The sequence below is a fragment of the Teleopsis dalmanni genome, chromosome 2, assembly GCF_002237135.1.
Source record: "Teleopsis dalmanni isolate 2A chromosome 2, ASM223713v2, whole genome shotgun sequence".
Lineage (NCBI taxonomy): Eukaryota > Metazoa > Arthropoda > Insecta > Diptera > Diopsidae > Teleopsis > Teleopsis dalmanni.
The window spans coordinates 105122664-105266842 of NC_051847.1; the positions used below are offsets into that span (position 1 = coordinate 105122664).

The 144179-nt window shown below is 30.9% G+C and overlaps 1 protein-coding gene across 3 annotated transcripts; it reads right to left on the reverse strand.

Moving 5' to 3' along the window:
* Positions 1-17332: 17332 nt before the first annotated feature.
* LOC119675082 (zinc finger protein 2) lies at positions 17333-109425 on the reverse strand. Of its 3 annotated transcripts, XM_038086269.1 has the most exons (14): positions 109256-109425; positions 77517-77558; positions 56808-56958; positions 48767-50522; positions 44669-44850; positions 42754-44502; positions 29479-31008; positions 28650-29332; positions 28363-28503; positions 27224-28303; positions 22642-24480; positions 19397-20216; positions 17704-17801; positions 17333-17570 (listed from the first exon to the last, which is right to left on the reverse strand). In XM_038086269.1, exons 3-13 carry the CDS (start codon positions 56929-56931, stop codon positions 17785-17787), a joined length of 9921 nt encoding a protein of 3306 aa, XP_037942197.1. In that variant the 5' UTR covers positions 56932-56958; positions 77517-77558; positions 109256-109425; the 3' UTR covers positions 17333-17570; positions 17704-17784. The 3 variants fall into 3 exon arrangements, with proteins under 3 accessions (XP_037942197.1, XP_037942196.1, XP_037942198.1); XM_038086268.1 differs by lacking the exons at positions 17333-17570; positions 17704-17801 and adding an exon at positions 19020-19313; XM_038086270.1 differs by lacking the exons at positions 17333-17570; positions 17704-17801 and adding an exon at positions 20609-20664 and having other exon boundaries at positions 20128-20216.
* Positions 109426-144179: the final 34754 nt, after the last annotated feature.

Sequence of the window (144179 nt, forward strand, 5' to 3'; positions counted from 1 at the left end):
ATGAAGGAATTCGAAGAAAAACAAGAAGTGAAGAAAAGAATCAAATACTTTTACAAAGAAGAGAACTCTGCATGAGCCAAATAAAATAATTAGGTAAATATTCCTTGCTTGATCTTCTAGAAAAGAAGTAAAGGCTGTGTGCGAGTTTGAGTAAATTGACGTAAAGTAAATTGAAATTTCCTAGACATTTATTTACACTTATTTATTGCAGTTAATTATTATTTTTCTGTTAAAAGTTTTCAAATTTATTAATACTAATTGTAATCGTGGTTTTTGTAATATTGAAACTTCAGCTCCGGTGTCTATAACGTAGTTTAAATTTGCTTCTTTATCTTTGAAGAATAGACGGCAAGTTTGATCATTTCGTCGGGGATGAAGTGGAATTTAGCTTTCCGCTGAATTTCGCGGTTTCCTGAATTGACATGGCTGTACACATTTTGTGGATTTTTCCTTAAAACGTCGGTGATAAAAACATGTATCACTTCTTCGTGCACTTGATGAACGTGCTCTACCGCGATTTTTATCATTGCTAAATCACCTTCTACCGTTGCTACTATCGATCTGCAGCCATAACGATTTTATAATGTCATATCGCCCAGCTCCAACTCTGTTACTAATTTGCGCAGTCTTTTATGTTCGGAGTCAGTGAATTCATTCATTAGCCCCTTTTTTATTGTTGCGTACTTTAATGTTGCAGGTGGGTCTCGAATTATATCAGTTATGCACCCCAAGTACTTTGGTTCTAGCCCTGCCACCACGTGGTCAAATTTTGTTCCGTCCGTTACTATTCCGGCGTTTCTAAATTGCGCCTTCATTTGCAGAAAGTATAGGTCCGGTTGTTCTTCCGAGAAAGTTAACAGCTTTATCGACACTCGATATACCTCTTTGGGTAAGCAGCTTTTACCTTCTGCTGGAAAAAATTCCTCAGCCTGGTTATTCATTCTTAGCACTGTTCACTCGCGGGTTCACCAATGTTGTAATTATGGTTTTTGTAATTACACCTTTATGTTAATATTAAACAATGAATTAAGTTAGGATGTTTTTACTTCTCAATTACTAACTATATAAAATTATATATTTTTATTTTAAAATTTGTTTTCTTAGTTTACTAAAAACTTCTATCAAATTGATTTTTTGAATGTGTACTGCGTTATCAACACAAAGTAATTAAATATCTACTAATTAATTAATAAGTAATTAAATATTCTCGTAAATACCAACATTCGCTGCCACACCGATAAAATTTACTACTTCCATCAATTTACAATCAATTTACACGAACTTGCACACGGCCTAAATTTTTATAACATTTTTATTAGAAACTGTGTTATTGACAATATCCTCAAAAATGCTGATTCTTCCAGTGGTAACGAAATTAATAACGAACCTAATGCCGAGTTTAATTTTGAAATTTTGTAGATCAAAAAATTGAAGCTGTCCTTGATGCTTGCAAAATTAGTGATCGTAATTGTTGTGAATCGAAAGGCTCAGACTGTGAAGAAAGTTCTTGGTTTCTATTCAAGCATAAGGCACAACTAAAAGTAGGCAGGGTCGTTTGCGGCTAGCACAATAGCAGCAACCACGGTAAGAAATGCTGATTTTCGGTTTTCTGTTAATTGTGTCAAGCTGAAAGCGACATTGAAAATAAAATAATTGAAAGTTGCAAAAATATCGGTGCAATTTGAGTTATTGACGTTTTTGCGAATTACGCAAAAACTATTGAATAATAATTAAATTGACGTAATTGGGATACCTTGAAATTACGGCATGCAGCATACGTTAGACTTTTAGACATTTTGTTTAAAAAGATACTAAACAGTCAGTTGTGCTTTGTGAGTGAGTTGTGCTTGGTAGAAGAACTGGAGAGGTTGCGCTCTGTAGAACCGTTGGGCTCAGAAGTTAGTCAAAGTGAGGAGTAGAAGATGTTGAAGTAGTTAATAAGTATTGAGTAACAGTTAAAAATACAAATGTCTTAACACATTTGTATTTAATCTATAAAAAATAAACATAAATAATTTTTTTTTTTTTTAAAACATACATTTATTTATTGCATCTTCTCTTAGAATGAGACTAACAATAAGTTCTAAAATCTTATCACTAATTACATAAAATTACAAATTTTAATTTTAACTATACATAGTATAAAATAAAATAAAATAAGTAAACCTTATATCACGAACCTCACTTAGATCAATGGGTTTCATTGGAGTGAATGTTAGGTGGTTTATTAAGAAAGCAGTTCAACTTTATCAGATTACTTAAAAGAAAGGTGCGGTTTTTGCCTCAAGCTATTGAATGTCAATTAATGGCTGGACGGTCCGATCTTTTTAGGCGGGAAGTAGTGGACAGATGTGCGAAATTTCTTGCTAAGGGAATAACATGTTCTGCCAGCCTTTTATTGTTTTTTTTCTTATATTGTCAAATTCAGCTTTAACTAGGGGAATTTGTAAATCTCAGTGGATACTTTCATTCCTAATATACCATGGAGCACCAGTGATTATTCTCAGTATTTTTGACTGAGCTCTTTGTATAATTTCAATAATTGATGCACCAGCATTGCCAAATAGCTGGATACCATAACTCCATATTGGTTTTATAATGCTGTTGTACTTTATACTCTAGGCACAGGGAATATCTGCTATTAATGAGCCAAAGCAACTTAGAGGCTTGGAGCTTCATCTGAATTTTTTTTGGGTTCAATATGTTTGCGCCAAGTTAGTCGTCTGTCTAGGTGGATACCTAAGTACGTTATATTATCTGCTTGTGGTATGAAAATGTTATTTAGTAAAATTGTTGGAGAAGTTCCGATTTAAGGGTAAAATTCGCCATTTGGATAACCATTTCTCCACCCGAAATAAATTGGGATGTGAGATGTGTAAAGTACATACAAGATAGGGCCAAGAACACTTCCTGTGGAACGCAGGCTTCTATTGGGAAATTATTAGAAGCATATGATTTACATTTAACTTTAAAGCTTCTGTTATGCAGATACGATTCTAAAACTGAGTGAACATTTGAAGGTAATGACCAGCTTATCTTATATAGGAGGCCATTATGTCATACTTTGCCAAAGGCTTGTTTAACATCAAGAAATACCGCGAAACAATATTCTCTGAGCTCAAATGCATGTCGTGTTTCGTTCGTTACACGAATCACTTGCTCAATAGTTAAATGTTTTTCCCTAAAACCAAACTGGTGGGAGGGTATTAGGTTTTGACCGTCAAGGAATTGTTTCATCTTTAAAAGCAGTGCTCTTTCAAAGAGTTTAGAAAGGCATGGCAGTAACTTATTGGCCTCTATGAAGAGGCAAGCGTGGAATCTATACCTGATTTATGAATCATAATAATCATGGACTTTTTCCACTTTGTTAGGTAAAAGCCAAATTTAATTATGGCATTAAAAAGCCTTGTGATAAAATTTATGGCCAAAAGGGTTAAGTTTTTTATGATGATGGGTGAGATATTATTATATCCCGGTGCCTTTTTGCAATCTAACTTGTTTGTGATTATTTGAACAAGATCATTGGCCGCAATATTCATGTCAATTGATGGTGCATGTAGATCCTGAGTGGGAAAGTCATAATGTCCTGTTGCAGGATTTGCCTCTTTTAGGTAATCAGCAAAAACGTTAGATTTTTCTTCATCACTTCGCACCCAGTTTCCGAGAGAGTTTCTTATTGGAGAACCTTTGCTAGCATTCCACAAATATGAATGGTTTTTGCCATTTGGACATAAGTTTTGAATATGATTATATTGCCTGATTTTGGTTTCTTTACTTAATGCAGATCTAAGTCTCCTTTGGGCTTCCTTAAATAAGTTTTTCGCTAAAGGGGGCCTGGATTTTTGCCATTCACGCCTACGTTTTTGAGAAACTAAGTTTTCTATGTCACTACTTGTAAGTACTTTATTGGATCTGTGAATTTTATTGTCTTTAGGGGTGGAGTTTTCTGCTGCTGAAATCAGAATTGAGTTTAAGACTGAAGTTGCGTCCTCAATGTGAGATTTACACTTTATCTTGTAATTTGTGTGTATGTGAGAACTAATGTTCTTTTTATTAGTTGTAAGGCTATTGGAACAGTCACTAAACAGAGGAGCATCAAGTAAACAAAACGTAACTGGATTATGGTCAGAAGATAAATCGCAGCTTGTGTATGTTGAGATAATATTTTTGCACATGCCTTTGGTTACAGCGAAGTCTATTAGGTATTTTATTGTTATCGGCAGGCCAATATGTTCGCTGCCCATGAGAGATTACGTCTAGTACATTTTTTCTATTTAGAATGGAATTGTAAAGCTGTTTATCTTTTGGATTACAAAACCGTGAACCCTAATACGTGTGCTTGGCGTTGTAGTCTCCTGCTGCAAGAAATCTGTCACCTAGAGATAAGAAATAATCCGAAAATTGGGTCTCAGTAATGTTGAAGCGAGGGGGGCAATAAACTGCCGATAAAGTTAAGTTTTTCCCTTTGTGCTCATTTTTTAGACAAAAACATTTGCATTAATTGGCTTTGCATTTTAACTATTTCGTTAAGAGTAATTTGCACGATTGACATGAACTGCGTTAAGCTCTGGGTGAGAGTGGAGATCATCATTTCCAAACTATTTCCAAACTATGAACTGGAGGGGCTTGATGCTTGTCAGATTTAACGACATTAGCATATGAAACACCTGGTGTAACAGGCTTAGAAGCTAAAGGTTGGGGTACTTTAACTAATTTGATGGGGTTGCTTCTTGTAGGATTACCCAACGCTTCTTTCTGCAGAGCTAACCTGTGCTTTAGTTCTTTATAAATAGGACAGCCTCTGTAGTTTGCGGTATGATTTCCACTGCAGTTGCTACATTTTTTGAAGTTGGTATCCTTTAATGCCTTTTTATTTCATTCTGAACTACGGTGAAGCTCGCCACATGCTACGCACACTATACGAAGAGTGCAATATGACTTAGTATGGCCATACTCTTGGCAGTTTGTGCATTGCACTGGACTATTTCGCTTGTGGGGCTCCTTAACGCTAATTTTGCGGTGGAGTAGATAGGATGGCTTTCATTTTTTTTAAGCTTAGAAGCTTCCGAATAAAGTTCAATTTTATAACTGCTCTAAAGCTTAAGCCTCGCTTAGAGCATTTGTGATTTTAATGGGTTCTACATTGGACTCATTACCTTTAATAACGACAACAAGTTTTTTGCTACTCTTCAGTTGGTATGTATACTAATTTTTCTTACTGTCATCAAAATGTTTGGTAATGACCCTGAAATTATTTTCGGTGTCAATTTGTATCTTAGTTTCGTGTATATTGCCCCTGGTTAAAGGAACAATATGAAAAGTATTGCTACCAATTACGCGTGCTAGGGTAACAAGGGTATTTGAACTGCGTTCACGCAGGTAAATTGGAGGGGGCTTGATCTTTTTGATAGTAGGCTGATTAGCTTCCTCTGTAGATTCAGCTAGTTCAGCAAATCTATTGCCAGAAAGTATATTTGTGGGTGCACTATCTGTGTTAATTTTGTTTATTTTAGCACGTCTTAAGTTGCTTTTCTGCGGAATAAGTTTTCTTTTAATATTGACATAGCGTTCCATGCCTGTTTGGATTTTAGTTTTATTTTTTGGACTCGCTAGGTCGGGAAAAGCAGGCGATGCTGCTGAAGATTCGATGTTTGGTGTGTTGCTATCGGTTTGTATAGTTTTCTGGGGCAACTTGTTTGATATGTCTATTACTAGATAAGCATTACGTTTGTTTAGGGTGCTTATCATGTGCCTTCTCTCTGGGGGAGGATTCGAATTACTCATTTGCATACGTGGTTTTCTATGCAAATAGCAGATTTACTTATTTTTTTTTTTTGCTATTGAAATAAGATGAATTAAAGTTAAATTTAATATAAATAAATATAAATATAATTAAATTGAATTGATATAATGAGAAAATGAGAAAAAAAAACAAAAATAAAGAATAATTAAAAAAGTAAATATATATATTATATTTTATATTGTAATAAATAAATAAACACATATAAAGGCCTATTCGTTCCCTGTTTCCAAGTTTGCTATTCTCAATAATTTGGGAATGGGTATTTTGTTCCCTGTTCCCAATTTTGCTATTCTGAATCGCATGGGAATGGGAGTTTTTTCCCAATTTTGCACAAATTCTTTCCCAAGCAAATTGTTGGGGAGACAAGTTAAAAATGTATTAATAATGGTTTAATTTAATATAAAAGTAACTACAAATTATCAGATGTTTGAATATATTTTAATAAAGTTATTATTATAATAAAATTATTACAATAAATTTAATATTTTCAAACTTTTATTTTTTTATTTTATCCACAAGAGTTGATTAGTTTTCCGAATATATTTTAATAAAATTATTTTAATAAATTGAATATAACAAAATTTTCCTTTAATATATTTTATTAAAATTATTATTTTAATATAAGTATAAATAAACTTTTGCAATTATGTGCAGGTAAAACATTGCTTCTTTTTTATTGTAACATCTGCACAATCATAAACTATTATTAGTTCATTAATTGAAGCATGAATGACATTTCTATCCTAATTATATAAAAAAAATTAAATTATAATTTACGCAAATTTTGTATAAAAGCAGTGAATGTTTGAAAATAAAGACATTGAAGAATTGATATCATAACGTAAGGTCTTTTTTAATTAGTTTAAAAAAGAGTTAAAAAATTAGAATTTAGCATTTGGTTTATTTTGCTCATGCACAATTCTTTTTATATATTTATTTTACTCATTAAAATAAAAGTTTTTTATTATATATTATATTATTATTTATTTTTTACTCATAAAATAACTTATATTTATTTCCGATCATTTGTGCAGCAAACAAATAATACGATTTTTACATTTAAATCAACATATGATACGCAATTCTTTACTTTGTTTTGCTCATTTTCGCACTTTTCGTCATTAAAAAGTGGCATGGTTGCCAAAATTTAACAAAACAAAACTGCTGTCTCCCAAGCAATTCAGAATAATGGAGTTGTGTGTTTGGGAATAGCGTGGGAATAGGGAGTTTTGTTCCCTGGGAGTATTCAGAATAGGCCTGATTATATTTTATACTGTAATAAATAAATGAATAATTATAAAGGTGATTAATAAATTAAATAAATAAAATAAAATTACAATGTATCCAATTATGGTAGTTGTGATGAATGAATAGTGTTGTGCAATGTTGTGTTATGACGTGTTGTATTGTATTGTAGGCTTAGCTTTGTGTTAGCTTTTGTGGAACTTGATTTTAATAGAATAATAGCTGTCTCTATCAGCACATTTTTTTGTTTTGTTTATGTATGCACAAAAGCGCACTGATATATTTTGTTTCTCAAACTTTTTATATTACTTTTTTAGCTTTAAATGTTTATCTGCTATCTCTGTCAGCTATTTAAGCATTTAAGATTAAGTAATGCAAAAAGAAAATAAACATAAAATCCGAAAAAGCGCGCGATATTTTCAAATTAATATTTTATGCACTTTTCACTTTTGGAATTGTTTTTAATCGATAATTGTTGTTCTTTTTGTGTTTTTATATTAATTACAAAAGTGGTTTTTACAAAAGTACTTAATTTAAACAGTTTTAGGACTGTGAATTTCAACTTTTTCGAAAACCGACTTGAAAACAAGTCCGTTCACTAGAAATGCTTACTTAACAATTTATACCTAATATGATTCCAGTATCTTTATAAGATAAAGGTACATAAACTCTCCATATCGAAGTATTTACAGTTTATTTCCTATAACATTTCTTACCTGTGCAGAGTATTTTTCCAACTGTAGCAAAATAACACTTCACCGAAAAAGGTAGGTGTGATTATGTGCTGCAGTTTTCTAGGTAGATCGGCTAGTACCATAAGAAACTAATTAAATTCTTAATTCATCTATATAAGAAAAAAGTTTATTAAACGGTTTAATTATGTTAAAATTCATAATTTAAAAACAGAAATGATGCGGAACTAATTTAAAATGTTAAATTTTTATGTACACATTTATTTTAGAAATAAAAAGGAAACCTTTTTGTACAGTGTGTCTTCGAAAATTGATTTAATGGTATTACGGTGAGTATGAGCAATTACTTCTAAAAATAATATCACACTGGAAAAATTTATTTTTTAAGTAGAATTTATATATTATATATATATAATATATATTATATATTAATATATATTATATATTAATCTGAATCAAAAGTAAAAAAAAAATTTTTGTGTGACATAATCTTTTTTTTTTTACTGAAAAATCGTGTGTATGTGTTTGGTCTGATATGAAGGATAAATAAATTTTTGAAATTACTTCTAATGACAATATCGTCCAGAAATTTTTGAGTTTTATGTAGAATTTTATTACTAATCGAAATCAATAATATTATATAAGAATATTTGTAGCATATTCTTTGAAAATTCATTTAATGGAAATGTAGTACGCATATGCTTGATGTGTTTTGCGGAAGAAAAAAAATATTAAAAAATGTCAGAAAAAGATGGTATCTCAAAAATTTTTATTTCGTAGTAAAATTTAAAACTGAATCTAAATAAAATATAAAAAATGGAATCACTGGGGACGTATTTTAAGAGAAATTTTTTTTTGAAATTTAACGGTTAATATTAGTACTTAAATATAAACAATTTTGATTGTTTAAACAATTTCATAAAAGTACAATCAATTATCTTTGAAACGCTGTAAATTTCTATCTTTTACAGAACTTGAGATATACCCATTTGAAAATGTGTCTACAATGCCAATTCTCAAAACCCCATCGGTCCATATCTTCTTGGAAAAAAATCACAAAATTTTTTCTCGAGATACGCGTCTTCTTATTTTATGAAAGGAGCTCATCATTTCAGACAAATCGGAGATCATGATGTCAAAAAGGTGTCCGAGTTGTAAAATAATGACCCATATACATATAAATATATACAGAAAAACTTTGTATGCATGAATTGTTTATTTTTAATAGATTTATAAGTTCGGCAAGACAGTTTTTATATAAAATTATATTTGTGGAAGATACAAGCAATCAAATATGAATTTTATGGAAAAAAAATTTTTATTATTAAAGCATTGCGTCTTTTTGGGCATTTTTACTTATCCGGTTGAACTTAAAATTTGCACAGAATTTTTTTTAATAAATTGAATTGAAAAAATTACCCATATACCTTAATGCCACCCTAATATATCATATTCAGAATTGCACTGTTTTCGAATTAAATTTTTTTTATATATATTTTTTTTTTCATATAATTGGACTTTATGATACAATAAATAATCCTGATGGATATATTTGAACGATTTTTTTGAGCACAACAAAAATAGTCATAAACACTACTTATAAATATTTCTTAGTTATGTGTAATGTGTAGGTCCAGTAGGTTTCCAGGAACAAGATCTTCCAGACGTAGTGCAGAGTCACATATTATAGCGGATCTTAAGAGAAAAACTCGATAAAACACACAATCCTGGGTGTATGAACGACCGTGCCAAAGGATGAATGGCACTGCGTAAGTGTGTCATAGAACAGTGAACTTCGGATATCTGGCGACATCCGGTTTTAATTAGGCTTTCCGAAGTACAGCGGGTTTGCTAATAATTAGTACAGCATAATTGCTAAAAATAAAGCGGAAGGTATAAAACGGGCGTTTGATCGTACAGACGAAATACGATATCAAGAGGTGATGGACGAGTATAAGGAGTACCAGACCAATCATACCGAAACCCGCAACGACGATGAAGAGGGATCGATTTCACGACGAGATGGTCCATTTTTCAAGAAGCAAAATTGCAAAAATAACAGCATCCATTAGTAATTCGTCAACGAGTGCAAAAAGGGCATATACCGACGTAGCAATAGATGAACTACAGGTGGGGCTCATTGGCGACATTGCCGGCAATGGGAAAAAGGTGCTAAAGAAATGGGGTGAGATTAAGCCCAGGCTGACTGTAATGGTGATAGAAAATCTTTTAGCAAATCTAAACGTCCCCACACCAAGCATTGACTCATCGGAAGTGGTTCATGGCTGCAGGGCCTTTAAGGGCGTCGTCCAATTATCCAATAAATTTCTTAGGAACTGCATTGCTAAGATAAGTGATGCATGGAAAGGACTTTTATTTGGCTACCAATCATGAAACTGGAGCACGGGGAAGTACTCTAACTTTTGCAGCGACAAAACCAAGGGTAAACTGAGGGCACCTAAAAAAATAATATAACGTTTCTTCTGTTGATAAATGAGGAATCCGTGAAGCCACTAGAAAAAAAGACTGTAAGCAAAAGTTTGGCCTACGGTATACGAAAATCAATAGGTAACGATGATGATGACAACGAGTTAGAGGATGCTAACAAGTTGCTTGACAACATGAAGCTTAAAGAAGAAGCTGTCGTCTCGGATAATCTCGTCATCTTTCTAGTTAAAGAGGATGTCGACGTCAGCAACGTGTAAGAGCCATGGATCAGAGGTAAGGACGTCATGAGACTGAACAACTATAATAACCTGTATATTACAAACAATGGTAAGCCCACATCATGTATCCCATTTAAAAAAATGTATTAATGCCTTTCTATGTCCACAGTATAGTGGTCTGACAGTGAAGCTAATCCGGAAGAGGTAGTCGCGCTAGTACACAGAAGCTCGTCAAAAGATATTCTCACGCTGATTGGATGCGACGCCAATGCGATGCATACGCTTTGGGGCAGTTCGGAAACCAATGACAGGGGTACCTTTTTGACTTTATTAACAATTCCAACCTATTAATTTGTAATGGAGGTAAAACTCTTACTTTTACTTTTCTCAGTTTACAGGGGTTTGTTAGATGGGAAAAAGTGTTAGATATAACAGTTCTATGCAAAAAACCAGATGTTGTAGTTAGTAATTGGAAGGTATCTGACAAGAAATCCTTTTCAGATCATAGTTGGATTCTCTTTAAACTACACATTAAATCAAATCATACCATACCCTTTAGTAATCTGAAGAAGATAAAATGGGACATTTTTACGAGAGTAACTAAAGTGGAGCTAAAGTAAAACAAATCAAGATTCTATTAGCGAGCTAAACGAGAGGATAAATAATCTTGAGGCAGCTTTTAATATAGCTTACAAGAAATGTTGTCCAATAAGTAGAACCAAAAAATCATTTCTGCCTTAGTAGAACACAGAATTAAGTGATCTGTGACAAAAACACGTAAACAGTTTAATGCAAGCTATAAAAACCTTTACCTTAAAAAAACACTTCCCTTAGGAAAGTGTAAACTCTTCTTATCCCAAGAAAGAGGACGTCACATGGACTGAATCCTATATTGAGACACTAATCTTAACATGCTGAGATTTAAAACTCTAGGCTTACTATTAGATACTCATTTCCGAAACTGTGAAGATGATGCTAGAGAAAATGGTTCAATCACTTTGGTAAACACATCATGACAGGTGGCTGAAGCAATAGTCACAGCAGAAAAAATTAGGTATTCCATCAATAGCTTCTGTCCTTACAAATCGTCAGGTTTGGAATATACATATCTTCCCTATTATGTTGCAAAAACTGCAAAACGTAGTGGTTTCATGGTTAGGAGAAATATACAAAGCGTGTCTAACATATAGTAATGCAGTACTTAGTTGGAGGCAGGTTAAAGTCGTATTTATACCCAAGGTAGGAAAACTCAGTCATGAGTCCGCCAAAGATTACAGGTCGATTAATCTAACTGCATTCTTACTTAAAGTAATAGTGACAATAATATAGCTCCACTTAAGACTAATAGTGGAACGTCTTCGAATCTCAAAATCCTAGCACACATACCTCAAGGGTAAATCTACGGAAATCTACAGGTCATTCGTACTGCGGTAAAATCAATTCATTTAAACAATACTTACAGGCAATAATGTTACCAATAAAACTATTTATGTCTTATTTTTCAGAATAGCAAGAACTAAAAGCAAAACTAGGCAGCACTACTCAAATTAAACACGTCAGTAGAGGTACGCCACAAGGAGGGGTTGTTTCACCGCTACTGTGACTGCTAGTCTTGGATAATATTCTTAATATACCACGTAAGATAGGTGTGAAGGCAGTAGCGTATGCGAATGACGTGGTTATTCTAGTGTCGGGTTTGTTCCCTAACATAATAAGCGATATTATGGAAAGGGCCTTGGTTAAGATGACTACCTGGGCCATAGGCTGTGGACTACCACCAAACCCACCAAAACCAAAATGACGGCGTTCAGATTGCCTTCACTAAACAGGCATCAGTGAAAACTATCAAAAAAGCCAAATATCTAGGAATTCTGTTATATAGTAAACTAAACTGGAAATGCAAAGTTGATCTTCGAATCAAGAAGGCTTGTATAGTTTTTTACTCTTGCAAAAGAACGTTTGAAAAAAAATAAGAGATTCGTCTTCATATTACACATTGAATGTACACGGCCATTCTATGTTCAATTTTCACATACGGTGTTGTCTTTTGGTGCGCGCCCCTAATTAAGAGCTATAACATCGATGAACTCAACAGAATTCAGAGGACAGCATATGTAGGTATCACAGGAACTTTTAGGACGACTCCCTCGGACACCCAAAACGTGATGCTACACCTGCTACCTGTCGACCTCCACATCAAAAATATGCTTTGTAAGAGCGCTGTTAGATTTAAAGCAAAAGGCGTCTGGCCGGAAAGAACATATGGACATAGTCGGATTTTAGGTACAGTTCAAAACTCTCTGTATAGGTTGACATCGGGTTATCTGAATCCGTGCCTAGACTTTGAAAGAAATTGTTTGACAATATTTACTTCAAGAAATGAATGGACAAGAAAAAATTTGGAAGCAAACTACGATATCTCAATATATACGGATGGCGCGAAAATGAACTGCGTGGTAGGAGCAGGGATTTTTGTACCATCTGAAAATATAAATAATTTTTTTAGGCTATCTAATGAGGTCACGGTTTTTCAGGCTAAAATCGTAGTAATTAGATAAGCCTGTTGGCAAATTATAAGTCACATCGGGGACAGATGTAGTGTTGTCATTTTCATTCACAACCAGGTAGCAATTAAAGCCCTTGAATCCTTCATAACAAAATCAAAGATAGTAAAGGAATGTAGAAAAGCAATCGACGAGCTAAATCTGTTGGTTGACATCACCCTCATTAAGGTTCTGAACATAGGAACATCGAAGGGAACGAGAAAGCTGACAGTTTAGCCCGCTCTGATGCTTTCCTAGATGTGTCCCTGGCGGTATCGATTTATATTACCTTAGAGATCATTAAGAGAAGCACCTTCCTCTACTTTTTGCAACTTGCCAATAACGAATGGAAAGCACATAAGTCATATGCAACTTCCAGATTAACAAGGCCCATCTATAATAAAAATAGATCTTCGGAACTCATCAAAAAGGAACCGCGTGAACACTCTAAGGCTTACTACAGTTCTTTCTGATCATTGGTGTATAGGAACTCACACAGAGAAACTGCGCATTCCCCATAATCCTCACTGCAGAAGTTGAGGAAACCCGCAGGAAAAAGAAACCATAATACATTTTCTCTATGAATGTCCGACTTTGGCGTCCAGAAGATTTAGGTTTTTAGGAAGATATTTCTTTTATAGTTCATCAGACTGTGCATCAATGAAGACGAAAGATCTACTTAATTATCTGAATTCGGCAGGATGGATTAAGTTTGTACTCTTCTATACTAGTGTTCTTGCGAGGAATGTGGCAGCAAAACGTCGAAAAATCGCTTTTTGAGATACATGGAAGTTATCTAATGGCCTGCTACAGCAACCAATCAACCAACTATGGTTATGGATTTTTCCACATTACAAATATATATTTATACAATTAATAGTCTCTTTTAAAGAACCAGTATTAAAAAAATAAATTTTAGAAATTAAAATATCAGTATTATATTTTTTGCATTTATTTATTAAATATTTATAATAATTATATATGCACATTTCTTGGATTTTTTAAATATATAGGAACTTTTTATTTTTGCCATTAAATTTATTTCGATAGTTCTTTTTCTTATTTAATATTAATTCTAACTGGATTAATTGAGTTAATCCTAGAGTGCTGGTATTGTTTTCCCTGTCCTCCTGTTGTATGGTATATGGTTTATAATAGTAAAAAGGCTATTCGCAGGGATTTGTTTATGTTGGTTATTTATGCAACTCATATCTAAGAAGTTGTTTAGCAAATTTACGTATACTGTGATATGTTTAGGTTTATTATTTTTTTAGTTTTTTTTTTAATACTGTATTCTATAGTATATGCTGCTTGAAAGGACAATTTGATAATGTAAAATATGAGTAATCTTACTATTTTGCTGCACCAGAAACAAGTGAAAAATTTTCTATTTTCCAGATATATCTTTTTACATTGCAATTTGCAACGATGCATCCAAAGTATTATAAAACAGCTACAATTTTAACTGCATATATTTTGCTTAAACGAGAATTTGCTTTATAAGATCGGGTTACATGAGTATATGATAGCTACCCAATTTTTTCTTTTTGTTTTTGATAATTTCAAAGTATTATATAAATACGTTAAAGTTTATAATTAAATTTTTAATGTATACATATATCTAGGTGTCATTACCTTACATGCTATTTTAATTAATTTCATCTTATTTCTAAAAATAGGATACTACATTATAATTCACATTGGTTTTGCGAGGATTTCAATTGTTTAGTGTTTAGTCTCTTTGTTATAACTACGTACATATGTATGTGTGCAGAAGCGTATGCACGTAGCTATGATCAGTATTTTTAATTTACATTATATTTATATGCACATACATATATATGTACATATATATTTCTATATATATACATATATATCATATACATACAACATATATATATATATATAATATTATATATATATATATATAATATATATAATATATTATATAATATATATTATATGATATATATATATATTTATATGATAAATACTCAATTATATATATATATATTATATATATTTATATGAATATATATATACTTCATTCATATATATATATATATATTATATATATTTATATGAATATATATATACTTCATTCATATATATATATATATATATATTTTATATATATATTTATGTATATGTATATGTATATATACATATATATAACTAATTATGTGATAAATAGGAACTTTTTTCTGCATTTTACACACATTCTTATTAATATTTAATTACATAAATTTATGATCACTTTACATGAGTTGCACGTTACACGACTAGGAATAAAATAAAAAGGAATCAAAAGTAAAGAGCTGCGCCTAAAAATCTTATTCACATTCAATTCGGTTCGGTTCTATATAGATACATTCTTCGGACATAGTACATGTATATGAAATAACAAAAAATATGTCAAACCAACCTCTGGAATAATGTACACAGTTTTACTTTTAGATCTTTAGCAAACTTAGGCAATAGAAGTTTAGATAAACTTAGACAAATGTTTAGTTTAGTACATATTTAGTGGTGTGTACGAAAGCAAAGTTGTTTTTTTGTTTTGACTATTGTACAAAAGCATAAGTTACCAGTAGAAGTAGAAGTGCAACTAACATTGGTAATAACATAAAAATATCTATGTTTTTGGCTTGCGCAAATGTTGTTAAATAATCTAAGCCTTATCGGCAAACAAGTGAAGTGCCTTTTAAGCGCATTTTTCGAAAGAAATTTGTTCTCAAATTAATTTACTTCAAATTTTTATTGAAGTAAAAATCTAAGGACAAAAAACATTAGAAAAAGAAATGAATAATTTATTTAGTTTTTGTATATAAAACTTCTAGAAATAGATTATACCTTTGTACAATACATTTATAGTTTTGATTTTTTTATATGTAAATGTCAATCTTAACTCTTTAATTTGCCAGAACCTTAGAACCTTTTAAAATTGTTTGCCCGGTCTGCATAGTATACGTACATTCAAAATACCTAGAAAATGTTTTTCGAGTGAACTTATACTTATTTCAACCCACCCATTTCAAATTATCTTTTACATTTGAAATGTTTTATTTTTATACTAAAGTTTTAAGCTTTCAATACTTATCTTAATTTAAATAGAAATAAGTGTGCCATTTTCATTTTTGTTTATAAAATATACTGTTGAGTAATGTACTATTTTGTTTTATATTTACGTTTATACCTAAATTTTTATATTTATAACAAATATATTTTATTACATGTTTTGTGTTTCTATATTGCACAATGAATATACTAAAATTAAAATATTTTTAAAGTTTTTGCGTTATCAGAATATACTAAAAGTAAAATATCTCCAAAGTTTTTGAGTTATCGATACTAAAAGATAACTGTTTGCCGTGCAAATTATGAAAAGGTAGTAAATTTTTAAACTTAACGAAAAATTGACAAATAGGACAACAAATAAAAGTGGACCTCAGCCAGATAATTAATTTTGAAATAATTATATTTTAGTACTATTTATTATCTATTGAGCACATTAATAATAAAATACGAAACATTAGATATTCCAAACCTAAGATTTATCAAACGGGTTCAATAATTTAAATATTATTAATATATATACATCAGTCATATTATTTACTAATATATTACTGACATATTTGCCAAGTTAGAATCTACTTATGAGAATAATCGTCAGATCCCTCAGATCCTCAGATCCTTCGAATGATAGTTCATTTAAATTATAATAGTTTGCAGAAGTGGACAATGTTATGGAAAATATTATTATAGCTTACGCGGTATAAATAAAGAAGTAGCAAATATAATAAAGACCCTATAGACATTTTTAAATTAATGAAAAAATAGTACTAATTGGAGTTATACAATTCGGCATTATAACTTTTACTAAAGTGGTAATGGAACTTTCTTTCAGTCAATTTGTTATTAGTTTTAATGCATTCAAATATTTTAAAAACAATACAATATTAATTTGTTAGTTGGCACACATAGTTATAGAAGTTACGGATTTATATTAATACTAAATTTCTACTAAACGCTTTTACATACATCCATTAATTTATTTGTTGCAGTACGTATATATTGTATAAATCTATATTTGTGTTAATACTATATAATTTTGTTGTTTATAATAATAATCAATAAAAGGAATAAATGGCGCATAACTAAGGCAAATGAGCTAAATGCTAGGAACTTAGTTTCATATGAAATTTAAAAGTTTCTGTGTAATTTTTTATAGTTATTCTTAATAATTATTTTATATACTATATGATATAGATATATATATATCATAGTTTACTTTTTATATTTTATATAATAGGAACACGTTTTTATTAATTTTTAATAGATTATTTCAAATATTCGATAAGATATAGTTAATATATAAATTATAACGACTGTCAAAATAGGAACTTTTATATCTGTGTATATATCATATATTCTAATCTTGAGTAGCGAGTACCATTACTGATCATTTTCGAATTTCAAGCCCTTATTAGAAATTCTAGTGTTTCATTTCTTCACCATAAATTGGTTGTAGAGCTAAGAGGAGCTGTGACATAATAATTTATATAAAAAACTTTTAACAGTTTTTTCGGTATTTGCCTTGAATGTAGTGAGAACTGTAGTTCTAAAGAGAGGAAAAAGAAATAATTTTGTTAGTTTTAAATACAATTAAATACAAAGAGACAATTTCTTTCATGATTTAGCAATCTATCGAGTTTTTCTTGAGAAGGATTTACTTTTTATTCAATAATACTTACTTCTGCTTTGGTAGTGAATAAATCGCCAGGAATGCCACATTTGAATCACAGCAGTATGTATTTTTAATCCAGTCAACATCATTACTTGCCTCCTATAACTGAAATATGTAATTCAATAAATTACAAATGCTGCTTTTTATGTCAAACTTTCAAATTTTTTAATAACGAAATAAACAAGCAATTGATAAAATCTTAATCCCCGAATCTGCATATATCGAATCAATTATGCAATTATTATTATTATGGACAAATTTTAAGTTATTGATGGTAGTTAAGAGCACAAATTTTCAATCAAAATTTTTGAAGTCATTTCATCTAATGAAATGAATGGCACTAAGATATAGATCCATTACAATATTTCCTTTTATTTGAAACATTGAAACTAATTACAAAATTTGAGACTCAAACAGAATAAAATTATATGCAAATATATATTCATTAAAAATGAACTTAGAAGTGTATTCAATGAAATTAGGGAATAATTAATTAATTTGCTTAATTAAATAAGTAGTATCAGTAGTTCTCTGTAAGTTTAGTATTGACACGAAAATATCGTAAATTCCATTGCCTGGGTTTTTTTGTACTCTTTGGAACAAGTGTAATGTAATATATGTTACTTAAGAATGATATTTTTGATTTAACGACTTTCTATTCTTTACCGAAATGAGTTTTTATGAAATATTGTTTTACTAATAATTTGGTAGTGGACTTCCGCTATATCGCAACAAATATTGTACGAGTAGGTTTATGTATTAAATGTAATAAAAAAAAATTAAAAGTCAAACCCAAATGAAACGAAATATTGACTTATATGTATATTAGATTTTCTAAAAAAATATCCTACATGTGTACGGACAGCATATATTGTCTTATATGTATGCCAGCATTTGTTTTATTTTCATTAATCCATTTACATAATTTCAAACATACAAGTATTTTTACACATTGTATACAAATAATTTATACAAAATAAAGTATTATTAACAGTATAACTAAGAAATAATAAAGCAAAATAAGTTCATATCTGTGTACTTAAAAAAACAAATATAAACTAAATAACTTAACAGGAATAATGGATCTCTGAAACTGGAGAAACCAAATTCTTAGTAATTAACTCAACTTACAATAAGCCAATTAATATATAGACAAGGAATCCAGTGTAAATACAAATCAGTTATGACTTCAATTCAGTTGGTAATGTATTTAGAATATAGGTATTCGGATTTACACTGGAATCGTTTGTCTCCATTAAAATTAATATTAATGTATGAAATAAAAATAAATTAATTTAAAATTATGTGTATAATTATATTAAATTTAATTAATTAAATGCGAGGTTTATTTAAAGGATAAGTTTGTTTAAAACATTATAGTCTTGTTTAAATATATCTCCTAAGATTAGTTAGTTTATTAATGGGTGACAGCAGTCCGAAGTTTGGATTTTGTATGATGAGAACCATCCTGAAAGGCGTTTGACGCGTTGGAATGATTGTGTTTCCTAAAAACATAATTGGATGCGGAAATCAAGTTGTATGTTACGAAACAAACTCTTTTTGATGTCCATATTATTTGAAATATTTCTACAAATGCTTGACAGAAAATATTTGAATCTAAGTAGAATTAATTGCTTTTTAGATAAACAAAATATGAATGAAGCCATTGCATTGATGCTTTGTGAAATTATTTCACTTACCAGGAATTTTATTATGATTGAAAAGTTGCTGAAGTATATCAGCAGTGTAAGATATTTTTGAAGATCCTGTCGGATCTTTGTCATCATCAATGTTAGCAGCATTAAAGTTATTCACACTTTTGGAACCTTTGAAGTTATGCACTAGTTTATCTTCAGAAAGAAAACTTTGGTCTACTTTTCCCAAATGTTTAACCAATTTTATTTGATTGTTTTTATTAAGATTTTGTTGGGGCGCATTAGTTGACTCCTTATTGATGGAGTTATTTAATAAAAATTTTGTGCCTTCTGCAACAATATTTTCAAATTGATTTCCAGTGCTGTTTTCACTGCCGTATTTATCAATCAAAGTTATCTTATCGAGGTGATTTTCAGCGTTTTCTTTAAAATTGTTCTTAATTTTTTTTCGTTTAACTTGTGGCGCATTTTCTTCATGTACTGAATTATCATTAATATTACCGATGCCCTCTTTATCATCAAAACTATCAATGTAAATATTATTTAATAATGGCTGTTTATGAGTTTCGTTAGAATCAGACAAGTCATCAGCTATAAGCGTTTGCTTCAACAGTTCCTTTACTCGACGTATGTGCTCTACTGTAAATGCGTGTTGTTGAGTGTTCACTTCAGGTAATTCGCAAAGTTTGCAGTCTCTAATCTCTACTTTAGTTGTAATGGTCGAACCAGTATTCGTTGCAGCATTGTTGCTTACACTGATATTGGCATTACTTGTGGCATCTTCGTAGTTGCTGTCATCAGAAGCAGCAAAATATCGTTGATTTCTAGATTTTTTATCTTTGGCTCTTGAGTTTTGAAACCAAACCTAAAATTAGAATTAAAAAAAAAAGCATTATCCACTTTTGAATGATCTACTTTAAACATTAAGTTCAACAATTTAAAAAATAAAATTTTGGAAAAGAACGTTAACTTGGCAAAATATAGTTCGTATCTCTTTTTACATTTCTTAATTTTTTGCAAATGCATGCGACACTGATTTTAACTTGTTCTATATTCATTTACGATTTTGTTTGATTTATTTTGCAATGCAAATACTTATTTATTTGCCTGCCATATAAAAATCCAAATTGATTCCGAAATCTACTTATCTCTCTCATCCATAATAATACCCAGAGCAAAAACTATTATTACCAAGGTAACGTTTTCAACAACTTTCATTTTATTCTATTTGAATATTAAAATAGTTAAAATACGCACTTCACGGATTAAAGTCTTTGGCAAAATCAATCACACCGAAATCAACAGGATAATTACTAAAAAAAAATAATGAAAAGAAAAAAGTTCAAGTAAAAAACCTTCGAAAAAATAAATTAAAATATTTAAATATAATTGTGTTGTATTATTGATTAATTGATTATGAATATTAAATCACTGAGTAACTGAACCGATTTTCATAATTCTTCTCTGTCTTGGCAACTAAATGGACCTCAAATGAAACCTCAATAATATAAATTGGAATGAGGTGCACTCATCAAATCAATAAAACTGATTTTGTGTTATATTGTAATTAATTGAAGTTAGTGTTTTATTTTAAAAGAATAAACGGCAAAATTATTATTATAAAAATTTATTAGTTCTAACATTGAAAGAAAAAGCTTTATTATAATTTAAGTATTAATGGTGATTAAAAGACCCTAATTAATATTTTTTACACTAATAGAAAAGAAGGTTGGGTATATACATGCAACTCGAAGCTATACGTAATATATTATATATATATACCTATCACGCTATATTGAAAAAATATGATACTAAACTACTAAATATTGCAGAAAAAAATTATCAACTACTATGCGTTGTATATCTACCAGAGAACTGCAATGAGTACTCAACACTTCAATCATACTCGAACGATTGACTGTATTTCATTTATATGCATTTTGATTCTCTTTTTTCTATTTTCTTTATTAGACTCCACCTGATTCATACATATAGCTGACAGCACTTACCATGATTTATACTCTACTCATATAATACTTATAAACCCCGATATTCGACACAAAAGTGATGCAAATGATTTATGAATCATTCATGAGTATTAAGTCACAATCGGGAAAATATTGCCTGTTGTAATATACTACGCATATAATTACCTACTAATTGTAATTTTCCTACATTGTTAAGTAAATATCTAATGCTATCAACAACAACACACAACAAAAGCATAAAACTGAAAAGAAATAAATTTTTTGCTTAGCAAACAACAGCGCTCACACAAAATTTTTACGAATGCTACTGATCGAATTATTCATTTTCGATAAGATTATTCATACTCATTTGAGTATATGCTATGATTCATGAATCATTTGCCATTTATGCTACTCTACTTAGAAATGTGTACGCATTCTTGTGAGGCTAATTCATTAGCACCGGCATTCGTTAACGAAACCACTTATGAATCATTTCTGTGACGAATGAGAATGAGTCTACTCTGAGTGCTGTGATTTTTATGAGTCTACTGAGTGCTAAAATTTGACTCGTTGCAGTTCTCTGAAAAAATGAACTACCAACTGTTTTATTGCATTTACAATAAAACATAGCGAAATTGAGGCAAAGTTATATATTATTCTTGTTGGTTTTATAAAGGCTTTTTTGCGAATGTGTAATAATAATTAGAGGTTGTATCTGCAGCAGCCTAAAAACTGTACAAATTTTCATTGATGAAAAAAATGTATATATATTGCATATATATTGTATTCATATATATCTTATAATATATATAAGAATTTATTCGCAGCCTAAGCAAACCAGCGCCAACAAAGGCAATGCGTAAATGTCTTAATATTATTATGGAGGTAAAAAAAAAACGAAAAAATAATTAATTTAAATTTTAAATGCCAACATTTTGGTAGATAATACGAATTTTTTATTTCTTTAGCTTCTTGAAATGACATTACTGCTAATTGATTACGAGCAAAAATTAATAACAAAATGTAAAAAATCAACTAGGCGACAAAAAAAATTAATTAACTATTAATTACAGCATACTAGGAATTGGTATGTGTAAATTTATGTATATATTAAATTTCTTAATACAGATTCTAATATCTTCAAATACAAAAAAAAATAAAATTTTCAATTTAGTCATTTCGTCATCCAGTTTACTTTGATAAATGCAACAATCTACATTTACAATATTGAAGTTTCAAATCGGTAGCACTGATGTTTTAGTATAATAAAAACTCATGAAACAGAGATAATACTATCAATCTAAATGGGCAAAAACTTACTTGAACAACTCGCTTCTTTAAGTTAACCTTTTTCGATATTTCCTCTAACATTTTTCTGCTGGGATTAGATTCATTTTGATAGCATTCATATAAGAAATTTAGTTGCTCCGGCAAAATTGTTGTTCGCAAGCGTTTATTTTGTTTCTCAGACGTTGCTGTTACGGATACAGTTGAAGATGTTGCGCTAGATATCTTTAAATAGGATTCTTCAGGTGGAAGTATTTTCTCGAGAGGTATTGTTTGTTTCACTACATCGCCTTTTTCTGTTTTGTTATTGGAGTTTGCAGAGTCATTAAACGTCAACGACTGCGTCGTATTTTCAATCATCGTTGCATCCAGAAAATCTTCTAAATTATGATAAAATGCTTGCACTAATGGTGACTTTTTATTTTCGGTAGTTATAGATCTGTTGATTTCGAAATTGTTAGACATTGCATGTTGTTCGTGAACTAAATCATCGTTTTTATTGGTAAAATCCATTCCCTCACACCCAAAATTTTCCTTATTGTTATTTTTGTTTTTGAAGTAAGGTAATTCCTCATCTTCGACCTTTGCGAAGTCAAGTTCAACATCAGAACTCTCATCTTTCCCGTTGCTGGGACTGTCTTGTTGCGCATGAATACTTGGGGCATTGATTTCCTTCTGATGATGCAGATCATCATTTACTTGTTGGGGCGAGGCATCTAACTGAAAAAACTTTTTTGATTCATTTATTTGATAGTATTGTAAGAGAAAATCGATGGAAGGCTTATCAGAAATCCATCGATCGGGCTGCTCTTGATTATCTGTTTGGTTTTTTTCGTTTTTTAAAAAGTATTGATATAAGAAATCAAAATTAGAGCGTTTTTTCAGCTCAGTTTGTTGATAAAAATTAAAAAGAAAGTCAACTTCAAACTCAGAAGAATCCTGTGACTGTTGCTGCTGCAGTAAAAATTGTTGTTTTAACTCTGGATTTGTTTGATTTTGTATAAAATATTGGAATAAGAAATCATATCTCTTACTGTCATGTTGTACGTCATAATCACCAGACACTGAAGTGCAGCTTACTGAAGATAAATCATCAGGATTTGAAGAAGTTTCAGAGAGCTTTCTTTTCTTTGTTTGAGGATGATGATGGCTAGTGGCAGTTGCGGCTGCTTGCTGCAAACTATGCAAAATGCTGCCGAAAGAGGGATATGGTGTGAGAGAATCAGTTGAATTTTGATGTTGATGTAGAAAAAGGTTCGGGTTCATTATATGAATTAATTGATGTTCACGAAAGTTTTCGTATTTATTAAAGTTCAATTTGCATTTGTCGCATTCAAATTTTTGTTTGGACTGTAGCTGTTGAAGTGTGTTTTGAGTTTGGTGATCCAAGCTATTATTGTGAGGTGGTGTGGGTGTTGTTGAGGGACTAAAATCTGTTGCAGATGTTGATGTTTTATTAAAAAGATGTTGTGGTGAGGAAGAAAGAAGACTTCCTAACCCCACACCAGCAGGCGAATTACAAGATGTAGAACCTCCGCTATTAGATAAGACAGCTGCTGCGGCTAAAGCGGCTACGTGTTGCGCAGCAGCTGCTGCTGCATTAGAATTATTAACATCTAATGATGAATTTGAATCTTCTGAGCTTAAATTTTGTGCAATTTGAGCGGCAGCAATTTGAGCTTTAGCTGATTTTTTGTTATTTTCTTCTTTGAAGCAGTGATTTTTTTGATGACGTATTAATTCGTAATACCGCTGAAATACCAAGTTGCACTTTTTACATGCATAGTTAATATTTTGTTTTTTCTCTTCAGTTTCGTACAAAGAATTATTAGGTTGATTTTCGTAAATCTTTCTTTGCTTTTGACGTGCGTTCTGAAAAAAGGAAAAAATTTTCGTTATTGAACAAAAAAGGCGAAATATGAATGCGCTCAAACAAAAGTATAATTCTGAACATTATATAAAACGCTGACAGCACATTATATTCAAAAATGTATGAAAATGTAGGAATCCCAAAATAAAAAGCAGTTTGATTTGTAGCCAAATTTTATACGAAAAAAATGAGTCAATTTCAATCCTTGACATAGAATCATTTGGACTATAAGAATACTTGTTTCAAATTCAATATTTCAAAACTTTGTATTCAAATGACCTAATGAACTAGAGTGGCCAGAAAAAAATGACAGCAGCGGTGCTAGAATAACCGTGGATGGCAGCAAGTTTACGAAGCCTCCTTCGCCTCAAAAGCTTTTAAAAAGAGTGTTATTGTGTACTGATACACACGAGCTATGCATAAGTAATAATAATCAGATTAGATTATTAAACATAAAGTGTTAATATTGTAAATAAGTGACGTAAATAAGGCAATATTTTGCATAAGAAAACCATATACAGAAGGGTTCCCACAGGGTTCAGCTTTGCGTCCTATTTTACATAACATCCCAATAACGAACCTACCTATGTGATCTTAAGACATGCCCATGTTTATGTATGCGGATGACATCATCTTATCACCGCGAAACCTCACACATCCAGGGCGAACAGTTCAGATGCTCAATGAATATTTCTACAAAACTCCTGTTCCCGCACGCGAAGCATTTTTTCTCAAATATCAGAATTGGTGGAATATCAGAATCGCTACTAGGGATTATTTGAAGTACCTGGGAATGTTGATTGACTCAAAATTCACTTTTAATAAATATGTAGACTATGCCTTTGGGAAGGCTAAAAAAGCCTTTTGCATGTATACGGCCTTTTTTAGAAGAGCGATCTTTCTAAAAACCAAAATGAAGCTGAACTGTTACAAACAGCTGGTTAGGCCAATACTGGGGTACGCCTTCCCAACCTGGTACACCCACCTGCCAGATGGAGAGGATACGTAGGCTTGAGCGTAGCATCCTGTGCGGGCATTAGGGCTTGAGTTGATGAATATGGTAGGGTTAGGCAGCTCTCCAATAAAATGATTGATAAAACTTGCTCAGTTACGATAGTTGACGCCTTAATGATTGAATCGGCTATATGATTTCTGAAGAGCCTGCTTCTCTTTCAAAACTTGTAGATGCAGAGCATTTTCCGGAAAGAGCGCAAGATTGCGTACTCAATAGTGGATCATCAACTTATTAAGTTATTGCTCAATAGCAATAACGTGATCTACTGGGACGAGAAGCTGGTGTACTACCATAGACCGTTCAACACCCATAACACAACTAACACGGTCTATAGGTTGAAGCAATAGTCAGGCATGATCGTGGTCTTGACTGTGTCAGGCGAATAGTGCAATTATTTAAGTAATAATGCAATTCCTTTATATTTTCCGAAAAAATAATAATGCAAACTAAAGTAGAATAGCCTTAAGTTAGTCATAAGAGTATGTAATTAGTGTAAATAATATCTGGAGAAGTAGTGTATACGTTAGTATAGATTATATGTAAGGTCATAAGTAGTAGATCTTAAGAAAAGAATTTTTTATTGATTGTAAATTATCTAACTCAATGTAATTTAAACCTACAATAAAGAGATTTAAACCTAAGAAAAAGTAACGCTTCCGGTTAAAGTGGAAAACAAACTTGACCAGTTTTGAGACATATCTAGAGTGCTAAAAATCCGAATCGTACAGAAATGAGACTACATAAAATGCACTTAGGAGCGAGTCTAGAGTAAGCAGAACCAGTTATAGGTGCAATGGCACACTTCGAATTCAACTTAGCAAACACAGGTTTATAGACTTAGATAACAATGGACTTTATTCTAAATATCTGCTAACTTAAACCAGAAGACAATTTTCAACTTGTTGTCGTGTAATGGATGATAAAGTTCGAGGTGCTATCAGTCATTGTTTATTTGACTTGTTTTTCAAATGTATATACCGAGAAGCTATATAAAAACTACAAGAACAGAGCACTATATTATGGGCAGCAAGTCAATCAACACTCTGGTTAAGTGATAGCTCCAGAATCTACAATGAAAAAATCCACAGTTGTCAAACGTGATTACCTCCAGAGAAAGATTCAGACCATCGATAAAGCTTCAGAATACGCATATAAACGCCCTATTGGAATTCCGAGAAATTATGTTGATACCAATTGACACAGCTGTGTTTTGGGTTACAGGACGCGGTTAAAAATGCAACTTCAAATCAAAGTAAATGGAAGTTATTCTACTTATGTATATTTGGGTTTTAGCCACAGCCACCACAACGCTCCTTTTAAGGAAGGAGCGGTAGGTCCCAACCGCTGTGGTAGCAGCTTTACATTTCTAGCCGGGTACACCAACTGAAACTCACTTATTACTAGTGATACTCCAAACAGTGCAGGATGATGCCTAAAACATTTTAGTCGCTTCTTACGATGTGCATGTCTTACCTCATGAATATTCTATTTTTAAAGAGGAAGTCCACAAAGACATTGCTCGGAAAAATGTTTTTGTACAAAATGTAGTATAATATTTATAAAATGTACATGTTTACATGAAATAAACTTAACTGTGTTAAAATTGTTTATCTCCAGAAGACTATGTTATATATAAAATGGGGGAAATTAAACTTCTTTAATCTCAGAAATAAAAACTTTCTATGTAAAATCCTATATAATAAGATAAGGTGAGTTCTCGATACACTTACCTGAAACCATACAACAATTACTCGTGGCGATAACAACAACAATTTGCTTAAATATTCTAAGTCGCTATCTTTCGGATAAGAGTTATTTTCAAAAAACTCTTGCAGAACTTTTATTTGATAATCTGTAAAACGAGTCCGATTCGCACGTTTACCACTCGATGTTGAAGATGAGTTTGAAGAATTTGAATTATTGTCAAACTGTTGGGATGATGGCGAACTTTTGTCGAAAGTTTTGTTTATTTGAAATTTTTTTGGGGGTCCCATTTTACTTAGATTTCCTATATTTGACATATTATTTAGTGGTGAGTTATCTAACTGTTGGCTTAGCAAATCATTCATGTTAGAATATGGGTTAGCTGTTGACGCATTGTTTGGACTTTGTGGTCGCGAATGTATGTCAGAGCTTCCGCTTTCTGACTTAGTTTCAAAGTTATTGTAATATGTGTGTTGTTGTTGCTGAACCATAATATTGCTTGGAGCGGTTTGTGATCCAAACTCTTGCTCTTCATGATTTTCATTTACATTGGACACATGTTGTTGATGTTGCTTTAAAAATATTGCTGAAGTTGTTGTCAATAATTGTGGTTGTTGAATATGTTGTGGTTGTTTGTACTTTAAATCTTTATAATTTTCGACTTCGTCACTTGGTTCTGTTTTAATTTGCACTTCCAGAGGAATGATTTCGTTTGAAACACTTGATGTATTCAATCCTCTAAAACCATCACTTTGCGATTGTTTCAGTTCTTGTTGGTGGTTCTGGTCAAATTTTAGATGCTCAATTAAAAAATCACACATATTCGATTCCGAGTTTTCGTGAAGTGAGTGCTCTGTAGTGGTAGCAATTTGATTTGATGCATTAGTTGATAGATCGCATGCTGCTATCATATTTGTACTTGGATCTGTAGAAGTCGATAATAAACTCACACTTCCCTCAGTTAATGGAGTTACTTTAGCCTGGCCAGTGCGTTCGTATTCTTCAATATTTAATGTTGTTGATGGTGGATTATTAAAATTATAAGGAGAGTCTTTATTACGTTGTCTTTCCTTAAAAAGCGTATTGCGAAACCAGTGCTTAACCACCTACAAGAAAATTTAAAAAGAAGTAGCATTTAATTGGACTTATTAAAATTTAAACCTACTTTCATGGGTAAATTTGCTTTTTGTGACATTTCCATTATGCTCTCTTCACTGGGAGAGTTGTTAATATCGAAATGTGCACGTAATATCTTCAACTGGTCATCGGTGATTCGTGTGCGTGCTCGCTTTTGATTATTGGATAACTAAACAAATTAACCATAAATGTTAATAAGAAATGATTTTCTAATGATTAATTTATGATACTATTGGAGTTTGTGTATATGAAAATGTGTTATAAAGTAATAGTGGTGACGCGAATTTAAATGATTTGAAAATAAAACAAAATTACCTGTGTCATAGAAACTGGAGAATTTTGCTGTTGTAATAAATGACTACCAACGTCGACTGTTGGGGAGGTAGTCGTCATAGCTGTTTGGGAAGTGGCTGCATTCGTTACCGAAGGATTATTATTTATTGGAACAGTTGAATTTGGATTCGCAGTATTTCCTGTTGTAGTACAGCTGCTGTCGTAAATTAGTGGCGGAGCCAAATTCATGAAATTTAATGACATGAGGTGATGAAACTGCATGAAATTCAACATATCAATAGGATTAAATGGTAAACCTGAAGCTGTGGCTGCTGCTGCTATTTGTGGCAACTGATGTTGGAGCTGTTGTATATTTTGAATTGACTGTAGATTTTGTGTAGTTGACATTTGCGCAGACATCCCTTGTTGAGTTTGCTGCTCATATTTTTGTGTAAGTGCCGACGGTTGCATTTGTAACTGCTGTAATATATCGCCAGTTGAAAATGAACTCTGTTCAGACTCGTTGTGTTGTTGTTTAAATAAAGCAGTAGCTGAATTGGGTTTTTGCTGATCTTGTTGCTTTATTAATTCAGGTGTTGTTGGCTGTACATATATGTTACTCAATTGCTGAGCCGTAGTTTTTGATTCCTTTATTAGGTGTTGCTCTGAACTGACTAAAGAAACATCAGGCGATGAAGAAATTGTAGATACATTTACACTTTCCCCTAAAATGAATAGATTATAATTGATTGAAGTATTTCAAAATGTTGATTGTTTCTTAAATCAGGACATACGTAACAATATTGAACGGTTTCAACTACGGTATGACTGCACAGATTATTATAATGAAATATAAAAACTTAGCACTCACCTGTTTCATTTGATTTTACTACATTATCAGTACTAGTTTCATGTTTTTGTTTTTGCAACAGGCTAATACATAATTCATTTGACAGAGAGTTTTGTATTTGTGAACTGTTATCCTCAATTCCAACACTTGATTCGACTTCATGTGGATGTAATTGTTCCATGTGTTTTTGAAGAGCCTGAGTGCTACGAAAATTACGGTGACATAGCGCACATTTAGTGGCGTCGCGCATTGTATGATAAAGGGTGTGGGTTGTAAGTTTTTCCTGTGTTTTAAATGCGAGCGAGCACTGTTTACAACGATATTTATAGACATGGCGCTCTGATATAACGGAACTCATATGAACATCGTTATAATGAGAAATCATTGTTAACGGAGAATTAAAAAGTAATTGACATGGACGGCTATTATTATTGGCTGCTAGACACAGATAGCTACCTTGCTGAATGTTATAGTGCTGCAATTTTTGGGCATGCTGTAAAAGTTGTTGCTCCTGCTTGAAACTGGAGTCGCATTGACTACAGTAAAAGTCATTACTAACTGTTTCATTACCAGTATTTATAAGAGTTTTTCTAGAATCATGATATTCGATTGTACTTGTAGAAGAGTGCTCAACTTTGGGAGACTTTATTTCAGTAGCGTTATCAGCTGCAGTCAAAGTTGCGCTGTTTTTGGACAATTGCTGCCAAATACTGGTATCGACTAGCTTCAGCAAACGTGCTAATCCATCACGATTTACACTATGTATGTGCATAAGATGTAATTCGAAATTTGATTGTTTGGAAAAGCTTTCTTGGCATAATGGACATTGAACACTTGAAATTTCGTCAAAGCTTTCTCTTTGAATGCTGCCGGTTTTAGATTCTTGTAATTTTGACTGCTTATGTAATTCTTGTAATTGCTTTTGCAAATTTGCATTTATATCATCATCCTCGACAGTTTGGTCTATTGCAAGCGTTTCCATTCTGTTTGTTTCTGACTGCTGTTTATCTTTGCTTATTTCTAAGCGTTCTCTTTTGATTTCAATGGGACAATCATCTTCTCCATCATTCTTTAATTTAGGCATCACTTCTTTTATTGTGGAAGCAGCAGATGCAACAGCGGCTGCTGCTGTTGCTGCAGCTACCGCCGCTTGAAATGCATGAACTGCTGCTGCATTAGTTGGTATACTTTCATACTCTTGATCAAAATTTGGGTGCTGCAAGTCAATATGAGACTCCATATCCTCTTTATTTTGAGCAAAGTGATTACAGTTACTGCATTTAAAAATAACAGTTGGTATATGCGTTAAATTTGAATCAGATATATTATCATTCATATCGCTTCCAGTAGTCACGCTTCTCGCCTTTTTAATGGCACTATTATTACATGAGATTATTGAAGAATTTGTGGATGTAGGTGATGATCTATTATTGTCGGTGATGTCTCTCGTTTCATGTTCATTATTAGAGTCCTCATTTATGTACCGATTATGATGAACTATTGCATTTGTTAAATTTGATTCTGGAGTTATTTGTTCAGATTTAAACGAATCTGTAAAAGTGTATAAAAAAGTTGTTTCAAAAATAATACACAATTTTAATTTGAGAAATTATATATTTTAGAAAACCAAAAACAACTTATAATATAAAAATTGCAATACCAGAATATCGTATTAAGTATAACTAAATATAGTTTGATGAATTTTTATGTCTGAAAAGCGTCAAAAGAGGAAAATTGATAAGTTGCTTTCTTACATGTTACATGTAGTTTAATTTCGATATCCTTAATTAATTGCTTTACTTTGTAGTTGCATGATTTCTAAGTCATTCACTTTATTACACACTTGACTACAAATTAGAATTATGGTCAACTTATACGCCATTCGGCCGGCAAAATTTAAGGAAGTTGTCGAAAGACAACTTAAATCGGCGTTTAAAAGTATTCTAGTTCATTTAATGGTCATAACAGTTTGAGAGAAGTATATTAATAAGAAAACATTTTACGAGTATTTACAATTACGAGTAAAGAACTCGATAACTGAGAAATGTAGTAAGAGTGCAACGTGGGATCTACAAAACGCAATTAACACACGGCAATATCATTAAACATATTGCAAACATATTGCATAAACATACTCTCTCCTTTCTTTACATTTGTTGTATGGAAGAACAACTCGCTTCTATTCTTTTAAATGTAGCACCATTACGCAAATGAAAAGAAAGGAAACAAATAAAAAATCTATCACAAATCTTAAAACTTTCTTCTGCTTTCTCGTACTTAAAGAGCTTCTAAATGAGAAATCAAAAATTTCCTTTCATTATTTTCAGCAGCTCATAGCTCATAGTACAAACTGGCAATGAAAACAATTTGCTGTTGTTCAAAAAGGCTCGTTGCCTTTTATGAAGCAATGCAAACAACTGCAACAAACAGAAAGAACAGTTCATTGTTTCGTTTCCTGTGTATTCGGCTGAGCGTGTACACCAGAGAACTGCAATGGGTACTCAACACTTGAATCATACTTGATTAACTGTATTTCATTTATATGCATTCTGATTCTCTTTTTCGTTTATTCGACTCCACCTGATTCATACATATAGCTGTAAGAACATATATAATGATTTATACTCTGCTCATATGATACTCATAAACACCAATATTCGACACAAAATCATTCATGAGTATTAAGTCACATATATAATGATTTATACTCTGCTCATATGATACTCATAAACACCGATATTCGACACAAAATCATTCATGAGTATTAAGTCACAGTCGAAAAAAAATTTGCTTGTTTACCGTCCATATAATTTACTACTAAAACAACCCCTAATTTTATTTAAACAAACAAAACACATGCATTTACAATGCGAACAACAACAACACACAACAAAAGCATAAAACTGAAAAGAAATAAATTTTTTGCTTAGCAAACAACAGCGCTCACACAAAATTTTTACGAATGCTACTGATCGAATTATTCATTTTCGATAAGATTATTCAAACTCATTTGAGTATATGCTATGATTCATGAATCATTTGCCATTTATGCTACTCTACTTAGAAATGTGTACGCATTCTTGTGAGGCTAATTCATTAGCACCGGCATTCGTTAACGAATATATTTATAAATCATTTCTGTGCCGAATGTGAATGTGAATCGTACGAATAAGTAGTGAATGAGAAAAACATTTTTATGCAGTTAGATTTGGTTTTTTATGAGTGTACTCTGAGCACGGTTGCCACTTGAAAATTTTTTTCTGTACCAAAATTGGTTTAAAAAGGTACCATTTCTGTAAAAAAAGGTCCAAAAATTTTCTATTGTCTTTTTATAAGAAAATACAATTTATATAAAATGTATAAAAAGTATAAAATACAAGTTACATTTATAAAAAAAATTAATTGAAAATATCCACAATAAAGTTGGGTCGCCGAAAATGTACCATTTTTTGAACATGAGTACCAGAGTACCAAACGGAAAAAAAAGTACCAATTTTGGTACTAAAGTACCATAAGTGGCAACTGTGACTCTGAGCATTAAAATTATGACTCGTTGCAGTTCTCTCGTGCACACATTACTTGCGTTTAATGCATTCCTGACAATCTCTGTGCACAAGTAGTGTACATATCTGCAGTTAAAATGTTCAAAACGAATGCATACTATGATTATTCGATTGTACTGAACAGTTTCTTTTATTTCTTTACTTCGAAACAATTTTTATTTCTGTCTTAAATAACTGATCAATAATTGAAGTACTATCTTTATATATCACAAAGAAAATTATATTTCTGGACATAAATATATAAAGAAAATACCTAAAAGCATTCATTTACTCTGAATATTTAACGAATTATCTAAATGTTTATACTAGGTAGGAATATTTTAAATAACTGCGTATTTCCAAGCAGACTTCAACACGACAGGTTCCAAGAACGGCTAAAGCTCAGTTTAGCATCCCCCAAAGGGACTACAGGAGCAGATCTTAGCGGGTTACAACAACAACAACATCGAATTGACTATATCTTATAAAAATATATTATAGCATATAAATATAAAACGTTGCATTTTAAAAATAAAAAGTAAAAGCAAAAGCTAAACATTTGTAAAATTGCAACCAAAATTTTTCAAAACCAAAAATCAAAATTCGAATTGTATTGAAACTTTAAACTTAAATTTAAGATAATTTTAAATAAAAAAACAAACTACATGACTTTTAGAATTTAGGATTAAAAATATTATTTTTAAAATTAAGTATGTATGGTACATACATATACATACATATGTATGTTCATATAAAAAAAAATATAAATTGATAATCAAAACATATTAAAGTCATAATTTTCTATTTTACTTTTCAAGTATTATAATTAATTCAATATATACAAACATATATACGAGTGATAGTAGTATATAATATAACATAAGAATAGTACTTTTATTCTATTCACATTTATGTTCAGTTTATTTGCATATGCTAGCATATATGTACGTATGTAAGTTATATTAACATTGTTGTCTCATATCCAAAACAAGCAGACAAGTTTTTAAAAAATATAGGATTATAAATACAATATATAATTAATTATTAAAAACTAATCACTAAGTTTTTATTTAAAATTGATAACAGGAGTTCACTGATAATAATAATTTGAAAAATATTTTATTTAAATATTTAAACTCATTAAACATTTAATGGTAATTGCAATAATCGATACTAAGAATTTATAAGTATGTATGTTATAAAACAAAACTTGGAATTACGCCGAAACGCTGTAGTTATTTTTAATTAAATTGAGCTCTGCATAAAATCCAACTTAGTAAAAGTGTGTAGAAAGATAATTTAACAATACAACAAAAATATCGCAAATAATTACCATGGGCTGTATAAAACTTTAAACTGTGCTGAACAAAAGTGGTGGTGAAAAAAATTTTTAGCTTATCCTCAGGGCGCCTATCTTTTTTACTTTTCCTATGCTTTGATAAGTAGCTTTTGAGTTGCGATTTTGTTTAGCTATTGAACACCTGGTATACAATGCTGCATTGTATAAAAGCAGATGCAGATGCAGATGAAATAAAAAAGATTCGAACTTTACTCATATATATATATACATATATGCATGTACATACACTAAAACATGTAAGAATGAATTCAGTTAAGATTTTACATACATAACATATATACATACATGTTAAAGTTCCTTTACAAGACAGCTTCAGAACAGATATGATATACAATATATAATTATAATTTTAAATATTTCTATATTTCTATGTATGTATTAAAAAATATGTACTTATATATGTATATCACAATTAAATTAATGACTAGAAATCATTAAATTAACTATGCATAGAAGTATAATGACAGCCCTGTAGTCAAAATACACATAGAGATAAGTACGTATTAAAATATGTATAATAAAACCATCTAAGCTCACATTCATTATATTATCCTAGTACACAGAATGCTACCTAACGAATTGAAAACCTTAATAATAAAAATAACTATTTTACTGTATATGTATACATACTCTTATGCAAATATATACATATGTACATACATTTTTTATATAATTTAACTTTTTTATTTCGAAAAGGATTAAAGGAAAATGGAACAAAAAGATTGAAATACATAAGGAAGATATATTCAAAATGCATACCATGATTACATACAAAGTACTTAAGCCTCTGGGATAATCAATAATATTGATAATAACGAAAACAATACTTGTAGCTAAAGAGAAGAAATGACCAAAAAATTCCATTACCAATTTTAAAGCAATTTCCATATTGTCTGATTGCTACGAACGAAACCCATGCAGAAGTTATGAAGACGCAATTTAGACACAAAAACAAAAATATATATCTAGAAGTAAACAAAATAAAAAGATAATCTTTAACGAAATGAGGTATATGTAAGAATATGCATGAGCAATAATCATGGATGCGAATACATTTATACTGGCAGCATCAGTGCTTCGGCTTATGCTACAGCCGCCCCCAGCTCTGTACAATACACTGTAGCACGATTGTGTCTGCCAATTTGACCAGACTTTGAGCTACAAAAGAATATCATAACACGCACAACAAAATTTAAGATGCATATACATGTGTGCATATATATCGTCTATATATTAAACTAAATTCTAATGCATTTATGGTCGAAATAAGTATTGTCTCGAAGGATCCTTATATCAAAGAAATTTCCACAATGAACATTATATGTATATCTTATATATGTATAAGAAGAACAGTTTAAGGCCCAATTATAAAAATGTGTTTTAATTCCGTTACCAACTAAACAACATATTATACTTCTTGGCAGAAGTGTAGGGTATAAGATATTTGGCGGGCAATAAACGTATATTTACTCTTACTTCGGTTTCTCTTCTACGTTTTTTCGTGGTGCTTTAATACGTTTCGGTACTAGAGTGTGTACTTCACTAATTGCAAATTCGATGGATGCACATAATCGTTTTGCATTCTTAAATAATTTGTAATAATTTCCTTTAGGGTCAACGAATAAATCTGGAAAGGTACAAATCGTATGGAAAAAAAGTTAAAATAAATAACAAAACATAAAGAAAGAACTTGGACTTGAAGTTTAATGATGATTTAAAAAAAAAGGAAATGGAGCCTGCTGAAGAACGAAATTGTTGCGTTCTTCTCAGTTTTGTATAGTTGTATTTAATTTAAAATTGTGCAGAGCCAAGTTAGGGACGTGTAATCTAAAACATTATTACACCTTAATCATGTATAACAACGTGGGAAGTTAAGCAAATTTAAATTGGTAGAACCATTACGACTTTCATATGTTTATGGATTTTATTTGTCTATTTTTGCATTGTTGCGGCTAATTCGTACGAATAAAAATCAAAGATGCTGTTACGCTAGCTTCAATGTAGCTAAATAATATATTTTTACAATGTACAATGAGGATATATAATATATATACACATATATATATGTATGTATGTTCATATGTAATTAATTCATATCTATTTCTGCTAAGCTTGGTTTCAAGCACTGTTTCGCACTGTTCTCGTATTTCCATTTTAGTAAATTTTAATTGATATCTTTAAAATAACTACATAAAATTATATCATTAAATGTAATGATGCAGTTATGAGATGGAAATGATTAAAAATGTAGAACGGATAAAAAATTTCGCAAAATATAGGCACGGTTTCAAATAGATTCCATTGTTGATTTAAAATTGCTTCAAATGAATAAAAGGGTCTGAATATTGATATTAAAATAAAGTCTTAAAATATTTTATCCTTTCTTCGGTATTAATACGTACAATAATCAATGTTTGAAACAGATTATCCTTTTGCATATATCAAGAAATCGAACTAGAAGTGTGAAAACCAATAAAAGCCACTTTTTAACCGGAATGGAAGTCAAAAGTTACATACATATATCGTTTTGTTTGGTTCAGTACCGTACAGTTTGGCTTCCGTTTATATAGACATTATATGGACGTTTTTCTTCAGTCGGTAAAACTTTAGTGCATTAAAGTTAAAGCTTCAAAAAAGGGTTTTTATTTATAAACGTAAAAATTTGTTTTTGTATTTAATAAATTCGTTTTTCGCTTTTAGTGATATATTTCATATGCTTCGTTTAAGGTTTTCTATTTTACAGTACAAATCATTAAACAATCGCTAACACGTAAAAATTTGAAAACTTACTAAAAATATAGTGGTGTATTACGATTATGATCGATATATTCGCGGTCTAAACACTATATAGGCAAAAATTTGTACAAATTTAAAGAAATTGGATTTACAACAAATGTGCTAAGACCTAGACATCAGCGAAATGTACAGCTGCAAATATTACTAATGCCATATCTCCGAACTATAACATTTTGACTGGAGAATTAATATAACCGTATTTTTTCTGAAAATGACCATGTAATTTGGTCTGTATTGATTGTTAAATTTACATAATAATCAATTGTTTTGAAAAAGAAATGAAGAATATGGAGTTTGAAAATATGTGGATAAAAGGTTGCCCATATTGGTCTTTTAATTTTTTACGTAAATTATATGTAAAATTTGTAAGATAAGCCTTATGAAAACTGGTCATTTTTGAATGGTCGTTTTTGAATACCGACACAGATAAAAACCAGTTGATCGATATATTATTGTAATATTTTACTTTTGTTGTTCAAACTAAATAATCAGAACGAATTTTTTTAATTTTGCGAAGTTGTTAATTACTTTAGATACGAATTGTACATGAGAAATTTTTGTGGCTTTAAAATAAGAATTTTACAATCCCGTAATAATATCTGTTAGAGTTATTGGCCAGAAATTTTAGTATTGGCAAGATCTATAGAATATACCCATTCATTTAAATAGTAGAATAAGACAATTGAGAGCTACTAACAAAATCGACTTTAAATTCGAATCAACTTTATGTATTTCTTCAACTTTAAAAAAATAATACACAATTGAACTTGTATTAGTTATTTAATGTGAACTTATACCTGATTCCCTTATAACCCTTTTAGTTTTACACTTAGATAATTAGCATAATTGCAGCTCTTTAATAAAGGCTACTTTAAATCTGATAGCCAAAAATAGGTTTTCAAAGCTTTATAATTTTAATATAAAATTATACTTCAGTTAGTTAAACAGATAATTTGTTATAGTGAAAATTAATAATCTGTAAAAGAAGTTAACATTATTTCGAATAATATGTTATACAAATTACCAAGTTTTGTTCAATCGTCGAGTGATTATATCTATCTACATATGTATGTAAGTTCTATAATTCCACAACTATCCAAAAAACGTTTCAGAATATGGAAATTTATACCAACATAAACTAATCTGAAACCACTTCTTGGTCTCTATATTCTAAATAATCATCATGAAGTGCACAAAGCGATTGAACTTTATTTTTTATCATGGTTATCGGTTTTGTTCTTATTTTTCTTATTTATTTCATTTTATTGCATTTCATCTCTGTTTTTGTTTTCATTCCTCATTTTTTTATTATAAAACTAGACTGCCAAGCCAGACGAATTGGTGAACTAAAATTCCGTTCAACACATTTTACATACTCTACGCCAATATAAACTACGCAAATATAGTTGCAAAAGCTTACCAATCTTCCCGCATCCGCCACCGACCAAATGTAACCACAATCAGACAATCAGGCGATCGACCGTTTTTATGACGACCGTGACGGCGACGACGACGATGACGACGACGACGACAACAACGACGACGAAGACTACGTTGTCTGTTTGTTGAAATTTGTTGTAGCATATTGATTTGCAGAAATTCCTTTTACAAAACGAAACGTTATGTTGGAGTTTGTTATTCTGTTGCTTTGGGTGAGCAAAAACACAAAAACACAACAACACAACAGCACAAAAACACAAAATACAAAAATTTTTGTGTTCTGCCCGTTACATATTATTAAATCAATTCTAATAGTACAATGACTTTTCAAGTATAAACACCAGTTTAACATACTATCTTCCGTGGTGATACATCTATCATAATTTTGTGTTTTCAGTTTAGAGTCTTAACTTCCAAATTTTCAAATGTCCAAGTTAAACAGTAAAATATATACATACATATAACATATGTATATATATGCATATATTAAAAATTTTCTATTAGAGAAGTCCTTAGTGAAACTATAGTAAAGTATTCATAAGTGACAAAATACGAGAAAATCACTTTAGTTTATTTCTTCCCTTATGAACTCAAATGGAAAAATCGCAAAACGCTATTATTTCAGCTGTTAGATCAGCTAAATCAAAGCAATTAAATTAAGTTAAGTTTCTAAATATAGCTCAATAATTAAGTGGATAAAATTAATTGTTAAATAGGAGCACAGGGTCTTCTTAAATTGTACTTACTACATGGCTCGCATACCCTTATAAATATCAAAGGAATAGCCAACACCGCACCATTGTTTTCGGTATTTCTTACGTGCATTTTTGCCTTTGTCTGTTTTTATATTGGCTAATCCGCAAGAAATTTGTATTAATGATAGCGTAGCTTGTGGGAGAGGTTTGATGATGTTTACTGGTCGCCTTTGTATTCTCTACTGTCGTAAACGAATAAATGTGTCTGAAAAAGTACGTTCTTATTCGGTATGGTGTAGGAGAGAATGGAGAAGTATAAATATCACTTTTAATAATATAACAAATGTGCAACTGAAAACAATGCCAAGTAGTTAAAGGTAGAATTTCTCGGCGGTAGAAAACACGACAATAATGCTTTATTTTGAGATAAAACGATGAAATACATAAATCAGTTCAGCAGCATCTGGCTCTGACCTTAAAGTTAATATGGAGTTCTGAATTGATATTAAAAGAGATGAGCAAAATTAACAAAAAGAAGAAGAAAAATAAAATTGAGAAATGGCAAGAATAACAATAACAAAAGTGCATTATAATTCAACACAAAAGAACAGATATTCATGCATAAGATTTTAATTTTTGCCTTTTAAATTTTGGGGTGATTGCTCTTCTGGTATGTTTTTTCATTCATAACCTTCAATAAAATATTCACTCTACGCTTCCTTTTTAATTTTAATTTCAGTTAGTATCTCTGCGTTTTGCGTTACTTATTAGCGTCACATCGTTGCAATGCACCGCCAATTCTTGTTTTTGACTTAGGCCTTACTTTATGAGTTCTATTTAATAGCAGTTTTTAATTCGGTTTATCCTCTAACGATGAAACGAATGCTTCTTTCTTAAACTTTCTACAAGAGATGTTAGTAATATATGTACCATATATATCTTTTTCGTTAATTTGTAGCCTATATATATATTTGAAAACAAGGTATTGGGTGAAATCTTTTTTTAGTTATAATATATATTTTTTTTGGTAAAAGACTAACTGCTTTTTCAAAAAGAAATGTTACTGATTGGATGGATTTACATATAATTTTTAATTACCCACTTTAACCATACCTAATAACTCCTAGACAAGTTAGATAATAAAAAATTCAAACCATTTTAGTTAACTATTCAAAATTTATCATTAAATACCAGATATTAAATTATTTCAGTATATACATAAATTGTTTTTAATTTTTGATATATTTTTTCTAGAAAAAATATTTAAAAAAATATACATATGTATGTATATGTGTAATACTCGTTATATTAATTAACACAGTTTAGACTATCCCTTAAAGCAGGGCTGTCCAGACTAGATGCGATCGCGGGCTAATATAAATCACTATACAGATTCGTGGGCCGCAGAAACAAATACATAGTTGTTCATTCATAGTTCTTTTCGACAGAAATAAAAACACGGTTATAATGTTGAATTTAGTTTTATTAATTTATCAATTTAAATTCATTTATTTATTATACCATAAAAATAAAATAATGTAGTTTTACCAGTACACCAGGGGAAAATTTGTGTAATTGTAGCAGATTTATATCATGTCGCGGGCCGAGCTCTGGACAGCCCTGCCTTAAAGTATGCAAAATGAAAACGAACGAATCATGAATTACCAAAAATATATATATATGTACATATGTATATATTTTTGGCAGTGCAAGAAATTGTTTTTAGTAGTTGAAACTATGTATGTATGGATGTCTTGATAAAATTTTTAAAAATCTTAGGATTTGTTTTCCCATAAAATAAGAGACAACAATGAAACGTTTGATCAAAACAATTGAAATTAATATATGCATATGTATATTTTATCGCATATGATGAATTGAAATATGATTCTGAAGTGCGGGAAAAAGTAAAAAAAACTTAGATCTACTATTATAACAAAACTATTGGTTTGAATTTTCATTTAAAACTACTTTATATAATCTTTATGCAACTAAGCACATTAGTAAAGGGAGACGAAAGGGCGGGGTGATAGCATCACAGTTGTGTACACAGTAAGTGGATAATATTTTTAACATACCAGATAAAATGGGTGTGTATCAGAGATCGGGATGAATGCATTCAAAACCCAGCATGAAACATACTGCATACTTGCGAATCATGTGTGCAAACGAAGCACAATAAACGCACTATTCGCACAGTTTAATGCAGTGCACTGTTTTGCTCTTCAGAAGGCAATGAGCCTTTTCAAACAGCACCAAAAGAATTACAGTGCTGTTATTATCTATATCATGCTACATATAATGATGTGTTAAAGCATTACTTGCGTTAAGTTTTGCTTATAGTTCTGTGTATTAAGCATTGGAGAAAGGATTTGCAAGGAAAATATTATGAAATTAATTTATAACATAACAGAATGTCATTTGTAGTATACACACTTTTAAAAGCGTATTTTGTACCATTCAATATAACAGTTAAAAAACAGGAACTAAATTTCTCCAATCTTCATAAATGGTTTGAATTTATGTGACAATAAAAAATACATACATATGCATATAATTTTATAATCTATATTCTATATTCTATTTTTAGAGGCACTGTTTTCGGGAAATGTGAAATTTATTTTATCAAAACTTTATGTGTTCGCTGTATGACTCTATTTGTAATAAAATAAATAATACATTTATGTTTTCTGACAAGGTCACTTGCATAAGAAATTTTGAAGGGTGCAATTCTGAGGCTTATATTGTAAAAAGAAATCATTTAAAAATCAAATATATCATCTTCAAATAATCGTTGCTTAATAAAAAGCAGTAGTGTGTTCATTGATGCAGTATAATGCAATACACTGTACGAACTAGAAACGCAACGAATATTTTTGTTGGCACCTTAATGTTAGCCTTCTTAAACCAGATTGAATATCAGATTGAATGTCAGATTGAATGACAATGTTCCTTATCATAAGACGAGTAAGCTGTATTATACAGAGAGGTCTGATTAAGATAGAAACATCAGCTATAGGAAATGGCGCAATGGTTTGATGGTTAGCTTTAAACAAAAGCTATAACACTAAAAAATTTATCTTATATATATAAGATAAGTAGCAAATTCATTGCTACTTGTCATATAACAGATGAAGCAATGAATGTCTCAATATACAATACAGTACCGGCGATATTGTTTTGAATTATATGATTCTTTTAATAATGTTGTAAACTAATTAATGTAAGATAATACAATTAACCATCTTGTATAGCGTACTAAATTCACAGCATAAGAATTTTAATGCGTTTAAATTTATAGTTAAGTAGAATGCAGTAAACATATTTGGATTCGTAAAAAAATTGATTTATAAAGTATATATATATATATATATATACATATCAAAATTAATTTAGTAATAAAGTACTTTCTAATATAATATTAAACATATTTCATTCGGAATTTCTTATATTAAACACTTACCTTCCACTGGGTAGTCACAGATTTTGAAAACTTCTTGTATGCTGGGTGTTTCGAGCTGCTCGCTGCGCCTTTGTAGGCATATAAATTGCTCTATCTGTAAGTGGCGTAAACTCTTTATGTGCTGCACCATATCAAGTATATTCTGTGAGGTAAAGATGCAGAGCTGACACAGCAATGCCTTCTTACTGTTTTTTAGTTGAAAACTGTTCTCTGGCAGACAAACTGGCTCCGTAAAAGTGCCTACATTTGTATTGTTTGTGTTGTCTGTAGCATTGTTGCTATTTTCAGTTGTTGTTAATGATTTATGTTCGGCATCATTGTTTTGTTGTATTAATGCTAACAAATGCTGAAATATCATTCGCATTGTGTCATGTCGCATATGCTGTGTATGTAGGGATAGCTTTTGAATGGAATTCGTGTAAAAGTCGCAGCAATTGCATTTTAGCTGAACAGCCGAAATTTGTTGGTGATACTTTAATTTGTATTCGTTTTGTGGACCGCCCTCCCGAATGTGATTGACAAAATTTAATTTTTGCAGGTGCTTATCTGTCTTACTGTGCAATTGAAAGTTAGCTTTGAGATTTGTCTTGTAATTGCATAAGCGGCAAATATAGTTGTTGTTTAGGATTAACATAATATCTGTGCTATTACTGACAGCACTACCACTGCCGATTGCATACTGACGCGATCGATCGATAAGTAGATGCTGATTAAGTTCATCTAAACTGTTTGAATTGAAGTTAGCACAGACAATACAGCTGTAAAGAGTACTTGGACATGGATCAGGTTTTATGGGCGGTTCGATGGCATCGCTTATTTCTCCTGAAGCTGCGGCCGTGGAAGACAAACAAAAATCAATACTTTGCGTATCGGAAAAAAGCAATGAGGGGGATTTCGCATTTGGTGAGCATTGTGGCTGCATTTGTGTTTGTTGTTGGCCGGATGAGGATGTAGGGGAAGGGGTTGAAGTTTTTATATGAGATTTGATTTGTTGTTGTTGTGTTGAAGATGCTGAGTTATGTTGCAGTAATTGTATCATTAAAGCTTGATTATAAGCGAGATCAGCTAGTGCGACTTCTGGAAGAAAATTATTATTTGATGGGAATGTAACTGGAATATTAGCCAAGTTGTTAGAAATCTGTTGGTGCTGCTGTGCAGAGGCCGCAGCAACAACTGCCGTCGCTTGTTGATGCCTTTGTTGCAGAAAGTTCAAAGCTTGTATATGCTTTATATTGTTCTGTAGAACGGCCATATTATGAGTGTGTTTTTCACTTGTCATATGTATTCGTAAATTGCGAGCAACAGATGTTTCATAATTACAAATATCACAACGAAAAGCAGGCTTCGTCTTATTACCAACTGAGGATGATGTGCTTGTACTATTTGTTGACAAAGTATGAGCTACATTATTAACGGTCGTTTGTAATTGCTGAGATTGTTGTTGTTGCTGCTGCTGTTGCTGTTGTTGTGTTTTCTGGTGAGATTGGGAGGTGTTACTGATGATTAGACTTTTAGGTGGCCCCTCAATTTTGCTGCTACCGACTGCAGCTACAGCTGCCGCCGCTGCGGCTGCTGCTACCATACTTTGAGAATTATTTAGTTCTTGCATGTTATTCAAATGTTTGTCAGATTGCATGTGAATAGAGAGGTTTCCTTTAGTAGTTGTGGAATAATTACATATCTCACAGCGATAAGGTTTATATCCACATGAGTACGACTCACCACGCGCTAAACGAGGATGTTGCTGCCCTACAATTTTGTGACACAAAAAATAAAAATTACAATTTGTTTTTATTAAAATTATGTTTTCAGATGTACATAGACACTATTTTGATATTTCTCTAATAGATACATATAGAAAGTTTTTCGCAAAAAAATGCTCAAAATGAAATAATTTGTTCCTAAAAGATCTTACCTGCTAAACAATAACCACATGCACTTTCTCCGTCAGGATGCTTTTCTCTCATATGAATTTCCAGTGTTTCCTGATACTTATAGTGCCAATTACATTGAGGACATTTCAACGTCTTGCATGAGTTCCTAGTAGACATTTGTGAACCGCTATTTAAGCGAGCGGAATTCAATATCAGTTCGCATCTGCAACATAATGAAAATAGAAGCAAGATTCGAGTTTTTGTTAATATTATAATTCCTTTCTTTTTCTAAAATATAAATCTCAACAAATTTAATTTTTTAGGGGCATTAGTTAATAATAATTTTATAATTCAATACTTTAAAGTAAAAGTAAAAAATTTATAAAACTAAAAAATTACTTCGTTGTCTATGATACTAAGGACGTGTGCGAGTTAGGCTAAGTTGCGTTCTAAATGAGGGAAATTCTAAGATGAGCCGATAATGTAGTGATGGGTCGATACGTGTTGATAAATGGCTAAATGTGTGCAGTGCAAAAAATCCCAAAAAATCTCCCATTTGGTTTAGCATCAACTTAGCCTAACTCGCACACGACCTAAGTGTATGAGAACCCGTTAAATTGTTAATTTTTAAAAAAAAATATTGGTTTCTGATTTTATTTGTATGTCAATATTTAAATAAATTATTTTGACTAAATTCCAAATATTAAATTAATGAAACTGTTCACAGAATATAAAATAATTACTCAAATTTAGAATAATACTTTCCTAATAAATTATTTTTTTTTCCAAATAAATTATGTTATAAGTAACAAAAAATGTTATAAATTATTTATTATTTGTTATAAATTAATTTTTTAATTCTATTAATACTTTAAAAATTAGAATGCATTATTGTTAATATCAAAGTTACTACGGTATATATAATAATTTAAAATTAAATTAAATAATTTAAACATATTTTTATATACACAAGATACATATGAATTACAACTGTCTGAACTTCTCGTAAATACATAAACTCAACTGTGGCTTTGTCTGTATCTTCAATTGCTTGCTAGAAACATAAAATAATAAATGAATGAAGTCAGTCCAAAAATGCTTACATACATATGAAAATAAAAATCAAAACCATATATATATGTATCTTAATAGAAATTTCTAAATTATGCCTTCTCATTGGTAATTGTGTAAAAGTAAATACAATAATTTTTCCCCTTTATTACAAAGCAAGCTTTTGGTGCTGTATGTGGCATCTTTGTTTGGTGCAAAGCAGAGCATGACAAGACACACTAAGTAATCAAATTCTCGTTTTTCTCTCAGTCAGTACAAAGTCAGTATGTGAGTACAAAGAGCTTTTGGAAAATTTGAACTAATTTTATGCTTGTTTTGGATATTTGCTATAGGTATAGGATTCACGTTAACTAATATTTAAAAATAGCTGCAAAAAAGTCGGTCTAGTTTAATATTACGTCTACATTGGTCCTAATTGTCTAATTTACAATGAGTCATTTAAAAGTGTTTACATTACACGAGAGTTTTGATTGTAATTTTAACTATCATTTCAAATTATTCTTGATTTTGATAGCAAAACAAGTTTAAATCAAGATGATTTGTATGGGAATTTTGACAGCTGAAAACAGAGTTGAATCGTAGTTTGTACAAAATCGAATTTATTTTAACTCGGACAGTTCACCGTAGTACAATATTGTGCACTATAAACTTGTGCTATTATTAATAGTTTTGAGGAATGAATGAAATATTCATACAAAATAAAACAAAAATGTTTTTTTCATATATGTATATCATATGCATATCATATTTTGTGAAAGTACTTAAAAAGTGTGGACATATGATAAATCTGACAATCAAATTACAATAGCCGTAATTTTTTCTTTCAGAGTAGCAAAAACAATACTCGCAGCTTACGAAAGAAAACATATCAAGCAACAACAATGCTCTTAAAATCTTCAGAGATAGTCTTTACTCGCAAAAATTTTCACGTCTTAAGTTTTAGTGCAGCCAAATTTAAAAATCAGTCTATTGTGAATGTTCCCTGGAAATATGTTGCAAAATTCAAGTTATCTGCTAAAATTATATTAGCATATCATTCATTAATAAATTCAAATATGCACAAAAATAAATTAATTAATTTAAATACATACGATAATACATACTTCTTCTAATATTCATTTTGTTTAATTTAATTAATTTTTTCTTCAAATTAATTCATTTTTCATAACAGAATAAAAAAACATATAACGAAATGAAGTGATGCCAATTTGTTTCAACCAGATTTAATGTTATTTTTGTACAACTCTGATTGAAAAAATTACGGCTAATGATACGTCGAATGAATCGATATTTTTACTTTTTGATTTCAGTTGTCAGTTTAAAATTTTTGAAAGCTAAAATTATAATCAAAATTCTTTTGTGAATCTAGTATTGATTAAAATACGAATACGATTTTAAATGGCGTAGTGTAACAATAGTCGTTATTGTTCCGTGACTAGTAAAAACTACACCGTTTAATATATAAGTAAGTGATTCGCATATCGTATGAGTGGTCCAAATGTCTTGCTTTGCAGTAGTTTGACTGATATAATTAAGTATTATACTATTATACTAAACTTATACGTATAATATATATATATATATATATATATAAATTATTGTATCTTAATCCAACCAAATGAACTTCGTAGTTACGAATAGAACAATTATGTAGCGAACAGTTATGAATTTTTTTGTTTCTTGAAAGAGTACATATAAAATATTTCATTTCGAGATATATTTTCTTCTTCTCTAAATAGATGACTTTAAAGTACCAAACAATTATTTCTTCACATTTTTGAATTGGATTAATAATTAAATTAAGAAAGTTTTATTAGTCGTACTAAAAATCGTTGTTAGTTACATTTGATTGGTGTATCCTTTTAACTATAAACTAGTTATAGGAACAACGAAGAGGTCATTAATGTGATAAAGCATAACTGTTCTATTTTAAAGTAGGAATCTCAAATGAGATCGATCATATATCAAAATCCCAAACACGACAGCAACGGCTTTGTCGTTATCATTACTATCATTGTGATTATTATTACTAAACAAGATTATACAGAAAATCACGCCAACCATGCGAAAGAAACTGAATAATACGCGTACAAATGAATAGCTCGAGGGCAATTAAATACACAAAGTTGAATACGGAATCAGTGCAACCCCCATAGGCTATTAAAATTGTTAGTACACTAATAAACGAACTTGTGTGTGTACAATACAATCAATAAATAATAATTGACGGGTATGCTTAAAAGAACTTTGCATAAAACTTAATTTTTCGTACTGCTCAATTCTTCAAAGTAATATGCAGTATGATAAAAGTTTTAATGAAGAACAAGAAATTTATAAGTTTATATGCATTTTTACCATATAAAATTCCCAACAAGCAAATCCAATATTGAATGCGTAAAAAGTATCGAAAGATACCTTTGAAAATAATAAGAGATAAGGTATCGAACATTATTTTAACTATACATGTATACTATTGCCAGTCTGTCAGTTTATCTATCTTTCTAATATCTTTTTGTTTAGGACGATTTTGTGATTGTGATTAACTCAGTTTGACAAATGGATGCAATTGTAGACGTAAAATAAAATGATATTTTATATAGCAAAAATGATGTTTCATTGCATAGTATGATTTGTAATATAATTATCTGTGTTAACAATATCAAAACTACCACGATTTCAAAGCTGTTTTTTCTATTAAGTTTGTGAAGATGATTATTGAAAAAAAAAACTATATGCAGTATATGTTCACGATAGATGTCTGCCTGTCCATTTGTATGTCAATAATTTTCTGTCTAACTATAATCTAAGAGAACTTAACTTTGTGCTGTAAATTTTTTTGTGAATACAGGGTATATTAGGTGAGAATACCAAAACATTGATTGACTCAATCACATAGCGGCCATATTATACAACTGGGTTCATTTTTAGTAAATGAATTATATTATATTATTATGAAATCTTTTTTCATTAAACTACTTTCACTTAATAAAAACAAATAATTGATTTATGAAGGTTATAAAGTTACAGCTAATTTTTTCATAGTTCTTAATTGTTAAAACAATACATACCGTGCACAGTCTACACCTAAGGGACGTCCATTTATATGCTCTGAGCATGCACCAATCGTAAAGCTGGAAGCACTAGGAGCTGCATTATTAGAGTTGTTTGCAAGGTTAGCTGATACGTTTGCTGCTGCTGTTGCACATGTTGTGGGCGATATTGGTAGATTGGTGGTGGTATTTGGGTCGCTAGGTGACCGATGTGGTGTTACCGATGTTTTTATATGCGCATGGTGTATTTCTAACAACTCGCAAGTTTTACAATCGATTCCTTTGAAATCCATATGTTCTGGACACACTGAAGCAATTTTCGGTTGTTGCTGCTTTTGTTGTTGAGCAGCAAATTGTTGCTGCAAAAGCTCACTAATTAATTTAACACTACTGTTATTTGATTCGTTTGCCAAAGCAGCTAATGATGCATGAAACGTGCTGAGATGACTATGCTGCTGTTCAACTGAACGTGTTGCTGATGCAGATGTTGACACCGATTGAAAGGGAAACTGATATTGGTGTTGCAGCTGCAACAAATCAAGCTCCGTGTTAACATTTTCAGTATTTGTAGATAACAAGGCGTTGTCGTCTTCTTTGCGTTGTTGATGGGATTGATTGTTAATAAACTCGGCAAATGTGGATGACGAACTGATTGGCGTTTGATCATCATAACTTTTTGATTCTTGACAATCATAATTTTGATATTTACTAGCTTTTAATTCTACTGGAGAATTTGATACAGTTGTGTTTAAATCAAAAGATTTATTTTGGTTTGCTTTATTATTGCTACTTAAACTATCAGTACTACTAGCAATCTTATTTGATTCCTTTTCTTTTTCTTCTTGTACGGATTTTAAATTTAAAAATAGGGTATTTGCCAACTTAAAATTTTTTGTCGTACAGATATTAACATCCTGAGTAGGAGAATTTGAACTCTCTTTTGACGACACTAAAGCGCTATTTACACTTTTTGAAGGGAGGCAACAAGAAATTGGTTCTGCGCTTGATACAGATATCGGTATTGCACCCAAAAAAGTTGATGGTGGTGACTCTAGTGATGCAGACAATACTAAATGTGATGGAGATAAGGCTTGGTTTTTTGATAAAAATATATTATTCTGTTCTTGTGATAAATCAATTTGTACGGGCAGAGTATTAGGAGAACAAGCACTTTCTCGATTGTTGCTATTGCTACTGGTTATACTACTAATATTAACATCAATATGTTGGCTCTCGCTTGATATACTAACGCAGTTTGACGTGTGGCATTTTATATCAATTGGATTTATTGTGATATCTTCTGAAGTTGGAGTGTCAGTTGGTATTGAAGTCGTACTAGTCAAAATTTTTGTTGCAGCTGTCTCCTCCATTTCAGTATAAGTTAAATGTTTTGGCATAAGTTGTGCATCTAATGGTTCCAAAAATGAAATTTGCGGTTTTTCATCTGTGTCTCTTTGTATAATGGCACTTGAATACTCGCGTTTTAATAATCTTTTTTCTGTTTCTTGTAAATCTAATGTATGCTCTGCGTTTGCATGTAAACCAAATGATTTTGCGTTGCCAAATGAGAGCTTACATATAAAGCACATTAATATAGGTTTCTGAATTTTAATTATGTTTTCTTCTTTTAGATCAACGGTGACATCCTCTGCAGAAATAACGCGAAACGTATGGATTTTTGGGTTTGAGTTAGTGTCGGTTTTATCTTTATCCAGTTCTAAGCCATTTGTTACGTCGGTGCCAATGGACGCTGCGACATTATAATTCAGTCCAACTAATCAAAATAAAAAAAGCATTAACTTTTTAAAAAAAATATACATACATTTCTTGAAAATGTTTAAAATTGAAAATATTTTGAAAATACATAGCATTAAAAATTTTTCTTCAAAGTAATATAATTTTATAACTCGCAAATTTTCAGATTAAACACAGTTTTTTTCTGAGTCGAACAATAGACTTTCATAATATTTCTTTTAAACTTTCATTAAATTTGACAAATTATATTTCGTAGCGTCATTTGAACTACATATCCGCAATGTACTATTTTCGGCGTCGGTATAATCAAATCTATGAACACAGTCGTATTCTTCTAAAAGCGATTTGATCAAGTCGATTTGATCAAAGTTTTGCATTATATGTATTTCTTCTTATCAGTTTTGAATTGTAACTGGAGTTATGATAATGGTATCTGCTCCGATAAAGCAGATAAATCGAGGATATGTTGGAGTTATTCTAGATGGTTAGTCCCCATCAATTTAAATTTCTAGAAACAAGACCCATTGTTATCAGTTCATCACTTGTAAAAAATTAGGACCACCGAAAATTTATCAAAATGAAGATTATATTTACCCGAAGCCCTCAAAAGATTCATACTTATAAGTAATAACCTAGGAGGACTGAAAAACTGGATTTAGGTAATTGTTAATTGCAATGCTTGCAACATTTTCATCTAAGTGGATTTCAGCCCATGATGCGTTGATCACCGAAAATTTATCAAGATGAAGATTATATTTACCCGAAGCCCTCAAATGATTCATACTTATAAGTAATAACCTAGGAGGACTGAAAAACTGGATTTAGGTAATTGTTAATTGCAATGCTTGCAACATTTTCATCTAAGTGGATTTCAGCCCATGATGCGTTGATCACCGAAAATTTATCAAGATGAAGATTATATTTACCCGAAGCCCTCAAATGATTCATACTTATAAGTAATAACCTAGGAGGACTGAAAAACTGGATTTAGGTAATTGTTAATTGCAATGCTTGCAACATTTTCATTTAAGTGGATTTCAGGCCATGATGCGTTGATATTCATCTTGTTCTAACCAATAATTTAAAAATTCAAAAAATCTAATAGAAGAAATAGATCACTATTCTACGTATTGTTCATAAAAGTTTATATGGTGAAAAGCATTATAAAAACATAATGTGACGGTTAGAGAAGAGTTTACAGAAGCAAAACTCTTTTTTATCTAGAAGTTCACTGAACTTCGACTTTCACTATTGAAAAAATAGACGAAGGCATACAACGATTTGAAGGTGTACCAACGACGATTCCAATTAAATGCTGGAATGTTAGAATTTGAATATGTCTTCACTTTCGTTAATGGCAAAACACTATGTGTAGATCGCATATTTTCATAAAAAAAACCTTAAGTCGTTCTAATGTTTTTGAATTTAACTTTATTTGAATCGTTTTACCAAGATTTTAGTAGAAGAAATGCACCTACAAATTTTAAAATATTGTGAAAAATTACCGATCACAAAACTAAATCGATTACAAACAAATTTTACTGGTTATAGGCCAATATTTCTTATTCACTGATAAAGTAAGTCTTATCAAAATTCATATCGAACCATATGCTGTGATTGGATTAAGGGAAAAAAACATCATTAGCCATCATTAAATAAGGATTAAAAAAGAATATGATAGCATTTTGCATTTCGAGCATTTTTTATTCCCAGCACTACAAAGCAAAAATTAGATATTCTCTCCTAGTCTCAATTTGAACGTTATTTATTTTAATTTATTTGTTTTTTTTTCGAACTTTAACTAATTTTTCCGCAATATTTTCTTAAGGTGTTGGAGTCTTGATCAATAGCATCGGTTATTTTTGCTGTTGGTTATTAAGGACCGATATGCATTATTAAGTTGAATTTGAATAACAATTTAGGTTTTTGTCTAGTTTTTATATTGCTTTTAACTTTACTTTTAAAGATGTCAATCTGCACATTTATATAGTTTGTTGAAGCATAACCAGGTTTTATACTAACAGGCAGAGTTCATTAATTCTGGGATTTTTAGGGCCATTTTTTGCCTGGTTTTTAAATTATTGTATTTAAAATTATTGTAAGTAATGAAAATTACTTTCGATTTTTAAAAGTCTTATTGGGATGCTGTTAAGAATCTTTTACGACGTTTTTCCATAGTTTTTTTTTTGTTTGTTAAGTATGCGATGAACAGTATAAAGATTGTTCTTTTTGTCTGATAACCTACATGCCGCATTATTTTCAAATTTTAATTTTTTTTTATTAAGCGATATCTTTGCATAAATTTTTTTTCATTATTACTAAGATTTTCGAATTCTACGTAAAATTTCACTATTTCACAAATTTTTGGCTGTAAAGTAGTGTAATTAGTCTCACTTTTGTTGCTTTTATTCGGCTTCAAATAAATAAAATCTCATTCCATTCTTGATATAGATTTCGAACAACAGGAGAGTAATTTTGCAACGAATTTTAATTTTGGTGCCCCAGGGAAGGAAACATGTACTGTACAGCATAATCAGTTAAGTTCATGTCATTGTTTGTGCATTATGCATTATGGATTTTTGTAGTAATTCTGAGTTGAATATTAAACTTCATATAGTACTAATAGACTTTATATAGTAATGATTTGAATGTTAGTCTCTTGCTGCCACAAAATTCATGCCCACATATTCAGATTGACGCAATAACTACTTTGTAATTTAAGAAGTTCTTTACAATTGAAAGAGCATAGCATTTTAAGTTAAAGTTCCATGTTTGCATTTGTTAATGTACAATATAAACTATATACAGAATACTACATGTGATTAGCACATACTGTTTATTATCATACCTTTTTACTTATATTTTTTTGTGAATTCCATAATTTTCAAATAACTTCATTTAAAAGAAACTGAGAAACTTTTGTACTTTTCTATAAATATTCTTAGTATTTTTTTTATGAGTTTTTATTAGTAACTCGGAAAATGTTTTTTCATCAATTATTCATTTCTATTCATATTTTTTTTCACATTTTTTGGTGCTATGTATTAACTATTACTTTAACCGCTAAGTTCATTTCTTGTTTAATTCTATTCCTGCTTTATTTTCGATGCACACAGCTACCATTTAACCATTTACTTACTTTAATGTACATATGTATATTGTATATTTATGTACATATATGTACTATGTATCTACAATGTATGAATTAAGTTGAACGAAATCTGCTTGAGTGAGTGGAGTCGAGGAATTGATAATATATAGTATATGAAGTTGATATGATACTTGATTCCATTACTTTAGTATATGATCTTGAGGATTTTTTTTATATGACTTTAATTTCAATCATTCTGTATTATAATTATATTATAGTATTAAAATACACTAATAAGTCTTATTCTAGTTAATATATCAATCTGGAACGTCTAAGTTCAAGCAGTTAGCCGACTTCTCCATTAACATGTATGAAAAGTGGTGTTTCTTACATAGTACTTCTAGAGAATGTGTAATTGAGTATCAATTCCATTTTTAGAATTCAATTTAATATGAATAAGTTATATATCTTTGTTTTAATAATTTTAATTTTTTTTATTTATTGCTATTAAAGTGTTGACGTGTAGTTACTTATTTCTCTTTGTGTACTTATTTCTCTTACAGTACACAAAAAGAAAATCTGTTAACCTTACAAATAGCATCTTATCTAGTTAGACAACAAATTCGAAAGTAGTACCAACCCATAAATTTACTATTTACAAACCGAATTTGGATGTGATATCAGCGTTGAATTGACATATTTTTTTTCACCAACTCTTAAACCAACTCTTATCCTAATGGGGAACAGAGGCATTGAAAAACTTCAAGAAATTTCAGTGAATCATTAAATAAATAGGGTAGTATACTTAATAAGTTTTGCACACAACATGGTTATTATCATGAAAAATATAACAACACTTTCATCCAACATATGCGATTTACAGCAAAGATGTACTATAAAATCTTTGCCGATAGTGATTATGTAGCGTACGTCACGTTTAAGGCAAGGAATTTTATATCTACAGTGTAACATTCAGTATATAGCGTAATATACAGTGAATTTAAGCGATTGATATGCAACTGATATTGCAAAATTATCAATCGTTCATTATCTATACATCTCAATATTTAACTATTTTCAACAGCAAATAAAAAGTCTTAGCTTCCATTTCTTATTTTCCATTTCACACGGTTTCCATTAATTTTTTTATAATTTTTAATTGACAAGTTGTTTTCCAGATCGTCCTTCTTGATTTCTTTTCGCCTATTTCGATTATACGTGCGTCTTTCGAGTCCAACTTTTTGTTCCTTTGGTGTAAGATCTTGTGCCTTTTGCAACTTGCAAGCATTTTTCTTGAGCACATTTTGGAATATGCATCAGATGCTGGGATATTTTCAGTTCTTTGGCCATTTGATTAGTACTCCGACGTGGATTTCGGATTTTGTTCAAATCGAGCTTTCACTTTTCGAACCATTTTAAGTGATATTCCTGTTTTTTTTTTCAATCAACCACCACCATAGCGTTTGGCAACGCGGCATGTATTATTATAACGATTTATGGTACGATACACAAACATTTTATTCACTTTGAGGTGTTTGAGCTTACGAATAATAGCTGGTTGGGATTTTCCAGCCGAATATAATGCAATCTCACTATTACGTTTGAATGCCATTTCGAATAATTTTTGTTTTATAAAACTTAGACGCAACGCAGATCCTTGTGGTAACTTGTTAATCATATAAACAGCTGTCTACGTATGAAATTAAAGAAGTTGGCAAAGTCATTTTGAGAGATATATCTGTGTGTAGTTGATAACACTTCAATCGCATAACTCTGTAGTAGTATAATAATGAAGGGCTGCCATTCTGTAAAAATGATTTGATACTTCTTTATTAAGATTATAAGCTTGCAAAGTTTGTTCCACCAAGATATCAATGGTAGTCCCATCTCTTGTAAATGCAGCATTGTATTTTTTGCGTTATCCTGATCTTCATCTCAACAATATGATAAATTCAGACTGAAAAAAGCTATCTTTTGGATTTTAGATTTTTATGTGTAAGTTTCTGGACCTAGTGGTAAATAGATCTGTTTCAATAAGATTACTATTTAAGCAGCTCTCGATGAAATACGCCGTGATCTTTGAAGCAACCTAATTTTGTTTTTTGCGTTAACTTATTATATCTTGTATCAGTTTTATACTATTATTCCTGTTTGTTGGCTTACCGGTTTTATTGCTTTCTTGTGATTGTATTAAAGCGGTATTTAAATGGCATTAAAGGGGGCCGTTTTTTCGATGATATCGTTGATATACCAAATATACATTGTGTGCATATCATAATCTATATAGAGATCAGAGTTTCCTATTTTTCATTTGCTTCCATTTTGTGATACGATCTACAATACACACACCTACGTAATATTCACCGACAAAGTCGTCGAAATCACAGTTTGTACTTCTTTTAAGATCGTATTATCGTCTAAATGGTATCATAATTCCATATTATTTTCCAATAGTACACATCAGCCGATGACGATGGGATTATTATCTTAATGGTACTATAATTTCAATCTATTTTTCATGTTTTGAACATATTTACATTATCAATTTCAGCACTGATAATAGTTTCGAATTTAATTTTAAACTTCGAAAAATTATACCACAAGCACTAGTTATGCTTGGTATTGGTGGCATCTTATCAATTATAAAATAAAAAAAATTAGATACTGCTAGACATTTAATATCTGTGTTTTCAACTACAATCAAGCAGCATTAAAAATCTGAAAAATTTGCACATAGCTGTCAACAAGGTAAAAAATGTGTCGATAAAGCTCAAATAGATTTACATCTTCATAAAGTTCTAATATATCAGCAAACGAATTCACTAGCACTGAATTCCAAACTGATGAAATTATTTTTTAGCTTACTAAAAGTTCCATTAAACACAATTATAGGTCTGGACCGATTTGAATATAAAATGTTGAAAACACTTAGGCTACTGGTTGGTTTCATTGAAAATTAATTGAAATTGTAGAAGATTTGTCATCGGTAATACCCATTGGGTATATATCGCAAGGGTTGTAGGGTACAAGTACCTATGTGTTATTACTAATCTCACAATGTATTCATGTAGGCAATGTAGCTGCTTTGATTGATCTACAAGCACCTGTTTGCTAGTAGTCATAATTTTTATCCTTCAGCGATTGATTTGTTTGTGTTTTTTTTAGTTTTCCAAATATATCATATTAAAATTATTGTAAATGCATTCAACTTACCACTAGCTGTTTGTAAATCCGTGAATTTAGATAGTGTGGCATTGTCTGCGTCAATGATAAATGCATTCCCTTCAAGATTGTAAACGATTTTTCCTGTAAAAGTCTTTACATCAGTAGTGGACATCGGAGAGCTGTCAACAGATTCAATCTCCTAAAATCAATGAAATATTAAATTAAATATTATATTATTAAATAATACAAACAATGAAATATTTAAGTAATAGAAATATGTAATCAATATAACGCTGATAATTATATCTAAATATCTTCAAATAAAAATCATTTAACAATATATGATGTACAGCTTAAAATTTCGCTTCACTGTATCACTTTTTGTGAAATTTCCCTTTAATGTAATGGTTATACACTGAAGCACTGAGATATATACATATATAAAATAGCAATTTTAACCGATTTGAAAATCATATTACAGAATTTATAAAGAACATAAAGAGAATTGCAAGCCTGCATTTCAATTGGTGTTATTTTCTTTCTGAATTATTGTAGAAGCTAAAGTAGGGGATTTAGTTGATGAAATGACAGTTATGTTATAACATCAGCAAATATGTCAAGAAGACACTTGCAGCTTAAGGTATTATATTTACGAATCGATGGGAGTGTTTAGGTATACCATGTTTGTTTGTAAATCTAAACTGATATTCAGGAATAATGTTGGACTGTTCCTCATTTAGTAACATTCGATTAAATATTTTTACGAATATTATATGGAATATGGCTACTAAATTTGTTGAAATGAATGCTATAATACCTTTCGTGGCTAGGTTTTAGTTTCTAAATTCGGATATAAAACATTATTTATTGATTGTTAACAAGCAAACAAAACATTACCAATGCATTCTGCATTAATTATTCGTTGTTAAGTATTTTTTTACAAAATCTAATCTGTTTTGTGCATTGGTTCAGTGGAGTTATACCTGGAATGCAAAAAAATATGTAAGCATATAAGTATATCGGTGAAAAAATGTTGATCAAGTCAACTGTTTATTTTCAGTATTCGAAATTTTTTTTGGAATTAGTTACATCGATTTTTCTACAAACATATGCAATACAATAAAATAGAGGTACCGTGGATAAAAAATTCAAAATGAATCAATTGTGAGAGTGAGAATTTGTAGGTACAATAACTTGAGACATTGTTAAAATTATTTTACAAATATTTATTTATTTCATTTTTCAACAATTTTGCATACCCAAATCATCATTATAGATAGTATGGTCAGTAATAGTAGTTGATCAGTAAGTCAGTATTCGGTACTTCAGACACACATCTGAACGCCGCTGTTTAATTGTATCTCGTCTGTTCGTAAAATTGAACTGTCAAAGCAGCTAGTTTTTTTTGTTATGCATAAGAGTAGGAAATTGCCAAAAAAATAAGAAAAAATTAAAAAAATCAAAAAAAGAAATTTGAAAATAATTTACTAAAAAATTATTATTTGTTTGTTGTTTTTTTCATGGTGTTTTACTATACTGATACTAAATACTAAAAACATTATATAATGATGATAGGTAATAATTTAACTCGGTAACGTTTTAAGCCCACAAAAACAAATACACATACAATTTTTATCACTTTACCGGATTACCGAGCACGTCTGAATACGCCTATTGAAGTACTGCAAAATCTTCGTTAAATATTCATTACTTATTATCTTATTATCAACTAGTAACAACTTTAGTTAACAGTAGGCAGCGTAACAACTCTTGTTCTAGAGTTCTAAATATAATACTAAATAATGTTATTGTTATTGTGGTGAGCCTATAACGCTCTCATTACTGTGAGACAATAGCCCAGTAATTCATTTCATAAGAAATATAGCATTTTGATATATTTTCATTTAAGTAACTTTTTCTTGCATTAAAATTTAATGCTTAAATTTTTGCATTTAAGCGAAAACTGCTTTAATCCATGATTATTTTATTTTTCATCGAATTAAGATAGAATAAGATAATCCAAAAATTAATAATCACAACAGTAAGGTTAGAAAAGCTATAGCAAGCGATATTAAAAAATATCGTAAAAGAAAAAGCACAAAATTCTAAAAATATTATGGGTGAAATCTAAAGCAGATAAATTATAAAACCAAATTCATAATCAAGGATTTAGAAAAATATTTGGCCACAATAAACAATTTTAAGAGGTTAGATAAGAGTGATTTTGTTAAGACTAGTGTTATAACTAGTGTTATAACTAGTGTTATAACTAATGTTATAGTTATGTATATATTTTATAACACGAGATACAAACGAATGTTTATGTGTTAACCCTAGTGAATAATATTCATTAGATAGAATAGCAGATAAAATACTTATCCAAAAAAAAACTAACTAATATCAAAATATAGCGATATATAATTCGAAATATAGTCTTCACAAGCTACAAATCTGGATCCTAAATATTGAAACAAAGGATTGAAATCATGCCACTTAATATTGCAATTTGAGGGACAATATACTATAGATATTGTAAATGGACTGTTGTAGGTTGACAGAATTATATTTATATTGAATACTTTATTTTCTTTGGCATTCCTAGACAGTATATTATATGTATTTTGAGGTATTTTTTGTATTTTTAAAGTCTAACAGGTAACAGGGGCATATACACATAGAAAAGATCTGCGTCCACCCACAAAATTTTCCTTAAATTTCGCATAACTAATTTAATTTTTACTGCAATTGATTTCTGTTTTTTTATATATTTTAACCAATAAAGTTCAAACAGAAAAAAAAACAATTATTCTTTAAAAAAATGTTACACATAATTATATGCAAAAACAACAATTTTTGAAACAGAAAAAGTCTGTCCTCCGATACTGCGAAGAGCGTAATTTCGAAAAATTATGATGGACAGCATACATTTTTTGAGTTATTTGTCTGGCATGGTCCGTATCCCTATCTCCTATATCTTACATTTCAAAAGGGAGAAAATTAACATTAAATAAATGTTTAATATTATTTATTGATTGTGGTTGTGTTACGTTATGTTTTATTTTATATTTTGCTTTATTTTATTTATGTGATAGAAATAAATGATATGCTTAATGAAATAATAGATATGTCTGATCTTAACCTTGCTGGAATATCAGAGTTTAAGAATAAATTAGGAAGCCCATCTACACCATCAATTTCTAGTAAATTAAATAATAGCATTATCTTAGTGTAAATTGATTATCCAAATATTAAGCCCGTCACGTGTTACAGGATATCGCAGTAGCGTAGCGAGCCACTACCTGGGGCGGCAATCACTTTTGGTGCCCTACAAAAAAAGTATCAATATTAATATATAGAATTTATAAGTAGTTTCGCACTTAAAAACGCTATTTAGACGATCTTCTCCCATCGTTGAGCGTACATATATTAAAATTAATTTCAATTTTCGAACGAACGTTTGCAGCTAGCAATTGATACTGCAATAGTAAGAAGTATTTAAAGTGCGACTCCTTTAAAGTAAAATCAATATATAACATACATACCTAAACACTTGTGATATTTGTTTTCGATGACCAGTATCAGGACTCGAATCAAATAAAAGTCCGTAGTATTTATTTCTTTTATCATTAATATCATTAATTAGTTGATTAAGAACTATGGATGCCAAAAGATTAATAAATTCATTTAATGTTTTGGTGATAAGTGTGAGACAGATTTTGGTCTTTCCACGACATTTTTTAGATGATTCTCTAACAATGGATCAAATTAAGCTATAAGTTTAAGTACTAATAATAAGTGTCCGATATTTGCACCATTTTGAATCGCTAAATTTTATGACCACATAAAGCAAGATTTTGTAATATTTTTTGCAATAGATTTCGCCACCTTCTTTTACAGATTCTATAGTGGATTCAAATGAGGCATCGATTCTAGTGTCCTTAATTAATTTTCATCCTGTTTCTTTCCGAGTCGTAAACGATTTTCAATGATTTGGACTTCTTGCATGGCTAATTATTTTATCTTTATTCCTTCATTTATTAAAACCATATGTTCCTATAAAGGTTGAATATATATCCGAATTTGACTTTATAAACACTAAGCAAATAGTAAACAATAGCAATACAGTGTTTTATTTATTGGTAAATATAATAGTAGGAATCGGTTCATTTTATTCTTTCTGTTTTAGTACGGGTTTTATCGACTTTATTGTTTTATCGGTTATTGTTGAATTTTAAATAAGTAACATATTTAAATTCAAGAACACTTAGAATGACCGTTTCTACTACTTTTTCTGTACTTTTTACAAGATATGGGCAAGGACTTGGAACTTCAGATATACTTGTTTTCTGAATTTTGTATCGCACAAAATTCCAACAACTGCTGCTGTCAGAATTCGATTCTGATATCGGTTTTCTTTTTTATCTCTTCTTATCCTGTAGATTTTTGTTTTGTAACTTTTTAAGAATTAAGATTCCTTTGCTATTCTAGATTTCTGAGCTTGTTTTGTGCTCCAATTTTCTTTTATAATTTTGATTTTTACATAAAAATTCAAATTTTTTTATTAAATTAAGTTATTTTTTTAATTAATTAATTCAATTATTTTACAGCTGGTTTATGATTTCGTTCTAATATAAATACAGCAAGTAAAATTGTTAATAAAAACTTTCATAACAAAAATAACAAAACTCCAGAAAAATATGCGAATAAAAAAGTCAAGTACGGCTTTGAATCAGTTGATTAAGGTGCGCTGATTCTGAGGTTCACATTTGGCAGGACCCGAGTTGGATTCCTGGTACTTGCAGTCTCAAAAATAATTATTTACGAATAATTAAATACAAGAATTATTTCCAACACCACTGATGATGGGTATTTGGCAATACTCGAAACAGCCAAAAATAGTCAGCCAAAAATTCAATTAATTAAAATAATATAAAAAATAAAATTTTTGTTGTTGTATTTCACTACTCTTCGAAAAACCTCGTTATTTTTTTAAACAATACAACTTCAAATAAAATTAAAATATAAAAAAAGAAAACTTACTCTAATATAAATTCTTAACATTTTTGTATCGAAATTTGAATATTGCTTATTTCTTCAATTATTGTTTCGAATACTTAGCAATTTTAGTTATAAATTGTTCTCCGAATAATAGAATCGTGAAGTAGATCTTAGATGTTACAGACATGGATCAAATTATAGTTTGCCCACCGAGTTAACAATAGTTTTATTATAACAAACAAATAACAACGATAAGCAAGACATTAATGTTTCGCAAAACCTGTCATTATTACGGAAACATTTTTTTTAAAATATTTTATTAGACCAATCGACTAAAAATTAAATAATTAATTATAATACAAAAATCATTATTTTAAAATATCGAGAAATTGATATTTCTGGAAATTTTGTTTAGCTTATCAGCAATTTGGCGCCCATCTGTGAGACGCCGGTACCCCTCGTTATGCCACTGGGATATCCTTTTGAGGTCAAAGTAGTTGAAAAAAAATTTAACTGATATCTGAACGATTTCAATTCACAATAAAACCCTTTTAAATCTTTGCCCATATTATCAAAGAAAGCAATTTCTGCACATCTTTTCCGGCAACTGTTTAAAAAATTAAGCAAATATGCGCTTCAGGCTATTCAAATTATAATGTTAAGTAATCGTTTTGATGAGCTTCAAAGCAATTTTCATTTTAATAACTATGATATTATGCCATACAAATAATCTCCAGATTTGGACCCACAGAACAAAATTTGACCTTTTATTACTAATCTGAACAAAGAGTTGCAGCTTCTTTGCGCCGGTAAGCAAATGTGTGCGACAATTTCTACATATTCCTGCCACTTTTCGAATATCGGTAATAAACAAAATTTAATTTTTTAGCTACCTACCTGGTATAAATAGTTTCAAAAAAGCAAGATATCAATGATGAAGAAAAACGATATCTCATTATCAATTATAACAGGCAGAAACAACAATCAGAAAACAATTGAAAAATAGATGACTCTTTCCCAGGCTGATGCATTAATAATAAATAGTCATATGGTATGTACATACATATATTAATAATGTTACGATTCATTTTGGAAGTGGAGGTGGATTCAGTCTATCAGGTCCCCTTTGTTTAAAATTCTCAACAAATTTTTTGATTTCACCATTTATTAAAACTTTCAGGATCAGATGATTATCCTTTTGATTTTCAATTTGCCGTACACATAGAAAATATTTTACAAAAGCTGTACTCTTCTGCTATAAAAGCTGTACTCTATTTACTATACGCACTGTCTCTATTTGTTATTTTTCATGGCTTTCTATGTCGTGGAGACTTAAAACCTTGGTGTTCAAAAACAGACGTATTAATTTAAGCGTCAATCAACGCCCCATTGGAATCGCATTGGTGATTCCGTCGGTACCAATTAAAGAAATTCATGCAAGTTATAACTTTCATCTTGGTTAGATGTTGAGAACCATCTAAATCTCTGCTACAATGTGGGTTGTAGCACCCGGTTTGAAACGCACTCCACGGCGAATGAATGATATGCTTATCCCAATGATCATTCTTTCCGCGTATTTTTGGGTATTAACCACAACCATTTCGAGTCCTACACCAATGATCAGCGCAGCCGAAGCTGTCGGGCCACTGACCCCCGAAGTACCAGATCGGATCATCTCTGGTCAGATGTCGCAAGTTGCACTCCTCAACTTACTACCATTCACACTTCTTGCATAAGTGCCAGACTGGGACTGGGGGATATTAGTCACCTCTCCGCAGGGATCTCACTATACGCACTATACGTAAAACTTATGGGCAATGTAAACATATTACATATGATCTTACATGGAATATTTTTTATAAAAATTTGCATTTTAAGTTGAGCCGATAATAAAAAATTATTTACTTCATAAAATTATTGAGATTTGGTTTTTGAAGAACTTTAAATACATCCACAACTTCCTAGAGAAATCATTGACGTGTAATTCAATCGTACTTTTTAAAAATCAAAATTGAGTTTAAAGTCAAAAGTGAATTCGAAAGAGTCAGAATGAGTAATTTTAGTGGCATAATTGTTGAAGATATGTCAAACATCTCGTAACACAATCAATGTGTAGAAAGAAAAGTTTAATGACCGTGTAATCTAATACCGAAGTGTTTTGACTACTGGGAAGTCATTGGGCTATTTACACTATTATGAACGTAACATGAACATGAACTTGAAATCCGGTTTCCGATAGATGAGAGAGGATTGACAACATTTGTGGGTTTCGTCATTTTTATTTTAAAACGAATTTAGTCGTGTTTTGAGCAGCAGCTATCAAAAGTAATTCTTTATTTATAGATCCCTTGTTGAAGCTTCAAACACCTTTTAAGTAATTTTAATGCTGAATACTTTGAATTTCTGTGCTATGCACTTACTACACACAAGCATTTTATACGCTTACACAAAACAAAACAATTTTCACGCTCATGAGAGTTCATGATAGTGTAAACTGAACTGTCAGTTCACGTTGTCGTCATGTTCATCTCACGTTCATGATAGTGTAAATAGTAGTGCTGTTCATATTCGAATTTACGAAGTATTCGAAGAATTCGAATATTCGAATAGTAAACGAAGTCTTCGAAGTTGGAAAAAACTTCGAAGTTTTTGTGAATTTTTGTTCTCGAACTCTTCGAAGTCTTCGAAGTTTAAGTGTAGTGAAAAACTTCGAAGACTTCGTAAGCAAAAGGTGAAGTGAGAGTGCACAATGCAAACAAACGTACATCACACAAATTATTTGAGGGATCGAAGCATTTGCTTTGTTTGTACGGTTTTATGTTTTTTTTTGTTATTCTATGCAGAAAATTAAAAACATGTTTTTATTATTTTATTATTTTATTATTAAATATGTATTATAATATATATTATTATAAAATATGTTATTATTAAATATATTTTATATTAAATAAAAAATTTGCATTTTAAATAACTTATATTTATTATTTATATTTAAAAAATTATATTTATGAAAATTTTTAATATAATATAAAATACATGAAAATTTGATGGAATTTCTTTTATACAATTGTACTAATGTACTAATTTACATTTTATTTAGATAGTTCCTTATAATATTATGTATTTCTTTTCTTAGAAATAAGGATTTAAAAGTTTTACATAAACCGTAAAATAACTGTAATTACAATAAAAAAATCAAAAATTATTTTTTTATTATGCAAAAAATAAATTTGTGCTTTTGTTACCTGTGTGATCATCACAGCTCATACATGTCAAATAATTATGCATTAATGAGCAAAACTAATTTTTTCATAACTAATTTTCAAGGTTTTAATTTGTGATTTTTTTTAAAAAGAAAAATGAATACTTTTATAAAATTTCCTTTACTAATAAAATCCATCAATATCAATATTTTCATATTCTTACATATGTATTTTATATTATATTAAAAATTTTCATAAATATAATTTTTTTAATATAAATTATAAATATAAGTTATATAAAAGGTAAATTTTTTATTTCATATAAATAATATTTTATTTCATATAAATAATATTTAATAATATATATAATAATACATTTTTAATCATAAAATAAATTTTATGTGTTAACAAAACAAAAAACATATTTTTAATTTCTGCATAAAATATCAAAAAAAAACATAAAACCGTACAAATAAAGGAAATGCTTTCATCCCTCAAATAATTTGTGTGATGTACGTTTGTTTGCATTGTGCGCTCTCACTTCACCTTTTGCTTACGAAGTCTTCAAGTTTTTCACTAAACTTAAACTTCGAAGACTTCGAGAACAAAAATTCACAAAAACTTCGAAGTTTTTTCCAACTTCGAAGACTTCGTTGAAATGCGAATATTCGAATAATCGAAGAACTTCGGTTTTTTAAAAACTTCGAATAATGTGAACAGCACTAGTAAATAGGTCCATTGGGCTACTCCAATCCACTACAATTCTTCGATGACCTTTATACTGACATTATTTGTGTCATTGGTGACAGAACTGCACATGTACGTGAAAAAGCGTACATAGTGACGTATTAGTGTCCCAAAATTAAATTTTTAAACGATTTCAGATGTGTTTATTTATATGAAATCATTTTAAAATGTCCTAATCGTATATCCAAAATAATCTAGAAATTATTTTGATGGGGTGATTAAAATTGAAAAGGCATTTGGCATACAAATAGTTTATATAGTGATAATGATCTTACATAGAAAAACGAGGAAGAAATGCAGCAAAAAAGAGAGAGGTTTATAAGAATGATAATAAATAAAAATAATAAAATAAGTGTAATTTCATTATAGCATGTTTTGTGGATAGTGGGTTAAAATATGCACAAAGCTACTAAATGTATATTTTGTTTTAATTTCTGGCGTTCAATTTCACTATAGAACTTTCAGAAAAATCTGACGCTTATATTTAGTATAGCTTATTCTTTTCAAATGAGCTATTGGAAATGATTTCTATATAATCGTGACGTTGCAAAAAATGGAACCATTATGTCATTTATACAAATAACTTCTTAAATTTCTATTTTAATAAATGCTTACATAGTATATGACTCTATCTAGTTGACATAAAAGTATGGTGTTACATTTATCTCATAAATTTGACACACCATTTAGTTAGGAGTTTGTAAGATTAATATTAAATTCTAAAAAAATTAAATAATATAAATAATAAAATGTGATAATTAAATAAATTTCTATAGTTGTGTTATAGAAAACTATAGTTTTAAAAACTCTTAACTGGTGCATTTTGATCTTAAGAAATGAACAAGATTTGAAAAAACACAAAATATAAATAACAAAATTAAGTATAGGTTGGGTTTGTTCGTTAATACACAATATTTGCAATCCAAAAATCGTATATGGGCATTTGAAGCAATAGATGATTCCCAAATGATATTTAGCAGTCCCCAAACCAATTGTATGTTTACTTCAGCCCCTCCATAAACTCACTTGATTAAAAATTAAGTTTTGTAATTTAGAATAATATCTTTACTACTAACCCTTTTTCTATAAGCATTTATATTGAGCAGGATAGGATCTTGTACCTCAAACTACGTGTGAACTACGTATTAAATTTATTATATTTACCAAATTTAATTCAAACTTATTTAAAGATTTTGTAGACAATATAAAAATTCAAAATAGTTTTTCTTTTCAATTTTAAGAGACTTCCAGTAACATCGTTCTAAAAAGAGTGGATGTATAAATTCTTGAGTGGATGTATAAAGAGTGAAAAAGTGAATACACTTTATATGATCTATACGATACGATACGATAAAAGTGTCTTCAGATAACTGAGTCAGAAGATAAAGTTAAGTTACCGAAAACTCGTTAATTTTCTTTAATTATGAGACGAACCAAAAAACTCTTTACTTAACAAATTAAAATTTTTGGGAGCTTTCATGAATGTTAATGTTTTTGAAATTTTGAGCTAATTCGACAATCTTTTAAACGATTATTACCTTTCCAGGCATTTTTAAAAAGTTTAGTTTTATATGTATATATAAGTTTGGCTGTGTACTCTTACAAAAAAAATACCTTGCAAGTACTTAAACGGTCACATGACTTGAATACAAAAGAAGCTTCCATGTTATTCATGTTATTGTAAATATCAGGCAACTTCTTTGTGTCATTTTAATCGAGCTCTGTTTTTGAATTCTCTTTTTTAACAATTATATATTGTCGTTAGAGTCATAATAGTTATTTAATTTCTCTATTTTTCTTGATTTTCTACCAAATCATTCTTATTTCATTTGATTTTAACAAATTGAAGTTTAACCAGCTATAACAAATAAGAGTTACTGGGCTATGGCAGAAGTCTAAAGTAGTGGAGAATATTATAGTATTCGTCATGAGCAATATTTAAGTTGTCAACGGAGCTAAGCGGTTATTTAATTTAGTGCCTCGCTGTACATGAGAAAAATTATTGTAATTTAAAACTGCATTTCAGATAATTGTAAAGTAATTACCTAGTTGTTTTGTTTAGTTTCCCAATGAGTACGATGCGTGCAGTTAAAATTACATAACGAAAGTCATAAGCAAAACAATTCGAAAAAGTAGTTATCCACACGTAGGAGGGCATATTTACCCGTATGCTATATTCCTTTCTATTCACGGCAAAAGTTAGTGAAGCCTATTAACTATTTCACTGCTCGTTTCTTTATTTATATGTATATAATTTATTATTTTTCTCACTGTTAGCACCGTAATTATTTTAATATTTTTATAATTGAGTTTACCTTTATTAGATTTGCTAGTATTATTCGGAAATAATTATAATAAATTTGAAATTAGAATAAAAAAGCACAGCATCTGAGAGCGATTAATCGCATTACAATTGTGACAGTTTTGTTGGAATCGAATGTATTGCATCAATGCTTTTGTGAACTGGACTCAATGATATTCACATTCATAACATCTCAATTTATATAATTTCTAAATGAAAATTATTGCTAATTATAGCAATATCTAGTTACCGTTGCAAAAATTAATAAATAAAAGAAGATCATTGAACAATATTTCGATATATAGTATATAGCATACTAATTCAATACCGCAAGCCTCATCACCTACTACACTGATACTGTCAAAGAAATAACTAAATAACGCGTTGATCCTACAATCAGCAGTGTCAAAAATATATTTTCTTATTTGTTTCTCTTTCATTTTTTATTTTTGATTTGTCTGGTTACATCCGCGAATCATTCCAAAGAGTATATCACTTCAAGAGTATCAAAAAGGGTGCACACAAGCACGAAACTGCCCCGGAATATAACGAGTTCTGGTAGAATCAAAATTCGTCTTATATACGACTTATTTCGTAAAGAGCGCACTAATTTTAAACTCATTCCTAAAGTTTTGTGGTGCGCCTCTGTTTTTTCAGGTTTGTAGTGGAATTTTTACGTGGGCGTAAAGTTGCAAACTGATGTGGTATAAACAATAAAGCCTTGAGGCTTTCTTGCAATTTTTTCGAATATTTGGTGACACTGAACTCTTGAGCATAAAAAGTCAAAAAACAAAAAAAACAAAAACAACAAAAAAAAAATGTGGATAACATTAATACTTACATATGCTCATGTATTATAAATATTGTCGCAAAGTTATTGTTAAACATGCTTCTTTTGAGAACAAATGTCTTGATAAAATTACATCGTAGGTCGTGCTAAAGTTTGAGTGTTATATACATATGTATGTATTTACTAAAAGAAAAGGATTCGTAAGTTCTTTTTTAGTATAATATATTTTGCTCTTAAATCACAAAATGGTATATTCGTTCCAAACATTATTTAGATTAATTAACTCTTTACTTATAATACTATATCTGCTTATGTATCTACTTATCATTTTTAATAGTTCCTTTAATTTTTTTATATATCAGAATATTCGAGATATTGAATAGTAAACATAATCACGGTTTTAGCATTCATTTACGTAAAGGCGATTTCCCAGTTATCTGTTTAGCAGACGTCGAAGTCCGTCAGAGAAGATTTTTGTTAAGTTTTTTACTACTTAACAAATAACATGTTGCTTGTTAAAGTTTGATATGAAGTTATTGCACGAAAGCGTTTGAGAAGCCGCCAACGTCCATAAAATATCCTTTATTTTATTATGCATTAGTTTTTTCACACTTTTGTCGCAAGCATTTCGCCGTATATGGTGTCACAAACATAAGAACAATATAAAAAAAATTAGGAAAAAAAAGATGTCCAGAAATAATTTGTGCAACCAATTCGAAGATCAAGGGCAATTGATTGCAATATTTTACTTAACTGTTCTTCAAAATATATCAAATAATAAATTGTGTATCATAATGTAGTACATGCATATCTGTGTATATATGTATATTGTCTTCGTATGTATTGTTAAGTTTCAAAAATTTTTTGTGTTAGCGAAATGCAAGCTTATATAATTTAGCAACGTGTCATTAGACACTGCTGCGATAGAAAACAAAAACTCTTATTTCGGTACGATCAATCAGGGAGAAAAATACCAGGAACAGTTGTGAGGAGTTCTTGAAATTCGACAGAAGCTAAGCAATAAATTTAAACTTGTTTCAAACTGTTTCTTGCATTCAGTTTATACATTGAACAAGGGACTATTAAGCGACAATCTACCTACATCTGGCCAAATGCAGGTTCAAAACTTTTATATTCGTATTTATTATATATGTACATACATACATACATACATACATGTATGTATGTACATAGATTGAATACCAATTAATTAGAAACTTTATTATTTTACCAAAAAAGATAGGTGAAACTTAATTTCCGAAATATTTTCAAGTTCATTTCTATGTGCTAACACGGGACCTTTATAAATACATGGTCGACAAAAATAATTACTGCGCTACGTATACTCGTATACGCATGTATAAAGAATAGAATCGGAAAATTTAAATGGCTATCACTTTGGACGGGTACTGGTGCAGCAAAGAATTTTTGCTCCCGTGACGCAAAAATATTTAACTGAAGTAATGGCAGCCCAATTTGGTATGTAGTTATAAATAAAAACAGCTCGTTTAATATTGCAATAGGTCCAATTAAAAGCAAGAGCCTAAACACATTCATATGAAATATGCTGCATGCTTGATTATGTACGAGTATTATAAGATTGAGGGATTGACGAGAGATAACAAAAGACAATTCTTTGAATCAAAATTTACTGTGAGCTTCGACATTACATACAAATGAATAAATATAAAAATAAGGCGCATGCGCAATAAGAAAAAGAATAAACTCCAATGATCGCTTAACGAATTTATGCATGCAAAGAAACAAAATTCAATAAATTTTTAATACTGAATGGTTACTGTTGTATGGATGTCGCTGTTATTTGCTAAGCATTGCATTTGAAATTGCTATTGCTCTTGTCCTCAGCTTGGAAGCCGCGGCGTATCTTACGAACTGCGATACTGACATTGAATTTTTCTTAGAACAAGACAAAGCATAATTCTTTTAATCTCCTTTACCTCCCTCAACCTTTACGCAACTACATCATATGATTTTCTTTCTTCCTTTCACTTCTGTCATAGGCTATGCGCAACTCTGCAAAGTCCTAACAGCAGAAAACACTGCAGTTAAGATTATTCGTGTGCAATTCTCAATAAAAAAGTTATTACTTTTAAAATATGAAAAATATTTATTTAAATTAAAATATCAATTACATTAGTTGTGCTGAAATTAACAAATTAATAATTTTGTTTTGAAACAACACGACATATTGTGACCCCAAATAGCCCATCTTAAGATTTGTCGCTCCAAATAAATAACAAAAAATATTTTTGTAATAAAAAAATCCATACAAAAGATTAAACATTTTTTTGTATAATAATTATACGAAACTATAATAATTAACAGATTTTGTTGCCAGTTCCGAAAGGAGAAGAAATCCGTTTGTATGTATTTCTTCGAGTGCGGAAACCGCACATTCTACAGTTTGACGCAGTGCATTTGGTTTTCCTGTAAGGTTAAACATTGTTTTACAATAACACATTGCTTTTATAGATCCACCGTTTATTGTAAAGTGGTCAACACTCCACTTCAGGCATTGTATAAGGAAATGCAAAATTTGCGGTTACACTTAAAATTCAAGAGTTGACCCTAAAATTGTCACATTCTGGATAAATGAATCTTTCTTATAAATAGATGTAATCTCTTTTTTTTTTTAATGCAACCAATTGTCTTATGCATAGATACAACAGATGTTCCGGTGTCTCCTCTTCGAGCGCCTATAGACATGTACTACAAAATATTCGGCAGGGTTATCTGAGACAGGATGTCCAAGACAATTCCAACCTACTTCAACGGATCAAGTTAGAGGTTTCACATTTGGAGTATATAAGCCATATCGCCCTTGACCTAACTGCTAATATATATTTCTGTTGGACTGCTACCAAAAGTGATCGTATTGTCAACTTTCGTCTGCGGTTTGCGGGTGTAAAAATTGAAATGGGGGGTTCAACCGAACAAGCACCAAGCCTCGCTAGATCATCAGCAAGTTCGTTTCCCGTGAAAGCTAATGCTTTCAAGGTAACAGTTATCGAAACTACTGCTGAAATAGCTTTAATATCTGCAAGACTATCAGTGAGAATATAGTAATCGTTATGGCGAAAATGTCTGCTTGAGATAAAAGCGTCACTTATAAAGTTGTACCTATATCCATTTGTAACCACACTCAGTGTAAATTGTTATCATTGCTAGCACAATGATAAGAAATATTAAAATATTGTTTTGGGATTTGTCAAATAGGTATATCAGGTCAACGATCAGTTTTAACTTATAATTAACTTAATTTTGCTTGTAATGATTTCCAATGACTCGCAGTGTACACTTTCAATTATTAACAAATCTATCTAACATAAAGTGACTTTCTTAATCGCAAACGATTTTATTTGAAAACGATAATGCATCGTCCATTGCGACATTTAACCACCCAATCAACGAACTTCTACGCTGTATATGATTCGGGTTTTCAATATTGTTTTAATTGAATATTATTCAACATAATATATCTGAAATATTAAAATAGTGATATTCACAGTTCAGTTTGTGTGGGTCAAGTAGTTCACAATTAATTAAGAAAGTTCACATAAATTTCATGAAGAGTAAGTTTCTAACAAGTTATCGACTGTCTAATTAAAGTGATTTATTTATTCTGGTTGATTGTCACGTTTTATGTAATCTTGTAGTTTAGTTACAGGCCCTAACTTCGTATTTTCTGTCCACTCTTCGTATATTTGAACATTTTTTCGTGTTTGTAGAATGTCATAATTTTAATACCGTAACAAACAAATTCGCTTTCCCTAATAACTTAAGTGATATTATCCGCAAATTAACACAATATTTTATATTTATTCAATAATGTTTTATGTATTTAGACAATATTCAATATTATGAGTATAATTTACTACCAAAATGAGATGATGTGTTTTATAATTTGAACGTGTCATAAAATAACGCTGTACAGAAATATCTCTCCTACAAGTACGTAACCCTTTAGCTTAGGCCAGAAGTCAACATTACCATTAGCTATTATGCTTGCGTTTGTAGAGATATAACAAAGGAATAAATAATGATTAAAAAATTGATCAATTAAATTAAAAACATTTTTCATACTGTAAGACTAGTATAAAAATGTATATGGCAGATTTTTACTGGTCGCAAATAATAAAAATAAAGAAGTGCTGAACTACAGCACTTATTTAGAAAGAGATCTAATTTAGGTCCCTTTCGTTCATCACATTGAAAAACTACGACTAAGGATAACTCACTTAAAAATTGATGCAAATAAATTAGAAAATTGTAACAAACGAACTAAAATATACTCCATCACATATGTAATGTAATGTAAATAACGTGGTGTAAGTAATTAATGCAAGTAATGTTATCCAAGTAGTGTAATGCAAGTAATAAAAATCTGGCGATTTTGGGAATAAGAAGTATTTTGATAAGACATATTAAGCTACAGAACTACAGAAATTACAGAAATTAAATTTGGGACTTGAAAGGAATTTAAATTTGTTAATTTGTTGAGACATGGATGTGATTATGTGATTGATATGAGAAAACCAATCTTATCAACTTATATCTTATATTATAAGTATATCAATCTTATATTGAGGTTGTCAACTTGTTTGATCGGATTATTAGTAGTGATGGAACTGCTGCAGCGACACGAATGAAATTGTTTGTATATTGGTTTTGATAAAAATTCAACTATGTATTTTCACCAGAAGTCTTTATCTGCAAATATAGATATTAAACTGTTACCTGTTAAACTGTTACTGTCGGATTTATTGAATTTTTTAAGAACATAGTAATTGTCAGCAAAATGTATGTACGTTATTTGTTGATGTTAGGTTAAGATATTGTTTTATTTGCTATATGTCACAGTGGGAATCCCTGTAGAATTACATTTTGTATTCGATTCATTGAAGAGTATTATTATCCTACTATTCTACTATTATAATATTTTACCTTTTGGTCATCATATTGTGAATATATTTGGTTGTTTAACATTGTGTGAATGCCTATTTTTTCGCAAGTTTTGTTAAAATCTAACGACATTTCTGTGTGGTGATTGCATGATATTGAGTCGGTTATCTGGGGCTTAACTAAGCATGTAAATATTGTTTTATATTGTTACTTAATGAACACAAAAAATTAAAATCATCGTATTTATGGAATAATTCTTTTTTTATATAATTAATTAAATTTTGACCTACAGGTTGAACAATTGGTATTGATTAAGTTTTTGTTTAGGTTGGTGAACCTTTGAGAAGAAGACTAGTTTTAATGTAAGATTGAAATAGACACAATTTTAGATTCGAATCCGGAGTACAAATTCGTGAATCGTAATTTGTCAGTGTACGACGTAGCTGCTAATCTAACTTGGTGCGTGCTTGTGGGATTTATCAGGATAGTGTAGGATGTTATGTTATGCCATTGTTTTGTAGCGATTTTTTTACTGTGTTATGGAGCAGGGTGAAGAGTTGATATGTTACTGTTGTGTTTATAAAGGAATTTTGGTTCGCTACTACCGTTCCTTGTATATATTGGACCGGGGAGCTTACTGACTTCTTTCGTTTAAAGCGAGACGGAACGTATGTTATTACTGTTTTATCTTTGTCTGGCAGCTGTCCCTTTTTATAAGTATGTGTTTAAATTATGTTTTTATTACTCTACGGTATTAATTACTTTATATTTTTTATCTTACTTTTTAATAAATATAACTATTGTAGTAATTGATTTTCTGCATTGCTATAAAGAGTCACTATCTCAATTTAATTGTATTGAACTTTTGCAATGTTATATTTTCGCATTAGCATACGCACAGTGGTATGACCGATCATGTAAAGGTTCATTACAACGAGTAATATATAAACTTGTTTCACTGATTTATTCCTAAAATAAATTACAAAAAGTTAATTAAATAAGCGGTTAGTTTCTCGCAATTTTGCTACTTGCGGTGCAAAACACACTTTGCTTACCGTCGCATGCATCCCGCAACGGTGCTGCTTAGTGTATACTATACAATATGATCTAATGTATCTCACAACGATCCAAGCGGTAGTGTGGCTGTATGCAACGTTTTTTTACCGCAAGTTTGTACTGGACCTTAAGGTTGAAATACATTGACGACCACAATGGTGTTTGTACTGTTAAACTTTTAAAATTACCCTAAAATATTTTTAAGTGCATGTAAAACCTATGAAGGAGTGCTTTCTCAAATGTTTTAACGCCAGTGTCCCCTATGACTTTATATTTTTCTTAGTCTTTGACTTTACTTAGAAAATAATACGAAAATAATACTGAAAGATTTTTTAAATGTTATTTTGATGTGTAAAATAAGGAGAGTATTCGTTTACAATTGCAACACAATATCAATCAATCAATTTCATTATATGACATAAGTAAGGAATATATATATGTATATATGTAAGGTATATATATACATAATAAATAACTAATATTTCGTAAAAACATTCAATATTAAATATTATGCCAATGTGATTTGTAATATAAAAATTATAGAAGTTAAATCTGAGAATTATTGAATTTTAAAAACGATACATATTTCACATGTATGTATATTTACTGTCATTGCGTTTTTGTATGTCAAGTGTTTGCCATTTATAGTATTTAATTAACTTTAAAAAAAAAAAAAAGGAAAAAACTACTAAAACATCCTGTAACTATACATTATTTCAAGTGGGAATTTATTGCTTTAAGAAAACCAAAAATTTTTATTGGCTTGTCATTTATAGTAATATAGTAATGTAAAATGAACAATGTTAGAAAAAAGTAATGGTTTAGCTAAGTTATGTTTAATTCATAACTAATCACAATATAAATTTAACATAAATATAAACAAATATTCATTTATAGATATTTAAAGTATTTAGTTCAGCAACAAAATACAATTCGTGCTCTTTTCATTACTTTTATATGTCACTATTTAGAAGAGCAAAAGTTACTCGAACTTAGAAGCACTATCTTGAATTCTACTTATTACTATTCTACTGATCCTATACTCATTTGGCATGAATAGAAATATAATAGATATTCCGTCAGGTTGCGATCTAAATGACCTAACTCAAAAATATGTATTAAGTAACAACTATTACTACAGCTGTTAAATATAATGCATCTTCTGGACACATTCGTAATAAAAGTGACATGTTCAATTATAGTACTATAAATATATTTACTTCGAGTATATGTGACCTCTCAAAATAATACTATTTCACTTAAAGTCAGTTCTGTTTTTAAGAATTTTTAGCTTTTATTTCGATCGTTATTTTTAGTATATTTCTATATGTATTTCGGCGAATTCGCTTTTGCCTTCATCCGGAGAATTTCCAATATTAGGAATATATCCTATATCTATTAAGGAAAGTAACGATCGAAATATAAGCCAAAAATTCTTGAAAAATAAAACTTTCAAACTTAGGCTTTTAAATATTTTCAACTTAGCAATTCAAAAATTAAAAATAAAATTACTATTTCACTTGTTACACAACATAAATATACTTTCAGTATGGAGACTTATCGCGCTAAAATAAGTTATATTCCTATTCGTGGTTACAACATATATATATAACACTAAACATCTGTATAATAAACGCAATGGTAGCACAGAGGTGAATCGAGAAGAACAAACAACAGGCATCAGTTGTTGAAGTTGATGGATATATGTAGGTCATTATTAATAAGTGCAAAAGTTTCATTGCTGCAGAAAGAATATATTGGGTTCGATATTAACAAATGCAAAAGGAAAATGCCTTTGTGAAGCCGAAAAAAAATTCTTAGTTCTGCTGTTTGAACGTTTTGACCATGAAATATGAACAAAATGAGAGGGTTGTAACCAAATAATGTGATTAGAATCTAATAACAGTGGAAGCGGTTTACTTACTTACCTCAGATCACTCCCAAGTATTATTGAGGTACTTCTGTGAACTTCTGCTCTATACACATGTGAATAGTAATAAAAGTGTAATTAAAACTAGATTAAAACGCTATTCGTTGAGGGTAGAAAATAATAAGAAGAACTAATAAGTCTATGTGACACCAAAATAAGCTGCGTAATCGCTCTTCTTCTTACAGATAAGTAAAGTGCGATGAGATGCACTCCAAATTATTAACGAGAGACAAAATAAAATTTTAAAAAACAAACAAAGCAAAAATATAATTACTTTATATTTTTTATCTTACTTTTTACAAAAAAATTGGACGTAATTGTAACGTAGAATTAACCGCCTCTTAGAGCTATGTTATGTAAAGTGTCAAAAAGACGAACTTGTCAAAATCGTCTCTTTTGGGATTTAACGAATATGCTTCGGTTTTCAGAACCGCATTTGAACTAACATATTGTTTTTTCTCTCACTCTCAATTTTATAATTTGTATTGAAAACAACAACAATTTTTCTTATGACGAGCCCATGACACTCTACATAACATGGCCCTTATATGTCCTTATAATACATGGGTGAAGGCTTGTTACGCTTCCTAAAAACAATGAATTACATTTACTCTCTCTTTACGTTAAGTTCTCAACTTGTTTCTCCAGGTTTATCTATCTATGCAAAGCAACATTAATTAAAAGAGATGATCAAAACAGAACTTAATCCATCTAGCAATTGTATAAAATCACCAATCTCGTTTTTTTATGAAAACGAACTGATGACCTCAAATGCACTACACTTCTATATAATTATTTGTACACTTACCAAACCATTTATTTGCAGTATTTACAGGCCAACATGTTTTATCTGAAAATGCAAAAGAGAACTTAGTTAGAAATATCAATTATTGACAACAATATTAAATATTCTTTATTTACAACATTAGAAATTCTTTGTGGCCGAACTATGTGGAATATATGGTAGTTCAAAATAAGTTCGTCATTATTGCATCAAGTAAATTTGAAAATATGTTTAAAATATTTTTATTTTGCTCGTAAATCCTTATTTTGTATTCAATGTGGTCAATTGTTTAGCAAGTGTAAGTTTTGGTAAATATATATAATGGGAAAAAAATGTACCATATATTGATTAAGTACGACTTCAAAAAAATTAAACACATTTTCAAAATGAAAAAAAGCTGGTCTAGCGAAAAGCGATATTGAACCTTGAAATATAAATATTATTCATAGCAAAACTGAAACAGAAAGATTATTTTGGCATCAACTGCAACACAAAATCGGTCTAATTACAATATGAGATGCTACTTTATCGACTGTGTTCCATAGATTTTGCTTTGCATTTGGAAAATGACACACTCAAGGAAGATTCAGTCGAATTTTGACGTAATCTATGCAACTACAATAATTTTTAGAAACGGATGTAGTAAAAAGAAAGCCATTATATTTGCATGAAATTGAGGACTTATTTACCATAGTTAGAATGATCCTATTTAGGTCAAATGTGCCCCGTTGTGTTCGATAACTTGTTGCCATTTTGAAGGTAATTTCATCATACCTCTCTTATAGAAGTCGTCGTCCCTATTAGCAAAAAGTTTTGGCAGTCGATTTTTACAAGCCACTCTTGAAGCATATTTTTCACCAGAAAAATCAGTGCTTACATGTCGATCGGATCGGATCGGATCGGTCGTACAATTTCCATGATTTTATCGACATTTTCGACAAATGACATGCCATTACGTGGTGCCATCGTATTCATCGGAACTGAATCGACGAACCAAAAATTGTGCATGATCAGCTGTTATAATATCAAGACCATAAACACTATTTACATTTTCAGCAGCCTGGCTTGCTTTTTCGCCTTTATCAACGATAAACTGTGTGTTTTCTTTTTGCTAGTGTCCATTATTGATACTCGCCCAAACAAAAAAAAAAAACTGAGCCAACCAATTACTAAATTGTTAAAGTTGTTTTAGAACGAAATCTCATATTTCTAATGCCATTTAGAATAAACCGATCGAACTTATACATCGCGGGATACAGATAACTAAAGCTATCTATTGAAAAAATAGTAGATTTCTTACTACACCTAATACTAAAGCAAATCGATAAAAACTATAAATTTCTTTTTATATGGAGCAAAAAGCAAACTAAAAATAAAACACTATTTTTACGATATCATTCCCCATTCCTGGCGGAAATAACTCAGAATATCGAACTGTAATGAGTTCCCATGGCATTGGAACATGTAACGAGAATGGGGAGCTATTTTTGGAGCTTTCTATGAATTGTGATCTCAGGGTTGGAGGATCAATATTTCCTCATAAAACGTGTTACAAGGTCACTTGGAAGTCTCCCGCTGCAACTTCGAAAGTCAAATAGATCATATCTGCATTTCAAAACGATGGAGTAAAGTTCTATGTGATGTCAGAAACAAGAGAACCGGTGATATCGATAGTGACCACTATTTAGTGGTGGTCGAACTGAAATTTAATATACCTAAACATAGTTATGAACACCCGCAGCAAACACGGCGCACGTGTAACACCACAAAGCTTAATGCTGGAACGGTAAAGAACGAAATGATCGTACGTATTAATAACGTCAGTGTGGTGGAACATGCGTCTATTGAGGAAACGTAGTTTCATATTAAAAACGAGCAAAAGAAATGGTTGTCGGCAAGCTTATGGGAGCTCATCGCACAAAGAAGGAGCGTTAAAACGAAAATTTAAGCAAGGTGGACCCGCTTAAAAAAGCCGAATACACCACAACGTACAGAAGTATTAGTAGGCAGATTAAGGAAACAGTCAAAAGCGACTAGAGGAACTATTATGTGAAACTAAGCAAGAAAGCGCAAGTAGCATCAGAAAAGGGCGACATGAAGGAGCTGTTTAAGTTAACTACACAACTAGGTGGAAAATCTTTCCAAAGCCGCAATCCAATTGAAAACGAAAATGGACAACTGCTGTTTGCTAAGAACGAGCAGGCAGAGGTATGGAAATGACATTTTGAGAAAACCCTGAATATCATACACAACGAAAGTGACAAGCTCACAATACGAAGACATCTGAATCCTAATAGACAAATAGATACAAGAGCACCTAGCGAAAACGAAATAAGACGTGTAATTATTAGATATCAAAGTGGTAAAGCACCTGGTAATGATTGTTTACCGATTGAGTGTTTTAATGTAGACCCCAACGTTATGTCGAAACTTTTGCTCCCCTTGTTTGAGAAAATCTGGGAATAAGAGTCATTCCCTCTCGAATGGAAGGAGTCTATCATCGTCAAACTGCCGAAAAAAAGTGACAGAAAGAAATGCAGCAATTGGTATTTCTTTAATACCAGCAGTTTTCCAAATTTTTAACAAAATAATTTTAGAAAGAATCGCCGTAACATTAAACGAACTTATTTGTAAAACTCAAGCAGTTTTCCGCCTAGGGCACTCGTGCATCAACCAAATTAACACCATTAGTATACTTATTGAACAAGCCTAAGAATGAAATACAACCTTGTATCTAACATTTATTGATTTTGAAAAGGCGTTCGACGCGCTTAAGAGAAGTTAGCGTTAAACCCTAAAGGTATTCCTAATAAGATCGTTAACATTCCCAGAAAGAGCTACGAAGGGGCCACGAGTAGAGATTTACATGAGGGTACTCTTAGCAACAGCTTTAATTGCAACAATGGAGTATACAGGGCTGCGACCTCTCACCGTTACTGTTTATCACAGTCCTAGACTTTGTTCTCGAAGCTGTAGAAGAAAACCTAATCGGCATCGCTTGGAAGCTGAATCAAAAGCATGGTCATTTTGAATATGCAGACGATGTAGTATTGTTAGCAAACTCAAAGACAAAAACAATGAGAACGAAAGCAAGCAATCAATCGCCCATCCTTCTGTACGATTATAACATTGAACACGTGCAGGAACTCGAATACCTGGGGAGTATAGTCAACAACGATGGTGGCACGCCAAAGGACATCGACAGTAGAGTGAAAAAGGCTAATGGACGACAAAATAATATGAACCAGATACGCAGTAGAAATTAGTCTCCTAAAGAATTAAAAAAAAAACGGGTCTTATGTCTAAATCAACGCCGCCAAAATAAAATGCAACACTATTGTCATCAAAAAGAAAAATCAAGTACAAAGATAACAAATGTATATAAAAACAGAACGGGAAGAAAGGTGGAAAAATAAACTCCCAAATACCACTGAAATTAAGACATAAAAGAAAGAATACGATTGATCCTTTCATCAACAAAGATCATCTGATTTCTGTGCCGATATCTGGCATAGTTCTAAGTTTCAATTTTACACCCATCATTTCAATTCGAGTTTTTGAACGGAGCTGAGCACAGCAACACCCAACTTTGAATGTGTTACACCCTTGAAAGAAGGCAAGTAATACTTTGCATGGTGGTGTAGGTAACTGGGTCTGCAAACAACTGTTTTAACGATGTGGGGTGAACTAACAATTAGCATATAATAAATGTATACAACATGTTTGCTCCAAACAATGGCAGTCTAAGTTGTATGAATTAGTTATTAAATAGATAATGTTCCTTAAAGCGACAAATACCAAATTGCCAAAGAGTCTACGACCAACATTTAGTTTTTGATCAAAAAAGCTCGAATTAATTTGTGTCGTAGGTTGTTCGGATTTATTTAACTTTAAGATACGTAACGATAGTGAACTGGGTTAAGGATAAGTCAGTTGTTAGTGAGCCGATAGTGACACTTTCTCTATGTTCTCGCAGTAGCTTTATTAGACAACAATAAATGCAAAATCTTATTTAGCTGCTTAATAGAATACTCCAATAAAGCATGTTTATGATACTAAATGTAGTATTCTGCATTAAAATAGCATTTACGAATATAGTATAATTCATGAAACTTTTGAAAAAAAAAATAAAATATAGTAAAATAGATGACGCACATATCTTCACAAAAACACAAGAAGGAACTACATATCCTTACAAACATATCCACTGGCAATTCTAATTTGATGACATTACTAGTCGGCCTAAACCTTGAAACTATGAAAAACCAAATCTAAAGAACAAGAATTCTCTGAATTATACAAAAAACTTGATATAATATAGTCTAATAATAGTAGTTGAGTGCTGTTTTAACCGATGCATGAAACATGTTCACATTTTTGAGACACATTTTCGTTGTTCAAACATAATACATATTTGGTTTGTGTATGAAATAATAAAATCCCAAATGCAGATGCTAACAAATTGTAAAATCTTAGAGAATTTTAAATACAGCCTCGCGTTTCATAGCGCTTGTTTGATAAACGAAACACATTTTATTCCAACAACAGTTTTAATCGCACTCCTAGGCAAGTTTTCTTCGTTAAGATATTAAAACTGTGAAAAGTGTAGGTGTGAACACCACTAATAGTTAATAGCAGTTAGATCTACTATCCGTCACTTAATCCTCTTTTAAAAGATCTGGAAAATTTATTGAAGTTCAATTAATGCCAAGTTGATCCCGGGCTTCAGTCTTTTTCTCAATATGCATATATTTAAGATAAATTCACAAAAACTCAAGCCGTTTTGTGTAGATGATGTCATTGGCTTTGAAAATCAATTATTATCAGAGGTATTGAACTCTGATAATAATTCTGAAACGTCATATAGACGGGTGAGTAGGGCCATACCCCATAGTCAGGTATTCTTCGTTCATCAATTTTCTCAATGTCTTGATGTATGCGATCAGGTTTGAAATACTATATCATTCCGAATTCATCAAGAATGAACTAATTCGAACCGTGAGCAAATTATGCTTATATAATTTTGAATTCTTATTTAGTTGCTATAAAAGATGCCAATATTCAATTTTCTTATAAAAGTATATTTTTTCCAAGGGGGAAGTTGTTACCCCTAGATGACGCGTCGCAGGTGGTGGATAGCGGATGTCTTTCTCGTTTTCAAGTGGTAGAAGTGGTAGAATAGAGCTATTTCATATACGAAGCCAGGCGACATATTAATTGCTATGAGCGACTTTAACGCACAAGTTGGAAATGACAACGCAGGTCAAGAAAACTGTATGGGCAAGTACGGTATGGGCAGAAAATCAGAAAATGGAACGCTATTAACCGGAATGTGCGCGACAAGTAATTTAGTCATAGGCTGGACAATTTTTCCGCATAAACGCATTCATAAAATTACATGGGTATTGCCAGTCCACGAAACTGAAAACCAAATTGACCACATAACCATCTCCAAGATATGACGATGGTCTTTGCTATATGTACGAAATCATAGAGGCGCAAATGTATTTAGCGGCCACCACCTAGTTACTGCTGACATAAGACTAAAAATTACTGTAATAAATGACAATAAAGCTAAAATTAACATTCAAAATATTTAAAATCATAACGTCAAGACTGCCTATATCGACCAGTTAAAAGAATCATTGAATTCAACTACTTCCACAAAGCGTACAGAACGGTAAGTTATTAAAAAAATCTTCACTGATGCCGCTAAGGATCAAACGGCACTGATGCCGATCATAAGTAATGAATATCAACAAAACGTGAAAGCCGAAGAGCCAAAAAATTCAAATTAAATAACTCAAGAAGGCAAGGTTCTAAAATAGCTCTACAACACCAGTATTCCTTCTTAAATCGGCAATATGATAATGGCATATTATTTTCAGATCAAAACAAACAACTGGAGCTGTGGGCTCAATTTTATAACAACATACTAGCCAACGAGTGTCACACTCATCTTGTGAATAACAACAACTGCACCTCCTGTCCTAACATCTCGGAAGTTGTAAAACACTAAAGTATGGTATGGCACCCGGTCCAGTTGATTTAGTTAGAATTACTGAAGATCGATCCGCACTAACTCCTTCGAGGATTGCTATCTTGACGCGATGAAGGAGCTTAGCAGATATGATGATCTAGAGAGCGATGCCGGCGGTAGTGTAGCTACTGGTAGAGCCTCCCAAGCCGGTAAGGTCGACAGTGAATATCGAAGCCAAAAGTAATCCACAACGTTTCAGCGTCTGATACCAGAGGTACGGCTGAAAGCACATGTACTTGGCCCGCTATATAAATGTGTATTGACGTAAAACAATACACCCTAACAATGGAAGTACAACCACAATCAAGGCCCTTAGTCTCCGGCAATACGAGGGTGCTAAGAATCCCCGGATGTAAAACTAAACAAACTTTAAACATTGGAACATGGAATACTAGAAGCTTGTATATAGCAGGAAAATTAGCTAACACGATTTTAGAAATGAAGAAACACAATATTGATATACTCGGCGTAAGCGAAACATGGTGGCCCGACCAAAATAAACATAATCGTAATGGAATAGGCATACTAATGAAAAAGGTTATTGCAAAATGTGTCACTGGATTCATTCCCAAATCTGATAGGACTATGATGGTGAAAATGAATGCCAAACCACTTAATATAAATATTATTCAAGTATATGCGCCAACTGCGGACAAAAGTGACGACGAAATAGAATCTTTTTATGCTGAATTAAGTGAACTTATGCGACTGACCAAATCACATGAAATAAACATTTTTCAAGGAGACTTTAATGCAAAGGTTGGAAGAGGAGAAGTTCAAAGAGTTGGTATGGAAGTTCACCTAGTATGGACCAGGTGAAAGAAATGATAGAGAAGATCGACTAATATAATTCTGTCAAGAATATAAATTAAAGATTTCAAATACTTTGTTCAATCTACCTCCTCGTAGGCTATATACTTGGAAATCTCCATCGAACACTCCTGATAACATTATCAGAAATCAAATAGACTTCATCCTAATAAATGATCCATTTTGCTCTTCAGTTATGAAAGTTACAACTTACCCGGGGGCAGATGTACCATCTGATCATAATCTTCTAATGGCGAAAATTTACAAATGGTTTCGCAAAAAGAAACCAAGCCTTAAACTCAACTTAGAAAAACTAATAAATGATGACATAAAATGTTCATTAAAAAATAAAATAAATCATTGCATTAGTAGTATTGATTTTAGAAACCCAAATAATATATGGGAACAACTCAAGACAACGATTATATCTTCATCGAAAAAAACTCTTGGATCATATAGGAAAGAAATAAAAAATTATTGGATGACCGAATATATAGTGAAATTGATAAATGAACGTCGTTAGTATAAAAATACACAACAAGATCTATATTGGCAATTAAACAGAAACATTAGAAGTAAATCCGTATAGCAGAAACAGTTTGGGTAAATAATGAATGCCAAGAAATTGAACGATTACAATCACTACATGATGACTTTAATCTCCACAAAAAAACTGAAACAGACTGAGGGAATTTACCGAAAAAACTCTCCTTCATTTCTCATTAGTGATGACAACGAAATAATTTTTGACATAAATGAAAAGAAACGAATTTGGAAAACATATATTGAAAACGTTTTTTCTGATAACAGTAGACTAAATAATGATATTTATTTTACAAGTATGACAACTGGAATGTATATAACTAAAGACGAAATTAAGAAAGCTATACAATCGATGAAAAACAATGAGGCAACTGGCCCAGACGAGATTCCATCTGAAATTTTGAAATTAATTGATGAAGAAAATACTAATCTTTTAGTAAAATTGCTTAATCATGTATACGATACTGGACAATATCCCAACGACTGGGTAAAATCTACCTTTATAACACTGCCTAAGAAGAAAAATGCAAAAAACTGTAGTGAATACAGACTTATCAGCCTTATGTGACATGCCCCAAAGATATTTCTAAAAATTATACACGGCAGAATATACTATAAATCCGAAGAAGTAATAGGAAAATCGCAATTTGATTTTAAAGAAGGACTTGGAACTCGGGAAGCACTATTATGTTTTCAAGTTGTAATTCAAAACTGTAAACATGTCCACAAAGACGTTTTTCTCTGTTTTATCGATTACGAGAAAGCGTTTGACAACGTGAAACACGATAAACTTAAAGAAATTCTTCAAAATATCGATATTGATGACAAGGAAATCCGATGCGTTAAAAATTTGTACTGGCAACAAACTGCGCATGTAAACATCGATGGTGATATAACAGAAGGCATATCCATTTCACGAGGCGTTAGACAGGGTTGCATATTGTCGCCACTGTTATTCAAAGTGTACTCAGAAAAAATATTTGAAGAATCCATTAGCGATATTCAACAAGGTGTGAAGGTAAACGGCGTTTTCATTAATAACATCAGATACGCGGATGACACCGTTCTTATTGCCAACAGTTTAAGTGGCCTACAAGAGCTAGTAAACAGGGTTAACACCACTAGCGAACAATATGGACTAAGAATAAACATAAATTAAACAAAATATATGATTGTAAGCCGAAAAAATATATACAGCAACACAATTTTAATGATTAATAATATTGGTATAGAAAGAGTACAACATTTTAAATATCTTGGATGCTATGTAAATGAAAATTGGAGTTATTCCAAAGAGATGAAATGCCGAATAGAAATAGCACGAAATACTCTTCTTAGATACAAAAAGTGCTTAATAGTCATGATCTCAATATTAAAACTGAAATCCGTTTTGTGAAATGCTATGTCTGGTCTATACTTCTATACGCCATGAAAACCTGGACTCTGAAAATTGCTGACGTTAACAAACTCGAAGCATTTGAGTTATGGACTTATCGGAGAATTCTTAAAATCCATGGACAGATCATGTTTCAAATAATTAAGTCTTCCGAAGAATGAGATGTGATCGCGAATTGCTAACAATTCTAAAAAGAAGAAAAACAGCTTACCTAGGATATATTATGCGAAATTCAAAATATGAGCTACTCCAAATGATTATTCAAGGAAAAATCGAAGGTAAACGCGGTATTGGTAGAAAACCATTTTCATGGCTACGAAACATTCGTCAATGAACCCAAATACGAGAGGTCTTATAAACGAGAGGAAGCCTTATATATATAGCTAGATGCAGAGAGCAATACGCAGAAATAGTTAAAAATTTGTAATTGTGTTTATTAAAAGCTAATCCAACAATATAATATTATGTTATGTTATTATGTTATAATTAATCAATATAGTATTATGATATGTTATATGATCAACAATATTCGAAATCAAATTGGCAAATAAAGAAGAAGAAGATCCGCACTAAAGCGCGACTTAACAGAGAGAAATAACTGGAATGGGGTCATCCCGCTTAACACGATCAACAAAATCAATGCGCATTGCATCACCAACAGAGTTGAGACGGCACTTACACCAACGTTTCGAAGAGAACAAGCAGGGTGTCAACAGAACCCGTTGACGACATAAACAGTTTGAGGGTAATGGTTGAACAGTCAGTGGAAAGGTGCTCTTCTTTATATCTAATATTTATAAACTTTGAAAAGGCTTTCGATACCTATGTCATACCATGATATGGAACGCATTAGCACACAAAGGCGTGCCTTAGAAAACTGTAAGGCTCATAAAAGTCTTATACTAGGATGGCGTATAATACACAAAAAGTAGATAAGCATTGAAATTCCTATTAAAATCGGGGTCCGCCAGGGCTGCGTGATGTCTCCGCTGCTTTTCACTATTATCCTCGACATGGTTATGGAAGAAGCAATGAGTTAAGGTGGCGGAATAACGTGGGGTATTCAAAACAGTTTAAATGACCTAGACTATGTGCCTTATGGCGCACAGTTACAATGATATAAGTCACAAATCAGATCGATTAGTGGCCACATCATACAGGACGGGCCTTTAATTTATTGTCACCAAAACGAAAGTTATGTAGAATCATTCTGCTATCTTGGAAGCATAATATTAAAGAACGGCGGATCCAGCGCTGACATCAGGACCGGCAAAACAGGCTTTTGGTCGCTTAAATAAAGTATGGCGATCATCCCAGATATCGTGTTAAACTTAAATTCAAATATTCATTTCAAACATTAAGTCCACCCTTCTATATGGAACTCAATCATAGAATGCAGCTTCAAATGACATCAACGCGCTACAAATTTTATTAATCACTCCTTACGGAAAATCGTTAAAGTGTTCTAGCTAAATTCGCTATCGAATGAAAGGCTATGATCCACCACTAATCAAACACCAATCAAGATTAAAATAATAAAACGCAAGTGGGACGGGATGGGCTATATACTGCGTAGACCAATCAGTGACACTACAAGAATGGCGCTCGAGTGGACTTTTGTTAATAATTTTCGAATGTTTTAACTTGTCTCTCCGTTTTCGAGCTATTCGATTGATACTTTGCACACATACATTTCGGGAATGAAACTATAAACTGAGTAATCGGATATGAAATTTTTTCGTCTTTAATAAAGATAGTAGGTGCTGATATACTTATACTCATATAGAAGAATACACAAAATTGTATGTAGCTGTCATATAATGTAACGGTCCAAATACGTATTTTGGTTAGATAAACATTTTAGTTTTCCACTTTTGTATATCAAATTTGGACCTTACGTGAAAATCAGTTCACGGAAAATAGAAAAGTTTTGCTCAGTATGTTTAATCGTAATTGCTTTGATTTGCAAGACAAATATTAACAGCAGCAATTCGAATTAATTCAATTGTGTTTAAGACAACGCATTATACGGATTAATTTATTCGATGGTGCTGTTTTTAGACCTAACGCATAAACTGCAGCTATTTAAATATACTTAACCATTATAAATAGTGGTTTTTTCAAATTTAAATACTATTGTTTCATCATTATTGATCATTTGATTCCTGTACGACTAATTTAACATGGTAGTAATGACTTAAATGTAACAGTAATATTTAATATTCATAAAAAACTTTAAGAACTTTTATTTAATTAAATAAAATGTTGACGTAAATTGTGTTATACGGATTTAAGTATAACGTTTCAAAGTAACACAGACTAAGTATTGTATAAACGGAATTTGTAACGCACATATCGTTGCGGATCTTTGCACATTTTTCCACTACTCTATATGACGATAAAGCACAATTGTGGAGAAATTGGGCTTTAAAATTATTAATCGCCATTTCTACTATATATACTAGTTGCTTCTAGATGTCGAGTATTTTTTTTAATTTGGTAATTAAAGTAAGAAACCAACAAGCTTAGAGTCAAATATTTGAAGAACCTAGTTCTTTCAGTCAATTTGGCGAAAATATTGAAATACATTCAAATTCGGAAAACGAAAACTTCTTTGAGGATCAATGAAAAACAAAAACGATTATATCTACGTTAAAGGCACACATCCTCTCCCAGCATTGTGTGATCTTGCAATATAGTAATTCCGGTGTTGCACATACATGTAGGTATTCATTTTTCAATGTGATTATATAAAGTTTTATTTTTAGACATTTCTTAAATTCATACTATATCTTCGAAGGTTGGGTTATCGATGAAGTTCATATGCTTATTTTCGTGTTGTGTTTGGAGAACAAATATTGTGTTTGAGGAATTTGCGCCGTTAATGCTGTACAAGATATTAATTTTTTTTCCCGGTGCTTCTTTCGAGCTCGCAAGTTAGAATATATGGCATGTTTCCTACTCACTTATACTTTGTCACACCTGTTGTCAGTTCCTTCAGTTGTATATTTGGAGTTTCCTTTTATTTTTTCAAAATAGAAACGATACAAGCTCAATACTCATTTCTCAGGACTCTCATGCTTTTATAATGGTTATGTATTCGTTTTTATAAAATCATATAATTTTTATATATTTTTGCACTTTATTTCAATTATTTGAATGCCTGAAATTCACCCACGATGACACAAAAATTTTTAAAAGCAGAAAAATATGTTTAGGTAGTAATTTAACCAAACCAAACAAAGAAAAAAAGGTACCAAGTTAAAGAAAATAAAACAAAATTGTCACGAAAGCAGAACAATAATTGTTAATGAGCTTAATTAAAAAAAGCGTTTGTGCGAAAACGTATTCTATATATACAATATAATTCATAATTATTCTTCAGTTTTTATAAAAATCATAATCACATACATATATTTATGTTGTTGGAAACATATACTATAGTAGGATACAAATAATCTTTGACTGGCAGTTCTGCAATTCATACAAATGAATGTAGTTAGTTCATTTCTAACCCGTTGAGATTTTGAATTACAAAATGTTAATTATATTCTCAGTGATTAGATGATGGCCTTCCTATAAGCATTCAAGTTAGTAATGTTTCAGAATGAAAAAAAAGATCCATGGAGGAATATCCATACAAACGTTTTACGTTTTAGTTTGTATGCTGAATTAGCACTGTTGACCAATTCTAGAACTTCTTCATTTATACGTTACGTTAGTCTTGTTGCGGGAACTACAACTAATGGTTTTATGACGAATTTATGGCGAATTTACCCCATAGGTCTCAATGTAGATCTACACTACGGACGTGAAGAATCGCATTTATCATTATCGCAAAATCATGAAAACCTGACAATTTAGCATTATGTAGTATATGTTTTAATTTTATTTCCAGTTATAGTTTTTTTTTGTTTTTTATTTAAGGTTTAGTTAAGTTATTTTGTAAGTATATATAAGTTATATAAATAAAAGTTATTTTATAAGTTATTTTATAAGTTATTTTATAAAGAGGCGTTTTCGAACAGTAGTGAACTACAACAACAAAAATTTTATTTTTTATGTTATTTTAATTAATTGAATTTTTGGCTGACCATACAGCTGTTTCGAGTATTCGCAAATACCCATCATCAGTGGTCTTGGAAATAATTCTTGTATTTAATTATTTGTAAATAATTATTTTTGAGACTGCAAGTACCAGGATTCGAACTTGGGTCCTGCCAAATGTGAAGCTCAGAATCAGCGCACCTTAACCAACTGATCCAAAGCCGTACTTGACTTTTGATGTTCGCATATTTTTCTGGAGTTTTGTTATTTTTGTTATAAAAGTTTTTATTAACAATTTTACTTGCTGTGTTTATATTAGAACGAAATTATAAACCAGCTGTAAAATAATTGAATAAATTAATTTATTATATTTTTATTTTTAATTGTTAAATTTCAATACTATTCTGTTCGTAGAGGCATTATTTAAGTTATTATTAGTTATTTTGTAAATTCAACGTGTACTGAGTGAGTGGTCACCTATTTATTCAACTACAAACATTAATAATAGCAAGTGAAGCTCCTCCCGATAGCAGTTGAGGTTCTGACATACATATATATAGAGAAACCAATTCGCGTTATACCATAAAAGACTTCTATTTGGAATCTTTCTTAATGTAGCTGTAGCCTGTGACAAAGTATGAAATGAAGATCAAATGTATAAAATTAAAATATATATATTCCCAAACATGGACCATATAATTATTTATAATTATTATAATTTTTAAAATGGCAAGTGATTATATATTTATGATAATATTAATATATTTTATAAATGACTCTAAAACACTAGTGTTACGTCGATTTTTATAGTTAATTAAATTTAGTATTATAATTATTTATAAACATTATTATAAAAACTATCTTTATGAAAAAACAGATACTATAGCAAAAAATAAAAATTGCAAATTGGGATGTTGTAGTTGATTTCTTCGAATTTTGACCAATGGAAAATAGATTTGTATTGTACAGAGGATAAAAAGTATGGATCTCAAGACGCTTTTCTATGAAACCGCAACTTTTAATTATATAAGGTTAGAATAACAGTGTTCATGTTTCATACAATGAAATGGTAATAATATCCATTATTTAGAATGGAGTTGCAAATAGTTAAATAAGTTGGATGATGGTTAGAAATCTTCACTGTAGCATTTTTAATATCCGTACACCTTTAGGAAATTATGTATGTAGTAAAATAATCCATAAGGTTATTTGGGTATAGGCGGATTCATTTTATTTTAAATCTGCCATGACAAATTCAACAACCCACTTTGTGATCCATAATGAATTCCTGTTATCTTCAAGGAGTTCCGTTAAGGTTCTGTCATCAAAACATTAAATTGGTAAGCCAACTTTTGATGAATAGTTCTCTATAATTATCTATATTTGACACCATTATAAGAGATGGACGAGGACTATTTAGATGTTTTAAATCGTTTCAAGATTGTTGGCTGTTTTGTTTTTATTTCTTGCTGGGCCTTTTGCTTTGGAGAATTCAATCCAACTTAAGAGTACGTTCGTCTAATGTTGTTTTTTTTTTGTTTGTTCAGTTCTTTTTTGCAATTGATATTTTTGAGTTATTTTAACTTTTGATTTTTCACTTTAAAGTGTACTTATATTACTTTTACAATTTTCGCTTATAGTTTCGAGCTACTGATTTTTACATAATACATTTTTTTGAATAATTTTTATATGTTTCTACTGCATACCATATTTCTTAATTAGAAATGCTGAAAAAAATTTTTGTAACCGTAGTTATCATATTCTTCAGATCTGACACCTTCGAATTATTATTTATTCTATTTTCTACAAAAGGTTTTAACGTCAAGATCTTTAATTTAAATAAAGTCATGAAAAGTGATTTAGATCAGTTTATTGCTACAAATGTCATTTTATGGGTGTGGAATCATGTCACTGCCAGAAAGATGGGAAATTGTATTATTGGTAATTTATAGTAATACAAAATCTCTGTTGTAAGAACAACCTCTTTCAATTTTACCAAAAATCTAAGCTACCTTCCTAACACGCATTTTCCTACAAATTAGAAATTTAAAGCAAATAATAATTTGTCTAATTTATTCGAACTTGTGTATCTAGTGCTGCGTATACACAACGAATATCGCTTTATCGCTATATGAGTGAACATAGACAAGCATCCTTCTACTGCATTCTATATAAAAATGTTGTGATTTGTGCGTCACTAATTTAAAAAACTATTTACAGTTGTTGTTGTTTTCTTTCCGTAGATCACAACTTGATAGTTTTTTGATCAAATATTTGTTGTGTTACTTATTGTTCCGGGCCACCAAATGCGCACGAATACTTGTAGTTTTCATTTAATCCAGTTGAGCTATGACTATTCTAGCAGCATACAATAAAGCTGATTGAAAGAGACATATGCATATTATTCCTAAATTTAATACAGAAATTCGATAATCAAGAACTGATTGAAATGCTTGCACCTATGGACCACATAAACTATATAAAATCTTGAACTTAACGAAACAACGTAATCTAATCAAGTCTGTGTGTTCTCATATAAGCTACCTAGAGTAAGAGTTTAATACAATTGGACAATTTTACTTTTTCATTTAATCCAGTTGAGCTATGACTATTCTAGCAGCATACAATAAAGCTGATTGAAAGAGACATATGCATATTATTCCTAAATTTAATACAGAAATTCGATAATCAAGAACTGATTGAAATGCTTGCACCTATGGACCACATAAACTATATAAAATCTTGAACTTAACGAAACAACGTAATCTAATCATGTCTGTGTGTTCTCATATAAGCTACCTAGAGTAAGAGTTTAATACAATTGGACAATTTTACTTTTTGGAAATTAAACTTAAACATTTGTCGAATTGGCTAAAATAGGTTTATAATATACATATTTTTTTCATTTAAAGTTGCAAAAATATACTCTTAATGTATGAAAGAAAACATGTGAAGCAAGCTTCAAAAATGTTCTAAAAATTTTCAGATTTCGATTGTACACGCAAAATAAGCACTACTTTTGATGGCAACTCTGGATAAGATGGAAATTTTGTTAGGCTTAAATATGTATGTAAAACACGTAATAAAATTTAAAGTTAAATTTCGAATATAATAAATAAGTATTTGAAATTATTGGTGGGAATATTTTTTTCTACATGATTGTGAAAAATATGTGAATTTTCATGCCTTTTAACAGTAAAATAATAAATAGAAAATATAATATGTTTGTTACGAACAATGTCAACAGGAAATACGAATAATTAAAAAAATCATTTGTTGACAGTTAACTGGAAATTTTGTACGTACTTCCAAAAATCATTCACAATAGACGAATTTTCAGTGTTGGCAATCATACGATTTGAGCTGATTTGAGTTAAGCGATTTCAAAACAGTTGGTCTAAGTAAGCCAGTTGATCTTATACTATATTGAGCGATTTAATGAGGAATGTGTTGGTAGTTCATTCTAATCACCGTGGTTTTAATCACATCGTTTTGATGATTATTGAATTGAACATATTTTAATAAAATTATAATCTGGTATAAAAATAAAACGTGTTCATTATTGAACATACTGTTAGCGCCTTTATTAAGGCCAAATGGCTTAATATAATATAAAATTTAATATAACATAAAAATTTTTTCATGTTTAAAATTTGGCATAATTTAAGAGCTTTCATTATGCTATATATTAATTTTTAAAATAATTTTTTAATTAGTTTTGAATAAATTAAAATATAAGTTATAAATAAAGTAAAATAAGCTATGTTCATTCTTGAACATCTAAAGACACTTAATGAATTATTAAATAAATTAAAACTTGCATGAAAATACGCTCTGAGTGAAATTTCAATTTTAATTTTTAAAATAAATGTGCGAACATTTAATATCAATCAAAAACAAATTTTAAATGCTGTCCATGCAAAACAGTTAGTATGAACACATTTGCGGAGTAAACTTTTTTCTTATGTATAAGAAAGATGGCAACATTGAAAATATAGTAAAAGTGCAACGTAAATGTTGATCAAAGCAAAGGTTTGACTAATGTAGTAACCTTGCAACGCATTACTCGACATGTATTTTGTTGTTGTTGCTTTGCACTTTTAATATGTTACTCGGTTAACGCGCATTCCTCTAACTCGTAAATAACCCTAATATTGATATTTCATATTGTACACAACACAACAAAAAACGCATACATGTGTCAAAAAAAAAAACAATTGACACATTTTAAAAGTGATGCCACTTTGTTTCAAAGACTTAATGCTGTTTTATTACAACTCTGAAAGAAAAAAATACGGCTAATATTCCATAATTATCATTAACACAAACATTTAGATCGGGTAGATATATCTGTTATACGAACAGATATTTTCGTATTTATTTTATTCTTACATAAGATATTGTAACAAAATTTATTTTGATCGTTTTAAACTAAAACTTTGATAAAAATGAGGTTGCAAATAAATTTCCAAAAAGTATTTATGAAGTAATTATGAGACTTACATTTATTTAAAACTGGGATTGGAAATAAAAGATTTGCGGAAAAAGATTTATATGTCGTACAGGAATTTAGTACAAGTTTTATTAATTTATAAAATGTAATTTTATTTCTGTTTAACTATTCAAACCAAAATGCTTGTTTGGATACTAATAAGTAATTGAGAGAAATCTTAATTCGATGATGTGAAAAAAAGAGTCCATAACTTAACAGTGCGTTCACGTATTGAACACGCATTTTCAAAGTCCGGAGTGCATTGAATGAATGGGTGAGAACATGTGAACTACAGACAATTGTTCGTAGTGCTGGTATGTAAGAAAACTGTTAAACCGGTTTAACAGAACGAACATGTGAAATATGGAAATGTTATTAGAAAAAGTTTGAAATTCTAAAGGCGGCCAGTCCACTTCTGTGACCAAACCTCAGATCGTTTCCGTTAAACTACTTTGTGAGCGAGTCCGCAGTTTCTTTGTCGAAGAGGGCTCAATTGTGCACATTCTCATTCAAATTGAAAATAGCATGCGTACGCATGTATGATAATGAAGAGATAATGAGGCAAAAGGTGCCAAATAATTTCAACACACACACACTCTTTTATTGAAAATATTCAAATTAAAACATGTAAAAGCATAAATTTTAATTTACTCCAAGAAATAAATATGCGTCTGTGTATTTATTTACCAATGTACATATATTTATGTATGTGGATATTTAATTGAGTCGAAAAAAAACGAATCAAAGTACTGAAAAGCATGAAGAAACCAACAAAATTAAGTGAAATCAAAAATTACCAGCAGTCAATCAGAGCTGTGGTGTAATTGCTATACATAAATAAAATAAAATAAAAGAAATGACTGAGACTGAGACTGAGACTGAATAAATGAAATTTGAAATTTTGTATTACTTGCTTTTATTCTGCTATGATTTTGTTTTTATTTTGTTTTGCTTTAATTAAATAAACAATTATAAACAGTTGAAGGCAGCAGTAATAGTAACAGTTATTCTAACAACACACATAGGGAAATTGTGTGGAAGCATGAGCAGTGATAATAATGACGATCAATGGATAAATGTATATACATATGTGTATGTATGTATGTGATGTATGTGATATACATGCATAATTGGTGGCTTGGCAATTGCTGCTAATTGAAATTTGTCTAATGCTTTAACAAGGTTGGTAGGTAGTTGAGAGTGCCGGGCAATATAAGCGTGTGTAGCTATAATACGTTAAGAACCAGTATATGAATCAAGGGTTCAAAGGAGATAATAGAGCAGATCATGGAGATTAAATAGAAGAACAACATTTCTAAAGCTTTGATTTTGTCTATGCACGGGGGTGTTTCTTCAATTCAATTCATTATGGTAATAACTTAAAGCCCAAGAGCTACATACACATTTAAAATGCAATGGATCTGTATTCATTCTATATTATAAAATTATGCTCTTGAAATAGTTAATTAACTTATGATTTAATTTTGGGTTGTGGATCAGAATGGTAAATCTAAAAGTTCATATTTTAAAGAAAATATACATATGTAGGTCTAAGTTTATGTTACTTAAATTTAACTGTAATTATATTTTAATATAATTTTTATAAATTAAAAGCAGTTTAGCTTAAAAAATGTAATTATATAAAATTATAAAATATACATAATTGGTCTCTTGAGCAATTTTAGTAATTTTAGAATGAGATTTGATTTTCACTTTTTCGGCTGTTGATTCTGTGTTTCTTTAATATAGATATGTGTGTAAGTGTATTCTTGTGTGGTTAAATCTCAAACACATTTTATAAAATATCTCAGAGTAATTATCGTTCATTTTTGGCGCGACACGAAGTTGTGTGGAAGAGATGTGTGAGTTAAATACCTGGTGAGTATCCCTTAAATACATTCAAAAGAGACCAATTATCTAGGTACGGCGAAGTGTTTTAATGACTACAATATTATACAAAAGGTAATTTATGTGTATGCGTGTGTATGAGTGTGTATTGCACGAACAAAAATTTAAAAAGAATCGTGTATTTGCCGGTGTACACAGGATGCGGGTGAATATATGTGAGTATCAAAACATCTACCTCTATGTAATCATTTTTTGTAATTATACACATATATACATATGAATTTGTAGCAATTAATTTTCAATTTTATATAATATAGAATTAAATAATATTAATGTTTATATCGGATAAACAAATACGTTGCAAATCTTGCAGTAGAAGCAATCAAATAACGTAGAGTGTATTGCTGAGCCTACATTACCTATTCATGATGAAAGTCGTTTTTGTACCTATATGTAGTTCTACTTCGTATACTGTATTTAAGAGTAAACATTTAAATATTTTCTTGGTCGTCTATCAGCGCACCAACAACACAAACAACATTACTTATAGCGGAAGTTGTTGAGACGCCTTTTCGGTCATAATTAAAATGGATTATTAGCGAAGAAGCTTAAAATTATGCCTTAAATAGTTAAATCAACTCAATGATTGACTGCCAGCTGAACGAAAGTCTCAGCAAACATGTATACATTGAAGCAGCATTTAACGCGGAGTTGGGTTCTTATATATTTTATTGAGATTCCCCTATTCGCAATATACAATAACTTGTAAGTTTTCAGCTCTCCAAAATTATTCACAACCGTACATATTTTGGGATTGCTTGTTTTCCGCACCGGAATACGGCAAGGGAACAGCAATCACAACAAAGCAAAGCAAAACGAAACGAACTTAATGCAAAAAGTGATCATAATTAGAATGATTTGCCAATTTGCGATGATAATTTTACAAATAATTAACTTTTGGCCGTAATTATTAAAATAAAGTCTCTAGCGAAATAATTTTAATTACTTTAATTACGAACCAGATTCGTAGATTCTTTGTGTAGTTTGTGCTGCATGAACTTAATTATAAATCCTAATAAATTACCACTTTGTATCTGGTGGCGGTATCATTAATGAGCAGGAAGAAGTACCACAGAGGAAACAATATGGGAACAAACATCGTCATGTAGACATGTAAGTATGTATGTGTATGCACATATTACTCTACCGTAATCAAAAGAATTGGAAATCACTTTAATATTATATGGCATAAAGCATGTTTGTTCTATCGGAACAAAACTACATAGGAATAATATAATAGTCGGCGTAAACAGGACAATGTGCATTTCTATATTATATGAGTTTTGTTTTAAGTTAACTTTAAATGTGAGTATTTTAGTAGTGGAACACACCAAACAATGTCCAGTTTCTTGCTTAATTTCTAAGCAATGCAGATATTTTTATTCACCTACATTTTATATAGCCAACTTGCAACATGCAACTTGCAGAGTGCTCAATGCTGAAGTGTAAAATATATAAGACCAGTGTTAATAAAAAATGGTTACGTATACTTTAACTAAGTAAATCCAAAAAAATCTGTGTAATATTCAATTATGATTAAGCAATAGGACTCTACAAATTTGTGATAGCATAAAACTTTATTTAGTAACGTGGAAGACACAAATTTGTTCCCGTGTTTCGATATCTAAACTCAGTTTTTCATGTCGAGTCCCTGCTTTAAATAACTTTTTTAACAAATTATAAGAATATTTCAATACACAATTCTTAATCGCTCTTTCTGTTTGTTTTTACTTATAGTTATTTCTTTAAATAAATCATTCTACATATATTGAAAATTACTTCTATATAGCGCCAGTCTTCACAACTAATTCCATGAGCTTGTTACATTGTGCAACGTTTTTGATATTCGGGAAAATCTTTTAAAATGCGAACCCCTAAAAATCACACTATCTCTATAGTCTTGGCTTAAGCGTTTTTTTTTTGGTTATTTACTCTTTAGGGCATACACAAAAGCAAGTAATTCTGAACGTAACTAACATCAATAATTCAGAAACACTACTTGTTGTAAGGTGAATATGTTACCTTACGTTGGTTCTGGAAGTGGATACGATGTGCCTATGATGATCTATAAAATCGTTTGGTATAGTTCATAAAGCGCCTATGATTTTCGATGTTCTTTTAAAATTTAATATCTTCTTACTCTACTGAGAAGGTATTGTAAAGCAATAAAACATTAAAAAATTAATCAAAGGGAGTACTTATTTATTTCCAAAATATTATTTTAGTATTTTTTATTAATCGTATTTTTGCAGGTGTGGTCTCATAGCTATTTCAGATTATAATTATTTCAATTTAGTTATGTTAAATATTGGGGTTATTGCTGTTTGTTTATATATCTAAAATGTTGGGTATTGACCTATGCAATTTTGTCAAAAATTTGAATTCTAACTCTTAATCCTGTCAACTGTAGAATTAAATTTTTAAAACTTCTGAAGGTGATCATCCATAATATATAAGAATTCATAGACACTTTGAGTTAAATGTGTAAACCTTTAAAATATAAAACGATGCATATCTATAACTTGTGTGAGTAGGTAATAAGATTCCCGAGTTTTATTTTAACTCTCCATCACCACTATAGAGCTAACAGTCTCTAAGTTACTTAGAATATACATACATAGGTATGTTCATAAAATGTGTAAGTATAAGAAAGTTTGATTTTAACCTGATTTAAGATTATTTTTAGAATCGCAAGATATATTTAAAATCTGTGTTTGCAGTGTCTCCGATATAGAATATACGTACCACTATGTTTTAAATTTTTGGCGTTTTTGTACAATACAATGAACCTTACAGTCTTTTCAAGCAGGCGTGTTAAACCGGTTTAATTCCGTGGAGCAGATTTAAGGATTTTTACATGAAATATGCTTAGCCAAGGTTTATTTAAAAAGAGGCATTGGTGCTTCATCTTAATTATAAGTGCTGTTTTCATTTATACTGTTTTAGCTAAGTTGAAATATTCTGATTACAGAACGACCTCAAAGATTGCAACTAATAGAATTTGAGGGTGTTGCAATAATCGAGTTCAATTTATTTAGTGCATCTAAAATTTTTAAATCAATTAGAAAGACATTAACACAAAGTTTATTAGAAAATAATATGAATACTTATTTTTTTTTATAATAACATAATTGAAGTCATATTTTATGATAATAACAAATTATTATTTCAGCTTTCTTTTTATTGCAATTAATATGTATTTCAACTGCGTTATTTTGTAGTTCTTTAAGTATTAAAATTTTAGTAAGAGGGCTGGAATTTTCCTCAGCCCATTGCATGCGTATGCTAAGTGTATGCGATAATAATTATAATTATTCGATAATATTAGCTCTTATTTGATGTGACAGTATGTTGTCGTCATGAGTCCTCTGTCCGTTATTTTATTTTATGGTTTGAAACTTCCTTTGATGGAATTTTTTTCCTTGCATTAGCCAAAAGACAAACAGCACCACGTAAATTATATGCTTTATGTTGCAACAGGCTTTTTTTATAGAAAACCTATGTACACTGAGAGTATAATCGCGAATTTTTATAATTGAGTATAGGGGAGCAAATAAATACACAAATAAATACAACTGATAAATAAAATATTAAGAATGCAAGAGAGTAAAATAATTAGCAGAAGTTGTATTTTTCGCTGTAGTCAATTTTCAAAGTTGCAATATCAAAGGTAATACAGAGAAAATTTAAGAGGTTGCAATAACCGAGGAGTTGCGATATTCGCAATCTTCGAGGTCGTACTGTACACTTTGAAAGTTATGAATTAACTATTGGAAGTCTTTGAAAGTGACAGTGAAAAAATTTTTATTGATGGAAATTTTGATATACTTTTTATTAACGATTTTATTTTCTTGATTTTGCTCATATTAGAATTCGTTAAAAACAAATCTTAGCCTTTAATTTTCAAATATAAACTCTGAAGTTTTTAAAGTCAACATTATGGCTTTAAATGTCTGAAATAAAAATTTTGATAAATCCTAAAAATTAATTGTCAACATATTTAAGTCGGGTAAAATGAAAACTCCGAAATTTGAGAATTAAAGTCTGAATTTTGATTTCCTTGAAGTTAGTTTCTTATCTATCGAAGTATAAGAAATGAACGTTTCATATGGCAATAAAATAATAATAAAATTTCAACTGATTTTGAAATTTTGATCTGATTTATTAAAAATATTTTTACAAATCCGACCGATGCAATACAACTAAAAAATATAATATTTTCAATGTTCTCAACATCAATAAGCGACAAATAATTTTAATTATCGTGATTATTACATAGAAATATAAACATTTATTTAACCAGTTAACATGTACAATGAACCGCCAGTACAAAGCAACAGCCAATTAAATCTTCCACAGATTGCAAAAACAAAACGAGTACCCTGTGTACCCTTTGCCTCTGCAACTACAAGTTTATTTACTTGTTTCACCAATTAACTTTCAGCTTTAGTAGCAAAGGCATGTGCTAGCTGCATTTGTAAATAACTTTTACACTCTTAGTTAATTAATTAAGGCAGCGCTCAATCTCCAACTCATTGCTCAAACTCACACACACACTTACATACATACACATGCATACATACATACACACGCATACACACTGGCAAACCCCTGACATGAATAATGAGTAACGTACAAACTTATGCGGTGTGGCTGTTTTACTTTAATTGTGTTTGGTGCAATAGTCAGGAATGCTCTCCTCACCATGAATTCTTTATTCTCTTTCAAAGTTCGTAATAATTAACACCCCCAATGGCAAAATTTGGTTTGTCTAACAATGGTATTTAATTGCTTACAATCTACGTTTTCCCTTTTGCATGCTTGGATTTAAATGGAGAGCAGACACTGAGCACTGCAACTTTAGGATGTTGATTGGTTCATTTCCTAATCGTTGTATTGTTCGTCGGCTTGTGTACAAATACTCGCATTTGCGCAAATTATTTTTAACTAACATATAAGATTCTCATGCGCTCCAATTACTGCCGAAGAGACACATATTTTAGAATTTCTGCACTTATATGTACATATGTATATACTCGAACGTTATATTATAATCACTCTACTCATAGTTTATTTACTTAAACATTTCAAATAGCTGCTAATGAAATGTATTCATACATTAATATACATGTATGCATATGTATGTACATAACTGAAAACAGATATACATATGTATTGGATAATTAATAATAATAAACAAATATAATATTTAGTTGCAATGTTGTTTCGTATGAGAGATATATATTAGAGGATTACTCTGGAATGGCCACCAAAATCATATTTAAAGTATTTTATTACAGTCGCGAGATATATTTATCCAATTTTTAAAATCATTATGACCAGAGCATGTGGAACTCTTAAAAAAAAAAAGTAGAGACTCAGACAAAAACCTAACAAGAAAAATATATTAAAATATTTTCATATTTATTAATAATACTAAGCGTTTTACTGAAAAGTCAAGGACTTGTTAAGAAAAACTAAAAAAATATAGTTATTTATCTGTATATGTTACATTTAATCTATTATGTTGAGGCTAGTTGAGTCAGTGCACCTCTCTAGTAACTGCGAGGTTTCTTCAAAACCCCTCTTTTCGCCTTGACTAAGCAATAATTGACCTCAGATCTGCATACCTCTCCGAGGAGCCTGTAACCATTCTGAGATTTGATAACGCGGTGTTAGTAAGTCTGTCAGATTTCGCAAATAATTTCAGGGCTCTATACTTTATGTATTTTTTGATGGGATCAATCTTGAGGTCCCTGAGGATGTCATTCGCCCTAATGTACCAAGCAACTTTGAAAAGTCTTCTCAGAGCCTGACTTTGTGCAATTTCTAGCTGGTGAATAGTAGTGTTTGAAGCTTTGCTAAACGCTACACAACCATATATAAGTGAGGGACGAATTATTTGGTTATATATCAGTTTCCTGTTCTTAGCGTTGAGACTTTCATTTCTAAATAGTCGTTGGAGGTAATGAAAAATTTTGGCGCAGCTAATTTTTTTCAGTTGAACATATTTAAGCCATGTGAATCGTTTGTCCAACGTGATGCCGAGATATTTAAAGCTATCCTCCCAGTTTATCACCATATCACCCACTCTCACTTTTGACGGATTCTGTCTTCACTTACGCGTTATAAACAGAGCCTTAGTTTTTGCATTATTGATTTTTATTTTCATAATTTGATTTTATTTTATTTCTGAAAATACTCCAGAATGAGGTTTATATGCTCTTAAAGTACCAGAAATGATGAATAACAGAACCTTGGAATACTATTCCCTGTACTCCTTATAAATGATCTTTCAATTTATTGTCTTCAAAAAAGGAAAGATAACTATTTTAAATAAGTTTGCAAACTTCACCACCGGAGCAGTCACAGAGCTATGTATAAAATACATATTTTTCCATATACATATATCATATGTATATTGCATAACATAGAATTAGATAGACACGTATTTTCGACTGGTTTAGGTGGGCGTAACGACAGGAGTAAATTACGTATCATTTAAAACTTCGTAATTATTTACAATAAATGGATATGATATGAAAATATGCCTCATCGATAAAAATTTTTAAAATATATTGGCGCGGCTTATGTCATATCGCTGCTCCTATCGATCTACTTAGGCCTATAGGTCCATATTTTATTTGGCACGGCTTAAATAGAGATATTTACATATATATATTATATACATTTCATATTATTATTTCAAAATGGGAAAGCTTTTGAATCGTTTCTGTACTCAGATTTGTGTAATAATATATATAAGAGCTTGTTGGAACAAGTTCAGCGGTCTGTGGATCTGAGACATCGGATTCTCTATCCTAAATAGTTTGCAATTATTTATAAAAAAAAAAGAATACTTTTAAACACGAAATTTACCAAATTTTTTTTAAATTTATTAAAAGTCATCTGCATTGATGACAAATCATTAAAGTTTTATTTGTGAAAATATTTTATATATAGACGAGTTTTTAAATACAAGTAATATATAGATAAGAAATTGGGTATTTATTCTATGAAATTTTGCAATAAATCATTATATATTAGATAATTACATTATTTGTTTGTATGCAATCAATTATTTAGAACCAAAAAATGAATGAATGAATTAAATAATATTACTTATTATAATTTAGCCTATTAGAAAGATATATTTGGGGCCTTAGTTAATATTTTTTAGTCAGTCTTTACATGTAGTATAGTTTATATAACATTTTAAAGATTGTGTTAATGTACGTATGGAGCTGTATAATAATAAAAGAATGGCAAGAAAATATTATTTAGAGGTGGAGCTCTGAGTTTCGCTTATATTTACCTCTGTACACATATCTATATTCGATTTGATGGCAACGCATTACGACGATGTTTACATATTACTAATGATATGGCAAAGGAAGTAGATAATTGGTCAACACCTAAGGAGTACACCTCACCATAGTAATTAAAAGAAAATTAGGTCTTAATTCAGTGTGAGGGCAACGCCCCAGTTTATTATTTACCAAATCAAATCCGTGCTTAATTACAAAATGTAAATATGTACTCGTAAACATAATTAAAAAACAGAGGCGACAGACGGGAATATTTCATGTGGAATACAAACGAGTGGGGGGGAAAAAGAAAAGAAAAAGCTTTTTCATATACTTTTCACGCCTACTTGTTAAATGGTACGTATGTGTATGTATTTGTCAGTAAGAAGAATCTATGCTAAGCATCGCGACTTTATTTACCCTTTGAATACACGTTCCCTAAAAACAAAACACATATTAAAAAATATATATGTTATGACAAAAATGTATAATGGCAACCTAAGCGAATGAAACCGAAACGCAGCATCCCAACTAACGCCAATAAAATGTATATAACAATATATCTACACTAATTTACTCACTCTTTCGCGCACATAGCGAAATATGAGGCAACAGCAAATGAAAATAATGATGCGCTAATTTCATGCAAATAAAATGCGTGCTATTTCTTTTTCTCCTTTAAATTTAGTACAGCGTCGTGCATTTGAGTATGTGATAGTAATAGGTAAATACAGTAAGCTTCGTTTAATTAAAAATATTTCACTCAGCTCACTGAGTGGAGCAATAAACCAAAACACTCAACACACTCAAGAGAACAAAGACTGTTAATGACAACTTTATCTTCTATTGTTTTTTGTTAGTTGAAAAAACATGTACAGTGCAGTGCTTATGGCTTGTGGCTTATGGCAATTGGCAATGTAGGGGAACGTGCATTTATTCCTTATTCGATTTAGTAAATAGTAAATAGTGCTTTAGTATATTATTAAATGTTATTACTCTCCAAATATTTTCTACTTATACATTAGTATGAGTTTTTGATTTATACTCATACTAATTATTTGCCTTAAAACCAAAAAATATAAATTGCAGGAAAAATATAGTTAAAAAATTGTGATTAAGTTTTAAGGAATTTCATCCCCACTAAAATGATATAAATTATGCAATTCATCCGATAACGTAAAAATAATATATAAAATCTTAATATATCAAATAGATTAAAAAAACTTTAAAAAGAGTTTTGTATTGATTAAAAAGTAAGTTAGAGCTAAATTTTAGAAATTAATTTTTATTGAGAATTAGTTTAGAATTTTTATTAATATTTAATTCACATACTTCGATACAGTTTTGGTTTCATATTTACTTTATGACTATTTGTTTAATAGTCTAGGACTAGAATTAACGAACGAATAAAACATGAATAACTGGAAATAAAAATATTCCAGTTATATATGTATTTTATTTTCATATCCCACTAAGCCCAAGTACCAAAACACCATTACGAGGGGAACTTCCAAATATTAAGCGAAGCGAATTGAAATTATAAAAAATCGAATAAAATGTTATGTTATATAACGCCGGTGTAAACATTTATTGTAAATAATGCATGTAGTAGTCGCAAAAGAGCCAACTGTTTCCACTTGAGTTACATAACTGAGGCTCACACCGAACGAATTCTCCGCTACAAATGCTTGCATTTGTACTGAAGGACTCAAGAGTGGCGAGATAGAGTGAGAGAGATTTCACACATCTTATTTGCAAGAAAATACTTTTCGTGGTACATGAAACCGTGCCATGGACAATTTTCTCACCTTAAGTTGGTGTTTCTGACACGACAGCTAAAGTTCCTTTAATTATTGAGCGCGAAATTATTGATAAAATCTTAATTATTATAGCTTAGGATGATATTAAAATTACATTTAATAAAATGTTTTTTCCAAGTAAACTAACGTGCGATCTAGGAATATTTTAATTAAATATAGGGTAAAAATGGAAACTACCCTTTTTTAAAGTGCTCTCCAACTCAAACTTACCATGAAAGAATACAATGAAAATATTTATTATTCAAATAAAATAAAAAGAATTTATCGATTTTTTATTTATTGTAGTTTCATTTACGAAAAAATAGACTTAATGTTTTTAGTGAGTATTATTGACGTAACTAGAGAAATTGTGATTTTACGTATAAATTGTTTACTATATTTTCATAACATAAAAATTGATTCATTTAAATATGTATTTTAAATCCATAAAAGTTTTTTTATTATTATTCAGTATAATGAAAGAATTAACTGTTCTCTTTATGTATTTAAGTGTATAAGCGAATATTTGTTAGAAGCATTCTAATTTACGATATGAACAACAAGATCCCATTACTTTCTAATTAACCAATTGCAAAGCAGCATTTAATACAGCGCTCCATACAAAAAAACACAGCGCTTTTTTTTATTTACTTATATACTACAGTTTAGCCAACTGAAACGTTGTTTGCTTTGTGTCTATTTATCAGTAATTAAAAGCTAAACGCAACCAAATGAGATGAGCTGAGCTGCTTTTTATTCTTATGCTTTGCTATTCTGCTGATTCAAAAACACTTGATTGGTTGTGTGTTGTCTGCCTTTCCCATGTTGTTGTTGTGTTTTTGCTTCCACTATCATACACAGCTACACAGCGAAGTTGTTGTGGTCTTGTTATTTGCTTATAATGAATAAACTGTGTTCTTAGTTGTACACACGCATATACTAAATAAAAGCACTTGCGAGCGTAAATGGATGCTTATGTGTATACTTCTCTGCACTATGCTCGAAACAGCTTAAATGACATTTCTCAACTTAACGATACATAAAGTATATCGTCGTTCATGTAAAACTCAACTAGAATGCTCTTGCTGGCGTTAAGTAAATAATTATTGCCCAAATTATTTTATTCAAAATTATGAAGGAAGTATATACCCAAATTATGATTACAGAAATAACCCAAAGTAATAACGAAAATAATTACTCTAACATGTAAACAATTTCCTCACACATAATTACATATATGGCATTATAAATTAAATAATAGACAAAGTACTAGCGAATCGTCACTAATGGACTTTTTTCGGGATTACGTAGGAATAAACCCATTAAATGGGGATTTAAAGTGTGGCACAGATATGACACATACTATTGACATACCTATCCAATTTTGATGTGTAACTGGGAGAAAAATATATCAAACCAAACATGTTCAAATACGCCAAATAAAAGCGTATGGAATAATTCGATGCAATTGGAATGGTTTTTCTTCAAACTAGTCCTCTTAAAAAGGAATACTGAACGGATATGTTTTCGGACATCAAGTTCTCAAGACAAATTTTTGAAGAACCCCGATTTCAAAAAACTGTGACCTCCAACAACCTTTATATCATCGTTAACAACAGAAATCGTAGCACGTCACTTCGTGGGTAATACCAAGAGAAAAAATAATCAGCGTTTTAAGACCTCTGCGTATTAGAAGTAAAAAGTGGTTGAATCTGAACCAATAACATTTAGCTGAATCAAGGCACAAACAATTAAAAACAAAAGATAACCGCACATGTGTAATTCTGAAACCAATAAACGTCCTGCTTGATCTCAATAAAATTGTGGCTCGCATGAGCCACTGCTGGAATAAATGCATCACTATCCTTCCATTTACTAATCATAGAAAATACTTTGCAAATAAACAACCGAAAATAATGTTATAACTATATTTTGTATATTATTAAATATACGCATATTTTATTAGCTGTTTTAAGATCCATCGGAGCAAATTGTATGTCCCATAATATATTTAGTACCCAAAAATGTTTTCTTCCACAATTTTAAAGTACAACATATATTTAACTATAATTTGCCGATTAGCAGTCTCAAAGCGAAAATTCTAATCACTGATTTCTTGAAGCTTAGGATAATTAAAGAATTACATGTCAACTTCCATCAAAACTGCATTTGTATATATTCACAAGGTTGTTTTCTAACCCTAGAATATAGTCAACCGATTTGAAGCCATGAAGTAGTTATAAATGCGCATCTCTGGTATAATTCCCAACCTCATCAGTTCTTAGGTTTGACAGCACATTTTCTATGAATTCCGCTTAATAAAATACAAAATATGATATATAATATAATATAAAATATGATATAAGATATAATATAAAATATAATACAATATAATATAAGATATAATATAATATAATATAAAATATAATATAAAATGTAATATAATATAATATAATATAATATAATATAATATAATATAATATAATATAATATAATATAATATAATATAATATAATATAATATAATATAATATAATATAATATAATATAATATACAATATAATATAATATAATATAATATATAATATAATATAATATAATATAATATATATTATAATATAATATATATTATAATATAATATAGAATATAATATAATATACAATATAATATAATTTACAATATAATATACAATATAATATATAATATAATATAATATAATAAAATCTTATAATATAATATAAAATAATATATATTATATGGTATGGTATATTATATTATACCATATAAAAAAAGTAGTATAATATAAAAAGTGTTATAATATAATAATAATACGATGTCATACATAAAACAATATTTATAAAGTAATATAATATATAAAATAATATATATAAAGTAATAAAATATATATCATAATATAATGTAATACATAAAATAATGAAATGTAATGTATAATATATAAAATAATATAATATATTATATTATAAATAATAATACTACATTTTATTATAAATATAATAATAATATAATAAATATAATATAATATAAATATAATAATAATATATAATATAATAATAATATAATATAATATAATATAATATAATATAATATAATATAATATAATAATATAATATATAATTATATTCACAAAAACTATGAATGGTTTTATTTAATTAACTTGAAGCTGATTGATTGATGGTCACCGATAGCAAGAGTTAATAGTTGGTCTGGCTGTTTAGTCTTGTTATTGTTATAAGTCTTGTGTTTCTGATAGAGAATTTAGTTTTTTTTGTATAATCTGCGATGTATTCACAATTTTGGAGCCAACTTAAAAAGTCTTTTTTATAACCCAGTATTCCTGGTTCAATAATATTAAGGGTGTAAAAATAATTTGTTATTCTACAAAGGTGAGTCCAAATCTTACCTTCTTTCAATTGTTACTTATTCGGATTACCTCACTTGGATGAGCTTTGAGCACTAAAATATTCTTATTTTTGCTTCACTTCTCAACTGAAATGATCCATTTTTCTATAAGTTGCGTCCGTATTAGAATAGTTCGCAACTAATTATTTTGTACTTTTCGTCTTATATTAATATTCTTCTTATTTAAGTTTTATCTTATTATATATAGGAACTTTATTTTGTTTAACATGTAAGATTACTTAATTAAATTTCACACTCACGGTTATCAGGAACTTTAGAATTACATTTTTGTTTATGTTTGTTTTCAGTTCTGAAATAATATAAATATTGTTTTGTTGAATTTTTAAAAATCTTTATATATGTTGTGCCTAATGTGGCCACTCGGCGGTTAATACTGAACGGCAGAGGAAAAGAGTAAGTCAGATGGCTTTGGAATTGCGTAGAAATAGTAGGTCTCGATCATACGCAGGGTATGCTTTAAGTAGCTCTCTTTTTTAATATGTAATTAATCTGTCACCTTATATCTTTTTATTCAATTTTGTTTAGCAAATTCTCATCTATGAAGCACTTATAAATTATTTTTGTATCCACACAATATATATGATCACTTGAAAATGTTTACCGGGTCCAACACATATGCCTATGAAACTCAGTTTTACATTGAAATTAAATTCGATCCAAAGGGGACTCATCAGCTATCAATATTCCCTGAAAAATGCACTTTTTGACATTGTTTATAAATAAGTCACGTTCTTGCTTTAAAATTATAAAAAATCAGGAAACTGAATAGATCCATAGATATTTAGTTTTGCATGTACGTGTGAACTGGCTCAATAAATAACTGAAGCAAGTGTATGGACTTCATTGTCTCTAAAAATGAAACAGTAACGTGGGTTTCCAAAATCGTTTAATTTACCGCCGGTAGGGCATATATATTTGGAATTATTTAAAACCATTGATCAGTTCAATTATGATTTTATCACTGGAGTCATTTATTGATTGTATTGTTGAGAGGTCTTGCTTGAAATATTCGAAATGTAAACTTTGTTATGTAAACTTGCAGATCTAAGATGAGGGTTTCAAAATATCTTTGAAACGTCAAATTGATGAAAATTATTATTCGTTAAAAATGTAAAATTATGTGTCGAATAAAGGTACATTTGGTGCAATTGCAAAAGTTTAACTTTTAAATTTTTCACAAAATTATTATATACCAGTATTGGCTTAATTTGATTGTTTAAATTATATCGATGTTTGTTTAGATACTATTTATATGGAATAGAAATCTGTTTATTTGGATTTAAGTATTTACATAGAGAAATGAACAAACCGGAAATTTTTCTGTCTGAAAGGACCATCATTGAATAAAATTAATGAAAATTTTGTTATTATTCAAATACAAAATGTGATTTTAAAAGAACGGATTTAATGGCATCGAGCTTTCTCATTCTGTTACTACCACGCCTTTCCTCGTATAAAGTAATATCGAAATTAATTTGTTAAGATGATACTTCCCTGCGCAAAATAATACACCAATAAATGGAAAAGGTTACAGAAAAAATTCATTTTTCTTGCTTTTGTGCAGAAAAATAAATCAGCAAAACTGTAAACTAATAAGAAAAAAAATAATCACAGACAAGGAGCTTCAAATATTCAACGGCTTAGTAGTTAGCAGCAGAGAGAAATCGTCATTGGTTGTTTAATTGTTATCAAGAGGGGCCAATGTGAAGACGTGGGCGCTTTGAGAAGAATCCCAATATAAACTCAATGAAGCCACTCACACAGTCTCTAAATGTACACATTAGGAATTGCATTTACTGTAAAAGACTCTCCAGCTAAAAAAAAATTGCAATACCACATAAGTTGCGAACTCATTACTTAAATAAGAGATGTTAGTGCAATTGAAACAATACTCTTAAAATCTTTCCTTGCCGCTCAGAGTAACTCAATCAGCACTCAACTATATAACTCAACTCAAGCAAACACGTAAAGTCATTACAAAAAGGTGGCACCCTCATTTTCTTCACCGTTTTATCAATATCTGCATTTATAGTCGATCGTCTATATCCTCTTTGAACTCGTTTGCATTTATTCACAAAAATCGTAATAAATAGAAGAACTCTTCTTACTTGGTATTCAATTCACACAAATGTGTACATATATATACACACATATGTATAACATATTCATTTAAATGCTTGCATATGTAGTTGTTTAACATCACTAATTACATCTGATTTGAGTTTCATTTGTCACTATTCGCAGGGCCGCACTGCGGACGAGAATGGATTGGAATATAAATCCATTCATGCAGTCCACGATGTAAATTCATGCCATTTAAGATGTCTCATACATTTTTTGTTTTTATTATCAAGGAAATAATTTTTTTTTGGCGGATGCTTAGATATTAAATAATAATAACAAAGGGTCTGTGGTATAACCTGTTGTTTCTTTAATTTTTTGCATGTAGAAAAAAATAAGCCAGTTGACCATCTGCTAAACCACACACGCTATCCTGTGAAGTCATTTTATAGCCCAACATTTTTATAAATTTAAAGATATTTTGAAATCGACTTTTTTATATAAATAATTATAACAAAGATAGATATCTATCCCCGCAGTCGTATTATGCACAGAACACATATTCCGAATACTAATTTTAAGTCAAACTGCGATTAATAAATTTCCGCGAAAATTGATGTGCAGAATTTAAATATGATTCTCCATATATGTATATATATAATTTCACTTGCACAGATATCCACAGTATGTAGCTTTAGTATCAATTATTTATCATTAATACTTAATAATTAAGTTTTCGGTATCAATTATTATGCCTTTCGTAAGTGATCGGATAGAATATCGACGATGTGCAAATTATTTTTTTTTATTTTAATGTTTCACAAAATTGTTTAACAATTATAAAGGAATCACAAACGGTTGTCGAAGAATAATCACATTTAGTCGTAAAGGTCATATTAAATTCTTATGTATTGTAATAAAATAATTATATAGAAAATTATACGATTTCAATATAATTTTTTTATTTTTAATTCATTGTAACCAAACTCTATTACTTTTTAATTTGATGATTTTACCGGACAACGAATTACAGACACCACCACAATAACCGTCAATTTGTTACTGTTTTTCACCCCGAAAAAACTGTCTAACTGAGCGTATTGAAAACGAGTATTGAGCATTTTCGCAAGTTGAGTTCGAGAGTTTCTTTGGGAGCACCGCAGTGCGACTACGGCTTTTGCTCTTCATCTCCTAATGTACTTTTTTATGTATAATACAAGATATAAAATAAAAATAATAACTAAAATTATAAGATGAGAGATTGAGGAATCATATCTCGCTGTTTATAGGTGTTCACTTGCAGTGTATGGGTTGTGCACAGATTGTGGTGGGACCGATTATTAACAGAAATAAAAACTAATTTGGAGAATGGCTATTGTTACAGTAATAATTATATTATACAGTCTTTTATCGTTATAATTTAGGTATGTCACATATGAATGTGCGCAAAACAGCGCAACATATTTGATTTTTTATAAATTATATGATTTGTCTATCGAAATAAGAAGCAAATAATATAAATCCCAAATGAACAATGACATATGCACTGTATATGTATATACCTATGTATTACCAAGTCAACTCAGATTTGTTCCAATAATTTTTACCTTGCATACATGCAGACATATTACAGTTATCTGAGTGCCTTATTGGGTAATTATATAACATGTGTAAGGCGTACGAATGTTGCAGAAATTCTTCCATTTTGATGGTCTTATAAAATAAATATGCACTTAAAGTTAATTGTCATATCGAAGTGAGGAATTAGCAGTTCTCCACTGCCTACACATTCCGGACTAGTCTTAAAAGCGTGAAGCCCCACCATACTGGTTTGTAACTGTATTCAAAACTGAATATAGTGTTGCCAACGAAGGTGGTTATTGCGAATCTGTGTACGGAGTGGTCCCGAAAAACGTTTGTTCTCTTAAACCCTTTTAGTTTCCCGACGCTATAATGCTTTTGGAGTGATTTATGATCACCGTTTGTCTTAATATATGAAATTTGAAAAAATATAAAAATGTCATCAATACATATTTCAGGTTAATTTAGCGTGATGAATGCTCAAAAAAATCTTCAAAAAATTTTAGAAACATGCGAATAACTTGTAGTTTTTAAATGCATGCATCTGTCATATATCACCTGCTAATAGTATAATTAACAGAATCTCCAACTATGTTTACTAGGCGAATAAATAGGGGAATAATGACATAACTAGGCTGTTATGGAGAGTAGATTTAAAGTTGTGAAAGTCTACATTTTTAAGTATAATCTTCAATACTCAGTATAATGCCAATGCGATTGCTCCAGTGATACTTTAATTTATCCCATTGTGGTTTTCAGGAAGGTCTATTAATTTACGGTAATTAACACATCTTCGTTTGATAAAGAAAGTTTAGTGAACTTAATCTCTACTAAATAAAAACTAATAAAAACTAATGATTTTAATTGGTATAAAAAACTATTATAGGAGCTTGAGTTTATTACTTTATATAGTAATTTAAAAAATTTTCTTTTTATGTTAAAAATTAGTACTATCATCCTATTGCTCGATTTCTTGGCAGAAACTTCCTACGGAGACAAAGAGTCGTGCTTAAACTCTGACAGACCTGAATATCACCTGAAACAATGGAAGAAGGATTTTTTCTTATCTTTCCTGAAAGGTTTTTGTTACATTGTAAGAGAATGCGGCGTCCCAAAAATTGATCTAAAGTATAGGTCACTGTGCTTAATTGATAATTTTTTTTGCTTATAAAGTTTTTGGACATGCTGTAGGTTTAGAGCAACGCTCATACTTAATCACTGATTTTGAAGAAGCAGATTTAGCTAACACATTTACCATTGCATTTTTGGGTCGTAAACAAAATTTCGACAATATATTATAAAAGATGATATTTAAAAATGGAACCGAAGTGTTGGCAGCACTATTATTTATATATAAGATATATATAAGATCGTATATATAATGAGCAACCGTATGAAATGTATTCTGCGAGGTAAAATATATATGTATAATTGTCATTCATGAAAGGAGACACACTTCAGACTAAGATCACTCAAAAGAACCTGTAATCTTTAAAAAGTGGGAATGCACTTTAAAAGGCGTTGGAGTGATCAACAATGATTTTTAACAAAATCGAATCATAGTCCTAGATGTGGCCGTGCTGTAACTAATGAATGTACTTATTCCTCCATGGAAAAATAGTTCATCATCGTTCCATAAAAATGCTTTGGTTACGTACTCGGAATGCGGTTTACTATTTATTGGTATAGTTAGCATTTTGACGTCTTTATTAAACAAAGCACCTTTTGCTATATAATTGATACTTTATAATATAGGCTTTGAGTCAGTTGGCTAATGAACACTGACTCTAAAATTCAAATTTGGCAGGATACGAGTTCAACCCTTGGTACTTGCAGTCTCAAAAAATTATTTACGAATAATTAAATACAAAAATAACTAAATGCATAGAATTGAAAAAAAATTTTTAATTATATATATCCAAAGTCAATTTAAACAATATATTTTTATGTTTTATGATCACCAATATTCAAAATCGAATTGGCAAATAAACAAAGAAAGAATTAATAATAAGATATAGAACACTGATGATGGGTTCAGCAAAAAATTTAATCAATTATTAAAAAATAAAATAGTTTTGTTGTTGGAATTCACTACTACTCAAAATATGTCTCTATTAAAACAATAGTTTCTATAAAAAACATTGTTTCTTTCGTCACAATTAACTTTAAAAATCAAATTTGATTTATAGAATAATTTATTTACATAATTTATATACATAGAGCGTAAATAGAATAATTTAAAAATTTGTATTAAAAAAAGGTCATCAAGTGGACCTTCGAAATTAGCTTTCATGTAGTCGTTTTTGATAACCCTTAAAATAATTATGATCATTTTGAGCTCTTCGAATGTTACTACTCTGGTGCATTGCAGAGTAAAAAGTACTTCTTGTAAATAAAAATAAAAGCCTTTTTTAGCAAAACTAATTAATTTTATTTAGAATTATCTTCTTCTGACTCAACTTATGAACTCCACTGAAACTTTTCCCCTTTTTTATGAACTCAGACCCAGTTTTGAAGGATTTTGTTGCGCTAACAAAATTCGGTTGGGCAAATTCCTAATGAATTCTGCTACAGGATAAAAAGTTATTACCTTGAATTTGGTTCATCAATTGAAAAGATTCGGTAAAAGTTTTAATAAATTTAAAACACAATTCAATACCAGCTTTTTTTGCTAAGCTTATTTTTGTACCGATAACTTAAAGATATTGTGACTGTAAACAGAATAACTCTGTTCTTATTAATCCAAATAGCAGATATATATATCATATATAGATATATCATAGATATTCTTATTACAAATTTTTTTATAAATTCTGATTAATGTTGAAATTTCCGCTTTATATAGTAATATAATATAGTAATATAAACTATATATAAAGTATAGTTTTGATGTAATTGCTATCCATCAAAGTCGCGGTTCAATAATCCGTCCTATTGTTGCCAAGGGATATGTTCGAATTATTGATCGTTCAAGTTAATTAATAATTTCGTTTTTAATAAATTTTAATTCATTTTAATATTCAAATTATTTTAAATATACTTAATTAAAACTATACAATCGGAGAAGGAAAATAACAAATAAATCTTTTGTGAAATATTGTTCCTGTGATACTACGAATTATAGTTTTGTTTATATTGTCATCTTTTTGCAGAAACATTTTAATAACTATGGATAAACAATTTTGTACTGCGGGTTTAGTATATTTCAGATCATTTAGTGTATCTGAACTTTCTCTTTCTGTTTATTCTTTTGTAATACAATACTTTTATTAACTTCTATGCTGTGATAGTTAATAATAATAATGTCGTTCATAACCCACTCATTTACTTTGCTATGAGAACAAATATCTGATGCTTTATTTACCAATAAACTCATAAAATATTGAAAGTAGTAACCATGTCTCTATGGATCCCTATTAAAGGTGATTTATACTTAGAATGCCACTATTTATTTCTGAAAAGTTTAGTCCGACACTTTTGTTCTGTACTCGCTGTTTTTAAGTTCAAATAATGAGCAGTAACGAATTTGGAATTAGAATGATTCAAAAGAGTGAGATTGGGACTTTAATTGAACGCACTCCCTTGCAATGAAATGAAAACAGATTTTCCGCCGGTCGAACAAGGTGGAGAAATATGCGTTTATGGTCCAAAAAACAACACAACAGCTCTTCACTTCTACTTTGATATATTTGACAATGTATATTTATTATGAATTATAAATTAATTTTTTCAGTGACTAATAGTAAGTCACTAATGGGTTAAAAAATGACGGTGGTCTGATTCTTTGTTGACGTTATTTAACTATTTTATGTCACAAAATTGATCAAAATTACATATCTTATTCTATTTTATATTCATAAGTAATACTGAATGTTCTTTTACAGATTGTGTTTATATAATAAATAAAAAAAATTGATCATTTTCGTTAAAAGTAGGAAAAGAGAATATTTATAAAATTCTTTTGAAAAAATAGCTTCATACTACAATATGCTCTCGATATTCTGGACATTCAAAAATTTAGACATCGCTTTAATCCGGGTACCAGAATGTCAGGCTACAATTTCCGTTATAATATTCGTAATCTGGACAAACGGAAAAAAATATTACCTTAATAATCTACTCCTCAACTTTAATTTTTTTCGAATTACCTATTTATTCTGTACATAATAACATAAACAATTTAATGAAATTGTTTCCTACTTTACACATTTTAGACGTTTTGTTATAGATGTCTCGTTTAAATATAAACAACAAATATATTATTTGATAACTCTATAACAAGCAAATAATAGTTTTTTATATTATTTACATTATTAAAATAAAAATCCCTCGATAATCCACATAACTATTGAGACATAATTGTCCGGATTGTTAAGGACATGTGAAATATTAGCACCATTTTACTCAGACACGCGTAAAATGACCTGTACGACTGTACTTCAGGGAAGATCCGATGCAGTCCTTTAATACAAAATAAATCAACACTAAAAAATTAAAGTTTTTACAGAAATACATAATCAGAAAATCATCAAAAATTCTTATGTTAACTTTTTACACAAGAACATGTCGGGAAGAGAGTATATACTATCAACTCGATAATTTGAATACTCAATGATTTGTACAACGCGGTAGTATTGCTGTTTTTATAATCTGGATAATTGTTATATTATCATCCCTTAAACATTAATTATGACAGTCTACTAAGGCTCACAAATCAGAACTCTTACAAATTCGAATTGGCCAGAAATTAGAACCAAAAAATTTCAATACATTGTATCACTAAAAGCTTTGAAATTAGAAGTTTAGGTTCTAATTTTTGAGCGTATTCTCTTTTCTGTTTTTTATTTAATTTTGTATAAGTCAGTAAGCCGTGTTTCCACTGCTTACTTAGTTAGTTACTTAACTTACTTTAATGATTTAGTCGTTTCCATTGGCATATTTTACTTCCCAATTTTAATTTTTTATTGTAATTTTTCTTGTTTTATTTTTAAGTAAGTTAAAAAGCCTGGAAGCTCTTTGAATGGTTTATGAAATTTAGGTTTTCGGTTATACTTGCTAAGTAAGTAGTGGAGACACATACTATATGTTCGCACTTTAATTCAAAAAAAGGGGAATTCCCCCTTTGCGCATTTAAGCACTTTAATGAGTCGCATTCAGAAATGCATATTTTTGTCTTGCTCATGTACTTTACTTTATAATTGCTTGAACTGTACTAACATATACACTGAAAATAATACTGATACTGAATACTAATACTAATAATAATACTGAAAATTATAAAAAAATTGCCAAAAAAGCGTAAAAACTAAAGCAGAGATATTAACAAAGCTTGATAAGGGCGTAATAACAAATTATTTAGCCTTAGGGTACAATGTGACAAAATCTGCTATTACTAACATTAAATCCAAAAAGAAGCTATAACAATTATTTACATAGCTGATGCCGCATATCCTTTGATGCAAAAATATCTGTTTAAATGGTTTTTAAATACACCTGAAAAGAAGTATATACTTAATGGACCAATATTTAAGACGAAAGCTAAAGTAATTTTTGCTGAATTATATCCTGACAAAGATGCATCAATAACCGTAAGGATATCATTGTAAAATATTTAACTAAGCCTAAAAAACGAACAAACATTACTGAATATTTTATACAATAATGGTTAATAGGGATTGATTTTAACTGTAAAATTAAGTTTTTATGTGCAGTTTTGATTTTTTGATCATTTTTTATAGAAATAAAAAGTCCAGAAATTAGAACTTTTCGGAAATTTGAACATCCCGAAAAATCAAGTAGTTCTAATTTGTGAGCCACAACTGTATTGCAATTTCTTTCAGTTGTGAACATTTCGATGTATTATAAAGATCGAAACATAAGGTCTCGTATGTATTAACAAGCGATATAGTAACAATGCATATGTAAGCGTAAAAAAACGCCAGTACGCTACTGATTACGCTTAACAAATGGTCATGTCAAGGCGCTATGTCTTATACGCCTTATATGCAAATATTTTAAGGATGATTTTGTGTTTATTTATATATTGTAATATATATTGTATATAGTACCAAGGGTTGTCCGAATTACCGACAAATCCATAACTTTAACAAATAATTTTAAAAATGATCCTTTATATTAAATGTTGTCATCACATAATATTATTATGGTGTACCATATATATGTGCAAGATATCTCCTAAAAGTATATTATATATAGTAAAATAAATTGTGCGATCAAATTCTATTATTCTCGTAAACGAACTTGCAAACACGGTTAGGTTAGCTGAAGTGGAGGGAGAAATAAGTCTTCGTCAATTAGCTAAAAAGCCGTATTGACATGTAATAATTAAAAAATTGTGTCCAAATTATGGATTGTAAAGACTAGAATGGATCTTGTTTTAAACGTAGCGCGCTGTCCGAATTACGAGTATCCACAGTATACTGTGTTCATTTCTTAAACTATGTGCTGACCATATTTTCAATCGAATTTCCACAAAATCTAAATACAGATCTGCATCCGTAAAGAAAATGACAGTATTAATGACAAAAGAAATAAATCTCTTCAACATAAGCTCTGCGCATCGCTTGAAATATGTACAATAATGGTCAATATAATATGTATTCCAACAGAGCTTAGTACACGAAGTGTAATGGAACATTTGCAACAAACAAAATACTTTCCATGTGAAGGATTTAGCGATTTCCACATGTAAATCAGTTGTGCAATTTTATCAGGAAACGAATTGAACTGTTGGAATTGAACTTCAATAGTAGACTGACCTTGGGTTTTCGTATAGCACTATTTGGGAAATTATTTGAAAAAAGTTTGCATTTCAAGGCGTGTAAAATTCAGCTGACCCAAGAACATTCACTAAATGATTTTTAATGGCATACAATTTTGTCGATTGAACATTAGATAAAATTTAAAGAGTTGTATTATTTTATTGAAAATCCATCTTTCGCGATGCAGCTCATTTCTGATTACATGAGATTCATAAATTAACAAAATTGTTGCATTTGGAGTGAAAAACCCCTAACTGGTTCTTATGACATACGTTTACATCAAAGAAATGGAAATAGTGTGGTTTACGGTCTAGTAGTGTAATTGGATGGTATTCACATGGCAGTAACTGAGCACGGAAAGAGCTATAGAAAAAACCGCTTCTTTGAGTCATAAATTTTATGTTTCAGACTTGCATAATAAGTATATAGTTTCAGCAAGAAGCTGCAATATGCCCCATATCTCGGGACACAATCAATTTATTAAGAGGATATATATTATTCCTCTTATTTGTTTACCCTTCATCAATTGTGCAGTTTTTAATTACACATATTAACATACATAAATTTTAATAATTAACTTTGATTTTTCCGTTATTAAAAGTACATAAATCTATCGTAAAATAAATTAAAAAATTGAGAATGAGAGGAAGAGAGAAATTTTGATTTTCTCTGAAATTTCAATTTGGTCACGGTGAGGAGGGGAGGAGGCCTCGTTACGGTGGTCAAAACAGTGCTTTTCGGAGCGAATTACTACAATTTTAATATATCTTGAAAAAAAAGGTCTGGAAGCAACGCAGCTAAATTTATATAGCGCTATAATCAAATTCTTATAGTTTCCGATTTTGTGCTATACTCCGATTTTTGTGTAAGTATTGTTAACAATTACATATTATAAAACGATATCATACTATTTATTTCATTTATTATATATTACATTTATTATATATTACATTTATTATATATATTATATTATATAAATTTATTATATTTATTATTTAGTGCTTATACTAGTTTTTTGTTGCTATGTAAATTTGGTGGCAAATTATAAGTATTAATCTATATATAATCTATATATTAATCTATATATTAAGGTGAAAACTTGCCATTGAAGAAAGCTGCAACATGCTCTTGAAAAAGCTAGAAAACAAGAATTAAAGATATTTTGATGGGTACGGGAGCAAGTGCCCCCGAATTTAGGGGGCCCCATTATAAATTTATGTATTCATTATATATATTTTTAATAAATTCTCAAAAGCGGGACGAAACGTTTTTTGTTGAAATATCATAAATTTTGGTTTTTGAACAAAACCTTTAAAAATTTTTTTGTGTTGACATTTAAGTGGAGCCAAGAAAAGAAAAGAGCAAAACGAACGAGAAGAAACATTAAAGAAATTACCAAAACTAGACAATTTTCTAAAAATAAATGAAAACAAAAGTGAAGAAGTAAACGATTGAAATGATGTCTTTTCTAATTGTAATACACAGAATAAATTGACCATTGTTCAAATACTGAAACAGACTTCAAAATCATTGATGAAACAATAAGCAAATCAACTGATATTGGCCACTTTATTAATGTCAAAATTACTGATGATATTAAACGCTTATTAATTAATAATTCTTCCGACCATCAGAAATTACAAGGGCCATTTCCGAAGGATCCTATTCAAGAAAATAGAAGTTTCAATCCTTCATACTATAATTTAAAAACAAAATATGAAACAGAGCCACGACTTTGGTTATACTATTTAAAGTTATTGGATTCAGTATATTGTAAGCCGTGCTGGTTATTTTCTAATCAAACAAATCAATGGTGTTCTGGATTTCGGGATTGGAAAAATTTGTCAGGAAAAATAAAAATACATACATCCTACTACATACAGAATTAGTAGGCCAATTTCAATCAAATCAAATTGTGAACAGGGTCCGCTCCCGAAAAGTATGTGTGTAAAGTTTCATTCGAAGAGTTCAAAGCTGACAGAGTAGTTTGAACTGAAAAGGTATATACCTATATACATATACTGATATATACTTTGGTATTTTCGACGTTTCTTTTAATGCGTTACGAAAATCTTGACAAGCCTAATATACCCTTTTTACACTTTCTCGTGTAAAGTGTATAAAAAAATGTTAGTACCATAGGAGGCCCTTAGTTAGAATTTGCTTTTGGGCCTAAAAAATGTAGTTACGCTACTGCTGAAGCACTAGAAAAATGTTTGCGGGTGGAGTTGTAAAAGTATAAAATATATGCTACACTTTAATTATAGTAATTAAGTTTTAATTTTTGTAAATACAGTATACATTAGATTAGTGTTTGAATATTGATGTACAATTATGAACAAAATAAAATTTTTACCATTTAAATGAATGTGTTTTAAATTATTCCAGATAGTTGCATATACTTTTTGATTTACAATACACCTATACCTACCTATTACACCTTTCTCCAGTTGCCAAAAATCTGAGGGTTTCAGGTTGTGGCTCAGGTCAAGTTCATTTTCCTAAAGAAGGAGAGAAATAAAATGTGTTTAATTAATGTTTAATATTAAATGATAAGCAACATGCCAAAACCCAAGTCAGCAAGACGTTAAGTAATCTGAAATTACGAGAAAAAGTATTTATAATAAATAGAGAAATATATATCAATAAATAATAATATACATATAATCTTATTTAAACCCGTAATTTTATTTATAAATAAATAAATAATAAAAATTTATTTATATATTATATATTATGAATAATTAAATGCACAACAAAAACACTAGCGCCGGCACTAAAACGCATTTAATAAAATTACAACAAATCAAAGGAAAAAGTAACAAGGATAGAAACGTCAGAATACAATTTGCCTCAAAGACTTGGCAAGAAAGCTAAGAGTGCAGCTTAAACACCGCATGCAAAGGGAAAGAAGAATAGAACCAATGGCAAATTAAATAAAAGCACCACCGTCCAACAAGAAGTGATTGTATGTGCACTACACAAAAAAAGTTCGTCTAATCATTATAAAAGACGGCATTATATTTGTAGGAAGGCAGTGTGTTATCACTCGGTGGCGTAGTACGACAAAATATAAAATATAAAATGTTATCAAATAAAACGGCGGTGTTAAGTCACGGTACCCTAAGATAATATATAAATATATATATATATATAATTGTTTTCAAGTGCAACTGCGGATTTAAGTCAACACACTGCTAATGTATATGTTGTACATATATATATTCAAATATACGGATATATATATGTATTGCATTTAAATACGAGACTTCTAATTTCTTTTGAACGCAGGTTCAATGTAAACAACAGTTAAATTTAGGTTGGAAAGACAGGAAGAACAAGAACGAATTCAGATTTTTGACCAACTAAATCAAACACCTTAGAATACGCAGTCCCGTGAAATAAGTAATCAACTCGATCATCGATTTTTTGAATATCTTCGAATATGATACATAGTCCCACATTTTTAATTTATTTTTTTTAACTTTACAAGTAATTAATTTATTTGAATAAATCACACTGCGGCGTAATATCATTATTTTAAGTAATATTAACTAAACATTTTTAAAAACGTGTATAATTCGTATCCAATATATCCACAGCTGAGAAAACTACACCAGAAAAATTATAAGGAACACAAAAATCCATGTCGTTACAACATGTAATAAATGATAATTATAAACTACGGGAATAGCTGTTGCATATAACATATTCTACTACAATCACAACTACGCCGTCATTTGGCATTCGTTGAAAAACATTAATATATTTAGGAACATATGCAACACTTCAAACTTAATTTTACGAAACAACTTGATTTTTGAACCAATACTTTTGGCATTGGATCAAGTATTAGTTGGAGAGTATCTGATGTCTTTCTTAATGTCTGTCAGTCATGGGTGATATTGAATAGAAATTAATCTTAAAACGTACTTAAAGTCAAAAAGTAGTTTTTCTAAAAGTAAATATATGTATACATATGGCATTAAATTGGCTAGCAAACTTTTAGGATAGCAGATTATGCAATGCGTGATCATGTAGGGTGCCAATACGTTAATAATTCCGTAAAGCACAAATTCAAATAAGCTCGCCAAAAGCAAAAGAAAATTTATATCAAATGTCAACCTATTTCAATTGGCCACATGCATAAATTTACTGAAAAAAGGATTCAGCAGTTTAAAGACGTTGAAATTGCAAATCAACGATATGAGGTAGTCACTAGGCTATTTTCTGGACACATATTTTTATCATGTTATACAATAGTTATCGCTATTGTTGACGAATCAACAAACAATTAAGAATTAGGTCATAAGTTAATCGCTCGCGCCTACTGCTTATTATTGTATATATTATATATCTTGCACTATAAAATTATTTATGGTTGCATTTTATTTTGCATAAAAGCCGAAGAAATTTTAAATAAAATCAGTTATTGACTTACCATACAATCAATGCCTCATCAATTATATATTGTTTCCCCCACTAAACATCATTGTTCAACTATAACATTCTTTAACTTGTATCAAAGGTTAAGGTACTTAGCCACTTTTGTGAATTGAGTTCACATTAGCGCACATATCGGTATAGTTGCACAGATAGATGAAGTCATTCATAGTAGAGCTATGTTAGCTTGAATACAAGTAAGGAATAAACATATTGATATGTGACAGGTACCTGCCGCTGGATCAGAACATTTCGTACTAACAGTATCTTGAAAAAGATACGGTAATGTGGTGAAGATCTGATAGTGATCTTTGATCTTTAAATATATCCGAATGCTATACTGAGTGATTTTTCAATCGGCCAATACACCAAAGATCTTTAATGCTTGCGAATTAAATTGATCATTCATTATCTGAAGTGATAAATAGCGATGCGCCGACTAGTACAACACCCGACACCTAAGAACTTTCATATTTCTTTTAAGTTGGCTTTGCCAGCCTTTACTAGTGGCCAATTCATATTGGAGTACTAAGCTCACAGCTTATACCTATAATGGTCACTATATTGTCATTGATTGTCTGCATGTAATAAATATAATTGAGATACATTCACAACCTTTATTTTTTAAAATATAGACAAAGCTTTGTGTTCTTCAATTTGAATATCTGTTGTTGTTCAGATTTCGCCAACTTTTACTTATTATATTCGATTTCAACAGTAGTGATGGATTTACTAGAATGTTTTCAATAAAATTGAAGAAGAATTCCTATTTTCACGAGTTCTTGCCAAGGTGCCTTTACCACTTAGGCGGCTTAATTTAATTGCTGCAAACTTGATATTTTTGTGGCATTATATTTTAAATATCATATTTAGCATAAATAATTAATAATAATAATTATAATATTTTTAACAAATTATTTTCTGACTTCATAGGAAGAATTAAGGTTGTTTTCACTTATTTAACCAAGTTAGGACAGCTTACCGAAAAACTCGTTATGCGACATTTAAATACTTCTTCACTTTCACTTCCAGTCCGTTTATTGGGGGAAGCTAATGCACCACCGTGGGAGATGGAATTGCACAGCGCCTGTTGTCCTTCTTAAAATGGCACTGAAGCACCACCGTTGGAAGGAGGAAAAGATTGTACAAGCCTACAGGTAGGCATCGGAACCGACACCGGTAAGGTTTCTGATTACGGTATACCGGAAAATAATGTTACACACACAGTTCGTTATGGGCTGAGTTTGCGAATTTCTGTTACCTGAATATGCGGAGTGAAATCTTGCAAAAATGGTTCTCAGAAGGACCAGAGAAGGAACAGAGCGCTCAATGCTCGTAGTCATCTTGCTGATGACCTTGTAGGGTAGGTTGAGAGTACTCTCTATTAATTCCAGATTGAAGTCTGTTTTTGAACTCTGGATCCCATAAGGACCAGAGTCAACCCTCATATGGCCTCCCTGTTCACATAGATCACCATAAGACTTATGAAAACTACATGCACGTGCGGAGATAGCGGCTGCGAGTTTGGGCCCATATAACATGGAAAATATAAATAATGAAGAACGCAAAGACGAAGAAGAAACTAATAGCAAAATAGTGGACACAGCAGAAATGGAACCACCGAAGAGAAACTCCTTGAGCGAGAGGTCCACCTCAGAAACAATAGCACCGAGCAGTTGTGCGGCAAAAAGTGCGCTAATAATGGTAATAAAAAAAGTGCGCTAATAATGGTATCGCAACCAAAAATTGAAGGACCAGAAACCGCTCATGTACTGACGCCTTCGTGCTGAAAAGTGGTGCTTTTAATGCGCTTCGTGTTTTTTAAAAGTAATAACCGGAAAAAAGACTTTCATTTAATGTCGAATTATTGAATAAGCAAATAAAAACTTGTAATAAACTCTTTACTACTTTGCTTTACTGATAAAACACTGAATAATCATATTTTTAATTAATTGATCAGATTTGAATTATTTTTACCGCCTCGAAAAGCGATTTGCATATTTTAGTAAGATCTGTGTTTTTGTTTACACAAATACATAAAACAGCTGATAGAGACAACAATTAAAGCTTCTAAGCTTAAAAACAAAAGCAAAAAGAAGTGTTGTAAAACGTTCAAATCAATTACACAAATTATTACTGCAATGTGTGATTGTGTAAATAATATTAATATTTTTATAATAAAATAATATTTTTTTAATTACATATATATATTATTTATTTGTAAATGTTTTGATTCATTGTAATGCCAGTTGATCGTACTCCACTGAAAGGTGGAGGCCAACAACAACTTATTCAAGAGCAGGAAATACAACAACAGCAAGAGCAGCAGCATAAAACACAGACACAAACTTTACAAGTTCAGCAGCAACAGGAACAAAAATTGACTTTATGTCCAAATTCATTGACTTCTGTAAAAAAGGTGCCATCTCTCTCCCTTCAGCCGTGGAGTGTTCAATATAAAACTCCTAATTCTGGGAAAATTTTAAAAATTTTCAAATAATCCAGTCAAAGTGCAAACAGGAATGGAACGATATACTCAAATAGTTAAGCGAAAACTTAGCCCACAAAAAAACACAAACAATCGTAATAAAATTCAAAAAGTAAACAACAACAACTATAACAACCGATTTAAGCATTGAGTGATGAAAGTGACAACTTAGAAGAAATCAAAGAAAAATTCTTTAAACCACCCCCTATCTATCTAAGAGAAAAATACTCTAGTGATTTAGTTAATACACTTTCAAATTTAATAGGTAAAAAAAAATTTTTTGTTGTACCTATTAAAAAGGGAATGATTAGTAGTAAAGTAGTAAAGGATTAATAGTGGTCATAAAAGGCATAGAGGCTGGAGTAGATATTAAAGAAATTCACGATGCGCTTAAAGAAAAAAATGTCGAAGCAAAAAGCCAAGATTTGTGTTATATGTGTCAAATTCATAACTCAGATAAATGTCCAGAAAGCAAAGAAAACTCAGCTGTTAGAAAATGTTCAAACTGCGGTGATAGCTACACAGCAACCTACAGAGGTTGTCCAGTTTTCGCTGCTCTAAGACAAAAATTATACGTTGCCCAAAGAAAGCGTTCCTCTCAGCCCAATCTGCCAAATTTCACAACATCTCATTTCCCGCCCCTTCCAAAGAATGCTGGTCCTGCATTGCAACCGGCTCCACCAATATAGCAAATGACGTATGCAAATGCCAACAAACTACTCCCACTTCTTACCAATAGCTCTACCTCTTTTCCAGACTTTGAAGTAATGCTCGAATAGCTTGAATAGCTTGATGCAAAGCATATTACAAAACCAATGTTTAATTGCTGAGTTGGTAAAATCCAAATGAATGCAATCACAATATGCTATTGGAATTTAAACGGCTTAAGCCAATATGTACTGAAAGTAACTAGATTTCAGATGAGTAACAACATCGATATACTGCTTATATATGAAACACATTTAACCTTTAAAAATTGTTTTTGAGTTTGCGGATATAAGTTTTAGGATACTAAACATCCAAATGGTAAACCATGTGATGGTTGTGGTGTACTTGTTAGAAACACAATACAACATCATGAAATCCAAAAGCATCAGACTACATCAATTTACGTACTTTGTGGTCTAACTAAAATCATCATAGACTGCTGCTATTGCCCTCCTAAATTTGCTATTAATTCTGATCAATTCCGGAAATTGTTTAATGATCTTGGTCCTTTTGGAGTTCTAGCCTGATATCTCCATGAGGTCGTCAACTGTATACAGCACTTCGCAACAGCCTTCATGTTGTGTCCTCGGGTCACTCAACATACGGGCCATCAGACAATCGAAAAATACCAGACTTAATCGATTTCACAGTCATTTATGGTATGAAACGTGAAGACATTGCTGGTAAATCATCTTATGACTTGTCCTCTGACCATTGTCCGGTTATTTTAACTCTGACAAAGTTTAATACTAACTCAAAAGAGCAGAAATATCATTAATGAAGAAATAAGTAATAAATCAAATTTTAGATCACCCAAAGAAATCAATAATCAAGCAGTCGATAACTTCAATAAGACATTAAATAATGCTGTAATTAAAGCCCCTCAACCAAAAAGGTCAGTCCAGCCAAATATAGTATTTCAATCACACATTTATTATCTTATTTTCCGAAAACGACAAGCTAGGCGAGAATGGCAAAGATTTCGATTACCCACGTCAAAACAAAGATTAAATAAAGCTTCAAAAGATCTTAAAATAGCCCTATCTGATGACAAAAATCGGGCTTTACAAGAATATCTCAAGGCCCTTGGTTCATCTAAAGAAAATAACTATTCTTTGTGGAAGGCAGCGAAGAAATTTAAAACGCCAATACAAAATGACCCACCGGTTAGAAAACTCAATGGTTCTTGGGCTCGCAGTGACGAAGAAAAATATTGTGTTTTGGCAGATCACCTAAATTGATTCTTTCAGCCAAACCCACAAAGAACAGGTTTTCAACCAAATATTGAATCTCCTTTTGCTATTGAAACTTCCCTTACGTTGTGTTTGGATGCCGTCAAAGAAACTATTCGAATATTTGCAAGTTCAAAAAAGGCACATAGACACGACAAAATTACAGGTAAAATGATACAACAATTGGTTGATTAGGCAATATCCTTTCTAACGATGATATTTAACAGCATCCTCGCTTTTGGCTACTACCCGAAGCAATGGAAAGTTTTAGAAATAAAAATGATTCCAAAAACAGGAGAGGACTTAACTTTGGCATCATCATATAGACCTATTAGTCTTTTGCCCCAGCTATCCAAAATCTTTGAGAAAATGCTACTGTCATATATTATGCCAATATTAACTCAAAACAATGTGATCTCAAACCATCAATTTGGATTCTGAACAGGACATGGCACTATTGAGCGAATTCACAGAATTGTTAAAGAAATACATGTTGTCTTTCAGCAGAAAAATACTGTTCCGCCTTTTTCTTGGACGCAGCCCAAGCTTTTAATAAGGATTGGCACGAAGGTCTTATGCCTAAAATAAAACATTACCTTCCTGAAAATATGCATAAGCTATTGTATTTATATATATCTCTAGAAAATTTAAATTGAAATACAATATCCTCATTTCAAGAGAAATGGACATAATGGCTGGTGTTCCTCAAGAAAGCGTACTGGGGCCATTCCTGTATATAATCTACACAGCTGATCTCCCACTATTCTCAATCCACGTACTTGCTACTTTCACGGATGGCAGTGCAATTCTCAGTTCTAGCAGTGATCACGTGAGGGCACTCCAAAGTCTCTTGACTCATTTAAGTCTATTGGAAAAGTGGCTAGCATAAAATAACCTTATCTTGATAGAAGGCTGACTTGGACTAAGCAACTCAAATAAAATTGAAATCACAGCAGCTAAGCTAAGTCTAGAAAATAAAGTCCTGGAATACAATTCAATCTTAAAACTTATCTTGTCCTATGGCATAGAACTCTGGAATACAGAATGTGCTTCTAATGCGAAAAAATACTGAGAGTTCAAAACAAATTACTTAGACAAATAACCGGCGCTCTATGGTATCTCAAAAATGTACATATCCACAACGATCTTGGAATTCCAACAGTTGCAGACGTCATTAGAACATGCAGCCAAAAATATAAAGTGAAACTTCACCAGCATAGTAATCCAATGGCGCAACAGCTGCTTTCTGATACCACAGTATCTAGACTAAAGCGAAAAAGCTTTATACCACCTTAACGTAATTTTACTAAAAAAGTCATTCTTTTGCTATAAATTTGGATATACGTATATAATCCATTTCATTTTATTATAAAGTTTAAATTCATTTTTTGCACCTGTTAATTGCATAATGTTTAGTTTTTATGATTTGATTACATAATTGTCAATTTCTAATCAGAAAGATACAATTCAAAATAAAATAATATAAAAACAAAAAAAAACCGCTTGCACTGAAAGTGTCATCACAGCACGGCGAGACAAAAAATCGCAAAACACACTGATATTACGAGCAGTGGCTACAGGCGAGTCCGTAGTTACCCTAATTAATTAATTGTCTAAGAAAAGAAATCGATGGACTAATACAATATGTCGAACTACGCCGCTATATTCACGGTGATATCAGGAAAATGTGCAGCATAATTAAGCGCACCCATACGGAGCTTATTACTGAGCTAGATATATTATACCTACCGGTAGTTTGAAAAAGTTATGCTAGGTACCAGCAACAATGACTGAAACTATCGAGATACCACCAACAAATAGAAAGAGAGTGGACTTAAGTCCTAAAGGCTCGGAGCAAATATACAATGCGCCCACTGCCATGAAAAGAAAAGTTGACACCGTTTCTCTGCAACTGCCGTCTGACAAATGGAGAGAAAAGAGAAAATTTGACAACAGCTAAAAGGAAGATAAAATCTATTAGACCTAAAGCGTATGCAATACTTATATAAAATAAGGTGGATGGTACGACATATGCGGACATTCTAAGGAAAGTAAAAGCCATTGGAGAGTTCAAAGCTCTAAGATGTAAAGAACCCTTTTACGTGTGGCTGTCTATAGCTGGGAAAGCTCAGCCGCAGCCAAGATTCTTACAAGAAAATTTACACGAAGTCAAATCGTATAACGCGATCAATAGTCACAATATTTATATACGAGTATTTTCGTAGGGCAATATTAAGAACAGTGAGTTCATAGACTTTTAAAGCGATTGTAGGAGCACATTTTCGTTATATATTTATCTGTGGAACGATAACACAGCGTGTTATAATCACAACATTAATTTATTTTCCGCTGGGTGATACTAAAACGTAGTCAGATCACATAACGTGATCAATAGTCACAATATTTAATCAAATGCGCTTTGTTTAGCATTCAAAATGAAGTTCACAAGAAGAAAAATAAATATATATATTCATTTCAGCATTCTTACCAACTTTTATTAGTTACCTGTTTTGCATTGAGTGCCCTCCGCACCTCCGCTCCTGCTCTTCTTCATCGTCATCGTCCTCCGGCTCGAACTACAACCGTGAGGATGCCAATTTTGGTTACCTTCTAGAGAGACTTAACATGGTGTACTTTTAAAGCCTACCATGTGGTGTTGTCTCCATCTAGTAATTATTAAAGCTCCTAGACAGGTAACTTTACGCTACTGATCCTCCGATTTTCGTTCTTCTGTGGTATAAAAGTGTTTCACCAAAAGAAGATCTGCACTGTCCGATGATGATAGTAAAAATAGAGCGATTTCACAAAGAAATGCTCTTTTATCTGAACTTGGTGATGCTTTTAATCCCGCTGTCACCATGCTTGCTATTTATGTCAGAACTAGGTGGCGAACACAAAGTAGAGGACTTCTCATAAAACTTAAGAGAAGCAAGGATGGTGAGCCAACACAAACGAAGAATTATTTGATGCGTTCGGCGAGCAAGCGCAGGTAAAAAGACCGGACAAATCATTCATAAGGAGCAAACGTACCATCTATGGAGGCATATAATCTGCATATGTGTCATTTCCTGCGGATGATGCCAAAAAATTATAAGCACTTGAACACATTAAGGTGGGATGGGTGCGATGCCGAATAACGGAGATTATATCGCCAAAAAAGTGATACAAATGTTGGGCGTATGACCACATAGCATCTGACCGCGGTATCAAGAAGCAGTGCATGAAAAAAGATATGAAAATATTACAACTAAATATTAATCACTTTAAAGCTTCCAAAAACATTCTCTGGCAAACAGTAGGCAAAAATAATGTGGATGTAGTTTTAATATCGGAACCATACGATAATATTGAGTCGCAAAACTGAATGACAGAAGCAGAGAAACAAGCGGTGATTTGGATAGGGATAGTAGGTGGAAATATTGTCCAGAGTAAGATGCCCATGCTAGACAAAGGGTATACATGGGCGAAGATGGAAGGTCTCTATCAGGTGAGCTCCTATGCTCCTAAGCTCCTATGCTTTGCGCGTATGGTGATTGCAATAAAACTAGAACTACGAGGAAAGCATCCTATTCTCATTACAGGAGATTTTAACGCATGGTCAACAACCTGGGGCAGTACATACACAAACCCAAGAGAAAGACTGGTAGAGGAAACATTTTCCGCAATGGATCTAGTATTTCTAAATGCTCTTGAAATTTATACATTTGACTGTGTCAGAGGAAAATCAATAATTGATTTGGCTTTTGCAGATCACGTCACAGCAAACAACACAAAATGGAAAATAGAGGAATCTATTTATACACACTGTGATGATACAAATTTATATATCACATTCCTACTACACCTATCACAAGCGCAAGACATCATCCTATTGATGATGTGTGGACATCATCCTGCTATTGCTTCCTTTACTCCCCAGTCTATATATCTTTCCTGACCAGCCTGATACATATTATTATTCTCTAAATTAGGAAAATCTAACAACAGGACTGGTAGTGCTTGTCTCGGATTGCTGCTCAGATTCATTGTTCTTCTTTTTCTTTTATTCTTTTCACTGTTGTTTAACAATATCACAAAATTAATTACAAAAAGAATAAAGAGAAGAACTTCCGATGTTTTGGTGACCCTGACCAAAAAAAAACTGAATAAGATCTGGTCGAAACAATAAACCCTAATCAGAACTATCTCAAAAGATAAATTGTTTTTACAACACTAGTACTGCCCCCTTATTTCCAACTCCATGAGCCATCATTTTTTTCAAATGATATAAAAGAATTGTCTTCAACTTAGCGTTATTCCTCAATTTCATAAAAAAAAATCACTAGATTCAATTTTAAAGAATTTAACGAAAGTAACATTTCATTGTTTTCTTTTATTATTAATTTTTAATATTAATGATAATTCATCATTAAAAAAAATTATATTACAAAATTTATATTATAAAATTATTCAATAATCTTAACATCTAGTATTATATAAAAAAAATATATTACAAAATATATTACAAATATATTACAAATTCTTTGTAGCATAAACTTGAAGACTCACAAATCTGATAATAATAATGTGTATATAAAAGAAGAAATTACCAATAAAAAAAATTAATAAAAAATAATAAAAGCAAATTGTGCCAACATTTAAATAAAAACAAATTTTTTTATTTTTTTTTAGTTAAAGTACTTGTTAACCCAAAGAAAGATATTTAAATAGATGGAAAAAAAAATTGACTAAAAATATAAATTTTATTAGATATACCAAAATTTTTTTCTTTTTTTTTCTATTTTTTTTTTTAAATTGTAATTTAAAAAAAATGTGATATCTGTAAATTTAACACTGTTTTTTCTTGGCAAAGTAAATTTAATTTGCAAAACTATTTTGTAAATTTGTTTATCTTTCATCACACTCATTAAAATAAACAGCTGATAGAGACAGCACATAAAGCCCAAAAGCTCGAAATAATTATATACGAAAAAGTGTTGTACATCGACCAAAAACCACACAAATTGAAACTTACTTCTACGTGTAATTGTGTAATATCGTAATTATAATAAATTTTTCTAAGTAATTAAATTAAATAAATAAAATTAAAAACAAACATTTCAAGAAATATTTAAATGCCGGTGGGGCACTTACCGCCGTTAGAGCGCAGACAAACCTTTCCTACTTTACCTGTAATAGAAAATGCAAATAAAAAGCTCTCTTGGAGCGAACAATGTTCTACTCCAACAAACACCTTTTCAACAAATATGTTCTCTTCAAACATGCCTACCTCTGTAGTAAGGACCACTTCAACAACAACATCAACTTCACCATCAACTACAACAACAACAACAGTAACCTCAACTTCTTCTTACCCAATAATGTCAGTAAACTCTGTACAAACAAAAACAACATCAACGAAAGCAAATAGCATCGCATCACCGTTGAAATCAACAATTTATCCATCAACTACCAAATTAGTGCAAAACATAACCGAAAGTAATGCTGACAAAACAAACAATCACGCAAATGCAGATCAACAAAAATTAAAACGAAGCTGAGACACTCAATCTCCACTTGAACCTACGATTGAAAACAACAATAATAAAAAACAAAAACATAAAAATCAATGCAGTGCACAAAGAACCTTACAAGAATATGTTAACCAAAGGAAGAACGAGGTTTTAAGGTTGTTTCCGTAGTATGCACTACTCTGTTGATTCAAATGAAATTAAAAATGAGAACGGTCATGAAATTATAAATATCCTAAACGTATTACAGCCACGAACTAATAGGCCAATAAATTAATTGTCTATAGAATTAAAACAAAATGTAAATAATAAAGATTTGCTTCACTGCAAAATCCAGTTTAAGCCACCTCTCCCACAAAAAGTTATACCTCAATATTCTAAGTGTCAAAAATATGGGCACACAAAAAATTTCTGCACTAAGTCACCAGTTTGTGTTAAATGTGCAGGAAATCATAAAACCGCCAGTTGTCCAACAAAAAGAAATACTGAAAACATCAGCTGTGCATTATGCGGAGGTAAGCATACAGTCAACTACAAGGGATGTGAGGTATACAAATCACTTAAAATCAAACGATATCCTATCCTGAGAGAAAAAGTAACACCCGTTCAAACAAGCCACTAACAATCTTCTAACTCAATAAACAATGCAACCATACAATACACAAACGCCAACTTTCCACAGACGCTTTCATATGCGCAAGTTACACGACAAACACCTGTTGAATCAAACTCTAACAACTCAGAACTCGCAGAGTTAAAGAAAATGATGAACACATTGACAACACAAATGTCAGAAATGATGATCATTTTAATGGTGTTAGTTACAAAAATCAATGGGTAAATATAACGACTTGAAAATAGTAGCATTTTATTATTTTTAAAAGAGCAGACGTGAAAAATGCCCAACAGCCGGTACTGCGGCCAGAAGAGACCTATTGTACCAGTTTCACTATTGATTAAACAAAGCCCCTTAAAGCTTTGTGAATAAAGTCTAGAACTAAATCTAGAGAAGAGTTCTTAATCCGTTCTGGTGACACAAATTCTTTATGAAACAGGTTTCTTCTGTGCGTTATTTAAGCTGGACAGTCACAAAGAATGTGCATGGTCGTTTCCTCATCTTCGAGGCATAATCTGCATTCCGAGTTAGCAGATAATTGTAGTTTATGAAGATGATATTTCAGACCATAATGACCTGTAATCAAACCCGTTATCAACCTTAATTTACATTTTGAGAATTTAAGAATGTCTTTGTAGGAGTACGGTGTTATCAGTGCTTTTTTTTTTCTGAGTCTTGGAAAGTTTTCCCAGTACTCCAGCCGCATATGATTTCCCATTTCCTTGATAATCTGTTTTGTACTGGCCCAGTTTATTCCACAAAAGGGTTGAGGGTCTATAAAAGCAATTTTTGATACAGTTCTGGCTAGCTCATCAGTTATTTCATTTCCCAAAACTCCTCTGTGGCCCGGAATCCAGTAAAGGCTTACCTTATTCCGAGCTGCAAGTGATTGCAGAAGCTCGTAACACTCAAGGACCTGTTTTGATTTGAAAGTCCAAGAAGAAAGAGCTTTAAGAGCAGCTTGGCTGTCAGGGTAAATAACAATTTTCGAGCCAGAAGATTTTTTGATTAAATTGGATCTTACGCATAAGTTGATTGCGTGGATTTCAGCTTGGAAGACACTCGGCCATGTGCCCATTGCCTCCGAAATGCTGGTGTTGGGTCCATATACACCACCGCCAGTGCCTTCATCCATCTTTGATCCATCTGTGTACCAAACCAAACTTTTTGGGTCAACCTGTGGGCCTCCATTCTCCCACGTTGAACGTGATGGCAGGTGTACCTAAAATTTTTTGCCAAAACGATGGAGTTCTGTTGTATAGTCTCCATCGCATTGAGGAATTTTATGTGCTCCAAATGTTTTTAATATTGTTGTATGACCATAGTCAAGACAACCCTTGTTCATGTGGAGTTTTAGTCGAAGCGCACTAAGCGCAGCCGTAGATTGAATGTGTATGTGCAGAGGCGTCCATCCAAGTATAGCCTCAAGTGCTGCAGTTGGACTTGTCCTCATAGCACCAGTCAATAACAGACACGCTAATCTCTGGAGCTTCATGCAAACAGCAAAAGATCCAGCATGTGTGACCTTTTGCCACCAAACCAGGCAACCAGGACGTACTACTGCCTGATATATCCAAAATATAATGTTTGGGTTTAGGCTCCAAGTTTTTCCTATACAGAACCGTGTTGTCCATAAAGCCCTTAATGCTTTTTTATATACTTTATTTAAGTGTGAACTCCAAGTGAGTTTACCATCTAGGACAACACCTAGATACTTTGTTTCACTGGAGAGAGGAATATCAGTGTTTCTTAAACGTACGGGACCTATGTCTAGTTTACGTTTGAGTGTGAAAGGCACAACAACAGTTTTCTCCGGATTTATGGAGAGACCCTCACCTTCGTACCACGCTAAAATGCATCGAAGGTGTCCTACCAAGATCTCTGATATACTACTACCATGCTTTCCCGATACTATTATAACTAGATCGTCTGCATACCCAATGGCGTTACACCCAATACTCTCCAGTAAGATTAAAAGTTCATCAACAACCACTGACCAGAGCAAAGGAGACAGTACTCCACCCTGTGGGCAACCTTTTTCGGCCTCAACAGCTACAGACGTTCTACCTAAGGTTGATGTAATTTTTCTGTTTTGAAGCATCGCCTCAATCCAGGAAATAACATTGAAATCAACATTTCTGTTAGTTAAGGCGTTCAAGATCGAGCCATAACTCGTATTGTCGAACGCTCCTTCAATATCCAGAAATGCACAAAGCGCAATTTCTTTGTTTTTGTGGGCCTTTTCAATTTTCCTGACCAAGTTATGTAAGGCCAATTCGGTAGATTTCCCTTTGGAATAAGCGAATTGAGTTTTGTGAAGAGGTTGACTTTTAGACAATTCTGTACGAATATAGATATCTATGAGTCTTTCCATAGTTTTCAGGAGGAAAGATGAGAGACTAATCGGTCTATACGATTAAGCGTCATCACTTGGTCTATTACCATTTTTTGGTCTAAATACCACTTTCACTTCTCTCCAAGCTTCAGGTATATGCATCCAGCAAAGACTTACCCTAAAAAGCACCTTTAAAGGATTGATAAGAACGTCTATGCCATTTTGTATAAGTGCCGGGAAGATACCATCACTTCCTGGTGACTTGAAGGGACTGAAAGAATTAACTGCCCATCTGATTTTATCAATGTCAAAAATGATACCAGATAATCGATTCTCTGGTTGTTCATAACTTAACGTGCGCCTATCTATGGATGCATCACATAAGATCGATCCTGGAAAATGCACATGTAGTAAATGTTGTAAAGTTTCCCTGCCATTTGTTGTGTAGAGCCCATCAGTCTTTTTCAATAGACCAATGTCATTTAAAAGAGACTTTCTCTACACTTTATGAAGGCGAACCATTTGCGGACTGTTGCCAACACTGTCACAGAAAGTTTTCCATGATTTCCGTTTAGATTTTCTAATCTCATTGTTGTAGGCAGTCAAGGATGTTTTATAGTCTACCCACACCCCTGATCGCTTCGCTAAATTAAAAAGCTTCCTAACCTCCCTGCGCATTTCTTCGAGCCTGCTGTTCCACCATGGCACATCCCGTCTGGATGTACGTGGTTCAATCTTACATGCATCTTCATGCGCCTGAGAGTTTATTTGATCTGCTGCTAATTCAAGTTCATCAATATGACTGATTGAATTCAGTAATTGATCCTCCTTACTAGCTAAGGATAGTCTAAAGATTTCCCAGTTGATACACTTACGTGCAGCTGGCGAATTTTTATGTAAAATCTGGCTCGGTAGTTCAAAAAGAATATGTTGGTGGTCAGATAAAGAAACCTCCTTTGAGACCCTCCAATTATCAACATAATTGGAGATAAATTGACTAGAAAGAGTAAGGTCAAGAACCTCTCTTCTAATGGCATTGATAAAAGTGGGTTCAGAACCATTGTTCAATATGCTGATGTTATTACTACTAAAGTATTCTAAAAGCATTTGCCCTCTTCTATTTATGTTAGTACTACCCCATAAGGTATGTTGCGCATTAGCGTCGCAACCAATTATAAAATGTAAATTGTAAGATTTGCAATAACTTACCAAGTTTGTGACTGCTTCAGGTGGTGCTTCATCTGCATCGCTTGGAAACTAGGCCGATGCGATCACGATCTCTCGTGTTCCGCACTCCGTCGGGAACTCAAAAATGGCCGACACCAAGTCCCTCTGGATGAAATCTGGAATTGGAATACAGTTAACGTTTTTGTTTATTAGTATAGCAGTTCTAGGCGACTCTATGTCTATGTCACGTTTATATATCAACTTACTTGATTGATGTTGAAAGCCTTTTATATGCCCACCGACTGTCCATGGCTCCTGGATAACCGCTATGGCCAGTCCTTTTGTGGCGAAGGTCCTGCACAAGGTAGCCGATGCTCCTTTCGCGTGGTGCAGGTTAGCCTGTAACACCCCTATGGTGCTCATTTTGGTTGAGTTTTATTAAGAGAGCGTTCGACTTCCTTCTGAAGTCGTGCTCTTCGTGGCCCTCTTTCCTTCTGGCGTTTTTTTGGAGTTGTTGGTGCTCCACCCACAGGTGGCCGCATCGAAAGCCTTTTTTAAATGGCGGCTCTACTAGTAGTTGAGGCCTCATTGGGAGTCACAGTAGACATAAATATTGATTGTGGGACCACGTGCTCCACTTTCTGTCTCTCCGTCCTTGTGATCTGGACTTTGTCGTCAGATAGAGCCCTTTTAGCTAGCGCACGAGTTGGAAGTTTAGACACCATGTCTAGGGCCACATCCCTAGAGTGTCCCTGGCTCATGTAAGCCTTTAACCTCCTCTTTTTCATTGAGTTCAGTTTTACAAAACCCTTCTGGTCATGTAAACTGATCCCTTTCATACAAACATTGACAACAGTAGCACCTGACTGTTCAGAACAGAGACTGACTCCATCAATGTCAATAGAGGCAGCATCAGACCCTTCAGTTTCTGTGCTGCTAGCATCAGTATACTGTGGAAAAACAACATTTTCCACAGCGTGTATATTTTTGCAGATGTGCCCAACAGCGCCATCTACAAAAGGTTCACTGACCTGTGACACAACAGTCGACTGGTCGTTGTTAATTCCCTTCTCGACAGCAGTAGTTTTTGATGCGATAAGGGTAGCATCATCCCCTTTAGTTTGTTTATTAGATGTATCCATATGATATCCGACGAGTATTAGGGAAGTATAAAGTCGCCATCGGCATAGCCCATTTACCGACAGAAGGCAAATTGAAAGCGGAGGTCGCCTGGTATCCGTAGTTTGCTATTAAGGTCATCACTAGCCCCGTGACCAAGTTCCTACAGGCATAGCTGTTCCACCATAGATTGAGGGGTTGTTCGGGTCTCATTCATACATTCACACATACTACACCATACATCCTTATACAAAAATTTTAGACTAGGGACAAAAACTATAGATTGTTTCATAACTTCATTCAAACCCAGGGTGTTTTCCTTCACCCCGCCTAGTTACTGGCGACCACAAAACCAGCAGAGACATGACCGAACTGCTTTGGGGTCATCGATCCTACAAACAACTAAATTTCCATTGAAGGCCGATCGATTGACTGACGAACTTAATGAGTAGCACCAAAATGCAAAGACTCATCTGGTCCCCGAGACGCTAAAATGTTATAGTAGCCATTCGGACCACGTCAGTCAGCCTTCATAAAGTTACTACTACTATTACACATGAAATTACTATTACTATTACTACTACATAAAATAACACAAACACAACTATGTGAAAACATAGACTACATGACAACACAAAACTACCTAATGGTAGATCTTGGTTGTACACCTCGTTCTAGAAACGATAAAAATTCACAGTCATCTGACAAATGCCAGGTGATTGCGAATATTCATATTTATAGTCCGAGTTGTAGCTAAGCCCCTACACCACGTCAAGGTGCCTACCATGTAGTAGAATGGAATGCAAACGGTTTCAGCAAATAACTATTAGAACTGCGAACATACTTAAACGTCAACGCAATTGATGTACTATTAGTATCAGAGATACACTTCACAGCCAAAATTTTCATCAAATTCCTAACTATTCGATATATCAAACAAATCATCCTGACAACAACACGGCGGAACAGCAGTAAGTAGTAAGCAAAATTAATAATGTTCTATACCCAATATACACCAAACAGATTAAATACAAGCTACAAGTGTCCACATTCAAGATACAAAAGGCCACTTAGTAGTATCAGTTATATACTGTCCTCCGAAGTACAATAACTCGAAGAATGTGTACTTGTACTACCTTAATACTCTTGGTAATCGGTACATTACTGGTGGAGATTTTAATGCAAAAAATACTTTGTGGGGCTCAAGAATTACAAACACTAAAAAAAATTTATATAATGTTATCTTTGATAAAAAAGCAGAACCTACGTACTGGCCTTCAGATATAAACAAAATACCAGACGTGCTTGACTTTTTCGTGACTAAAAATCTGAATACACGATTTCTTACAGTAAGTACACTTCCTGACTTATCATCTGATTACTCACCAATTATGTTATTATATGAATGTGAACCAAAACTAAACATATCAAGGACAAAATTAATATATAATTGCAAAACATGTTGGGACACATTTAGAGAGATTCTTAATACTGACCTGACTCTATATGTTTCCTTGAAATCTGAAGACGAAATCGAAAGCGCGATTGTATATTTAAACGATATTATTGCTTTCGCTCTGACAAATTCTACCCCAACACTAAAACAAAACTATGATCAAAATGAAGTCTCGCCGGCCGTTAAACGAAAGATAATTGACAAAAGAAAAGTGAGAAAACATTGGCAAACTAACAAAAACTAATAAAAGAACTTAAATACCTGCTACTTAACGAGAAAAATGAAAAGCTACAAAAACGCATAATGAACCTGACAGCTGACAAATCCACAAACTACTCGTTATGGAAAGTAACTAAAAATATTAACAACTCTATAATGCATCAACCACCTCTGAGAAAATCAAATGGGACTTGTGCTAGAACCAACACCGAAAAGGCTGAAATTTTTGCCGCTTATTTCGAAGCTAAGTTTAGTAACCCAAAACAGCAAGATAGCAACGTAGCACAGAGCAGCTCTAATCGAAATTTCGCAATAAAGAAAATCTTAGTAATAGAGATTAAAAATACTATTAAAAATAAAATTAAAGCATCAAAATCATCGGTATTACCGGATCGTATTACCGGAAAAATTCTGACTGAGTTGTCTCAACAAACACTTGTATACCTGAAAAACGTGTTTAATTGCGCTTTTCAGCTTAAGTATCCTCCAAAAGTATGAAAAGTATCAGAAGTTATAACTATATCCAAACCAAATGAAGATATAAGTCTTACAAACCCTTACAGACCAATTAGCCTATTACCAGTTATGTCAAAATTGTTTGAAAAAATACTTTTGGCAAGACTAGAACCGATTCTCTACAAAGAAAAACTTATTCCTGATCACCAATTCGGCTTTCGGAAAAAATATTCGACTATACAACAAGTTCACAGAGGAGTAAATAAAATTACAAGCGATATTGACACAAAATAATTTTTCGGTGATATATCTAGATGTTGCAAAGGCATTTGACAGCGTTTGGCAAGGAGGTCTCCTAACTAAATTATCTCAACTTCTTCCAACAAGCTTTTACCTCATACTTAAGAGCTATCTACAAAATAGATACTTTTATGTGAAGTATAAAGACTCAATCACTGAACTTAAAAATGAAAGTTGGTGTGCCACAAGATGTATTAGGTCCATTACTCTACTCACTATGCACAGCTGATATCCCGACACCTTCTGATCCTCGAAGTTTGATAGCAACTTTTGCAGATGATACAGCATTAACTGCAGCTAATATAAAGTTTAACAAATCCACAGACAACTTGCAGAATTACTTAAACGCATCGCTTGACTTGTTCGACCAATGGGAAGTTCAAATAAATACAACTAAAACAGCACATGTCATCTACATGAATAAAAAATATGACCTAAAACGTATAAAAATTAACAATGTGTAAGGATGGAAATTTGTAATAATTTCCAACCTACACAAATTTGAATAAATTTCGAAGAAATCTGAAATTAAAATAGATGAATTAACATTTAACATAGTTATTAGACACTACTTACCAAAAAGCCACCCAGCTTGCACGCAACTGCAACACGTGAAGCAGTCTGAAATTAGGAGAAAATAAATTTGTAATAAATAGAGAAATATATCTTAGTAAAATTATAAATACAAACCTTATAATTTATCACCACAAATTTTAGTCCAACGATTATTCACAATTATTTTGCACGTTAATAAATTTTATAAATATAAAAGGAAAAAACCCAAACACCACAATGAAAATTATGAAAGATTATGAAATCAAAACAAAACAAATAAATTACAAACGTCAGAAACGTCAATAGAAATTCGCCTCAAAAGTTACTGAGCGCACAACTTTGAAAACAGTATGGAAAAAAGAATCAGAAACGGGAAAGTAAACAAATCACCACCAAAACGATAGAAAATATTGTATGTGCGCTACATAAAAAGCTCGGCTGATCAGTATAAAAGACGGCGCGTTTTATTAGGAAGTAGTGAGTCTTGTATGATCACTCAGTGGTATTGTATGCCAAAAATTATAAATCAAAAGAAATACAACTATTACCTGACATGAAGGCGGTTTTAAGTCGTAGTGTATAATTTACTAAAATATCTATATAATTGTTTATAAGCGCATGGGCGGTTTTAAGTCAAGGCGCTTGGACACTATTGTATAGATATTCCGTAACAAAAAAACAAGAAACAAAGAAATATATTTTTATCCACTAACCCTTTTGTCCCAAACAGGTACGCCGTGAGTAGACAACCATACCTAGGAACCAACCCCGGTTGCAGCAGAATCACTGATGTGTCGTCCGAGTCAAAAGAAATAATAGTATTTTATAAAAATCCACTTTTGAATTTGCATACATTATCAATATCAAGTTTCGATCTAATTACGGTTAATTAAATTCATTTTTTTAATTACTATTTTAATGAATTAATTTTATTTTAAATAAATCTGTATTTAAAAAATTAAACGCATTACTTTTATTTTGAGAAGTCCTGTCTCCGCGAATATAAATTTATTGTAGCGATTCCTGGAAGAGACTGAGGTTACCCCAGCAAATAAATTATAACGAAACGGGAAAATCCGTGTCGTTACAAATGATGAAGTCTTCACACACACAAAGGCAAATTACGTTGATATTACTATAGACAGCAGATTAACTTAGAAAGACCTGGCTACTTAAAATGTACTGGCTACTATGCTTAAAATCAAAACTAACAGTGGAAAACAAACTTTTAATACATAAAACCATAATCGCTTTAAAAATATGGAGCCGAAATATGGGGCACAGCATGCAAATCTAACCTTTAAATACTGCAAAGACTACAATCCAAAATACTTAGGACTATCATTAACGCTGACTGGTACATCTCAAACTACGACCTTCATCTTGACGTTATCCGAAAAAATAATAAAAATCACACAGATAGATAACTTTCCCATCCTAACCCAGCAATTAAAACGCTTATATCCATCAGAACTAGCAATATAATAATTCATAACTATTTAATATGTTCATAGTACAATCCTAATCTATTAATTGACTCATCGACTTCTACTAAAACTTATATTTATCTTATACTATTTAACTAAAACAAGATTATATTACTTATTTTTAATAGTTTATACATGTAATTTTATAAATTTGAATTAAATTTTATAAATTTGCTATTTTTTATGTTAAGTGATGTAAATAAGTATATATATATATGTTAATTGCTGTGTATTATTCCTTTATGCACTTAATTTATATTATCCATTAATTCTCAATCAATTCAAATCAAATCATATAAAAATAATTTTTAGCTCTAAACACAAAATTGATGCATCTATTCTAACGCACTTAGCGACTTGTATTTTTTTTTTGTTTTTTTTTTTATATA

Bases quoted from the DNA above. Each gene is read 5' to 3' on its own strand.
- LOC119675082 (XM_038086268.1), bottom strand. From the start codon at position 56,931: ATGTCCACTACTGATGTAAAGACTTTTACAGGAAAAATCGTTTACAAT. The intron at 50,523-56,807 runs GTAAGTTGAATG...TATTTTGATTAG, and splicing joins GGATTTACAAACAGCTAGTG to TTGGACTGAATTATAATGTC. The intron at 29,333-29,478 runs GTGAGTGCTAAG...TATTCATTTTAG, and splicing joins AGTAAAATCAAATGAAACAG to GGGAAAGTGTAAATGTATCT.